The sequence below is a fragment of the Haemaphysalis longicornis genome, unplaced genomic scaffold, assembly GCF_048455015.1.
Source record: "Haemaphysalis longicornis isolate Haplotype H1 unplaced genomic scaffold, Haemaphysalis longicornis Haplotype H1 scaffold_1, whole genome shotgun sequence".
NCBI lineage: Eukaryota > Metazoa > Arthropoda > Arachnida > Ixodida > Ixodidae > Haemaphysalis > Haemaphysalis longicornis.
The window spans coordinates 175849078-175993256 of NW_027526203.1; the positions used below are offsets into that span (position 1 = coordinate 175849078).

The 144179-nt window shown below is 45.8% G+C and overlaps 3 protein-coding genes and 1 long non-coding RNA gene across 5 annotated transcripts; 3 read left to right on the forward strand and 1 right to left on the reverse strand.

The window, feature by feature from the left end:
• Positions 1-6828: 6828 nt before the first annotated feature.
• On the forward strand, positions 6829-57179 carry LOC144139684 (cytochrome P450 4V2-like). 2 transcript variants are annotated; one of them, XM_077671977.1, is made up of 11 exons: positions 6829-7280; positions 25869-25978; positions 28076-28164; positions 30690-30889; positions 35451-35523; positions 37679-37805; positions 45307-45504; positions 50043-50216; positions 51880-51946; positions 54594-54773; positions 56764-57179. In XM_077671977.1, exons 1-11 carry the CDS (start codon positions 7031-7033, stop codon positions 56982-56984), a joined length of 1689 nt encoding a protein of 562 aa, XP_077528103.1. In that variant the 5' UTR covers positions 6829-7030; the 3' UTR covers positions 56985-57179. The 2 variants fall into 2 exon arrangements, with proteins under 2 accessions (XP_077528103.1, XP_077528099.1); XM_077671973.1 differs by lacking the exon at positions 6829-7280 and adding an exon at positions 15975-16457.
• Positions 57180-63573: 6394 nt separating this feature from the next.
• On the forward strand, positions 63574-102277 carry LOC144139663 (cytochrome P450 4V2-like). The gene is made up of 11 exons (XM_077671957.1): positions 63574-64204; positions 70646-70755; positions 76433-76521; positions 84024-84223; positions 86883-86952; positions 87212-87338; positions 87423-87614; positions 95240-95413; positions 97003-97069; positions 99285-99461; positions 101588-102277. The coding sequence occupies exons 1-11, from the start codon at positions 63955-63957 to the stop codon at positions 101758-101760; spliced, it is 1629 nt and encodes a 542-aa protein (XP_077528083.1). The 5' UTR covers positions 63574-63954; the 3' UTR covers positions 101761-102277.
• LOC144174405 (uncharacterized) lies at positions 77865-80646 on the forward strand. Its single transcript, XR_013323469.1, has 4 exons — positions 77865-77954; positions 79013-79094; positions 79567-79653; positions 80321-80646. It is a non-coding gene; the product is annotated as an uncharacterized LOC144174405 (long non-coding RNA).
• A 34617-nt stretch (positions 102278-136894) lies between the features above and the next one.
• LOC144167382 (uncharacterized) lies at positions 136895-141919 on the reverse strand. Its single transcript, XM_077696662.1, has 2 exons — positions 141781-141919; positions 136895-137419 (listed from the first exon to the last, which is right to left on the reverse strand). The coding sequence occupies exons 1-2, from the start codon at positions 141787-141789 to the stop codon at positions 137069-137071; spliced, it is 360 nt and encodes a 119-aa protein (XP_077552788.1). The 5' UTR covers positions 141790-141919; the 3' UTR covers positions 136895-137068.
• Positions 141920-144179: the final 2260 nt, after the last annotated feature.

Genomic DNA, 144179 nt, shown 5'->3' on the forward strand with positions numbered 1-144179 from the left:
GTCTGCCATAATAACGTAGTCATGTCCTCTTTGAAAAGGAAGGAAACAGAGGTACGCAAGACCATCATCAGGTAGATTTGGCGCACATACGACACATTGCTGCGGCAAGTTCAGCGTGCGTTTATTGCGCGGGAAATTTAAAAGAAAAACGAACCTTCACGACAACCTTCAGGAGTGCGATCATTACGAGAGTGCAATTATTAAATACGGTATATGCCACATTTCAATGTGAGTTTGTATGGTGCGGTGACAACAGTTATTTACATATTTACATGTTTAGCGTGTTTTGGACAATTATTGACTCATTTCTCTGTATTTCGGGACAGTTTTGGATATACATGCGTGTAATACATTATTAATTTTGTTTGGTTTCTTTATTTTGCATCCCATAGCCGTTATTGTTTCTTTTACATTGCGGTGCCATTCGAACATTTTGTTCCCGTTCATCCTTACAGTGATTTTACTCTTGAAATAAATAAATAAATAAATAAATAAATAAATAAATAAATAAATAAATAAATAAATAAATAAATAAATAAATAAATAAATAAATAAATAAATAAATAAATAAATAAATAAATAAATAAATAAATAAATAAATTAACTAGACCATGATCGAGCGTATGCGATCCGTGGGAATTTAAGTGATACGATTGATTAACCCATCTTATTAGAACAGGCCCGTGACGATATCAATAAACCGGATTGATGCGCTGGTGGGTTTATAATTATACATTGAGGTCTACCCCAGCGACGGCATGGACGGTCGCCAGACGGGACGGGCGCTAGTGGCTCAATGTATTCCGAAAGCGACAGTAGCATATATAAAAAGCACAAGGACAAAAAAATCACAGACACAATCAGGCAGACGCACACAGGAATCACAGGCAAGAGCACACATAAAAAACTGATCTAAAAACACACATTGCTTAGGGTAAATTGCTAAACAGGGCTCACTCACCTCACGCAGATTGTTCATGTTCGTTTGACGCAGAAAAATTCTCTAACTTCATGTGCCAGTACATACCGACTTTATTCCGTCATTTTTATTACGGCAAATGTAACCCTGTAGCATTGTTCTTATCGAAAAGACATGTGAGGCGTTTGTTTTCGAGGTTAGCCAGATCCGCAAATTGAAACTAAGTCGGATAAAACTGCAGCGACAAGAAAAACTCGGCAACTTTCTCCTAACTTTCACAAGACAATAGCTGAGATAACGCCCTAAAAACGTGTGCTGAAATTGTTGTTCGCATTGAAAAGGAGCCAGATTCTGGTGTTTCGCGGATCAAATTGAGCGAAATCTATTTGCCCAATGGAAGTTTGCGTTTGGCTTGACTGTTCGGACTGTTTCGGGGGGGTTTGAGGAATACATTTTTTTTTTCTTTTCAGAGGTGGCTTATTATGAATCCCGACGGCAAATTAGGAGATCGGCGAGAGATCCGCTTCCCGGTGTCAACGACGAAGTGAACGGAAGAAGTGAAGGAAATGGAACTGACAGATGGGAGACAATGATTTAATTTCGTCTCACCCGTCCCTACGAAATAACTCTGGTTAAATTTATCTTTTTACTCCCATATTTACCATTTCAGCACTTAACTAAATATCCGCCGCTTACAAGTCCTGGAAACACCGCCCCCCCCTCTCCTGAGAGTGCAAATTACTTCATTAAAGGCCAACTGTACTCCAATTTTCTTTGTCCAAATTTGATCCAAATAAGTAGTCTAGGCTGTTAAAATCACCATGGCGAAATCTTCAGCTTCGTAATCACAGAGTACACCAGTTACCGTTATTCAAAATACCTCCGAGCAGACGACGTTTGCACCTGGCGGAGAGTCGCTGAAACAAGTTCCGAGCGGCCTGTGACGGAGGTTGGGGAACCTGTCCCGTGGAGCTCGCGCTTCTCCGGCGACCAACAGGGTGCTACGCCGGGCTCAGGGCTGCGTTCGCCAGTTCCCCCGGGTTTTCTCAACTACACGAGCATGCTGTGCCGCGGTCGTCATCACATTTAAAACTAACCGCATAGTTAGCAATATCCGCCATTTTTTTTTCCACTGCAATAAAAGAGATTATGAGGCTACAAACTATTCACGCGCTTGCGAACGTTTTGGAGTTAGCAAAACTCTTTTTATTGACAATAATTTTACTCAAAGAAAAAATGGCGCGAAATGAGCACTTGCCTTACATTTCTCATTCTTATTGCATCTACCACAGAAAAAAAAAATTTTGACCACTTGCACTTCCCCACCCAATATCGGCCTTATTTGGGTTGGCCCAACGCCACCTCCATCATTTAGACCCTTCCAAAAGTTTGACGACCTAACTAGAGTTGTTATACACGCAGGTATGAACATTTGTGCGACCTTTGCCTCACTTGCTAAGTGAACCAAAATCAGCCTTTCTCAGTAACAAATACATACGCACAAATATCGGCTGTCGTCTTCACGAGGTGCGAAAGCTAACGGAACTGCTCCTCTCCTAAATAATAGACTAGATTTTTGTTCAATTCCCAATTGAAGTATTTACTTTGAGCGTTAGATTTAGTTTATTTGAAAGTAAAATGTTTTCAACAGCACCTGTCTCTGGTTAAAGTAGAAAAGAGTGGTAGATAGGAAATGTTTTCGTGGTTTAGTGCATCATTTAGCTGTGGAAGCTGGCTTACAGTTTCAGACCACTTTTATATTTGGATTCTCGATGTGCTGCAAGGCGAAACATACTGGGCCGATATTCACGAAGCTGTTTGTACGTAATTTATACTAGAAATAGTGATTGATCTCCGCCCGCGTGCAGCTTGTTCCCTCCAAACTGAGCGATGTGATAGCCGAGGCGCCGTCTAAAGAAAGTTACTTTTCGATATCGTACGAGCAAGTAGCTTTGTAAATCAGGTTCTGCTTTTTTACACGCAATGCCAAGAACTGCTACTCCAGCTATTATTCTGACCAAAAAAAAAATACTGTGGGATGGCATACTTCATCTCGATTGATAGCAACGCGATGCCGCAATTGGGCATAACTTCATTATTATGGGCAAACGTTAGTGGAAGGTCTTCTGTGGAAATAACAGCGCGAAACGCGACGCTACCACGCGCATTTGAAGGCGTCTCTGAGCGGCCGCCGGTGCTGGCACGGCCGCTTCCGTCCATCACGTACGTCACGTCCGGCCGCCGGTATATGACCGCCTTTTCTATTCAGTTTTGGTTCCGGAAACGCCAATTTCGCGATCTGTTTGCGTCGCGCGCGTTGATGTTTGAAACGCAGTATTTTGCATTTCGCACCCTTTTTATGTGTACTATTAGGCAACACGATTTTTACCTTGTCGAAAATTTGAGTGCAGTTGACGTTTAAGTTGAAGAATAAGATATCAGCAGCTTTGTGAAGCGTGTAGGAAATTCATGGCCGAGGGATGAAGAGCTTGCTGACTTCGTGAGGGCCTTCGAGCGTTCCCAAGAAAATATTCCTAGGGAAGAATTCCAAAACAGCTGTTAATGGTGCCAAGAGGACTCGCCTGCTCTCTTTGTATAGCTCCACTGTTCTTGAAGCCCTGTAGCATATTTTAATGCCTTTTTCAGCTGAACGCATTCGCACAATGCTTTAAAGTCCGTTTAAATAATGTTTTTGTAAGAATTCCACATCATCTTGAGTGTTTCAATTCAATATGAATCAAATACAAACTTATCCCTCCAATGTTTCTCAAATTCCCGGCATGATGGTTTATTTCTTGTGGCCAAAAACTTCCCATAGCTTAGGTGTAAAATATATCATATAATTGTTTTGCCGGCCTTGCAATTGGGGCGGGTAACAGATACCACTGGTTTCCTCAATTTCCCCTTAGGTTGATCTGGCTCATTCGGAAAAAAAAACGTCTCATGTTCTTGTATGTGGTCATTAGTGCTTTGGCAGGATTCGCAGATGAAAACTTCGAACTTCAACGCACACCAAAAGTATGTGGTAAATTCCACCTTCCACACTATTCAGAAAGGGCGAAACACGGTTCTTGTCGAGTTTTTCCAAACACCCTTTTTTGCACCATTCATGGGCAAAGGGTAGAAAGCGTTAAACGTGGTGAAGGTACAACCAGCACGGTGTACCTAATGCTAACATTTTTTATGTTCCGTGCAAGTCGTTGGCAGCAGAATATGACCCAGGGATGTGTTTCATTTTGCAAGCTATCTGTGGTAGTCCATAAACTGCGTCCGTCTTTCTTAGCAGAATCTCAACCGCGGCAGCGAGGATCCAGCGCGAAACTGTTGCGGTGTAAAAACTGGCCTTCTGACTGTCAAAACTTAATTGCATGCAATGCTCACAGAGCTTCTTTAGGGGGTATTGTCGTCCCAATGTGACGATTGGGCGTTTCACTGTATTCTAAGGCGTGGAATCACGTGGCAACGGTTTATTACGTGTTAGACGTGCATATTACCACCAAACGTGGTCTTCTAAGAAAGTGAAAAGATCTAAAACGGGATCCTACTGCAAAGAAGTCGCTTATGGGTAATCGTTAAACCTTTCCCACTCCAAATCAAAATGCGTAAACGTTCCATCACTGTTTTAGCGCAGGGTGCTAAGTCATTTTTGTTCAAAAAGACCGAAAAATCATCACAACATAACTGAAGCTTGGGCTAGTTCGTAACGATTCATCTTGTTGGAAAACACGCTGAAAAAATGCGGACGAAGAAAGGAGCCCTGTTGTCTGCCTCTTTTTTCGCCCGTGTTTCTTGAGTGCTTATCCCACCAAGATGGAACAAAAGTGTCACCGTACCTGAAAATTCTAAAACATAACTTTGTTAAAGTTCAGCGCGTTACTTAAGTTATTTGTATCGATTATAGGGTTTAACGCGCCGTAACTACACACGCAATCAGGCGTGCCGTAGTGGAGGGCTACGAATTAATTTTGACCACCTGGGGATCTTTGACATGCGGCGAAATCTCGAACACAAGGTCGTTTTTGCTTTTCGTCTCCGCTAGAAAAGCGGCCGCCACCGCAGGGATTCAAACCCGCGTTCTTGGGCTCAGCAGCACAACGCGCGTTACGTAATTCACTATCGACACCTGCAAAGAAAATGTTGCACAGCACCGATGTTACCAAAGAAGCTATGCAGAACCATAGTTTGGATAAAAAGTTTATCTTCAAACAGTAAGTGCGTAGCGCTTAGGTGCAATAATTGAAGGGCCATGAAAATATATACCGAGATACCGGCTTCTTTTGGAAGGTTATCTTGCCATTGGCTTTAATCCAGTCGACAACCGATGGGCAATAGTTCGTTGTGAGGGACCGAATAAAAAAGTCTTTCACATCTATCAGGAATGCATACACTGCAGCAGTCCTGCCCCTCATAACATCCGTTACACCGGCGGAGTTCAGAGTATCGAAAACTGCACAACGCACAAAGCTCTGACCCGCTTTATCAGGTAACCGCTGATGAACGATTGCCTTTCATCTGCAACTACAAAAGAATTGAAGGGATCGTAGCTTTGTTTTGGCGGCACAAAACCCCCCTAACTGGCTCGTCTTCTCTTGTCAATGACCTCGGCAAATTTTATCACCCAAAAGCACTTTCAAAAGCTGCACATTCGCTTTCCTGCGCGACTGCACTCGCCCAGGTGGAAAAAAAGGTTCTTGTTGACGACAAGTGTGGCCTTTTCTTTGTCCATTCCAGCGGTAATAGCCATGAACCCTTCTTCCTTGTCACTCTGTAGCAGTTGGGAGTCATTGTCCTTGAAATAGGGGATCACGCCGCCTTGCAGGTGACGTCTAGACAAGACGGTGCGAAGTGAGCTGTCCACGCCGTCAAGTTGACATCTGTCTCCGTCTTCGGTCTAAGCTTTCCTGGCCGGGTTTTCTTGGACTTTCTTGATCAGGTGGAAGACAGACAGACAGACAGACAGACAGACAGACAGACAGACAGACAGACAGACAGACAGACAGACAGACAGACAGACAGACAGACAGACAGACAGACAGACGTTAGAGGTACCCTGGAAGCTTTTTGTTATTAGAAGCAATCGAAGGTCGTTTTTGAGTAATGTTAGTGGGACTCAGCAGGAAACAATTCAAGCCATTCTAAAAAATAAAAACCAATAAGTCAATCGACGCAGATGTAGGCTTAACACTTATAAATCGCCAAGATAGATGGGAAAAACGGTTTTTTTGCGTGTTGTTTTCATGTAAGAGACACGAATCCTTTTAATAAATGAGGTCCGAGCATACTCAGACGACAGTTACGACTGTTTAGTTATGGAGTGCACAGCTTTTGTGCAAGGTAAGTGAAAGTTTCGTAAAAACACGCATGGGCAGGTTTTTTAGTTGCGCGAGGCATTATACCAGGTGTTAGAAGAACCAGAGAACAATTCATTTGTTGCCACGAGTGACGAAACACTTTAATTGCTGTTCTTGGGGCACCCTGGCGGGTTGGAGACAAAATTTGGGGAATGCGTACTATCATGACATTAAAAGGCAAGCAAGTAAAAAAAGCAGTTGCCGACGTGCGGCGGAAAAGCAGGCGCTCGTGTGGGAATTGCTGTTTATGTAGTCACTTACATAGCTGCGCCTTGAAAAGTGGCAGGGTCATCAGCGCAAGTCATGGAAGGAAGATGTTTTGTTTGTGCGTGTTTATGCTCTCACCCGCACCCGGACGGAACGTGCAGCATTATTGTGAGTGACAGGGGTGTCGCGAAACGACTCTGCCCCTGTCATACATGCTCAGAAACAAAGAATCATTAGGAGTGGAGGCGCTGCGATCGCAGCAAATGTCGTCCCTCAAAAGTCTAATCGACAACGAAGGCTTAAATACTACGACGTCGACGGTTTGAGTCGGCTTTTGTTCGGGCGGCGCGAAAGCCGACATTTCAGCGAAGTATAGTTCTTCTCAGCTCCACAGCGGTCTCCGTCCCCTATTAACTTGCCTTCGGGTCGAGTCCTAAATCGGAAGTAACCAGGCTGTAGTTCTGGTCTTGAAGCTGATCCCGCACATCGAGACCGCTCTTCAAAGGATAGAAAGCCCGACGACGGTCACAGCTAACGTCTTAGGAGTGAGACAATGTCATTAGGTATTTTCGTGGCTTCCACAGCCACTTCCACCCAATTCCAAGTGGTGCTTACGCAATTGGTGCTGTTTGCATCGGCATACCTCGTCTGGGCTTTCGTGGTCAGTCCGGCTGCTCGTTGGTTTCACAAGTGGAAGGCGCTCAGGCCTTTACCAGGGCCATGGGACGGGATACCCTTCTGGTTTTCGATGTACACCTACTGGACCAACAGCAGATCGATCGCCGCCAAGGATGGTACGGCTGGTGAGTACATGCCAAGCGCTCGTTCAACAGATATTAGGCGCGTGGATGCTTTTAATCTAACTAGTTTCAATGAGCCATAAAAAAAGCTGTGCCGAGGTCTTCCAGCTTCCGGCGCTGCTTCTCGGGGCACAATGCGAAAAACAGCGGCGGAAGTGCTTTCTTTTACTCTCACGGTATTCATAGCAACTATTAACAACACGGCATTCCTTAGAAAGTGCAGCACCCTTCGCAAAGCAAACTGGTACTTCTAAGCGACACTTCTGTACTTCTGTACAGCCTGCAAGGGTAGCATTAGTTAAGGTGTTACGGAAATGTTTTTCTAATCCACTCGCGCATTATAGAATGTTGTAATCCAATAATTAAGCAATTTTTGCCTCATTTAGATTGTACTTCGAACGCTCCTGTGCTGCATTACAGGCGTTGCCAAAGTGTGACACACCCCTAGTAACATACACAGCGACCCCAGTCGGATGAGCAAACGCAAAAATTCAAAGAGGTAAAAGAAACCACGAGATATTTTTTTATAGGTCAAGTGATCAGTATAGCGTAATTTGTATACAGGGCTTTTGGTGAACTGACGGATGATTTCCCTACTTTACAGGGTGATCAGTATGAAAGCTGAAAACAGGTGATGACGGCATAACCGCGTGTCTTTTAAAGAAGGTAGAAGACATTGTACTAAAAAAGCTTGCTAACCCATTTTCCAAATGCATAAGCACTTAAAGTTGGCCACAGCCAGAAAACTCCAACATAATTCTGATTCATATAAAAGGAGATACCAAAGGTTTTAAGAATTACAGACCCATCAGCCTACTCTCAGTTGTATGCAAGCTGTTTACCAAAGTAAAAGTGAAACGCATAAATGGCAACCTAGATTCCCAACAACACAGAGAGCAGGCTTGGTTTAGGAAAGGATGCTAAGCAATTGATCACATCCATGTCGTAAATCAAGTGATAAAAAATCCGTGATAAAAAAGTGATAAAGCATCCTGGGCAAGCTCATAAGCTCATTTTAATGGCATTAATAGACTACGAAAGAGCGTTTGATTCAGTAAGAACTCCAGCAGTTCTGGAAGCATTGAAAGACCAGGGAATAGGGGAGACCTACATCAGACCCCTAGAACACATCAATAAAGGATGTACGGACAGGATAATCTTTCGAAAGCAAAGCGATAAATTCCGAATCCGAAAGGGTGTACGACAGTGTACGGCCATCTCGCCAAAATTGTTGACATCATGTCTGGAGGGTGTATTTAAGAAGCTAGACTGGGATAACGCAGGATTACGAATAATTAGGGAATACTTGAGTCATTGGAGATTTGCAAATGACGTTGTCTTGCTCAGTAAGTCGGCCGAGTACCTGCGAAGAATGCTTAAGGAACTACAATGAAAAAGCTTGGCCGTGGGGCTACAGATAAATGTTAATAAATCTAAAGTAACAATAAATAGGGATGCTGAAAACGCACTCTTCAGTTTATGTAACGCAACGCTGGAACGAGTAGTATAGTGTAATTACCTTGCACAAGTTGTCAGTGCTGATCCAAACCACGGGAAAGAAATCTGATGCAGATTAGGTATGGGCTGGGGTGCACTGGGCAAGCACTCCCAAATATTGAAAAGTGGGCTACCTCTGTCCCTGAAAAGAGCCCTCGGCAACCAATGAGTGCTGTCAGTGATGACATACGCAGCGGAAACTTGGCGCCTTACTAAATAACTGGAAAGCAAATTTAGGTCGGCTCAACGATCCATGGAACGAATAATGACAGGAGTAACACTTAGGGACAGGAAACACGCTCCGTGGATCAGGGAACAAACTCGAGAAGAAGATACCGCAGTTCAAGTAAAGAAAAATAAATACACTTGGGCTGGCCACACAGTGAGACGAACCGACAGCTGGTGGACCACATTGATAACGGAGTGGCTACTGACAGGTGGGTCTAGTTGAAGTTGAGGGCCTACAACTCGATGGGGGGAAGAGATAAGAAAATTGGGAGGCAAGAAATGAACTCGGGAAGCTCAGGGGCGGAGCGGGTGGAGGTCAGAGGGAGAGGCCTTCGTCCTGCAGTGCCGCTAAATAGGCTGATGATGATGAAGAGGAGATTTAAATTCAAGTCCAACGTCTGAATATACAAGACTGCGTGTCAGTGCAGGCCATTTGACGTTTCAGAGGGTTTGAAAGCATCTTCAGTCCACGTGCGTTTTATTATTTTTTTTGCACTCGTGGCAAATGCAGTTTTCGCGACAAGGAGTCAGAAATATTACCGCATGGAAGGCGGCAAACTGCCTCAGTGATTGCGCTACCCCGCAGGTCTTATTTCTACATTTGTAGGGAGTAGCACATTGTCTGAGGTAATCTGAAACTTGGGGAGAATGGAGACAAGGGGCGTGGTATATTAATCTTTGCGCCCAAGGTTTACAAGCGAGGCCAGTCAAGACCACTGCTACGTGACAGCCTGGGTAGTAACTCTGCGTTAGCACCTTACCCAACAAAATGAATATCTTCTTGCTGGTTGTATGAAATGTTATATGTAGAGGCTTTTCAGTATCTCTTTATTAACAGGAATTTTGTAGAGCCACCTCACCGCAATACATCGGAGTGAATACTCGCTGCATTCACCGAAGCAAAGCTACCGAAGAACGGGGTGCGACTTCCGATTTTATAAAGAAACGCCGTCTGCTCTAGGGAATACTTCATGGGCAGTATGCCTTATAACTGAGGAAATAGGGGACAGGTTGTGGTTGCCGCCCGCGATTTTCCAGTCAACGTGCAACAGCGTCGAAAGCACTTGTGCGACTTTGATGTGGTGGTGGGCTCGAACTTCCCACTTTCTTAGACCGTGGCACAATCATGACGAGGCGGTGCAGGGGACAAAAACTCCGTTAACTTTTCTCACGGGCTCAGGGTTGCATGAGATCCTGTGAATCCTTTCGACATGTATATTTTTACCGTCTGCACCCGTATCAAATATGTGCACATCTCCCCACAGTTCTAGATGGCCAGTTACATCATGTATGCTGTAGCGATGTTTAAGTTTGGTTTACTATTGGGTTTATCACCATCTACATCACGCTGCATATCGCAGTGTATTACTTCTCCTGCCTCTTTATTATTTCGCTCTTTCATTGCACTTTGCTACCCCTTTTGAAGGAGCGAGCCCTACCTTTAGTTGGTTCGCCTCTTCAGTTTTTTATTAAAGCTTCCTCTCTTTCTCTTTTACTCTCTCTAACCACGCAATGTCCCATTGCGAACATTTTACGGGTGAAATCGCAAGCCGGCATCGTGATTGGCTTACTTGGCCTCTCTGATTGCTGTAATTGATGATACAGGGGCTTGTTGGTGAAGTAGACTATTCCGATGCGTTCATACAAGTGCTTTTAGAGAGTTATTGGTAATAATTTGGATAACAATAGCGGCTTCCTAACTTAACACGCTCCACCCGACCGCTCCGGTTGCGAAGCACGTCCGAGGTTATCGTAACGGCGGCTGCTGGCACACGAAAGCCCCACCTGACGCCTAAGTTTTTTGAATCTGCAGGTTCATTTGAAACTGATCGCGATTTTATGCCGTACGCTTGTCTAAAAAAACATTTTTATTCCTCCGTGCCGTGGCCTCATGCAGAAGTGTAGTTGGCACGCTGATGCGGGTCTAGACACTGTTCTCGTGCAATGGCAATACGGTGCCGAAAGAGTCCTTGCCTCCGCAATGAAAACTTTAGCTGTTCTTTATCTTTATCAGTTTCAATGACCTACCACGTTCTCCCCTTTGCTTTCCAAGGCATTCTTGACTGCCAACCCTTATTTCTACACAAACACATATGTATATATATGTATATATATGTTTATATATATATATATATATATATATATATATATATATATATATATATATATATATATCAATGAATCAAAGAAACGTGACAAGCACACGTCATTCGGCCCTATTAAATATTTCGAAAAAAGCCGAATAGCACTGGCAATGACGACTGCAACATTGATATGTATATATATATATATATATATATATATATATATATATATATATATATATATATATATATATATATATATATATATATATATATATATATATATATATATCATCATCATCATCACCAGCCTGTCTACGCCCACTGCAGGGCAAAGGCCTCTCCCGTTATTCTCCAATTACCTCGGTCCTGTGCCAACTGTGACCAATTTATCCCCGCAAACTTCTTGATCTCATCTGCCCATCTAACTTTCTGCCGCCCCCTGCAGCGCTTGCCTTCTCTAGGGATCCACTCTGTTACCCTTAATGACCAGCGGTTATCTTGCCTTCGCATTACATGCCCTGCCCAAGTCCATTTCTTCTTCTTAATTTCTACTAATATGTCTTTAACACCAGTTTGCTCCCTGACCCACTCCGCTCTCTTCTTGTCCCTTAATGTTACACCTATCATTTTCCCCTCCATTGCCCGCTGAGTCATTCTCAATTTAAGTTGTACCCTCTTAGTGAGCCTCCAAGTTTCTGCCCCGTAGGTGAGTACCGGTAAGATGCAGCTGTCATACACTTTCTTCTTCAACGACAATGGTAGGCTGCTATTCATTATCTGATAATGTCTGCCATATGCACCCCACCCCATTCTGATCCTTCTAATTATCTCTGCCTCATGGTTAGGATCTGGGGTCACAACTTGGCCTAAGTATATATATTCGCTTACCACTTCCACTGCCTCGCCATCTATCTCAAACTGCTGTGCTGTCCCGAGGTTATTGATCATTACTTTAGTTTTCTGCATATTAATTTTCAGGCCCACGGTTCTACTCTGTTCGCCCAGTGCGGAAAGCATGCTTTGCAATTCGTCCCCCGAGTTACTTAGCAAGGCAACGTCATCAGCAAATCTGAGGTTACTGAGGTATTCTCCATTAACCCTTACACCCACCTGTTCCCAATCCAACATTCTGAATACTTCTTGTAAACATGCTGTGAATAGCATTGGAGAGATTGTGTCTCCTTGTCTGACACCCTTCCTTATAGGTATTTTACTGCTCTCCTTGTGGAGGATGATAGTAGCTGTAGACCCATTATAGATATCCTCTAGTATTCTTACATAATGCTCATCTACCCCCTGGTTCCGTAATGCCTCTATGACTGCTAGGGTTTCGACCGAGTCAAATGCTTTCTCATAATCTATGAAGGCTATATATAGGGGTTGAGTATACTCAGCGCACTTCTCTATCACCTGAATGATCGTGTGAATATGGTCCATTGTTGAATAACCTTTACGGAACCCTGCTTGTTCTTTAGGTTGACTGAAATCTAAGGTTGCAGAGATTCGGTTAGCGATTACCTTGGTAAATACCTTGTAGACGACTGACAGTAAGCTGATCGGCCTGTAGTTTTTCAAGTCCTTCATGTCGCCTTTCTTATGGATTAGGATGATGTTCGCGTTCTTCCAAGATTCCGGTACCATTGCGGTCATTAGGCATTGCGTATACAGGTTTGCCAGTTTTTCAAGTATAATTTCTCCGCCATCCTTCAAGAGGTCTGCTGTTATCTGATCCTCACCAGGTGCTTTGCCCCCTTTCATTTCTTTCAAAGCCTTCCTTACTTCTTCGGTCGTTACTGGTGGGATGTCTATCTCCTCTGAACTACTGTCTCGTTCGGCATTATCCTGTATGTCCCGGCTACTGTACAGATCCCTATAGAACTCCTCGGCCACTGTGACTATTTTATTCCTATTTGTGATGACATTGCCTTGCTTATCCTTAAGTGCATACATCTGATTTTTCCCCACGCCAAGACGTCTCTTTGCTGCTTTCAGGCTACCTCCGTTCTTTACAGCGTATTCGATCCTCTCCATATTATACCTCCGTATGTCAGCTGTCTTGCGCTTATTGATTAACTTCGAGAGCTCTGCTAGTTCTATTCTGTCAGCTGCGGTAGAGATTCTCATGGTTTGCCGTTTCCTGATTAGATCTTTCGTCTCCTGTGAAAGTTTACCAGTATCCTGTCTAGCCATAGTGCCCCCGACTTCTACTGCACACTCCGTGAGAATGCGTATAAGGTTGTCGCTGGCTTCCTGTGTCGTAAGCTCGGCTTCCTCGTTAAGGGCGGAATATCGGTTCTGCAGCGCGATCCTGAATTCTTCTACTTTACGTCTTACTGTTTGCTCATTTATCGGCTTCTTTCGTACTAGCTTGTTGCGGTCCCTCCTCAACTCTAGCCTAATTCGAGATCTTACCATACGGTGGTCACTACACCTTACCCTTCCGAGCACTTCCACATCCTGCACTACGCCAGGGTTATCGCATAATATGAGGTCTATTTCATTTTTGTGCTCCCCATTCGGGCTCCTCCAGGTCCACTTCCGACTCTCCCGTTTACAGAAGAAGGTATTCATTATGCGTAGGTTATTCCGTTCTGCAAACTCAACTAGTAGGTCCCCCCTGCTATTTCTACAGCCCAGACCATAGTTCCCAACTGCCTTGTCTCCAGCCTGATTCTTGCCTACTTTAGCATTGAAGTCCCCCATAACTACAGTATACTGCGTTTTTACTTTAGCCATTGCCGATTCCACATCTTCATAGAAGCGTTCCACTGCTTCGTCGTCGTGGCTGGATGTGGGCGCGTAGCCCTGCACCACCTTGAGCTTGTACCTCTTATTGAGCCTAATTACAAGAGCAGCTACCCTTTCGTTAATGCTGTAGTATTCGTCTATGTTGCCAGCTATGCTTTTATTGACTAGAAATCCCACCCCCAGTTCTCTTCTGTCCTCTAGACCTTGGGGACCGAACATGGGGACCGAGCATGGGGACCGAGCATGGGGATCGAAAGGCGTGGGTTCGGTCCCCACTCTGGGCGCGTGTTTTTCTTTCTTTCTTTCTCGTGTAATTAAAAAAAATAATAATGTAATGTCACTAACGGTAAAAAATAGTCCAACCATTCCCTTATGCCTTCTCTGGCGTTGTAGACTGCCGGCATTTCTTGCTGTATATATATATATATATATATATATATATATATATATATATATATATATATATATATATATATATATATATACACCGGGTGGATCATCTAACTTTAGTCAAATGTAACAGCACGTTGATGCAGCATAAGACGACGCAACCAAATGCATGTTGCTCACTTTTTAGGTAGTTGCTCACGCTATTTTTGTATTTTGCTTAATTAGATAATTTGTCAATTTTAATTAGCGAACTTTCGCACCAACGAAGCTAAGAAAAAAATCCCCATTAAAAAGTTGCAGAGCGGGCTTCAAAACGTCTGAATAAACAGTTTCTGTATTTCTATGCATTGAGTATTACGGTTTTTCAGCTTATTGAAGATTACCGTGAAATAGAAAAAAAAAACACCACAAATAATTATGATTAAGATTGACCACGGATTACGAAAGGTACTTATTACCCCATCTACAGGAACAATCATTGCGTTTTCTGGTGCCTCCAGTACAGGTAATATCAGGCAAAAAGTGGGACGCATGTGACCTTCGACCTTTTGGCAAAGGTTTGTCACGATTGAAATAATACAGCGTGTAAAGACGCGTGCGTACGTGAGTGATGTATGTAGCTTCACTAGAACTGACGGAGCGCAATTTTTTTAGTGGTAAAACGAGTTATTTAAAATCTGAAGGTTTAGAGCATGATACAAATGATGGCATTCATTATTATTCGCGCGCCAGGTATGTGTGCAAAGCTAAAGGGGTGGTTGTGGCCTCTTTGATTGCGCCGATGACCCACCAAGTATGTTATTTCACACGGAAAGTAGTTATTGCAGCAAAAAAAACTTGTCTCGAGACAAAAGGCTCATTAGAAGCTTCATGAGGCTCGTGTAGACTTCTCTCCGTCTGCAACTGTATCTCGGAGCGAACGGTTGCCAGAAGTGGTGCGGCTAACGCGTGAATAGTGGCAGAGACGAGGAAGGTAGAAAACAAAGAAAGACGCATGACAGAAACGCTCTCTCTTGACAAGGGACAAACCCAGTCAAAGAAAGCGTATACATGACGCTAAAAACGCAAGGTCGTGGCGTAACTAGGAGAGGGGCAAAAGATAAGGGCAAGCCACACAGTTATAGCTTTCTCGGGACTTCATAAAGCAGGGAACCACGTGTCACACTAACACCTACGCCGTGTTCAGCGCGTGGGACAAGCCGACAAAAAAAAAAGAAAACGGATGCCAGGAAGGGAGCTCGTAAGCACGAAGGCCGAAAAACGTCCACGTGCTGGCGTAAGATGCTAGGAGTCCCGCCGGCTAGTTTAGTGCTACACTCGTTCCGCTTAAACGTGTCAGTCTCTCCAAACACTAAAGGGAACGAAAGGCGTACCGCAAGCAATTTAGGGGGAATTACGTGGTGTAATTATAGGGTCTTTCCTGCGACTTCAGATACAGTCAACTCAAATGAGCTTCGGGAACCATGTGAAAAACGTAAATTGAAAAAAAAAACGAATAAAAAGAAAAAAATTGTGACGTAGCATGCCTGCAATACGCTGCGTCCCGGCAGCAACAAATTCTACCTATATCACGTTCCTATCATACCCACAAGGTAGCCACACCCCCCCCCCCCCTCTTCTCTTATGCCCGCACATTGGGTAGCAACGTTATGTTTGGGTGTGCCGACGAATTGTTAATTAGGGAGAACATCCTTTCCCCAGATAAAGGCAACGCACAAGCAGTCTATAAAAGCCTCATTGGGCCAGCTCGAACCCGTTAGGCTGACCTCCCTGGCATTTCTGAACGTACCTTTCAAATATTCGTGCCTTGCAGGCTGCTCTGAAACTTCTAGGAGGCTCGTCCACAGTGCCACAAAATTTGATATTGTGGCAAAGGGTCGTGTTGTACCCCAAGCGTGGCAATGTGGCGGGCATAGGGCCATTCGTGACTTCCTCCGCCCATTTGGCCCCCTAGTTTCGCTCTCATCGAGAAGCAGCATGATAGGCAAAGAGCTGATCCTGGGCAGTTCGCCTTCGCATAGTCATTTCACCGTGTTTTGTGGACGAGTGATAGTGGGGTTGCTGGCGTACTTGCTCTGGACGCGCGTCGTGCCGTGCTGCGTTCGTTGGTGCCACACCTGGAAGGCTCTCAGGCCTGTGCCCGGACCCGAGGATGTGATACCATTCTGGCGCACTGTGTCCGTCTACTGGTCATGGCTGGGCAGGGTTTCGTACAGAGATGGCTCGGCAGGTGAGTTCATCACTGGCAGCGTGGTTGCTAAAGAGTTACCCCTATCAGTGCTTGGGTGAAAGTGCGGTCTTAGTTCACGAAATCTCAGAAGAATGGCTGATGTTCTAGCGGAAATTACGCAATGGCGTCTTACTTCGTTGCTATCTGCAGATACTGACGAGACAGGGGAAAGGAACCTGTCGTGCCCCGTACAATCGTGCAGGTAGCAATGAAGTGTAAGAAGCTGGCCTGGATGTCCATGGTGCCTCATGACGGGAGGGTTTTTAACCGCGTAGCTGTTTGGAAAATTGTAATTTTTCGTGTCCGCAGAAATTGCGCAGTGCGCTCGTGAGCGTGGGTCTCGCGGCGACCGCCCGGCAGGTAACAAAACCAAGAAAATGCCTAGCACTCGTGTGTGCGTGCCTCGCGACGACCGCCCAGCTTTCACTGAGAATGTTTGTTAAGCCTAGCACACCTATTAAGGGAGATTGGCCAAGACTGCGGAGACCGCCTTACAGTTAAAAAAACCGAGAAAATGCCTAGCGCTTGTGTGCGCGTTTCTCGCAGCGGCCACCCAGCGTCCCCGGCGTACGTTTGTCAGTCCAGCATACCAACTTAGGGAGATTGGCCAAGATTGGCAAAAACGAAACTCCAGCGTTCGCTGTAATCGTGGCAACACTTACTCGGAACGAGAAAGACACATCATAGCGTACTAACCTCTATGGTGATGTCCAATGATTATGACTTCTAACAGAATCAAAGAAGCTAACACTTATAGCAACAATGATGGAGTAAAGGTTGTTGCGGCCGCGAAGAAAAAGAAAATAGTCTGCAATCGTGACTTAAACCTTTGTGATGGTCGTGAAGGTTACGTACAGCTTCACTACCTTCAAGTATTACGCGTTGGTATGGGCGTCCTTCATTTATTTTAGGCTGAGCACGTGAGAAATATTGCTAATTCGCGTTGTCTTTTAGGATCGATGCTGAAAAAAGAGAACCATCGCGATATCTTGAACCTATGGTGCATGATGTTAACTTAGCGGGACGAGAAACTGCGGCCTATAGAAAGATACGCAACGTTATAGTCCCTTGGCCGTAATAGCCATACGGAAGTCTTGGCACGAATGCCAAGTTTTAATTCAAGTGTGTGGTTTATTTCCTCGTTGCACAGCAATGTTTTAACGGAGTTAACAATTAATGAGAGTCCCCGGGCGATCTCGTCCTTCCTCGCCCGAGGAACATAGGAGATGGATAATTTTTCTTGATTTTCCCAAAACCGCGAAGGTCAACAGCATAACAATAGCGACTCCAATGCGCTTGGAATCAATTGGCACTCGCGCCTAGAAATGGATGCGTATGTGTCGCCGTGATACCGAGGTCCGGGCTCGCGAGCACGAGGCGCATTGTCGTGAGAAATCATTTCAAGGAGCATTAACAGCTGAAAGCCGCCTCACGTTGAGGATAATCGTCCACGAAAGTTTTAGTTAATTTTTTATAATTTCTGCGAGCCAGTGCTTTGGCGCACACGCGACTGGAAATATTGCATAAATTGCTGCGAGCGACAAAAACAAAAGACGAAAACAATTTTCGACAGCAAGGTACCGCACAAACTCAGATCAAAGAGTAGAAAAAAAATGCACATGTAATAGAGGAAAAAACATTGATCTTATTACACAAACAATTTGCCCCGCAGAAATGACGATCAATAATTTTTTTCTCCATTCTTTTATCAATTTATGATAAAAAAACGGTTACCTAGAAGAATGAGCTTCTGTAGTGATATGAAGCAATAGGTGGTCGTCATGTGCTTCAGTTTCAGTTTTCGCAGCCCGCGGTAATATAATCACGGCAATACGGTGGGACAAACGTTTGAATCTATGCTGCCAACGTTTTCCGTACGCTCGGATATTTTTCTCTCCTTATTTTCTGTGCATTCCATTAACCAACGATAAATGGCTGATAAAAAATTTTCAAGTTTAAAAAAATGTCATGCTTGCGCTCGTCAAAATTGTTTTCAGTCTACGTTTACATTAAATTTTAAAAAAATCATGAAGCCACGCCATGCTGCAGTAACCTAAATTTGTTGCCTCCCTTGTGGCTAGGAACACGCAATCCTTCTTTACCAATTTTATGACCGGTGTTTGTTAGGTCTAAAAGTCCGAGATAACATATTCGTCACATTTTATTCTTCACTTCATTCGAAGTATAAAACAGGGCTAACCTCACACGCCCTACTAGCGGGCCGGACAACCTCCAGGCGGAACAGTGACTTCAGCAGCTGCCCTGCGCTGAAGACTTCCGGCATTTACCTTTTGTGTATATATATATATATATATATATATATATATATATATATATATATATATATATATATATATATATATATATATATATATATATATATAAGACAGTCAATAAGGGTTGGCAGTCAAGAAAACCTCGGGAAGCAAAGGGGAGGTTGTGGTGGGTTATAGAAACAGATGAAGAATTTTTTGAATCTCACCCGGCGGGCATTTTTTCACCAATTTCTTTCTGACTCAAAAAATTCTTCATCTGTTTCTATAACCCACCACAACACACCCTTTGCTTCCCGAGGTTTTCTTGACTGCCAACCCTTATTAACTGTCTTATTTCGCCGAGCCCCTCATTTCCCATATATATATATATATATATATATATATATATATATATATATATATATGGGGCGCGTTGAATTACAGCAGAAGTAAGGTTGGGCAATCATGAAAGCCAAGGAAAGCAAGGGGGAGAATGTGGTAGGTCATTAATTATCGTTGAAACAGGTACAGATTTTTGTAAGAAAGAAGTAATGTGGAGAAAAACACGCCCGCAGAATAGGCGTCTGTTGCGATGACCCCTACGCTACCGGCGCGGCTGTGCCCCCCTCCACTGCCGCCGGTATTTATGTTAAGGTAATTGTTTCCTGTGCCTGGGGGTGGGAGTCAGCGCCACTCCGACTACTCGAGGTGAAGGGGACCTTCTTTTTAACCCCCGGGCAGTGACTCGAGCGTTGACGACATGTCGAGAGCGGTCGACTAGAGTTGAGCCTTCTCAAGCTACCTATGGCAACTAACTGCCAGAACCGAGACCCTCGCTATGCGTGTAGCGAATCAAAATGGGAAGAGAGGGGCTCGTTGAATAAGAACAGAAATAAGGGTACGCAGTCGCCAAAGCCGAGGAAAGCAAAGGGGAGAATGTGGTAGGCCATTTATTATCATTGAAGCACGTACAGATTTTTGAATGAAAGGGAGGGGAGAAAAACATGCCCGCAGGGTGGGATCCGAACTCACGACCTCCAGAATACACGTCTGGTGCGATGACCACTACGCTACATGCGGGGCTTTGCCCCCATCCCCTTCTTCTGGTATTTATGTTAAGGTAATTGTTTTCTGCGCTTGGAGGTGGTGGCCAGCGCCACTTCGACGTAGTCGTGTATATATGTAGCCGTGGTCGTAAACACTTTTTTCGCATATCGATGTTAGACACGTGCGGTTTTATTGTGGTTTTACTTGTCGTAGTCCGGGCCCTGTCGGCAATTCGTCCGGCATTTGTCCGTGTATAAAATGAAGAAGCTGTGCATTTTTTTGAATGTGTCTCCTCCTGGAAGCAAAAGAGTAGGAAACATCTCGGCGCTGTGGACAAAACCAGTATGGCTGTCTCGATACCCCGTTCCGCCTTTGTGCTACGCTTGGAGAAGAGCTCGTAAAATCTGTGACCTCTGTTTACTAGCTCTTGCCCTGCCCTTCTACTTGCTATTTTTTTCTAAGACTCGCAACTTCATTATCAGACTGCACCACGCCTTGGCTCTGTTTATCTTCGCTCGTGAAAGCGAAGGGCTTTCTGCATGGTATGAAACCATGGTAGCTGTGCGATGGTTAGATACGTACTATTGTGGCTTGCGTACAGAAGTGCCCACAATCGTTTATTGTCAATTTTTTGGAGAAAAGGCATGCCTTTTGTCATGTTTGGCGCAAAGTCTGATTCAGGTACCATTGATTCTAGGCGTGTTATTGTTGTTGGGTGCGTGGTACTTTGGTCAAAATGTCATTTTTCATATTCTCTAAAGCGAATTCGAAGATTCGACGTGGCTTAACTGTGGTGATACAGGGGGGGCACTTTCAACTCTTCGTTGCTAAGAAGCAACACATATGCACCAGCGTTTGGAGTACGTATCTACGTCACACGATGGAGCCAACGAAAGTGAAAGGTCAATATTGATAACAGAGAAATCAGGTCGCCATCAAAAGCACGTGTGTGTGTGCATAAGGTTACCTGGAACAATAAAATTGTAAATTTTATCTACGAAGACAGGAAATCTTCAGCTATGTAAATTTAAAATAGCCACCTGTCTGTCTCACCCGAATAACCCGAAGAAAATAATAAATATAACAGCTAGAAAATAACGTTCCACGTGACGTTAGTGAGATTGATTGATTGATTGATTGATTGATTGATTGATTGATTGATTGATTGATTGATTGATTGATTGATTGATTGATTGATTGATTGATTGATTGATTGATTGATTGTGACATTTTACGCGCCGACAGAACACAGGCGATGAGGCGCACCGTAGTGGAGGGCTCCGGATTAATTTTGACCACCTGGAGAGATCTTTAACGTGCGCCGATATCTCGAACACCCGGTGATTTTCTATTTTCGCCTCCATCAAAAAAGTGGCCGCCTTTGCCGGGAATCGAACCCGCGTCCTTGAGCTCACTTTAGTGTTATGCAAACACCCATGTCTTATGCATGGAGAAACGGAGCGATTCTTGTTGAACCATGCACGACAGACGACTGCCAGGCGTTAAGAGGAATGACAGATGTTTGGGGGGAAGGTAAAGCCCAACCTTGGGCGCAGAAAATTAGCTCTACCGATTCAAGGACGTTGACAAAACACTGCCCCCATTCATCGAAATTACAATTTATAGCTGTAATTGTGCTCGATTTCTTGCATAGGGATATTGTGAAACAAAAAATGACAAGGTGCAGGCATGATCAACACAGAAGTAAATAGAAGAGAAAGCAAGTGAAGAAGCATGTTCAAAATCGTTTGGTTAGTGATAATAGTGGTAAATGAATGCATGTTTCTTCATTGCTCGATGCGCTGGACAATGAGCTGTTTGTGAACGGGCTATGAAAGGAAATCGTATTCAAGGGTACGGGAATTAGGGCATACTTAGGAAATTCAAACAATTAGTGAAACTTAGGGACAAGTGGAAAAACCTAGAACATGCTTTTTGAATGTGCTCGCAAATTGTGTGTCATCCTCAGAGTTTACAGTGGTGACATTATGGTATAAGTATGTTAGTTTCGTTAACGCAGTGCAATTTCCAAGATGAAAAAAAAATGGCTCGACGGACTAAATCTAGGGTGCGCAAATTAAAAAATAAACGATTGGTGCCAGTGTTCACTTATATTTCCGCAAGAATTCGCAATGTACGCGCAATCCGCACTCAGAAATTTAATTATATGGGCGTAAAATGTGACCTGGAATCACTGGTTAGGAGCGAAAATTTTAAACCGCACAGGTAATGACTGGTACACAGGCAGCGAAGTTGCGCTTGATATTTCAATTATGCGATAGTAGATGAAATCGACGATAAAATTTTAACATGGGTGCAAATTAAAGTTTATGAGAATATAACACAACGAAAAATCTTTGTGCGAGCGGTATGTCATAGTGCGGGAATCCAGAAAATCAATTTTTCACAAAAATAACTGCATAGCCACGGGTTTGGAACTGCAATATTTAATACATATAAAACCTGAAAATACAAAGAGAACGACGTCAACCACCATCTTACAGGTGGGAGGCGGAAATCCTGCCGAACAGGTCACAAATGTCGTGATAATACCTTTGTAGCAGAGATAGAAAGGGAAAGGATCCTGAGGGCTTTCCCCCATGCAATGGGTGAGCAATGCATACGCACCACAAAGGGGACATTGAGGAGAGGGAGATTCTGATGGATGAATATGATAGAGAATGGATCTCTTTGGGGAAGCTCCCGTTTGAAGCAGTCTCCATGTTCGCACTTTACGTTGTCGAAGATATGCATGGGCTGTTCGGTAGAGACGCCGGCAGTGACATCAGTGCTTGCTCTGATGTCGTTGGGAGTAATTAGCTTGTCTCTGGTGGGACAACTGGTTGGCGGCGAGGCTGCAAGGCTGGTGCTGAGAGCAAGCAACGGAGCTGAGCATAGACGTCATTACAGATTATCTCAGTAGCCGGTTTGCGCAATACAGAGATACATGTATCGTATACAATTCCACTTGTTTAAAGTTTCAAGACGTTGTCATGACATTCGCCCTACGCAGAGAGCGGGGCGTTGCGGTACTGTCGCGCTGGTGTACACTGGGGAATGAAGTGGAAACGTAATCTGAATAATTATGTAGCCCATGAAATACTACATCGACCCCTTCATTTAGCAAGATGGACGTTACCTGACAGCGGTACAAATTCCGTCGACTTTCGCCTTCATGTGCAGGAAGGCAAGCACATGGGCGTCCAGTTTTTCTTTTTGAAAACCCTTTTCATTTTGTGACTTCTTACAGACACTTTTTTCTGTAGAGTGACTGCTGATGCTTTCCGTGAATATTTGTCGCAAGCGTACGCATCTTGCCACGCACTTCGCGTTTCCTCTCCCTTGTAGACCTAACTCACATTATTTCACGTTGAAAACTTACCCGATTGAGAGTCTGAGCGTTTGAGTGCTTCGCGAAAGTGCGGACGCTATTTTACTGTCAGGGTGAGCGTATATACCCCCACGTCGAATGTTCGCGCCGAGGGGGTATGTAATCTGTTAGTCAAGGGCGCAATCCATCGGAAAATGAATGTGCCGGCGTTTGGAAGACGTCGGAAGCCAAGCAAAAAATATTGCTAGGCAACATCACCCTGTTGTAGGGCGATGTTTCTCAATCGTGGTAATAGTAGGGAAGACGCAGCGCAGGCGAGAAGATGCGTTGCTAGGCCACACCCGGGATAGTCGTTGAGTGGTGATGCAGGCATGAGAGCTCGAAGCGAGTCGCCTGGTACCGTGATCACTAGGCGGCGTTGTCCCCACTCGAGTTCTACTGCTCGCATTCACCCTAAGCAAACTACTTGCTACTTAAAGCGTGAGCGTATCCGTCCTTACCTTGGAAGCTCGGGCAACGGAAGTTCTGGGAGCGGCGTTGAAAGTTGGCGCAGCACCAAGGATGAAGTCAGCAGCGCAGCTGTTACGGTTAATAGTGCACGTAAATGAGGGGCCTTGAAGCGGGTAGAACAGATTAGAGATAAATATACATACAACCGGATGAATACTTAAGAAAACAATAGGAGAATACGTGGATTAACAACGACGGCAGCAATGCGAAAAAATACGGCTACTCAAAATACGAAAGCGAGAGAGAAAGCGAGAGAGAGAGAGAGAGAGAGAGAGAGAGAGAGAGAGAGAGAGAGAGAGAGAGAGAGAGAGAGAGAGAGAGAGAGAGAGAGAGAGAGAGAGAGAGAGAGCTTTTGTAATGTGAACTGGTCATATCAGCCCTTCTATAGGGACAGGGCGAGAAGGACTAAACAACCTGACAGGACAAAAAAAAAAAACATTTTCAACCGCCGAGAAAGAGTGCATCATTAATATGTAGGCAGTTTTTATATTCCGCCCATATGTCTGTGGCAGACCATTCAAAGTGGAAACAGTCCATCACACGCTGTGTTCACTCGCAAATTTAAAGGATTCCTCTGGACACCCCATCGACGAGCCTGTGCCTGCAAGAATTCAACATTACCATCACTTACAAATGTGGCTAGAAACATTCGGACGTGGTCTGCCTATCGCACACGCCGATACCAGACTCAGAGGAAGACGTGTTTTTTGGAATCGTGGCCGAGACCGATGTAGCCGCAGCTTGGCGACCCCGAGATGCACGAGTTGAACAACCATCTCGGAGGGCGGAACGTCGGCTTGCCAAGGGTTTTCAAACGCAACGTACCTGCATTCTGCCTCAAGATCTCCGTCCTTTAAGAACTTCCACTCTACAACAAGAATGAGGCATTTTCTAGTGATCCCTGCTGACCTTCGCGACGAAGTTTTGGAAGCGTGGCATGGCGACGCAACCTCTGGACACCTGGGCCCCATATGAACCTTCTGAAAGATCAACACAAAATACTACAGGTCACACCTTACATACCACATGATCCGCTACGTCCGGAGCAGCCACAACGGCCAGCAGCCGAAAACTCCGCTGCCGGCCGCTCTTCTACAACCCATCACCCATCAACCCATCACCCTTGCAACAGACCGGAATGGATGGACTTACAGTCCCGTTACCGACGTCACGAGCAGGGAGCAAGTGGAAAATTGCTTTCTCTGACTACATGTCACCCTACATAACAACCTCCGCTTTTCCAATCGGGACCGCACAAGAAGTGGCCCAATTCTTCAGTCCCCAAGTAGGTCTAAGGGATGGTACCCCTGAAGTTCTCATCACAAACCGCAGAACAGCCTTCCTTTCCCAATTCAACGACGTGTTGGGCGGCTTGTCTACTATAATATATCCCGATGGTGACTCAAACGCCGACCGAAACGTCGACGAATAGACAGTTTATTTAGACACGTATACCTTTTTGCTTCACATCGGTTGGGAGGCCTTGCAGTTATTTACCAGGAATTTAACCCGCATAACATAGCTATATTATTTCAGATGAATAAAAACAAACTACTCGGCGCCGCAACATGCAATTCATTAGTTTCAGCTATATTTCATTTGTTTTCATAAACTTTCTGTCCCCCCTGCATTTATGACAGCGCTGTGTGCACGTTCAATTACTATAGTTACTGAAATAAGTATTGGTTTATTTCTAGCCCAAATTTTAATTCAGGATGCCAGGTGCCAGATTGCTGCCGGCATCTTGGCCAGATTGGTCAGAGAAATGTCCGCTCCTAGTGTGGTCCATACATAATTTTTCCTAAGTTTCGGAAACACACCTCCGGGGCAACATGCCATCCAGCCAGTGTTATGGATCTCCAAGCAGGCTGTTCTAACAGTGAGAGAGTTGCCAAACATTGTTCTAAATACTGTTTTACTGAACGCTGCAGCCTACCAAAGAAAATCTGATTTTTTAAAGTGCTAAGCGTAAGCATAGTGACGCTGCAGGTGGCGGGGAAAAAATGGTTCTAATTTCGTGTGTATAGCACGGCGACCAGTGTTCAACTTGGTGTACATGCATGACCTTCACGTCTCACATTTTCTGTTCCTCCTAAATTTTTTGGAAGACTTCATTCTGCACTTTTGGTTGCTTTTCCTTGTTTGTTGGTTATAATGTTTTCACAGCGGCAACGTGCAATGCCTGGCCAAACGGGAGCTTGCTCCGAAGGAAGCTTTATATTTGGCATGGTGTGTCTGCCAATGCAAACATTATTTTTCTCTTTACAGTGTTCTTTCGGATAATATCCGACATGTGCGAACGATATAAAGGGAAAACCTTCAAAGCCTACCTTGGAATGATGCCTGTTGTCGTGCTTCACACTCCAGACGCTGTGCAGGTAAATGAACAGCCCCTAGAGTGTTCCTAAAATATTCTCTTTTAACCCTGCTGGAACTATTCCAGCCTGCTTCTGGTTCTTACCTGTCTTTATATTGGCGACCTCGATTTTATTTATAACAGGCCGTTTGCAATTTTCTACACGAAATAAAAGGTTAGTTTTGTATCACAAATGTTTGCAGCTGGCGTGTCTTCTGGAACTTCTTTTGCCATAGAATACCAGCCTCATTACTAAGCTCGTTTAAAATTTCGGTACATATGCCTCAGAGGGTACAAGATCAGAACTAGCGAGGAAGAATAGATGCAACATGATACCACATATACAGACACGTAAGAAATAGTTACGAGGCATTGCGGACGAAAACGCCTCTTTAATGTAAAAAAAAAATGAAACAAGATGGCCGATTTTGTAGCCCCTGTTGTTCAACAAGTTGCTTCCTAACTTGTGTGAAAATATCAAACCAGAACACGCGGAAATACCGAAATAAAAGTGAAACATAAACTTACCCGGAAGATTACTGGTAACGGTTAATAATTGTAAATCACCGCTACCTTTGGTAGGTTGTATCTCCCTTTGGCTTCGCCTTTAGTATTCTTCTACACACCAAAGTTTTGTACGCCATAATAGCACAGAAAGGCGTGGAATGGGTATGAAAGAAGCGTTCGAATGGAATGTTTCTAATTTTCTTACAGTGCCAACACCCTATTGCACACATTGTAAGTAGAGAAAAAGGGTGGTAATACACTGAACGTCTTCCGTTGTGTATGGTGTTGGAAAGGTGTGAAATTGGTGTGTAGTTGCTATTATTAGGATCATGACTTATTAGGCACAAAAATACAGCAATTTTTAATTGCTGTATTTTTATGCAGCGTTACTTATAAAAAGGTTTTTTTTGAGCCTGCCTGCTGCCTTGTATATGCTTAATTAGATTCATATGCTTAGTACGGAAGTTAAGGCTAAAGGGTTCTATTTTTTCAATGACCCGCTGACTATTGGTAATACTTTCCTTGTGGCTATGGAAACAAGATGCGCAGGCACATATGCGTATGTGCTTATATACTAGGTCTCCTGTGCTTCCTGTCGTAGCTTCCAGTTAATTGATATGTGGAAGAGTTGTTACTGCTGATTGGGGGGTTTAATGTGGGAGTGAGCAATAGCTCAACATTTTTTCTGTATACCCTGGAACACCACTTAATGTCAAAACATTTAAAAATCTCGCCCTAAAAGAAGATATTTACACCATTATTGTTCAATAAGGGCTTAAAGTTTCGTGTGATATAACATACGAGCATACCAGGAGCACTACATGGTCCTACATAGAGATGTGCCGGTGACCGTCTCATATAAAGAGAATACCCAGTTGCAAACACACTGCTTTGTCCGAAATATGAGAGACAACTTTGTTAATTTGGTGACGCTGAGATATTCGACTGGGAACATACGTGGGAGAATAATAGATTCCGGACTTCATGAAAAGCGCACAAAGAGTCATACGTCAGTACTTCCTTGTCGGTGAACGTTAGAACATCTGATTTCGCACAAAGGATCAGTGTATTGGCCTCTTCAGACAACCTTCTTTTCCCAAACGGTCCCTTCATTTCTAGCCCAGACATCTTGCGCGTGGTCCTTCAGTTTTTGAAGGACACGAGCCTATGCGACTCGTGGTGATTGGCCGCGGGTATTTTGTTGCTGCTAGGGCAAAGCAATTGCCGGAACTCCTTGCAAGTCTAGGTCCAACTGTTTACAAACAACAACGCATACAGATAAAAGCAAATCATAACGCAGCATCACTCCTGTTTCACTGAAACGGGTTCGTAATTACAAAATTAATTTGGTCACAGTAAAGCTACGTTTTAAGGCGTGTGCTCCGTGCAGTGACCGATCTAGTACGACCAGAACGAGGAGAATTGTTCGTACAGTAGCTTCGCCTTCCATGTTAAGTTTACCTAAGGCTAATTTGGCTGTGTGGAGTGGGGTTGTGTCGAGATTCGTTAGGGTGAATGCATGTATATATTGCCGTGCTTGCATAGTTGTGTCGGGTTGCACAAGGAAACGTTCCTTTTATACACTTACCGCGTGATATTTATTCTGTTTCAGACCCTTCTGACAAGCAAGATAAACATGAAAAAACCCATTGTATACAACTTCATCGTATCCTGGCTGGGAGAGCATAATATCCTTACTGCGTAAGTGCCTTTCTCCGAACGTCGATAAAATACTCTGTTAAGTTCCATGTCAGCGGTCGTTAACAATTATATTACGGCAGCCATTCCAATGGTGTGCTGGCCTCGGAAACTATATAATTAGCATGTAGTTGCCATAAAATTGTTCTTTTTACTGCTTTTATGTGTTATACAGAAGGAGATGGCAGCTATCCGAGTGATGCCGTATGTCTAACCAAATGTCTATGAAAGCTTGCTTCTTGTAAGAGCACACTCGCGTGTGCAACTCAAGCACAACGGAGTTTTTTGGCTGTTCGTTACCCAATACCATAAGTTGTTACTAGTCGCTATAAGCAGACAAAGCTCCACGAAGTGCACTGCTTGGCCCACGATGAGGACAAATAATTAAAGTAATGACATGTGACAAGTAAGACAAAAAACCGGGGATGGATTACATGGATGTAGGGCTGGAGTGATCATTGTTACCAAATGGCACCTGGTGTAGCCGTTCTTTGAATTATCTCTCTGTTGCCCTCCCCCCTCTCCCGAACTCTTAATCTCCAGTGCCTATTAGGACTAGGCTTGTCGGGCTACTGCCGCGACCAAAACAAAAAGAAAGTGGACAAGGCACCTGTAAATCCAATACATCATGGTGTACTTGGGCACCCCATTCCGAGGCCTGGTTGACCTAGGCAGCGAAGACGCGTACGTTTATTCCCGCGTGACAGCAACACATAGAGGTAACTTAAGGTAGTACAATGATGCAGCCCTCAACTGCGCATGCCTTGTGTCCCAGATATGCGTAGCTTCGACACGTTGAAGGGGCGATGGAAAAAACATCCTATTTTGCTTTATTCTAAACAGCGCGTAGTTCATATCTCATTACGCTTTTGTTCTGTGGGAAACGATGCTTCTATTACGGAGAAATTTGTATCTTACGAAATAGATTGAAGTTGAACCTTTTTAAATACACAATAAGACGTACGAAAAGTCATTATGACGCATTTTAGCATATCTTTTTAGACTTTCTACAGTCGTGCTCTTAAAAGAGCCACGCAAAGATGGTGCCACCTACTGAGCTTCGACAATTTTTTTTACCATTCCAATTTTTTGTTTGCCTTCTGGCTATGAAATTCTGTTGCTTCGAATTTCATGCACACTTCTTTTGTTTACAAAATAATCTGTATTTGCTATCACACTTTTTTATTGCATTTTTTTTGACACTTTTATCACCGCAACATTCTGACGCAGTTCGGCGAGAGCAGGAAAGTGCGGCGAGGCGTCACTGCAACCTTGGGTTCTTTCCTAATTAGCTATCACTGCAAAGCAGTATGCGTTTAAGTGAGCGCATTTAGTACTGTGTCATGCATTCCTTTTACGGGAGTGAGGTATGCGCTTTGATTCTCCAGCCGCATAGTGAGCTGAAAAGAGGCGACCTAAAGAGCCCCATGCTAGTCTCGTCCACCACCTACGGACGTCATGGGGGAGCTTTAGGACGACCACCTCCAAATGAGGCACTCTGACGCGAGATTAGCAACAGAAGAGGCAAACAAGAATTAAGCGAGTGTTCCTGCCGGTTGGAATCATGTGACACTGCTGTGACACAAACTTCAAACAAGGAGCACCCGGCTTTGGTCACTTGGGCACAGCATGTTGGTATTGTCGCCAAGCCCTCGATCCCTTCGCTCTTTTCACAGTTTTCGAGAAAAGCTTGTAGTCTGTGTTCGAGAGCGGTTTAAATAGAAGACAGGCTGCTAAATTGGGGTACCTCAAATAATTAATGAAGACCGCTGGCAGTTCGTTTATAGTTTTTGTTTAGCTTGTTTCGCGTTCTGTTTTGTACTTTTCATGGCGGTACCCACACTGTATGATGGGTGCGAAGTACAGCCGTGAAACCCTTTTTTGTCTTCATCGTTTTTTTAGGAAGGGTGGGAAGTTGCGCGAGGGCGGAGATGCGCTGCCTAAGGTTGTCGATAGAGATAAACGCGGCCTGAGAAATATTGCCAACGGTGTTTCTTTTTCGGAGCCTGATCGGCTCCTTTTTTGTCTTGAGAGCATAATGGCTCATAATTCGTGTGGGTGTATTGAGAGAGCCGTGGTAGTTAGTGGCCCTCGGTAGAGATACGAGAACTGTGAGGTCAGTCCAGGGGTGAGGAAGTATCAATAGAGAAATGCGACAAAGCGTCTGAAGATGTGGTCCTCACCAAAATTACGGGGTGGTTGTAAATTTGTTCTGCGTCTAAGTGTGTCGCCGCGGTGGCGGCGAGGCGTCAGAGAACAGGGTGAGTGTGCGTGTCTGCGCTGGTAGCGAGTTCACGGAATACAGGGGCTTGTTAACAAAGATAGGTAATAGAAAAACGCGTCAAATGGTTCGGTACTTTGTCTATCGACATCCGCACACATTACACTACTTTCTACCATTTTAGTGGTTGCGCTTTACATTTATTCGCCGGAATTTTATCGCTCTTTAAATTTCATCGGACAGCCAACTCAACCCCAATAACGTTCTTTATCACGAATGAGGCATCGCCTTCGTCCTTTCCACGCAGCACTGGCGCGAGTTGGCGGTTCAAGCGGCGCCTGATGACGCCAGCGTTCCACTTCCGAGTTCTCAGCGACTACCTGAGCACGTTCAACAACAACGCCACGCTGCTAGTGGAGCGCGTAGAGAAGCTGACTTCGAAGGAGCCCGCGGAGCCCATCCCTGCTTTCCGGCTCACGCAGAACTGCGCCCTCGACATAATCACCAGTGAGTGCACGTGCAGCTCATCCCTCAAAATAGGATCAGGTGTCTTGAATATCATAATAACCAAATTACAATACTAACCAGGTAATTTATGAATGTTTTAGTATACTGACCCGGAACAACCTACCGACTGGTTTTGTAACCTAAGAAATCTCCGCGAGTGGGCTTCACACCAGAGACCCAGGACGACCAATAAGTGCGACCAACTGTGCGAAGTTTGTGAATGACGTCGCCCAGTATCCGATTAGCGCAAAAATATAATGTGAGCTGGGACAACAGCGCCTATGCACGCCTTGCGCTGTTGTCCCAGCGCATACTCTCTTTTTTACTCTAATCGCACGCTGGGCCTCGTCATCCGCAAAATTCGCACATTTGGTCGCGCTGATTGATGGTTCTGGGTCGCTGGGGTGAAGCCCACCCGCGGCGATTTCTTAGAGTGACAGTGTGCCGGCTCACTTTATCAGGCAATAAAGGGTCACAACAAAACCATTGCAGCACGATCATGAAACATAAAACATGAACAGACGCACAAATGACATATAAGAGAGTGAGAAAATGGAGTTTGCAGGGTTGAAATAACAGCCGACGTAAAAGCGTAAAATACCAAAGCATAAAATATACAAACGCATGAAAAAATGTGGTTGATCACTCTTTCATAGGAACCGGCAAAACACGAAAGTGAAAGGGACCTTCACAGGAGCAGTTGAATGTTAAAGGAATTTCCTTCTTGTGCGAAGGATTCGCGAGCCTGACCCCGCCAGACGAAGGGACACCGACATGCAAGAAACAAAAAAGGGGGGAGGGTGCCTCAATTCAAGTGCGTCCCCCGTACACCAAGGCGCCGGCATCGAGACGCCAACTGTCGGCGCTCATTAGCGTCATGATGCGCTACTTCGCTTTGCCACTTCTAGACGGCACGCCCCATCTGAATGAGTCATAGGACAGGACATAAGGGGCGTTCGTAGCATATGCTCACGTTTTGGTTCGTAGCGCAGTGGGAAGAGCGCCATGTACCTCCCGTTGCGGCCAGAGAGTCGTGGGATCGAAACCGGGCGCCGCCGCGTCAATGGCAGTTTTTCTGGTGACGTCCCTTTCGTGATGGATATCGCGTCACCAAAATCTTTGTGTAGTCGGGCATAAAACACTTTCGTGTTAATATACTTACGCATGGGATGCAGCCGCCGTGCTCGCGAGCGAGAGTCGGTGGTGGTCAATTCACGGGTGGCCGATGCATATAGGTCCGAAACTCGACTTCATCTATGTAGTGAGCGCGGGATGGTGTTGTACTATCGCTTTTGTTTTGTGTACCGCTCAGGCGAAGGGTGCGGGGCCATCTCTCTTTAGCGCGAATCATCTGTTCGCGGCTAGCTTACTTCTTACGCTTGGGTATTATGAGGGCCAATCAGGGAAACGACTTTGGCTGAAGTCGGAAAGTCCTGCGACCCGCAATTTTGAAAGCTCATTGAATCACTAATGAATGTCTCGAAGCTGGGAATGAAAACACAAAATCGGAGGGCGAAACTGGAAGGAGAACGACAGGAAATCTAGATACAAACTGTTCTTTGAAAGCGAATACTTCGTTTAGGAAGGTAGTCCATCCTGTTATGATCTTCTGAAGTTCTCAACGCCTATCATTCATCCGATCACGCGCGTTCTTAGTATGACGGTATTGCCAATTTACTGCAAAACACACTGTCAACGTATTTTCGCAGTGACATTCACGCGTTTCACGTGCGCTAAGACGGAAGAGTTCCCAGTACGCGCGGACACTGCTTCTTTTGGGGATCCCTTCATCATCCTCATCAGCCTGCTCAGGACCACCGCATGGCGAAGGCCTCTCCCACTGACTTCCAACCGCTCCTGCCCTGCGCTGTTCGAGTCCACTGTTGGCCACCGAATTTTCCGATTTCACCCCTCAATTGTGTTGTTTGGTCTTCCCCTTCTCCTAGACCCATCTCTTGATATCCACCCTGTTACCCTAATTGTCCACCGGTTGTCGGTTCGTTTCACTACATGGTCAACCCAGGTACATTTTTTTTTCTTTATTTCAACTAGGATATATTCTACTCTAGTTTGTTCTCTGATCCAGGTATCTCGTGTCCTGTCCCTGACTGTTACTCCTAATATTATTCATTCCATGGCCCTTTGAGCCGACCTAGTTTGCTTTCTGGTTGTTTAGTAAGTTGCCAAGTTTCAGCTACGTATGCCATAACCGGCAGTATGCACTGGTTGTAGGTTTTTCTTTTGAGTGACACTTTCTCCAGGTCGATCCATCTGCCGATACACCGCCTAATTGCGTGTAAAGGGCGCAAAACAGCACTATGATGATTATAGTGGTGAAGCTAACGTTGGCGTAATGCGAAGCATAGTCGCACTTCTCGCACTACGCGCGTCATCACACTCGCAGTGCGCGTACTGCAGGGTCAATTTCAAAAAAGGATCCAGGGATCTTTATTTTTGAATGCCTGTGAGGTAATAGCGAGTAGGTGTCGCAGACACCTATCTCGTATTCTCTCATTCCTGCTCTCAAGACCACATTAGGGCTTCTAATGTAAACGGCTATCACACGAAAACCAGGCTAAGTGCTGCAGCTCGCCGTTGTAAAACACGGCCAACGTGAACAAAACGTTAAACAATGTTTCGTAAACAAAACTGAGGATCTCCTTGCCTATACGCAGATCGGTAGGTATACGTTAGTCTTATGATCTGCAGCTAACAGCCTTACGGCATGTAGAGTAAAGTCATTCTCATCGTACATCGAGCTGGGGTTAACGACTGTCGACGTCCACCTCACAGCATGACGTTAGGCCTATATACGTCACCGCGCGGACGCCTGCGTCACCTCCTCTCCATGCTGCACATGAAACATTAGCGGAGGAAGCCTAACGAAGCTGTCGGCAAGCTTCGCAGGGAAGCGGGTTAATTTTTTCTACGCTTCACCCACGATCTTCATCACCGCCAGAGAAAGTTGGCGTTCCTGCGGTGCGTTTTCACGTACCGATATCATCAGTGAGAGGCTGAAGGCTTCGTTTTAAAATGGCTGGTACATTCGGAACAAAGAAGAGACGCCGACCAGTCCAACCGAAAGGTATACGTTTCGGATTCCAGCACGGAAGCCTTGTTCATCGTGAACAAGGCTTCCCTTGCGGGAAGCCGAAACGTCAGTACGTTTTGTTTGGAGTGGTCGGTGTCTCTTTTTTGTTCCGAATGTACCCTCCCGGCCAGACGGGATTCCGTCATGCTCTGGACTTCATAATTGCTGGTTGCACTTTTTAAGAGAAATACCTTCCGGCTGCATACGGAAATAACTAGCGTGCTTCCTTTTTGCAGTGCCGTCAGTATTTGGCATAAAGAGAACCTGAAGTGAGTTGGGAACATTTTTCGCTTATCTCAGCAAATGAAATTTGGGAATTGCTAGACAATGCTATGAGTTTTTTCGCCCTATGCACGCTCAGTTTGACCCCAAAATGGATTTATAAGGCGTACCGTTTTCGGGCTACCATCCTCTCCACCGTCTTGCTGACGTCGGGTAACGACACACTGCTAAATCGGCAGGTCAAAAATAAACCAACTGGCAGCACTTTAACTCGTAAACCTGTGCACAAACAAGCCAAAAGTCAATAATCATCATGACGGGACTGAAACCGCTTGTGACCGCTTGCAATAGCCCAAAAACGCATTGCAAACGATCGGACAGGGCGCCACAACAGTAGTTGGCGCAGCGTCCGCGAAGTGCGCATTGTATTCTTTCTTCAGAGGACTCATTAAGGATAAGCCCCGGCTTCCCACATTCACTAAAAAGTAAGAACAATATTTATTCAAAGATCCATTGGCGAGTCTTTAAAATGTGTAGCCATCTCGTCTCTCCCTTGCGAACTTGAGGTTCGACTGGAGCGCACGCCTTGATCCAGCTTGAGAACTTCGCAACACAACGTTTCTCGCACATCCACCGTGCATCGTGCCAATTGTGGTCAGCGTTCTAACCATCTCAGCGGTCACGTTTGCTCGCTTTAGCAGCGGCATTTCGGTTGCTGACGAGTATCGGCATTTCGTCGCTACCATTTCCATTCCTTCCGCTTTGCCACCCGCAATGATTGCAAACTCCATTTTAAACGCGTAGAAACGGTCGCAGGAGTCCAGGAACCGTTGAGGCAGCGGCAGCTGGCTCTCCGCGCTTCTGCTTGTTTCCATCGCAACGTGCCCAGAGTTTCGAAGGCTCTCCGTACGTTATCTCCACAGTGTTGTTCTCTGCTCATATATCGCTCCTTCTTGTTACAAAGCGACAAGATAATGGACAGAGAGTCACGCATACTTTGCCGATTAATACGGTTTTATGCTCACGTAATAATAACAATGGGTTGAACTGCACTCCGTAACTGCAAGTGATACTTCGGCAAATTCACTTTAGTGTCTGATTTCACAAAGACACCTCGTGGCGCACCACTGAAATACACAGAGCTTTTATTACCGTTTTTATTGTACGTGCTCGTTTGTCATGTTATATGTTGTCCCGAATTTGCTTTCGCGTCATTACTAAAAGTGCTCTGAACCGGGATTGCTGCAGAGGTCCTGATGGGAGTAGATCTGGGCTCGCAAGTGGACACAACTGATACGACCTTCGCCACTCATTTTAACATGTAAGTACACACACCTCGCATGCCCAATAGGCGCCCTTGCATAGCGCGAACAGGCCAGTATTGCCAGATTGCACAATATGGGTACAGATTTATAAATCTGTTCGCAAGTAAACTATTGTGAGGGCTGATTCAAATTTGCCGGCGCTCTAGCTTTTGTCTCTCTTATCCCACAAAAATAGCGAAAGTAACCTCATGCAGGTGCCCAGACAATCAGAAACTCCCTTTAAAATACTTTACGGGGAAACAGCTTTTTTAACCTAGGCCTTGGCGTAAGCCCGCCGAAGCTGGGCTGCGGCGCGTCCTATGCCTAAGGGATGTGCAATAAGTAAACCCACCTCACGCTCTTCAACGTACGCCAAACGGTGTGGGCGCAGCACCCGCGTAGTTTTCTCTCGTGTCAAAAACGGTTGTCTTAGGCTAGATTCTCTCCGCCATTACAGGTGCAGCAACATAACCCATTAACCGCTATGCCATCATCAACACTGCATTTTTTGTTCGAATCGCATGCCGCGCCCCGTCATTCACTAAATTCCCACATTTGGTCAACTGATTTGCCGATCTGGAGGGTCTCGGGGAAACCAACGTGCGGCGGTTTCTTCGAGTGTAGAAGGCTAATAAGGCGATCGGCTAGTACTGCGAGCTGGAATAGTTTTGCGGGCTTGCAGCCAAAACTTCTGGAGTTGGAAATAAAAAAAGCAAATCTTGTTGCGATGAAGCGGTTAACAATTGGCTTCAGGGCAGAAAACGCCGAGGAAATGAATTTGAGTTCGCGGCACGTCAAAAACAAAAGCTCCGCTCGGCGAGAACGATGCGCCATCTCTGCGGAGCTCTCGTAACAGCGAGCAGCGTCAGGAAAAGAACGCCTTAAGAACATGGAGGACATCTTCCCTCCATCCTTGCCAACAAATTGCAGCCACCATTTTCTTTTTTTCGAAAGGAACTGAGGTTTCAGTTGAGCGCAGGTCGTTCACTTCTAGTCTCTTCCATCAACCAAAGCAAGAACGAAGCCCACGGTTACGCCGCTAGGCGGCACACGTTAGAACACCCTGTTGCTTCACCCCATTTGATCAGCTATTTGAAAAATCTGTTCACTTCAACAATAACCTTTCCAATAAACTGGCATATTGCTTTCACAGTCCCCTTAATTGAATCGTTGGGGTATAAGTAAAGTTATGGGTACTTTCCAGTCTGAACATAAAACGAGCTACAGGCTGACGCCACCCTAAGCCAGCGTTTCAAATTGTTACGTAGCAGCCGGGAACTGAAAATAAATAAATAAATAAATAAATAAATAAATAAATAAATAAATAAATAAATAAATAAATAAATAAATAAATAAATAAATAAATAAATAAATAAAATTGAACCCCACAACCCCCCTTTAACCCGACTATTTATTTGCGTCAGTGCTGTACGCAGGACTTCCTGTACGCAGGACTTGGTACCCTTAACTAAATTTCCAACCCCCAAACGTAGATAAAGGACGCAAAAGAAAAAAAAGTAAAAGAAAAATCAGAATAGGATTTGAAAACATACACAAAGATTAAAATCAGTGTTCAAAAAACACTGCGTGGTGCGAACACAATTATCGCTAGTCTATGTCTAAATGTAGAAACATTCAGCTGCCTTGCAGCCACCTCCCCCCCTCCACGAATTAGGAAGTTTCGAAGGTGGAGGGGAGGTGCGTATTAACAGCTTCCACCCCCCCTTAGCCTCTTTGGGTACGCCAACGAAATGCAAGGTAGAACGCCTTCGCAGTGCGTACGAACAGCCGCTGTGTAAGAGAGTTTTCGACGTTGCACCTCACAGCTGCATATTGCAGTGTTTTGTAATGTTTCGAAGCCTGACACGTTCGTCCGTAGCATGGTAACATTTTATACGTCAAGTCATTGATTCGCAGGGTACACATACAAGCACCTGTGTGCCGCTTTAACATAAGGCGGTTGTAAGTTCTATATACGCATTTTGGTGTCTTTTTTTATAAATTACTTTTGAAGTGCTGTGATGCGCAACCTAGAGAAACGTTATTTCACCTCGTCGCAGCCTATGTCCCCGTCGAGCGTTCTTCCGGTGACACGGCAAAGCAAACTTGCAGGCTTCGGAGGTCGAATAAACTGCCCATTTAATCCTTTATTTTTCCGTCTCGGTGGCACAGGTTGATGTTTTTGATCGGTGTCCGCATCTTCCGACCCTGGATGTGGAGCGACACCATGTACAAGCGGACCATGGAAGGCCGGCTCTACCAGACGTCTATTCGAGCGATGGAGAAGTTCACCCTCGGGGTAAGCCACAACGTGTTCACATCAACCTCGTACCGGTTAGCTTCGGTATTTATGCGGAGTTTTAAACCCAAGTTTGCTCCACAAGGATCTGCATGAGACTACTTTTTGTGCGCGTCAAATACATAGATATTCTAAAGACTTGAAGCGGAGCCTTCAGAAGTTTATGTTGTTGGGAAAATTGGTGCGCGGCTCAACAAGACATGCCAAAAAGCGGGAATTCAGTTTACAGATCAGACTAAATACAGGAAATACCCACAGGACAAGCGCTTCTTTTTCGTGTTTTTGTCGGTTATTAGTCTGACAAATAAGCTTCCGCGCTTTCAGTCTTGCGCGGTTGAATTTTCACATTGTCTTTACAGTTGTTGGTGAAGTTGATCGACTGTCAGTGAGTTCCGTTGAAAGTAAATGGACAGTCGAATTCCCGTTCCAGTGTTTGTGGCTGCTGCCGGATAAGTTTCTTTCAACTTTTCGAATAGTTTTCTTAAAATTCCCTCGAAGTAGACACTTATTGGCGTCGTATGGATTCAAACGCAAAAATCATCATTTGCATACAAAGTAATAAGCATGAGAAATAAAAGAGTGGAATACCTTCTTGCGGCACCATTATATGGCCTCCTGAGTAAAATGCAGGTTTTTTCCGGCGTCTTTCGGCGACTCAGAAATTCCCATTGGCTACAACGCGTCCCGTGGCTCCATAGCACTGGCGTGCCTCAAAATGTTGGCGCCGCAGCAGGAAGGGAGGGGAAGGAGCGGGGGTAAGCGCGGGTAGCGTGGTTGACGCACCCCCTGTAGGGCCATCTACTGGTTTGCTTGGAACACTCTTTATATTCCTTTGAATAACTGCTAAATGGACTTGTGGGCATAGGCGTGCGCACAGGGGGACGCCCCCCTAATTATCTTAAGGGGCGCCAAATTTACCCCATACTTTTACTCAACCGAACCTGTCCCGTAGGGTTATGACCACGCATGTGTTTCTACCATTGTGGCAACTGAAGAACTCTCTTGTTACCTTGCAAAATCTTCCTTTCAGCACCGGAAAGGCAGCGACCAAAAGTGAGCCGGTGTGAGAAACATGTTACCACTGCTTTGTTATTTTTGCATCTATTGCGGAGCTTATCCTATTTCTCTTTTCCTCGGAAATAAAATGCGTTGCATCGTGCAAACCAGCCGCGTAAAAAGAGTTTCAGAATAGACAATGTTCAGTTTCTAAATTCTTACGCATTTAAAAAGATAGCGTTTGCCGGGGCGAGGGGGTGCTGCGGTAAGACTTTGCCCACCTCACCCCCCCCTCCCTAATCGAGAACCCTGCGCACGCCTACGCTTGTGGGTGTGTGTGGGAAGCATTGGACTCCTCTAAGCTCTAGGGTTTGAAGGTAATGCAGAGAACGTAAACTGAAAGGCTGTAGGGGTAACTAAATGAGTTTGGAATTCTGGTGGAGGAAGAGCAGACAGCGTAATAAACGCGGAACAGTTACCATCTGTAAATGGCAACATTTAGTTTGAGCTCGGCGCTAAGAGCAGCGCAAAAGTCTAAAGAGTTCTATAACATCGATACCTTAACTTCTTTGGTCCGATGACAGACGTCATCACCCCCATATAGAGGGGACACAATTATAAATAAATAAATAAATAAATAAATAAATAAATAAATAATCAATCAGATGTCACCCTTATGTTACGCTCTGAAGTCTAATGTCGTGAAGCGGTTCCCGTAACTTGACGTGAACAAGTTTGTCGTTGCTCGGCACCTGACGTGAGGCCTAAAATGCGATCGGCCAAGGCTCTTACTCATGGCAACCGAGATACACAATGGAACGATGATTATAATGACGACGACGGTGATGATGACGATGACGATGAGGTTGATGATGTTGATGTTGATGATGATGATGATAATGAGGAGGAGGAGGAGGAGGAGGAGGAGGACTGTGATTTCAGCACGCTCCGCACCGAGCTTCGCCGTCACTTTGTGCCTCCACGAGCGGCGCAGCGCTCACAAGCGAGCCAGGACGCTCAAGACGGCGTTCCACCGCACAGAGTTCTGGTGCTGCGGCCGCTGCTTTCTCTCGGCGCTTAGGTGCTGGTGGCGCCCACAATGCCGGCAGATCCATTCCGCAATAGGACAGTACTGCTTTCGCTTTCACTACCATGAGAAGTTCTTACGTGCACCGGTAGTTTTTTTTTTTTTTTTTTTTGGCTAAACTCCTCTATTTTCCTACACAGTTGCGTTCATTTTTGCCTAGTGCGCTTTGATACTGCCCTGAATTTGTACCGATTGGTATAAACAAAAATATAAAAAAGGAAAGAAAGGGTACAAACCCCCCTTCTACAGCTTACTGACACTTCTGGCTAGTTTACATTCCTCAGCCGGTTAGTTTAAGGGGGTCATGCAAAGGGGTCATGCAGTTTAATTTTTTCGAAGGATTTCGTGTTTTATGGTGCCCCCAGCGCTTGTGCAGCATGCGATGCTTTATTCGCTTAGGAAATATTCAAAGTTGACATTTTGATTCTCTCGCCAAAAAGTGTGTTTTGTGACGTCTGGGATGACGTAATCTTGAGAAGTCTTGAAAGGATGCGTAGTTTAGTCTGTAGCGTACTGCCGAGCGCCTTCCTTATCGTCGGTGATTATGATGATAATTAGAGGCCCTCTCTTTGTATCGGGACGCGGTTGCCAGCTAATGACTTGCCTGTGTTATTCCACTTATTAGCCTTACCCTTAACTATTTCCCCCCTGCCTCCCCCCCCCCCCTTCCTGCCTTTGGACACTTGTACCACGCCCCCTCCCCCCTGCTGTTTTAAATTCTCATTCACTAGATTACTCTTCCTACGTCCCACTCTCTTCCCACTCTCTTCGCCACCATATCGTGCAGGACAAAATATTCTTGGTTCAGGACCACTGTCCGCCCTTCCTTTGTTTCTGACCGTATTTGCACCTGGCTTGTTTTTTTTTTTATGGTAGGTAGTAATCGTTGCGTGAAACATGGGGTATGCTCGACAAACAGTGTCACGTAAAAAAAAAGTCGCTTACTCCAATCGGCCAGTGTCGTATAAGACAACCTCGAAGCGTTGGAGACTTGGAGTTATATGCGGCTATAACAACATTAGTGCGCGCAGCACCAACAGCAGTACTTACTTGTACATCTCTGTTTACGGGGACATTTGTAACTTTCATTGTTTACGCCACTATTCGTACTGCTACAAAATGAATATGCATTACACTAAAAGCGAAAATAGCTCGTTCCACAAGCTTATAAACCCTCCCCAACTTGCATTTGCTTTTGCCCGCCTCAGCCAAGCACACAGCTGTGCATATTACGCCATATGTTGTAGTGCAGGAAATGAGCGAGTGAATTGCGTCGCGCTTCCCTTTTTTCGAACTACATAGCTTATTTGAGTGAAGTTTACGTTAAAAGTGGTGTCAGTGCAATTCCAACGAGGCAATCTTTTGAATAAACCAAACTTGTGTTTTACCTGCATGACCCCTTTAAGCATCTGGGTGTCCCTTCTAAAGCCTTTCTTTTTCATGGATTTGCGCAGGTAGCGTAGTGCATACCGGACCTTTTCGATTCCTTTTGAAACAACAAAGCATCAAGTGCACTGTCATCTACCAGTTGTTCACCACTCAAACAATTAATTATTTTGATTACGAACGCCAGCAAAAAGTCCGTAATTAGATCGCGTACTGATGAAGGTTCATCGTAGTACATTAAACATTACCTTAAATACGGTGCCACTCTGACAACATACCCGTGAAGTGGCCTCTGAGTTAATTACTAAAAAGAGAACAGATTCACCCTATTTCAAACCATCGCCTCATATATGTTTACAATACCAAACGCATCAGCCCCCAGCGGCCAGCCAAGCCCTTTCCTAGTACTCCTGTCACTCTCCCTCAATTGCTAGCCTTCCCAGTGCTTTAGTCACATGACTGGTTACTCTTGGTGCAAAGCGGCAACGCAGGCAACACGCGGTCGGCCACGGCGCTGAGTTTTCTATCGCTAGCCAGAGCGCCGCTACTTTGACAAGCTCAAATACCGGTTTTCTTGGCAATCAGCCACTCTCGAATTCAGTTACGGTCGGGTGATCTCGGTTGAGCTCGGGGCTCTACCTTACGACATGTGGCCGAAGCAGGCGTCCCACTCACTCCTATTGTGAAGCGGCCGATGCGTTTGGCATTAAAAAAATACAGGAGGCGATGCTCAAATGCAACATCAGGGTCGGCACGCAGCCTCTAGAACTTAAGCTGCCCAGAGAGATGATGATGTTCGAAAAGTGAATGCCATCGACGATGTTCAACATAGCATTCTCGGCTGTATTGACAAAACTCCAAGCGCTGCGCTGTCTCTACAATTGACCTGAACTGAGACGGCGCAGTTCTGGAGGAAAGCACAGCCCACAAAGGAAGAAGCTGGGTGGGCACAGTATCCCGGCTGGGTTAAGGTCTTCTTGTTCATGAAGTTTACCACGGAACGATTACGACAATTTCATTGTGCGGCTGCGCTGGCACTGCTTTCTGTGCTACCCCTTCATCATGTTGAATCGTACACCTCATCATCCCATGTTACTAGCTGTCGGTAGCCGTGACAGGAAGGTTAATTTTTTTCGACAGATACACCCTTTCATTGCCTGAAAATACTTACATTTGTTTACGTATACTTATTACATGTTTCGATAACAACTTAAGTCTGACTTGCCTTACGCAAATTCCCCGCAGAATAAAACCGCTGCTCGAAGTGCTCACAGAATAGGAACCAGCATCTAAAAACTGTGTGCTCAAAGCATTTCATAACAAAAACGGTCTATCTGGGTCTGCGTGGTAGGGGGGGAGAGAGGTATACAGAACTAGCAGCATTGTTTTTCCGCCGTCAGTCAGAAGGCAGTTGCTATCATGACAGAATGAAAATGAAGGCTTACTGGGATGACGGCATGGCAGAAAAATCGGCTCGGCTTTGGGGCTTTACGAGAACTAAGCGGAGATATGTTGCCGCAGTCCTTCCGAAATAAAGGAAAAAGGGCGCAGCTAGTTCCACCGTTGTGGAACGGCAGTAAGAGTCCTGGGATCATTAGGTTAAAGCGAAGGCGGTCAATAGGAAGTGGCTGTGAAAAAACTACGTGAGCCGCTCCGTTCTCGCCCTTTGTCGTCATTAAATTAAACCACTCAGCAAATGTTATCAGGGCGAAATGGCGAACGATGCGCGGGATGAGTAACCACGCTGAGTGGGCGAACATTGCCTGAATGTTTTTCGAGACATGTATCGGCCGTGAGTTTTCGTAGCCATATCATATTCCTGTCAACATTTATCTGGGTCATTTTTTCTGCATTTAAAGGGTCGCGGCACAACCCAGTGTGGCTTTGCCGCGGGAGCATCCCCAGGCGGTCTAGATTAATCCGGAGCCCTTCACTTCGACGGGCCCTTATATGTGTTACGGCAAGGTTATTTCTTATCTGAAGGTTTTGAGTTGCAACAATTAAAGAGACAGACAACCAATTTTTCTGTAGTATATGCTCTTTATCACAAATGAGAGGCACCAACTCAAACATTTTCAACGGGAACGGTATTCCTGACGTAGCCCTAGAACGTTTGAAAGCTGAATTTTTACATCTACCAGCGTTACGTATACGTTGCCAAAAATAATGCCGGCAGCCATGACAGTGAGCGGTGCGGCAACTTACTTTTAACGGTACGTGAAAGGAAAACAGGTATTTAAAAACTTGTCCTCGGCTAAAACAATATTGAAATTCAGTATTTCCTAATCTTTAAGGCGGTTTTCGAATCACGCGCTGAAACTGACGGAGTAGTTTGTATACGTACGGTACTGCACGCCTATAGACACTAAATGAGGCCACCTTTCACATTTCAGAAAGTTGATTGCCAAGTTAAACTTATTTCCGCAAGTTTATTTAGAAATTCTTTTGTTGTTACCCCACTATATAAAACGCTGGCTTTCATGTGAGCTAGAGGACATGGACTCCATAAAAAAGCAGTTACCGGTCCCTTTAAATGAAGCATCGGAATAACCGTAAAAATAGCAGCTGTTGAACAAGCGCTAAGAAATGAGTGAATAGGTCCCTCGATAGGCGTCACTAGCTCTATAGAGCTAGCGACGCCTATAAATAGGTCCGGTGGAGCCATTTGTTACAGCAGTATGAGTGTACCTGTAGTGCATACACCCCTCAACAGCGAGGGTACGTGGAAGGCGCCCATTGATGCTCACGAGATTTCTTGAGTGTCATACACTCATAAAATTAATCGACTGGATTCACAAAATTATCATCAACAACAACAGCCCACTATGTCCACTGTCAGACGAAGGCCTTTCTCATAGACATCCAACCGCTCCCATCCCGTGCCGCTCAAGACCATTCTTTGCCTCCAAAATTCCTTATTTCGCTTCTCCATCGAGTCATTGGCCTTCTCCTTCTTCTAGACCCGTCTCGCGGTATCCACTCTGTTACCCTGGTGGTCCCCCGGTTGTCATTTCGCCTAACTACGTGGTCAGCCCAACTCCATTTCTTTTTCTTAATTTGAACTATGATATCCTCAACTCTAGTTTGTTCTCTGATCCAGGAAGCTCGCTTCCTCTCCCTTAATGTTACTCCTGTCATTATTCGTTGCATGGTCCGCTGAGCGAACCTAAGTTTGCTTGCAAGTACTTTAGTAAAGCGCCAAGTTTCCTCTCCGTACGTCATCGCCGGTAGGACGCACTGGCTGTATATTGCTCTTTTCAGTGAGAAAGGTGGCTTACTTTTCATTATTTGGGAATGTTTGCCGAGTGCACCCCAGTCCATACCTATTCTGCGCCAGATTTCTGTATCGTTGGGATCAGCACAGACAAACCTTCCGGAGGTAGTTATAATCTACTTGTTCTAGCGTTTCGTTACATTTGCTGAAAAGGGTGCTTTCGGAATGTTTATTCATCGTTACTTTAGATTCATTCCTATCTAGTTTTAGCCTGACATCCCTGCTCTCTGAATTGAGTTCATCAAGCATTTTTGAAGGTGTTCTGCAGACTGGCTTAGCAAGCCTATGTTGTCTGGGAACCTCAAATGACCTAAGTATGCTCCGTTTATTCGTAATCCTGTCTTTTCCCGGTCAAGATTCCTGAATACCCTCTCCAGACAAGCTGTGAACAGTTTTCGCGGCATGGTATCACCCTGCAGTACGGTCTTTCGGATCGGGCACTTGTCGCTTGGCTTACCATCACGATGCTTTGTATATAGAACTGATGATTGATTGATTGATTGATTGATTGATTGATTGATTGATTGATTGATTGATTGATTGATTGATTGATTGATTGATTGATTGACTGACGGATTGATTGAAACTTTTATTTCCACTTGTTTCAGTTATATACAGAGAGTTCTTTTACGATGGCCAGTTGGCGCTCGATTTTTCATGTTACTAGTTTGCACTCTTAATTTGGTTGGAACTAAGCACGTCCTTTGTACCGGATGCCTTACGCGGGACGTACAACTACAACAGTCCCTTCGCTGCAGGTGCTGGAGAGGCGCAAGGGCAAACTGCAGCAGCTGGCTGCCGAGCTGAAGCTCGAGCCTGGTGATGACGTCATCGAAGAGGAGGAGGAGGAAGAGCGGCACGCAGTCATGGTGGACACGCTCCTTAAAGCGCACCTTCATGACCACCAGTACAGAATCAGCGAAATTAAAAAGGACATCGACGGCCTGCTTTTTGCGGTGAGAGTGTAGCGACGTAAAGTTATGCAGTCGGATACACGGTTGAGCCGCCCTAGTCTGTACCCTAGCCTCCCTAGGCCAGGGTATAGCCGCCCTCACGACGGCCAGCAATTCGCCTCAACATTGAAGGGGCCGTGAAGCGAGCTTCCACATTTCGTGGTGTTTGGCCATTTAGAGGAGGCGAAACGGGTTGTACAGAACATGCTCAGCCATTTCATCGCCCCAGGTTGGCAAATAGGTTAAATGCGCAATCACGACTTCCCCGAGGCATTACATCTAAAATAGTGAGTTCTGTCATGAAAGGTGGTCAGTCGTAGCATCCTCCTCTCTGCACAACCTGGTGGCGCAAAGCCAGCCATTGTATGGTCTTGCGAAGTGTCAGGTACAGCTTTAACTTTGGCGCCACTTTAACAGCGCGCCAGCAACTGAGCGAGCAATGTCTCCTACGTCCGATGCGGCTGATCTATATACATCATCTGCTAGTGCGGCGCATTTCTACACGAGCTATTTTGGGAGTAGGAATAGCCGCGTTTAATGTTAAAGGGGTATTTGTAATTTGTTTGCGCTGTTTTGGGCCAGCCTAAAGTGCGATGGGCAGTGTCGGTTGTTTTATACCTTCATTAAAACTGACACGGATTTTCTGGCTTGCGAGATCAACGCCTAGTAGATTGGAATAACATTTTCGGTAATGCACACGTGTATTGAAGCTGCTGTCAGTAAGAAAAAAATGAAACCAACCTGCATATAATGAGGTGAGCGTGAAAGCAATGAGCGGGAAGCATTTATGATGTGCGTACCACGGGCGTAGCAAGGGGGGGGGGGGGGCGGTGTTTCGGTGTCAAAACACCCCCGAAATTTCCTATAAGTGCCACATCCCTCCCTCCTATTTCCTTTCGTGTTTTTTGCGCCTATATAGTTCACACAACTAATCGATATACTATAATGTGAAAAGCAAAATAGAAAATAGACGATTATTAAAGCCGAAGAGAATCTTTTTTTTACCGGCGGCGTATAGCACCCCCCCCCCCCCCCCCCGTTCCCCTAAAAAAAAAATTGGCTACGCCACTGGTGCGGAGCATCATCGCGCACAGTTCAACACCTGGGTCGCTTCGCTGGTTGTATGTTCACTCACTCAGCTACGTTAATCCGCTCCCTTCATCTGCAGTTTACTCGAGTAGACAGCCACATCTCGCTACCGCGGAGTTTAAGCTCACCCTATAGAACGCACCACATTCTGCGAAGAAGCGCCGTTGTTGTAGTTGTAGTGCGGTTGAGAAAATGACGGCCTCAGTAAAGAGGAAATAAATTGAAAACGTATGTATGACCTCATGGAATTTGAACAGGGGTCTGCGCAGCTACCAACTGTGGTATCTACCAACTGTGGTATCTTTTTGTCTTCTTCTTTAATGCATAGAAAAGTTGGCCCAACTCACACACGAAAATTAACACACCATATAGAAGCTAACTGACAGCGAAGAATAGGCACAGCAGTCTAACGAAAATGGGCACCGTTTCAAAACTCAGGCAAGCAGACGCACGCATTTAAAAGATGGAGCCACGGCAAAAGATCCGCACCAACGCTGCCTCTTCCCGAAAAATGCACTTATACTCGGGGACAACTTTTTGTGGCAATGCAGTGAAGGCTACGGAGCCGAACCACGCCATTTGCTTCACATATGGAAAGTGGGTCAACAAAATTAATTGGCTGTTGGTAACCTCAGCAATTCAAGAATATATAGTTCTTATGTTTTAGACTTAGATTAATAATTCAACTAAATTGCTAGCCAGAATATATGAAACAGAGAGCATTTTTTTACATTTTCGGATATTTTTGGTTGCTGCTGTCGTCGCTGGCGTCGCAATGGTTCCCTCCTGAAAAAAAAACGAGGAACAAAACATGGCGTTCGTTGTCGACGGCTTTCGGCAGCTCGCCAGTTCATTCTCCGCACAGGATTTGTAAAGCTTCGCTGTCTAAACAAACGAAGCGAGTGGTTTTCAAAGTGTATACGCACAAGTGACACTGATGCAACCGGGACTCTCCGCCGTTTTCGCAATCCGTTGGGTTAGCCAGTGTCCCGCCGTAAGCGAGCGTATGGGTAAGCATGTGTGCATGCTAGCTCTTTCGGTACACCGCGCCCGCGCTATGTAAGTACGCTGCACATGCCGGTGCTGCTGCCCAGTATTTAGGTACAGAAGAGTTTACAAATCGGTGCATTCCGTCAAAACTGCAGCGCTTACAAAATTCACTTCTCTTCTTAACGATAGAGAGTCCACGGTCGGTCTGAGTTCTCCAATTCACGGCCGCTCGGGCGGCCGTGTCCAGTCAAAGCGTTGGCTTGTGTTTGCAAACGAATGAAGCGTGTGGAAGGAGACGCCAGTATACCTGCATTCTCGGTGATCATGGTTCAGCGCACTCAACCACGGAGCTCATGCGAAGAAATGAACTGCATCAAATGCGTATCGATCACGCCAACTGAAACAGAAACCAGTTTTTTGGGAACTACTTTGGCGCAGTAACACAGAGCAGTTGACTTTCCCCTCCACCTCTCCCCGTAGCTTTCGCTCCAGTGCCACAGAAAATTGTCCCCGAGTATAGTTGGCCTAGGGGGTTCCGCATGCCGGTTAATGATGAGGTGCTTCCACAAGCGAAACAGTCGTAGAAGAACTAAAACGCCACAAAACCCCTCCGATTAACATCTTCAAATGGCAAGAAGCGAATTCTGTAGGGAGTGGTCCTAGAAAAAACGTCCTAGAAAAACCACACCACAAAACAATGGTCAATAGTCTCTGGTTAATTGCACAAGCGGCAACTGTCTGACCAAGAGATGGGCACCCCGTTTTCCCCGAAGACTTGTTCTAACTCGAAGCGTTTGCGAATGAAGCTTAAAAAAACGTTTTGGCATTTGGTTGCACACACATAAGCTTCACACTGTCTAAAACACTGTTCTTGTGGCCGCGCAAGTAGAGCTGGCGATAAACAAGCACCGGGAACAGATCATCAGTTAAAGCGTTCGCCATAGCCTTTCTTGAAAGGATAAACAAATATTTCAAAGAAAACCAACAACTAAGAGAAGTGAAAGTGTCCATAACTTGCTTGACGGGTGCCTATTGACTTCACGCGCCGAAACAATGATAAAAGGTAAATGGTAACTTAGGCGCTTTTGAAATATGGTCCGCAAAAGGTGATTACATGCCAATTTGTATAAGAAAACTTTAGACGAAAGTTGGTGCACAAACAGGTGCTTTAACGCAACACCTCTATACACCAAAGAAAGAAACAGATTATCCCTACGCATTGGCTCCCATTCAGATCCCTACACGTAGGTAGCAAATACTCTGTGTATAGCTTGGACTTTAGCTCGCGCACAGTGCAGTACCCGATGCACATATTCAGGCTTTGCTTCGAAGAAGACATGTCAGACTTATGCACGCGCAAATACAGAAAGTTCTCGCCCCATCCATGCCTGTGAGGGGCGCTTGACATGCGTTAGTGCTGAAGACCAGTGTGGTCCGGAGGTCCCTATTTGGGGCAAAGGCACACCAAGGTATTCAAGCGACTCATTGCCCCAACTAATACCCTCAAATCTGAAAGGTTTTATTACCCACTGGCCCAACCAGATCCCTTAGTTTTCTGCATATCCACGGACACTCCAGACACGTCCCAAACTCCTTAGTCGTTATAAGGGCCTCTTGTACACCACGCTTGTCAGCACAAAAATATGCTATATCTTCTGCATACGCAAGAACGTTCGCTTCGCATGATTATGAAGGAAAACCACGTACTCTGGCTCTGTTGTATGGTAATAGAAAGAGGCTCTACGTACAGTGATTTCGCCTTAATAAGTAAACTAGAATGTCGAATCGTATTGAGGGGAGCACCAGCTTTTTATGCCTTATTTGAAAGTTTTCTTTCGTTCTGAACAACGGCGTTCAGTACTGGGGCTGGAGAGGATCGGGGAAATAATATATGTGTAGCTGTACCATGCGGACTCCTGGTATTCAAAACGGGCAACTTACCAGCCCTGAAACCGAGCAGACTTTTACGTAGTTTAAATTGCTTATGTGGATCACACCACTTTTGCGAACCCAAGAGGAGTTTCTGCTTACGTTTTCTTACAGGAATACCTGAGAGAATCGTGCGCAAAGAGGCTTTTATGCGCCTTCCTCTGTACAAGACCGCATCGGTTGTTTTTGGTAAATTTATAGAACACACTCGAAGCTAGCCGCTATCGAGGAATAAGCGTGCGTATGCTAACTGCCCCTCATTTCTACACACGAGATCGACCTTTTCAGCATCTGTAGGTTATTTGTCTCGCAAGAAGGCTGTCATGATCATTTTTACAATTTCTTTGTATGTCCCCTTAGCACACAAGGTAAATTCAAAGCACTACTCGGCTTCACAATGCAGGCGTCCTAATTCATATGTACAGCGAACATTTTTTCTTAGAAAGGGGATATATAGGTACTTGCAGTTTTTTATACTTCTACTTCCACAATGGTCTCGGGTTTGGCTCTAATCCCTAAACTTCCTTCCACAGGGTACGGACACAACCACATCGGCGGCTGGCTGGGCCTTCTATTTGGTTGGGCTGCATCCGCAAGTGCAGGAAAAGGTCCACCAGGAACTCGACGAGATTTTTGGCCATGATATCGATAGAGACATCACTGTGGAGGACCTCAAGCGAATGAGATACCTAGACATGTGCTTCAAGGTGACTCCAGCTTATAGTTATTACTCATTCTAAAGTGGACAGGCTGCGCCGATTCTGGTACCTCAGTAAGCCTTGTATGAGGAAGGGTTTAGAGAATGCAACAAAAAACTAACACCCTTTCGCCCATTCATCGACACAGCACAAAATATAGAGAGAGAAAGAGAGAGACGCCAATGCTAAATAGGCGAATTAAACTCCGGTCAGCTGCTGCAGTTTATGTTATTTTGCACATGCAACTTCCTTTTCTAGGAACATACATCTTCTCTCTTTATTTAAGTTTTCTGGCAGCCGAATGGATGTCTCATTTCGAGTGGTTAAAGAATTGTGAAATGCCACGCACGCGTTTAAAGCTGAACTGAAGTTTTTAATGTAGCACATTGCTTGCCTTGTAAGCCCATAGGGAGTGGTGGGAGTAAACTACCTTTCGACGATGGTATTCCGCCCTGGAGTTTCACTGCAGGCGGCTTCGCACTGGGTGTTCGGCCTCTGTATGTAGGGTGCCAACCTATGACGATGACGACGGTGACGCGACGACGATGGTGACGCTGCCTTAAAGCTTGATTTTTCTGGGTTTTTTTTCTTCCCATGCATGAATAGCCGTCCTCAAGTCTTTCTTAAGCACCAAAATATAAGCCATGTGGGAGGCAGGTAGACGGTTACACAGTGCCCGTTTTCCTATGGCGCACGTAGCTTCCAGGGCAAATTCGTGTAAGCGTGCGTGTGCTGTGTATGTGTAGGGAGGCGGTGCGTTTGCGTGCGTCTGTGTGCGCCTGAGTGCGTGTGGGTGCGCGAACAGCATCCTTTCCACGTTACTGATCAACTCGTAAACGTTTTGGGGAAATTTTATTTTGCCTGGAAGTTTAATGTTTATTTCCGTCCAGTATGAGTAAACAAATGCAAGTCCTGGAAACAGACATGCTTAATAAGAAGACTAATAATCGCAGTTACACTTGCATAGGTCAGGATTCTGATTGATTGATTATGGCATTTACCGCGCCGACGCCGCACAGGCGATAAGGCACGCCGTAGCGGAAGGCGGGAGGCTCCTGCTACACTCATACGCAACTGCACTCCCCCTGCGCTCTAAAAGGCGGTTGTGCATTGCTATAAAACTTCAACTAGCATGTGTCACGAATGCCGCCGCTCCCGCCATTAAGTCAGCAGGGACCGCCTGTGAAACACGCTGTACTTGGCGATTTTTAATCCATGGAATGCTTTGTTATCCGTCCCTTCCCGCATGAGGTATGATTACGGCGTATAACATACGCCTTAACAGCAATTTTCTTTGGCGAGAAAACGGACATTGAGCAGTTGGTCAGATTTACAATGCCCCATTTCACATGCTCTTCTTGTCACCGTCTTGCCCTTACGGCGTTCAGCTAGCTGTTCGATTTATAAAAGAAATTATTAACAAAAAAAGAAATACAAAGATGAAAAGGAAAGTATCCACTTGCTGTTGTTCAGTGTCCAGTGCATACAAAACCGTTCGTGTCTGAAGTTTCATTCTTTGAGGGTTCAAAGAAATGGCAATTTCATGTAGCCAGGGACCCGTAGATTTCCTTTCGCCCTAACCCTATCACCCGTAACCGCAGAGACCAAAGAGAGCTGCCAGGACTCAGGCCTGTCCAATTTCACACAACTAATACTAATTTATTTTCCGCAGGAGTCGCTGAGGTTGTTTCCACCTGTACCTATAATCGGAAGGGTCCTGCAGGAAGACACCATAATAGGTGAGCATTCATAGCTTTTTACCAATATGTAGTTTACTGCGGAATGATACAGAAAGCCAGATTAAAACCCCTAATGTATCGCCCGGTCTTCCTAGATGCCCAAATGCTACGCTATCTCCCTCCTGAAATTCCCAAGGTCTTCTACGTGGAAGGTTTACGAACAGTGTCTTTTCGCATTTGCGCCATACCCCGTTTCAACCCTTTCGTCCCTGCCGCACATGCGGACATCGCGAGCACGTTCGTCCGTGAGAAACATTTGACAGTTTGCCGAAGTGGCTGCTCCACCGCACGGCCGGCGTCCCATGACCGAATTAACACGTAAATACGTACCATGTAGAACGGGCTTTGTACCGCTCTCTTCCGAACTGATTAAAATCGTTGGAGAACAAATTTCTCTGCATCATTTACATCAAATATTACATTCAAGTGGCGGTGCTCCAGCTTCCCGTTGTGAGAGTGGGCACTTTTTTCTGCCTTTAAGTACTCGGAGGTTCATAGTTAGCCTTGAGTAAAATACAGTGCTAGTGGGATTTAACCTAAAAATATCGCTTTTAAAAATGAGTAAGCACGGGTTACTGTACGGCCTAGATTATTGTAAGTATTGTCATATTTCTTCTTTCGCAGTGCCCATGATTCATACTTCTAAAAATGTGCCAGCAATATTTCTCAATAGCTCTTTTTGTATTCAAATGATATACTCCGAGGAGGGCGCATTGTGAAGCAAGCGCTGCGCAACTCATCACAGGGTTCATCCAGTCTCGTGATGCAGGAGAAGCATCGGCCGGGTGGGCGGCAAAAGGAAGCTGGAAACCTTGGGGGGAATTGGTAGCCGTGTTGTTTTGGGGAGGCTAAAAGCACAAAGACCCGAGCATGCGACCCTATTGCAACGCAAAGGGGGAATGCGGGGTAGGTCATAGAAACAGATGAAGAATTTGTAGGAAGCAGACTCGGCTGGTGTGTGGTGGCTTCCTACATTTTATTGGGGAGCGCGTAGGCCCAGCCAGGAGTGGAAGCGGCGTGGACAAGCTGCCGCCCAGCTGCACGGTCGCGCTCCATCCGTTCTCACGCGGCGGACGGCACTGCTGACGCAGCCCGGCAAGCCCCGCTGCTGATGATGATCGTGGGATGCAGGGGTGATGATGATAGTGGCGCTGTTAGCGGGCGAAGCTGCCGCCACTACACATTTTTTGAGTCAGAAAGAAAGTGGTGAAAAAAATGCCCGCCGGGTGGGACCTCGACCTCCGGGTGGGACCCACGACCTCCAGAATACCGGTCTGGTGCGATAACCACTACGCTACCGGTGGGGCCGTTTCCCCACCACTTTATCGGGTATTTATGCTAAGGTATTTTTTGTTTCCTGCACTTGGGGGTGGTAGCCAGCTTAACTCGGACAACTAGGAGTGAAGGGGGACCTTCTTTTTAACCCCCGGGCCGTGACTCGAGTGTCTACGGCATGTCGAGAGTGGTCGACCAGCGTTGAACCAGACCGGTATTCTGGAGGTCGTGGGTTCGGATCCCACCCGGCGGGCATTTTTTCACCACTTTCTTCCTGACTCAAAAAATTCTTCATCGGTTTCTATGACCTACCGCATTCCCCCCTTTTCTTTCCGAGGTTTTCTTGACTGTCAACCCTTAATCTATATATACAGGGTGATCAAAGTTAAGTCGACAGGTTTTTATAAAAATAGGCGCTTAGATTTACGTAAAGACCACCTATACAGTGAGGTTATGCGCCCAGGGGCACATATAATTAGAAGCTAAGTATTGATGTATGTGGCTTAATGAATTAAAATTGGTTAATTAACTTTTTAGTGGCTACAGTAACCAGGGATATTTGTATTGGAAAGTTAGACGCAGTCGTGTTTCTACGCAGTTTCAATTGACAGAATTCTTCTAGCGCATCTTTAGTCCGAGATATCAAATGGCATAGTTTAATTGCCGTTCGCATGATTACTCATGCCAGAAGTCAACACCGGCGCATAGCTCCTCCCTTTTGTTCGGTGTTTCGATAGCGGTTCGAGTACTGCAGATTGCGATAACGCCAGCCAAGAATGAATGGCTGCCAGTTATCACTTTTTCCTGTGCCTCCACCGCTTTGTCGAACTAAACACCGTACACAGCAGGCACGTCACAAAAGGGAGGAGCTTTCCGCCGCTGCAGACTGTCTTGCATGCGTAATCATGCGAACGGCAATTAAATTTCGCCGTTTGAAATCTCGGACTACGGATGCGCTGGAAGAGTTCTGCCAATTAAACTGCGTAGAAACAAGATTGCGTCTAACTTTTCAATACAAACATGCCTGGTTACTGTAGCCACTAAAAAGTTAATTAATCAATTTTAGTTAATTAGGCCTCCGAAATCAATAATTACCTCCTATTTATGTGTCCACCTGGGTGCATAAACTCTCTGTAGCGGTCGTCTTCGCGTACATCTAAGCGCCTATTTTTAAAAAAACCTGTCGACTCAACTTTGATCACCCTGTATATATATATATATATGTTATATTCGCTGCAGTGTCTGGTATTACCTACCTTGCATTGGTTGTTTACGAGAATATGGTACTTTTGTAGGAGACTACCCGAGAAGGCTTTGTGCTGTTGGAGGGAGCATTCGTATAAAAAAATAAGTAGACACATTTTTGTTTCAGACGGACACGTTATTCCAAAGGGGGTGACGTGCTTCATCAACATGTACAGCTTGCACCGGAACTCCGAGTATTTCAGTGACCCGGACAGTTACATCCCCGAGCGCTTTCTGTCGAAGGAAGTTCGGGACCGTCACCCCTTCAGCTACGTACCATTCTCCGGTGGTCCCAAGAACTGTTTAGGTAAGAAAAAATACCACATAGCTTCAAGGTAAATTTGACGATATCAGTCTGATCCGAATAGTGACCATGAGATGGGAAAAAAACCCTTGTATCTGTAGTTCACGTGTTAGCCTGAAGTTAGGACGGAGAGTTTAAGAAACTGGCGTAGTAATGTACAAGCGAAATGCCCGCCCATTTTGTGTGTGTTATGCGGGAGGTCTCGATGCTTTACACACGTGGACGGCGACACTCAAAAGCAAAAAGACTGTTAGGCGCTGCGTGTGTCTATTGCCCGTCATCTTTCATCTAACTGCTGTTATTTGAACGTCAGTATTCTATTATTTGACCTTATTTCGAGATAGAGGGTAGTTTCAGCGTATTGGTTGGTGGTAGCTGGCGTGGAGCTTTGAGCTGCACGAACTGTTCGCCAAAGATGACGGGTGTCGGCCCACACCTATTACCAACTGACGCCATGATTTTGACCCATGTGGGCAAACGCGGTTGGGCATGCGAAGCGCGTTCTAAGAAATAGTATCATGGTTTATTCCGCACGGTGCTCTTACATTGTTATGAATCATGTCGCGGGTGACAAGTAATTCTCTGAAAAACTTAAGTTGCCTATAAAAAGCACCCCTCCCCCCACCCCCCCAAAAAGCATTCACGCTAGGTTTTATAGCGAGTACGAGGTAATAGAAAATGGCAGCTTCGACATTGGGTTTAACGCTTACGTATGGTAAGAGGTATATTCGATTCAAACGCATTTATATTTAACCATGCTTTCCATCCTATAGCCAATATGCAGTAGCACCCCATGCAGCAATTCGCATGCCGGCAGCAGCAGTACACGGAACAGACAAAAAAACATTAACATGGGAAGCACGCAAGCCAATCTTATAAAAGCTTGAACAATTACCTCATTGGCGCAGCTATCAACTGTATGTACACAAGGGCAGCAATATAAAAAGAATGCACTACATAATGATTTTTGTCAAGTGAAACACAATTTCCAAACGCATCACGAACGGGAAGGTGGTTTGCGCTGCACTGCCCTTTAGAAAGACTTCCAAAGCGAGAATATTATGGCCACATGTTTTTTTCTGTGACGTCAAATCTGCCGAACCTAATGCCCCCGATGACGTATTCGACTACGTCACCTAAAACGCCGTGTCAGGCAAAGTTCGGCTTATCTTCGGTTGCCGTTATTTTTCCATTTTTTACAGCAGACCTGTTTAGGCCGCGCTTTATCCGTTCCCCGCACCAAAATGCCTCAAAACCAGGGAGGTCCCGGGAATGTAACCCAGGACCTTCACGCCGTGAAACCGGCAACTTAACCACTGGGCCACCCCAAAGGCCCGAGGGGTGTTGGGTTAGCAGCGGCGGGGAACAATAAAATGTGCAGGTAATTTAAAAGAAAAAAAAAAAAACTCTTCCCGTGGTTGGAATTGAACTGCGTTCCTCGCGTTACGCCAGGTTCATACTATTGTGGCAAATATAATATTTTTAAAATAATGACGTCATTTCACGCCTCAGCCAACCGAACTGCGTGGAACGCCGTTTTCTTACGTCCATAGCTCCCGATATGGCTGTTTCGTCGGTAGTCTTACCATAGCATGCTGAAACGGGCGTCTATCCAATCGAGCTATCACCGCATTCCGGGCGCCAAGCATTCATTTTCTTTGTGTTTCTAGCGCGAGCGTTTATCCCATTTTATGGCTGATGAATGCGGAGAAATGCAGACATGAAGATCAATGACGAATGTGGACAATTTTGTGTGTGTGTGTATGTGTGTGTGTGTGTGTGCGTGTGGTGTGCGGTGTGTGCGTGTGTGCATGATATGCGTGCGCGTGCGCGTGTGTGCATGGGTATATGTGTGTTTTGAGGTAATCAACCCTGTTTATATCCACAACTCCAACTGACTCCCATTGCCAACTGACCCCCATTGACTTTCTCCAATTAACTTCTAGGCAGTTACACGCACTAATGGCTCTTTTTCTACCATTGTTTCCCCCAGGACAACGATTCGCACAAATGGAGGCCAAGACGATGCTGGCCAAGGTTTTCCGCAAGTACAGCCTGGAGTCGACTAGGCCAATCAGCCAGCTCAAGATCACGTACGAAATGATCCTCAAGGCGAGGGGAGGACTCCGAATCTGGTTCCGAGAGCGGTCGCACGTCGACCGTGCGGTCAGGATCGCTGAGGCAGAAGAAAAGATGACGAATCATGGCTTATGAAAGGCTGACAACCCCCCTCCCCAATGTATATACTTGCACAACTATTTTTGCATTCCTTGAACTAGACACTTCGTTTTTACTTGCGTTGCATGCGCCCGTCGGGTGCGTTCAACATTTTAAATGTGCGTCTTCAGGCCCGCAAGGATCTGTAGGGTGGGGTCAATAAAATGAACCTAAGACTGTTATGAAAATGCCTGCTGTTTCATTAGTGCAATTCCGGCCTTCGTGTTTAAAATGGACTTAATTCATTTCTTGGCCGGATTGGTGAAAAGGCGCGCGCGGCTGGCGTCCTGAAAAGGCGTGCAGGAGATTCCCATTAACTGCAACGTGCTTCGTGGCGTGTGCACCAGAAAGGAAACACGAAGATACAAAAGAGCGCGCTAATTGGTCGAGACGCATTCCACAGAGCGTGCATCAGATATAAAGCATAAAAAAATCTGCGGAAATTCAGAGAGTTGTCCACTAATGCGTAGCATTCTTATGCCGCTTGTCTAGGGTGTGAGGTCTTCAAAGGCAAAATGTTTGGTTTTTCAAAATTCTGTTTGACCAATGATTTCCATGTACGCTATTGTAACGATTACAGGTGGAAGCCCCGCCAAATCTGCATTTGTGTGGAAGTGAAGGGCGTTGCACGGCTCGCCACTTCTCGCTATTTTTCTTCCATTTTCCTTATTTTTTGGTGTTTGAAAATTCCGGTCGTCCAATTATCTCTATCTAGGTTATTATAACGATTACAGGTGGAAGTTCCGTGAAATCTGCGGTTTTGTGGAAATGCAGGGTGTTGTTACACGGTTCGCCACTTTTCGCTTATTTTTCTATTTTTCTTATTTTTTGTTTTTTAAAATTCTGTTCGACCAATTATCTCTATTTACGCTATTATAAGGATTACAGGTGAAACTTCCGCAAAATCTGCATTTTTTGCGGAAATGCAGGGCGTTACACGGCCCTGGCTGCGCGGTACTAGGCAAAAAATGCCAGAACAAAAAAAATGAGCGCACCCAGTAGCTGAGCTTTGCTCCGCATGCGCGTACATCAGAAATGCCTCCAGGTTGTGTAGAGGGAGTGTCCCAGCAGCGTGGATAGGGATTCTGCGACAAGAATCTGCAGTGATTCCAATTCTGCGGCTGTGGGCTCTACTCGACATCGGCAGAAGACTTGTCGACAAACACAGCCAAAAAAAAAAAAAAAAAAACACCATCACCAACAAAAAAAAAAACAACAATGGAGATTTCACCTCCCTCCTGCCCATCATCATAATCATGAGCTTGTCCCATTAAAGCACTCATAGGAATGGGTTTGGCGGCTCGCCTCTTTTTTCACAATGGGTATCTTTATTCTTGGTGCTATGTTAAGCTATTGAAATGATAACCGGGATAAAAAAGAACACTTCGGCCTATTTTTATTGACTATGTGGTTTCGCGCCGAAGGTGGATTATTGTTTCACAATATCATGCATTAAGCTCGGTTCTGAAGTCAGAGACCCAAAATTTTCTGTTGTTGTACTAAACTTTCAAGTGCAACTCATTGAACTAACCTACGCTGGCATGGTGCGTCACATACATGGAGTTCCTGACCAACCTTTAACTTGAACATCTTCCTGCCCTTTACATCTTTCTGCCCAGCAGAACTTCGGAATGGTGGTAAAAGGCCATGGAGACTATATTGGACGCAGTTTCCACAGTATACAGTCAATGACGTAGTTCAATGTGGCCCGCAAGGTCGAAACATCTGCGTCAGTTTTGTGCGCCACATTTCGACTTGATGCTTCAAATGTGCAGAAGTTGAATTGTTGACATCGTAAACTTTTTACTGCGAAGCTGTATACGGCTATGATCCAAGTGTCTCGCGCCGGTGGAGACAATTTACGCAGCGGCGTTTGTTCGGCGTATAGAAAATTCATTAAAAATGTCTTAGGGCCTCCATATGTCGATATTTCGGCCTATATTGCCCTGAGAAAATGCCTTTCCCGATATTCATTCGCATTTATAGATGCAGCCTATTCTAAGGGATCGACATACGCTAAGGCTTTGTAAGCTGGCTTTTCGACACCGTGCGTTGCACAGTGAAGCATGACCATCTACTGAGGGAGTATGGCTGCAGCCTCACGTCATCTCCTGTGCCATGCGGCGCACGAGCCTGCGCTGTGATTAGCGCAGCCACGCTAAAAAAAACGTGATTGTCTCTACTCGCCAATCGTGTGTGCCATGCCTGTGGCGTAGATATCGAGCCTCTGTTCTTATAATTAACTATAGGAAACCTCCAATTTAGCAAATCCAACCAGAGCGCCAGCTTCGCTGGACTTCCCTCTTCACATGGTGGAAGGACACTAATTTTATTTTATTCGTTTCATTTTTGAATTATTTCAAAAGTTTAGTGGCTGTAAAATTGCATTTTCAGTATAATACAGTCAAAACTACCTCCAGCTTTCGTGTGTTTGCTGTAATCGAACCCTGTATGCGAGAAAATGCTGAATATTACAGCCACATGGACTTTGCAGACGGCTTCATATTGCCGCGAACCATGCATGGGGTTTGTATATTTGTGTTTTGCTTTTGCCGCCCGGCTGCGCCGGTCTGTGTTATCGGTGTGGTCTGTGTGCCAAGGGAGGCGCGTGTTCCGTTCTTTCTTTCTGAGCCGCATGTTATCTCTTCTGATAGGGAGAGCGTTCCCAACTAACATGAACAGTCTAGAATAATCTTCGTTGATTTACAGTGTTCTGGATACACTTCGACTATTCGAGAAAGCCTCGCGTCGAGTGACAAATTCCCGCAGAGCAGAATCCGCGGCATTGGAATCGTCGCGCTCGAATTCGCACGTCACTTTGTTGACTGCTGCTTCACCGCCTGTATTCTTTGAGTTGTTAGGGGAGCACAAGTTCGCTCCAATATACTTGTGCTCCTTGAAGACAACTGCGTCGTTTTTGGCTTCGTGACAATATGATTCAGTTATACAGGAGAAGGCCTTCAGAGAATTCTCAAAGAAGTGTACTCGGAAACCTTGGGTAGGATTAAAGTAAATATGGGTAAGAAGAAATTAACGTAAACATTATGTTCATAAAGGGGCCCTTTCAGGCTATACAATTAATTACTAGAAGTTGGTGAATACCGCTATCTTGCGCAAGTTGTGAGTGCCGATCCAAGTCACGAGTGAGAAGTGAAGGGTGGAAATACTATGGGCTGAAGAGCATTGGGAAAACACTGTGCAGTATTGACCAGCAGGATACCTCCTTTTCTAAAAAGGAATGTGGACAAACCAATGCCCACTCCCGGTGATGACATATGGCTCCTAAACGTGGGGACTCATTGAGCAACTTGAAACAACAGATAGGTCGCCCAACCGTCTTGTGGAAAGACAAATGATAGGAGTAACGCTTAGATATAAGAAGGCGGCTTGGCTACATCGGTTCATTAGGCTTCCCTGAATCTAAATATAGCTCTCCCGACAGCAGCAGATAATTATTCACGCAGAAAATGCCAAAACTGTGAAAAGGTATCACTTTTTTATTGCCTTTCCCGCCCGGCGATTTGTGACATTACAAATCTTGAATGATAACGCGTGAAAGAGGTGGAGCTTCCCAAAGCGTTTTTTTAAATGCAGAGCATTTCTTTAACTCACGATGTCACCCGTTCTAGTTGTCCATCGTCGTCCGCACCCCTCCCCCTACACTATATAAAAAAGAATAATACTTACCGGCGCCTGGTTTCGATCCCACGACCCTGCGGGCGGAACGCAAGGTACATGGTGCTCTACCCACTGCGCCACAAAGCCGACACAGAATGGAGGGCTACGAACGCGCCTTATATCCTTGACTCATTCAAACTACGTCAAGAAGCTGCTGATACAACGCATTCACTACCTGTGGGCGGAACGCAAGGTACATGGTGCTCTTCCCACTGCGCCACAACAATCATACCCACCTGCTAATAAATGATGTCACATGACCACGTAATTACGTCTCCTCATTTAATTACAGTACAAAAACCAACAGCAACAAGTGCAACAACATTAACGTAACGCAAACTACTTAACGTCGTGCGCCCCCGGAAATGCTCTGCATTTGATCGTGCCCCTCGCGAGGGGGATGTTTAGTTTCCCGCCGCAGCAAGAACCAGGCGGCCTCCTGCGCAGTTTGTGGCGCATACCCACTTGGGGGATTGGCCAGGATCGTTTCACTTACTGCATGCCGGTTACGGCAGGGTTTGACTCGAACTTTACCGGTGGTACTTAATAAATTTTTGAAAACAAACAGGCAGACGGGAGCACATAAATGCGAAATAAATGTATGTGGAAACTTTTGCTGTTCAGATGCTTTATAAAAGACACAAACATTATGAAATGGCTTTTAACAAGCGGCTTCGTTTCAGTTTCGATTTCGTTCAAAGGATTTGCCTTGCGTGCATGCGAATTCTAAAGGTTTATGCGGGTCAACGCGAAAACTTACCGGTAGCTCACATCTATGAAACAGCCAGTGACAAAATCAGATATGACTAGTTCAATCGTCTGGAAACAAAACGGCGGTCAATTTCGCCTGTGTTTTCTACACCCACTCACAAGCGGCAGCACTTTGCGGTAAACTTCACCGGGGTCATTAAGCCGCGTCCATAGAAAGCGGGGCTAGATGACCGACTTTGCTATAGGCGCCACCAACCAATCTGGCGCCAAAAAGCCTTTTCTGATTGGCTTCCAATCTTTCCGAGCAAAGAGAACTCTCAGTAAAGCAGACCCTGTGGAAGATGGCGACGATTGAGTTAAATTGAAAATAGCGACCCGACTTTGCTGCACGCTTTGTTCAAGGTGCGGCTTCTCGTGGATTGTGTTACGTTGTAGAAAAATCAGGATCAGTATACAGGAAGAGGTGCGATTCCCTGTCTGTTGCTAGTTGTGTGGTTGACGACGGGTTAAGGGTTCTACAGTCCGACAAACAAGGTTTTTTTTTGTAGTTGTTCCGGTAGGCATGTACAATTAGAAGGGGTGATCGGCTGTAAATAACAACTAAAAGAAGGTTCGTGTAAAACCTGAAGCTTTAAGAAAAAAGACATTGGGGTTGCTTGCAGACTGCGCTTTGGAAGAAGCAGCGGCGAGTGTGAAGGCGGTAAAGGGTTTAACATTGGAGCATTTTTTCACTGCGGAGACGCACAAAAAGGAGTGCCTTTTAGGACATTCATTTAAGAGAAACAAACCTGGCAGTATCTGTTGTCAAGGTACCTACGGAAGCATCTGTGCTCGCTAAGAATACGTGATTCGTAAAAAAAAGGCGTCCTGTTTATGTGTGATCCATAAAAAAGAGGCGTCCTGTTTATGTTTACCTCCGTCTTTTCGTCTTTTCTTTTGTGCCTTGTGAACATGTACTATACTATACTTGATCATTGTAGAATAATGTCGGCGCTTTCGTAGACTACGTGGGCATATTACTACATAGGTTATGAGTTGGTGAATTTCCCATTGCGGGAAGCTCACGAAATGTATGTATTTATTGAATATTAGGAAGAGAGGAATTCCACCGGCAGGCATAAATTTTCTCGCCTAGAGGCAGACACTGGAACGCCCGCGCGTGGAACGTGTGGGAAAGGTGGGTTGGAGAGCAAAGAGCAGATGTTGACAGGAATAGGGATAGGAGAGAAGGTTAACACGGTACGTATTCAAAACCCATAGGGAAGGTGAATATGGAACATATATAAAGCACATAGGGAGGGAAAGAAAAGAAAGCAAAAATTAGTTAAACAATGATGCGGAGAAGGAATACAAACAGGATGTCCCAGATATCATGCACCAAGACTTCAAAAAAAAAAAAAAAAGAGCAATGGCGCCACTTGAATGAAACCCAGCGCACAATGTTTCCGGTACAGCGGAGCAGCGGCCAGTATATTTTTCGATAATGAGACCAAATTTATTCATTGTAATTAACTGACTCGAGAAGCACTGCCCTAATCATTAAAGTGTCAACGAGGCACCTGTAGGTACCCACGCGAGGAGTCCAACTGCGGTACTTTCAGCGACGAACCAGTTGCGTACTCGTCTATTCCGACGGACAAATAAACCCCGCGAAATATGAAAAACACCGAAGCGCTAGTGCGCATGCACAATAGAATATGATCAAGGTGGAAAGTTGGAACAAACACGCTGAACATTCGCAATACTGAAGTCTTGACGCTAACTGAACTATAATTGTCTTGGGAGTACTCACTGCGTGACCTTGACTTCTATTTTGGTTCAGCCAATTTCCACGTGCAAAGGGGCCGGTTTGTTTCTCGTCTGTCCCAGAAATATTACCCGCAGTCTGGCGGCGCGCTGGAGGAGGTTGCCAGCATAAGGCGCGCATTACCGCGAAGTGCCCACTACGTCAGCCCTTGACTGACAGGTAAACTGCGCACGTGCCGTTCCCCTTTCGAGAAGCTTGTCTCCGATGGGAGGTCCCTTTAGTCCAGATGCCATTCTGACCGAACAAAGGCCGGGCAAGTCAGCGCCCGTCACTGCCATTGCTGTGCGGTCGACATAATAGTGAGGAGTCCTTCGCGGCGAAAGAAGACAAAAATAAAGCAGACCGCGAGGTCATGCTTTGTCGGCGGGCATCACAACTCACTCAGTCCGGTCAACAACTGGGATGTCCTCAGGTATAAACGCGACGTGCCCACCGTGGTTCCGCTTTTCTGAATACAGTGGTTGGGGCGGACGACGTCGAAAATTGCGCTGCTTACGTAAAGCCACACAGGAGCCTTTTTGAGCACATTTCTAAGAAGTCGCGTTTATTTAATCACCTAAAAACTGTAACAAGGGAACTACCTGGTAATAACAGCTTAAGCGCGCGCAGACTTAAACGGCTATTTCGCGCTTCCGCGGCGGACACGCTGCATGAAACAACACCAAAAAAATTTAATTCATATTTATTTGGTGTTCAATATAAATTAGTATTGTGTTTGATATTCCCCGAGTATCAGTTACTAGAAATTAGGCACGCGTACACTTTGGACCAATGGTTCCACAGTGGAGTTCCCATGGCTTCGTCGGAACTTCGCGGCTGGATGCGCTAGTAATGACTGCTGCCCCTTGGCTAGTCGGAGCCTTGGTATGCTACTTCGTTGTCTCAACAAGTACGGCATGGCTGAAAACATGGCTCGCACTGAGACCTATGCCAGGACCTTGGGATGGCATTCCCTTCTGGTTTTCAACAGTCACTTATTGGAAGAAAAATCGAGAATTCAGCGCCAAGGACGCTGCTGTTGGTGAGTGCCGGCTTTGTCTTTTTTGCTAAGCTGCGATAGACTATTATGTGTTACGTAATTTGGTCCCACGTATCCGGTTTTCACTGATGGTGGCGAATCAAAACATGGGTTAAAGACATAACTGAACTCATGGCCCGGTACCCCCCTCGATAGAGTTTCTTACAGTATACACTAGAGAGGAATCTGGCGTTAGCGTCTATGCGGCTCACATCAAGGTCGTCTGTGTCGTCAGGGGCCGCCATTATACATCGCGCTCGCCTTAGTTTCATCATTGGCTTGGATTGAAATGTTTTAGTGACCGCAAATTTAAAAAAAGTGCAACAAAAACGCGAAGAATAGTGTTCAATTATATAAGTGGAAAATAAAAACAGGCTCTTTTGAAACTAAGAAAAAAGAAGTAAAGCGTATTTTTGGCGGAACGGTTGTGCCTGCTATTCCGCAGGCCAAGGTTGTAGTTACGAACAATGTTATTATTTGGGGGGTAACTCATTAGATAATTTGATTTTATTAATGTTACTATTATTTCAAAAAACAAGTTGTTTGAAGAGCTTTGAAAGTTTTTTGAGCGCGCCTATGAAAACATTGCCTTCGTGGTGAAGCGGTGCACCGCGACCGCCAGCTAGTATAACAAGAAAAATGAAAACGTGTCGTTAAACAGTCGTGGACGATGGATAGGACGCATACAAGCGCCCGTATCTGCGGTATCTTGTCTTCGTCGAAGTACGTTTTGTTTCTTCTTTTCGTCGGCTACAAATTTCGGGGCGGCATATTACCCGCTCAGTCATACGTCCTTCGACTGCGGCATGAGCAACGTCAGGTGCGATCACGCATTGCCTGCTGTTTCACTGAACACGGCTACCACAGAAACGGGAGGATTTCGGGTTCCTTGTATCTCGTAAACGTGTGAATGCATAGTGAAGAAAGCAAATCACAAAAACCGCTTAAGAATCCAGTTGTCATGCCAAGCCCAAGCCAAAAAGGATGTCCTCCCATGTACCCCCACGACGACATGGCTTACGAGGCGCAGTTTCCTCTCTAGTATACTTACTAAGAAACTCCATGCCCCCTCATTCTGCCTTACTCAGCCTTTCAAAAGCGAACCTGTAAAGTAACCTTGACGGATTCCCCCTTTTCCTGACGTTTTTCCTCGAGAATACTTGTTTCTGCAAACGTCCAGGCATTTGTTCTTTAACATTAGAACATTTAAAGTGCAAGAGCAATGGTTGCTGTCCTTCAAATTACGCTATCAGTTACAGCTACACGTTCACTAAATAGAACAAGCGTAATACTCGACGTCTAAACGTATTTTTAAAAACCGTATCTTTCCAAAAATACTGAAGTAAATAAATGCAGACTACTTCGATGTTTGTTTCATTAGCAACCAGCAGCACCCGAGTGACACCATAATAAAATTTGAAACTTTATAATTACATCTAGGAAGAGTTTAAGGAAACAAAAAAAGAACAATTTCTGCGTATAAAGCATACAAAGCTCGGTTCTATCAATCCCAACATAACCTTGTTTGGGAAAAAGAGAGACAAAACAACACGACAGCGAAAAAAAGAGGAGAAAGCACTCACTGCAGAATATATATATTATCTGATGTATTACCTAATATGAATATAGAAATAGTCTCCTCCCCCCCCCCCCCTCCAAAAAAAAAAAAAAGACGGCACGAGGAACCAGGTGATTTTTAAAGCAAATGGTGATTCCTGTTCAAAAAGTGATATTTAGGGTACACTCGCAGAATCACTGCCGCTCTTGATGAAATATCCCTCACGTATTTTCAGCGCTCATTGATCTCGCATTATTTTTAGCAAAGACAGGCATCCACGTTTCGAACATGGGACCGCCTTAGGATTTTCAAACAACCCTTTCAGCAAATAAGCATATTAACGCTCGATAGAGCGTCTCGACGTTTGTGCGTCTACCCGTAATAGCCCGCGACTAGATTTATTGGTGAGCAAACTACCTGCTCAATCATCCCGCGCTTACTGTAGCCAGCGCGCCAAGAAATTACTGAATACGAATGGCCCGCTCCGTCAGGTTCTACTAAATTTATTCCTCAACTTTGCCAGCTTCCGTTCACTCGTAGTGTGACCTCTGAGTGTTGACGTAAAACGTAACGTTCGTATCAACAAATAACGACCCCACCGATCAGTACCCATAATACCGATCAGTGCCAATTGGTCAAACCGAATCCATATTTTGTCTATGTAAGCGTCAACGCCCCCAGGTAAACCACATTGGTACCATGTCTGCATCCCCAAGCATTTCATACGAAACGCTTGAGCATTTGCGCTGATCCAGACTTTAAGAACCTTTCCCGGCTTTGACTTTACCTTGAAGAGCTTTCTTTTTGCATGAAGCTCCGTCAGTCTACGAGCAAAATTCGAGAGGAAGTACCGAAATTTATGTTCGAGCAGCTCCAATCCGGTCATTATCCGTGTCACAGCGCCATAAGTTTTGCGTGAAAAGCGAAAGATTTTCGAGCGAAGGCAGCCCAAAAGACGCGACCTTCTTCCACGGCTGCGGCTCCTTCACTAGAATGGGGAGCCTGGCTTGTTAGCGGCGTCTCAACATCGCATATATAGCCAACAAAAGGCTAAGTTGGGTATGACAGCCCACCTCTGTCATACCCCTTCTTCTGTGAGATCTGTTGTTATCGGGATATCTTTTTCAGCCACTGCTCGAATACAGAAGCGACAGGCAACTGGTGCAAGAAAATTCCTCCGGCTGTGCGGCTGCTGGTTTCGCGCAGCTGTAGATACGCAGCTGTAAAAGCAGCACGGTTTCAGGCGCAATAGATCCTGCCAGACACAACTATTTGAACTAATAACTGACCTCACACTTCTTTGCATTCTTCTACTTACATCGATGCCATTTTTATAGACATGTCTAAAGCTTTTGACCGCGAGCCCCGTAAGCGATTACTGCTTAAAATTCGCAATCTCCAGTTGGACCTAAACACTACTCGTTGGATTGAGGCATTCCTAAATAACCGCACTCAGTCAGTGAAAATAAATAATTTGTTATCTAAAGGCGTGCGCGTAAAATCTGGGGTACCACAAGACTCTGTTTTGGGCCCCTTATTGTTCCTAATATATATAAACGATATAGCTAACAACATTGACTCCCAGGTAAGCCTTTTCGCTGACGACTGTGTGGTTTACAGAACAATAGTTTATCCGGATGATGTAGTTACTTTAAATCTGATCTAACAAAGTTAACTAATCGGCGTCGTGCATGAGAAATGCAAACTAATACAGAAAAGACAAAATGAGTAAAATTGTCTACAAGTAGTGATCAATTCCCTAATAGTTATATAATTAATCATACGCAAGTTGAACCAGTTTCCCCATTCAAATATTTAGGCGTTATTCTTAATGCGAACCTGACTTGGTACTCGCACGTCGAATTTATCACTACCAAAGCGCTCAAAAAGCTTGGCCTCTTAAAGCATCGATTAGGGCAGGCTAACTCTGAAACCAGGCTTCACGCTTATCTTTCGCTAATTAGACCTTCATTAGAGTATGCGTCACCAATATGGCACCCCCACCATCTTTATCTTACAAACTTACTAGAGTCCGTTCAAATTAAAGCTGCAACGTTCATTTTATTATCGTACTCTCGGCATCAAAGTGTATCTTCATTGAAAAAATTCCTTGCCCTTCCACCCCTTGCCACGTGCAGAAAATTTTCCAGGCTGTCATACTTCCACTCTCTGTAACACAGCGCCCATCCGTTTGCACGCACTCACATTCGCCCAGCCCCTCACGTTTCATCTCGCCTTGATCATGCGCATAAAGTTAACCCTGTATTCGCCAGAACAAACGCTTATCAAAATTCTCCGTTTCTACTCAGCATCGCCGAATCGAATTCATTGCCACCCCACATAGCCATCTTGACGCAGACTTCATCGTTTCAATCTGCACTCTTAGTTTTCCTTGTAAATGAATGTTTATGATGTTAATGATGTTTTTTTGCGGTTTCATATCTGTATTTCCGCTGTTCGGCGCTTCTTGTGCCTAAACTGTTTCTTTTTTGCCTCCTTAGGGTTGTTCATGTGGTTGATTTTTTGAACTGTGTTATCAAGAACTGCTTTTTGTGTGTATAATTTAGTCCCCCCTATGTAATGCCCAAGGGCACTTAGGATAAATAAATAAATAAATAAATAAATAAATAAATAAATAAATAAATAAATAAATAAACAAATAAATAAATAAATAAATAAACAAATAAATAAATAAATAAATAAATAAATAAATAAATAAATAAACAAATAAATAAATAAATAAATAAATAAATAAATAAATAAATAAACAAACAAATAAATAAATAAATAAATAAATAAATAACAGCCATCTATCTAGTGCGGTAATGTGCTCACTTAAAGTACGCTACAAAAGCCTCATGAAACATTCAGTAGAGACCACAGCAGGCGTGCACTCCCCCAGTTGCGAATAGGCACTGACTGTTGACTATGTGGCGCGATAACAAGGATGAAATAACAGCAGCAGTATATCGAGAAAGCGCTCATACAGTGGACGAACAGACGGTCAATTTTTATAACCGAGGATCGAATACGGCGCGAAATAGTTCGGGGGCATCAGAAAGAGCTAAAAAAAGTCAAACAAGTAATAATAACCTTGTCGCGCGGAGCCGCTTAGCATGGCTGGGTCATTATCTCTAGGCAGTCTTGCTACTTATCACCTTTGCCAGCGGCCTACGTATGCAGCACAGAGAAAATGAATCTTGCACCCCACAAGCGCTTGGCACAGAACATCCTGACAGTCGTGGAGCTTAAGTTAACCGTGTTGTTACAGGGCTTCTTTGCTTACAGTGGTATGCAGCCTACCTAGACCGTAACGAGCGCTTAAAACACCTGATTGGCTTGTTTTTCCATAAGGTTAGGCGAAATGACATAATTGTACTCAGAAAATGAGGCGACTCCTTTTCTGGACCTGGATGGACCGAATTCAAGGCGTTCTTTTTTCATTTGTCCAGCACACTTAGGCTAATATCAGAAAAAAATATAGGGTGCGCGTGAAGCTAGGGCAAGCAAATGCAGGGGTCCCAGCCTCGCGCATACTTTTCCCTACGCGTTCAAAAGTACTCTACATTGGGCCTTCGAATTGAGGGGTCAGATATGCTCATCAAAAATTCAAATTCAAATTTGGATGTTTAACACGCCGATCAGGCGCCAGCAATATAGACGCTCAATTTGGACCACCTGAGTGATCTTTCGCAATGCGGAAACCACGGAAGCCGAAATCTCCCAACCCACGAGCGGTTCCGTTGTTGGCCTCCGTCGCATAAAAGTGGCCGCCGTGGCCGGAATGTAACCTGCGTGCGCTAGTTCAACGTCACAACGCCATGTAAGTTCGCCATGGCGGGCCTGCGCTCATACAAGATGTTGGCGACACTACTCCATTTTTTTCAAGTATGGTGACGAATACAGAAGAACACTTTTACCCCACCATGTGCTTTATGTCCAGAACCACGTGCCCGGCCCTAAAAATACTTCCGGGCCAAGCTAACGGCTTCATTACTATTTGGGGCCTCTGACTCTATTTTAGTGTGCGCCCCGATGTTGAACCAGTATCAGATCAAGAAGAGAGAAGTGTGTACAAGGAGAAATACGCGAGGCGTTTTTAATTAGAACAGCAGCGACCACGCTCAGCGCATCGCTTCTTGAAAATGAATGATGGTATCTATGAAAACTATACACACTGTGCTTTCGTACCTTCTTTTTTATTATTTAGAAAATGTGCTTCCGCACTCATGTCAGTGCTTGACTAAGAATAAATTATTGAGTTTTAGGATATCCTTGGTCCTATTCATTCTTCGCCCGTCGTGTCGTTTTGCACTTGTCATTCCAAAGCGAGGTCATGTAGCAATCAAATCGGCGCTATCTGGAAGTTCCAGCTTTATGCCCGTATTCTGGCTTATAATAGAAACACACCTCATGTCCTGCGGCCCCGTAATGCCTATTTTTACCGCAACGTGCTTTTTATGCTTCATTGTGATTGTTGTTCGACTATGTCTCTGTGTCCATAAAGAAAGGCCAGAAAAATGCGCAAACTACAGGAAAAGTATTTGCGTGAAAGAAACCTCGGCACAAGATGTAAGGGGAAAGCCGTTATGACTTATTGAAGACCATCCCCGTTTAAAAACTGGTAACGTGTGGGCTTCATTTTGTTAGGTTGAACAATGCTCACTCCAACCTACTGAGATTCCGCGTTGCATGGCAAGGATGGTACGTCCCGCGATAATTCAGAATATTTATATTTGACGCACAATGGGTATTTTTATTATGAAATAACAGACTGCAAGTTTTCTCGCCAAAAAAACATTCCTCCCATCATCAGCGGCTGCTTTCATGAGCCACAACACTGGCTTTTAGGACAATCGGAAAACTCTTTTTTTATTCCTTTTCAGGGTTGTTCTCCGTCATACGCGAGTTGTGTGACACGTATAAGGGAAAGACGTTCAAGGTGTACTTGGGCGTAACACCCATCGTAGTTCTGCACACTCCTGAAGCGGTTGAGGTAAGTTAAGAGGTTTCGCAACGAGTTAGTATGCCAAATATCCCAGGTGTTCGTTCTCATGCGGTAGCTCTATTTTAAATAAAGGTTCTGCTACTAGTAGTGTCTACCAAGAAAATTGCCTTAAAGATCCTTGAAGATAAAACACATGTTTGGGTTTTAAAGACTGCTTTATCCCGATAACAACGATAGCAATTTTATTAAAAATTTTCAGCAAATAATTGAGGTATAAGGAGAACAGACGAAGCAGTGGTGACTCCCCAGCCCTTATCTGGCAGATCCTAATGACGTCAATCCGGAGGCCTCCATTACGGCGCACCTCATAGCCTAGCAGTAGGTGTGGCGCGTTAAACACCTGTAATAACCCCCCCCCCCCCCATCCCGAAATGAAAAAAAAATGTGACGCAAATAATCCTACCAGCCAGCACCAAAGCTACCGCCGCGAGACACTACAGCTATTGTAGTGGGGCCTTTAGTACCGTTTATTTGTATCATTTGAATGCTGACATGAAGCTGCCACAGTGATAAGTAACAATGCTTTAGTGTTCCCTCTGTTGCGTCCCTGTTCCCTCGATTGCGTCAGGGCTGACATCATTCCGTAGAGCAAAATTCGAATGTCCTGCAATATTTGGCGTTTTGTCGGTTAAAAAACGTCTTTCGTCCCTGGAGTAGAGCTGGTGAGTCTCCGAAGGCTAGTTCCTTCACCCTGAACGAGGTTCTATATTGCCTTCATAAGCCCTTTGACGCTCGTTCCCACACTAACTGACACAGCCTATATATGCTCGTGCTCGTGCCCAGAACCTTTGACGCTCGTGCCCAGAACCTCCACTATGCGCGGAAAATCGTAAACTTCCATTAAAAAAAAAAGAACGAGGTGTTCTGACTTAATGGCACTGTTTACTTTCTTTTACGCTCCTGCGGGTGCCCCAAGCGCGCACACAGACTTACACCCGCACGCCCGCGCACAGATACATACGCACACAGACACAGGCAATTTCTTAATTTGTGGTGGATGACAGGAGAAAAAATATGGCGTCGAATGGAGTTTTCTTTCTTAATTATGCACCGGAGAGGCATGGCGAAAAATACAGCCCGTCGCCGCAATGTTCTAACAGCAGGAAACCTTTTAGAGCGATGACTGTGATTAGTTATTATAGAAGGTACTTTTATTAAGGGTACTTTTCTTTTGAGTGCGCCAATCGCCGTGTGTGCATGGCCGTGTGTCCGTCGTCGGTATCACAGAGCATGCGCTTCAGAAGGCTAAAATGTTTGTGCCATTTAGAAGGTACGCGGTGTCGAACCCATGCCCTTGTTTCCAAATTGGGCATCCCAACCAGTGGACCACGAGTCCTCGCTGATGAGGAATTATAATGGTGGGTGTTGTATTGAAATGTTGTTGCTTGTTTGAAGGCTTGGGATGCAGAAGAAAAACGTACCACGATTACACGCTGTTGCGTATCGAGACGCATGCCAACGGGCACATGGTGCACATCCACACGGATGACTACCAACAATGGAAACATCCCAGAGAGCTCGGTCGGCCAACTGCGATTACGCTATAAAAATTCATGGTTCATCGCTTCCCTACCCTATTCGCTCTCGTGGCCGATTTTTGTAGAAAAAAATTCTGTTTCGCAGCATATCAAAATCGCGGCGGTGACGAAAACCTATGTTCCGAAAAAAAAAATTCGCTAAGATGAAATAATATATAGAGCACTGTCATATAACACAAGGAGATGCAAAAAGTAGCGCGCTCTCTTGCTAGAATGCATTGATAGTTGCTAGTATGTTTGAAAATTGGCTTTGCGGCGAAGAAAAGCGGTGTTTCTGACCGATTTTCATACATTTTTTTACAGGCGGTAAAACTTCTTCAGAGACAATGCAGTTGCAAACTTTGTTTACATTGTGGACGGTAAGGGCGGAAAATAATATTGGAGCGGGGAAGGTGGTAGTTTCAGTGCGGTAAAGAAATGAAATTCGAAACATTTGCAAAAACACTCATGTTCAGGGGCTTATCGCGCTATGTGGCGGTCTATGTAAACATACAGGCTTAGGCTCCTTTGGAAGTGTGTACAAAGGGCTTATATTTCTGAAAGCATAATCGGATATTTCAGGAAGCACAATACCCGTTGTTTTAAGCGAGAAAATAATTTTTATATTGGGCGCCCACGACGGCCTCAGACGGGGGTCCGCTTCACTGCAACGAGAGTTTCTGCGCGGCAGCGGAGAGGTGCGGCTTCAGTTCAGGTCGATATATCGCTTGTTTCCCTGGTTTCTAACGATGCTGTCGGCTTGTTAAAATTGATTCCAGATGCATCTTCAGGCCTTCCGTGGTGCCACAGACGAATGGTGTTGTTAATCCGTTGTAGTTCCTTCACTCAGTTCTTTGAATTACGAGAGTTCGGGTAGCTTGTTTGGGGCATAATCGTCTTGCAATCAAGATACGACTATGCCGCACGCTTCGGAGCTACACGCGGGCGAAGCTATGCGGATTAGAAGCAAAGAAGGGGTTCTTGGCGTACCTCCAAGAAAAGCAAGACTCCCCATCAGCGAAGAAGCGAAATCTTCAATAAGAAGATTTTAAAAGTACGATGCCGTCTCGTACTGACTGCCCGGAAGAAAAGACGTGATACGTGGTTACCAAAAGCGATTGCTCTTGCTGAATCTGATAGACATGTACGAAGAGTGGGAAAAAACGGGCCCTCTCGCCCCCACCCCCCCTCCCCCTACTGCGGTTTGGCGGGCGGAAGTGGCATCCACACAGCTTGCGTGTGCATTGCGCACCAAAACTTCAAACTCATGCTTCATGCTGCAGGCCTCAGGCAAGCTACAGAAGAACTGATGTCAGCAATTGTATGTAGCAATGACGATAAAGACTGCACGTGAAGCCTCTGTCTGGCGTGTCCCGGCAAAGATGCCCTTCCGAGCTTTCTGCGAGCGCACTAGATTTGGGAAAAGTTGAGGACTGAAATGTTGATCACTGAATCGCAGGTGTTTGCTGAAGACTAGAGAAACTAATTTTTCGGAAAAGTTTTTAGACGCCGTAGAAGATCTTAAGGCGCGCCGCTTCATAAGCAAACAGCAAGCAAAATACCTGAGAGATAAAAAGCAGCCTAAAAGATGAGGAGATGATTATTCTTTTAGACTTCACCGAGAATTGTATCGTATCGTCCTCGTGCAAGATGCTCCACAATCCTACCCACCCTTCAGGGCGTACCATCGTACCATAACCTACATGCATGCACCGTTGCGGAATTCGTTTAGGAGCACCAACAACTAATCATCTGCTGATCACGCCCTTCCGAAATCCAGTACCAGCCAGCCGCACTCCTTTAAAGCAGCTAGGCGCGTGAAAACTCGAAGCGCGCGTGACCTGGGCTGCCACCAACCTCTCCTACCTACCTCTGCCACCTACCTACTGTCATTGCAGTGAAGCGGGTTTGCGGCCCGCCGTCCGAGGCCGTTGTGGGCGCTCAATGTAAAAAGTATTTCCTTGCTTAAAACAAAAAGTACTCCGATTAAGCTCTGTGAAATAAATGCTCGTCGTACAGCCTTTCAAGTGAGCACAAGCCTGCATTTTTCCGTGGACCGTTACACAGCGCGATAAGCGTCTCAACATCAGTAGTTATGCAAATGTTTCAAAGTTCATGTCTCTATCGCAGTGAAACTACTTCTTTCCCGGCTCCCATATTATTTTGCCGCCCTTAACGTCCACAATGTCAACAAATTGTGCAACTGCATTGTCTACAAAAAGAATTTATCGTTTGAAAAAATGTGTAAAAATCGGTCCGAAACGCCGCCTTTCTTCACCGCAAAGCCCATTTTAAAACACACTAGCAACTGTCAATGCATTGTAAAAAGGAAGCGCGCTCCGTTTTCTATCTCCTTGAATTATTTGACGGTGTTCCGTGTAGTACTTTGTTTTTGTGAATTCTTTATCCATACATAGGTTTTCTTCACGACAGCGATTTTCGAATTGTTGTACGGGACAGTTTTTTTCTTTTTTCCAGAAATCGGTTACGAGAACGAATAGTGTAGGGAAGAGATCAACCATGAATTTTTATAGTGTAATCGGAGATGGTCGAGCGAATTCGCGTGAAAGTTTGGCGTGGAATGACCCGGCTGTGTGAATAACTTCTACTATATCGGGTGATCTGCCCGCATTCAATGCTTATGTATGAACACATGGCACTTGGCAGCACTCAGGGGTTTTCGTTTTGAAGCCCGAACTTTAGGGTGCACCGCCCGAAATATTCTCTTAAAGGGGCTATCTGGGCGTGTTGGTTGAGCATGATCCCGGGAACGACAGTGCAGCTGGCACATGGACAAAAAATTACACCATCTTCCCGTGGGGAACTATAAGGAGGATGCGAAGCATCATAGGGGTTCCGTGTAGGTTCCATTGTGTTGCCGTTATGTTGTTACATTTATCGGAGCACGAATGGGAACGTAGTGTGAACCCCCATGTAGAGACAGAGAAATGTAGAGAAATATAGAGACAGCGAAGAGACCGACAGCGGCGTTACCTGATCGAACACCTCCTGGTTCTCGTCTTTCTTTATTGAGTGCTCACGCTCCTACCCCGCTGCCCGCCCTCTTCGTCCTAAGCTTCTCTGGTTGAGCTACAAGGCGCGTGGCGCTTCCCGCCACAGCTTTCCCACGGGGAATTCAACATCCTCCTCTAAAGGTCGTTTCCGTTGACGTTCAGCTTCGCGTGCCTTCGTTGTATCAGTACCTTCTTGACGTAGTTTGAATGAGTCAAGGACATAAGGCGCGTTCGTAGCACTCGCTCCTGTCCCGGTTTTGTAGCGCAGGGGGAAGAGCGCCACGTACCTCCCGTTGCGGCTAGAGAGTCGTGGGATCGAAACCGGGCGCCGCTAAATATTTCTTTTTTTATAGTGTAGGGGGAGAGGTGCGGACGCCAGACGACGGAGGGTCAACTAAGAGATGCCTTGAATCTAAAAGAAGAAGACTCATGTGTGCCCAGTCTTCTTCTTTTTGTCCGTGTGCCAGCTGCGCCGTCTTTCCCAGGAAATGTTGTCGATGCGGAATAATCATGACAGGACAGCGCTATGTAAAATTCTGTTGGTGAAAGTTTCCTTACTCTGGTGTGATCGGTAGAGGTGTTCAAGTAAGTTGGTTAGATTTTCTATATACACCGTATTAAAAATACCACCCCCTTAAAATATTCTTTTTAGTTAATTTAGACCCACTATTCGAACGTTGTGAGCACTTCTATACCATATTAGTTTTTACTCTGAATGAAGGCTTGAACTTATGAAAAAAAGAACTGCCTGGGCTGTATTTCATTTTAAACTGCATTATTGTTTACACGACGTGTTATCTACTTGCTCCATTTCTCCTTTTCTTGGAAGTTAATAGCTTGTTTTTGCACGGTCGGACCCGCCAAGTAGTTATATTTAGCAGTGTACGGCCCACAAGACTTCACTACAGGAAACTTCAAAAAGGTGATCTTAGGGAGAGTAAACACTTAATCAACTTAAACCAGTTCCAATAGGCTATGTTAGTTGAAGAAAGCGGATTCGTATGTTTGAACTGAACCACAAGATTTCTAGCGCTAGAAACGTGGGTCTAATTGACCGCTGCCACAATATTCGAGAGCCCCCGTTTGGATGTTTGAAAAGACGTAAACAAAAAGCATGGCCACTTTTATTTGCAGGAACTACTTTCGGACAAGGAATGTCTCAGAAAACCACCTGTATACAACTTCATTGCAGCATGGCTGGGGCCAAACAATCTTTTGACAAGGTTGGTACTGCACACTGGCGTTTGATGCTTTTGAAAGGGAAACGGCTTGAACTGCAGCTTCACGTATTACAGGAGTAGAATACACGGTACAAATCTTTCAGCCGTAGCCCATTTTCTTAACACGACAGTCCCAAAGACCCTTGGAAAAAGAAGGGTAGTGTTGTTATTTCTTCCCTATAACTGCTGCTTGAAGATATTTAGAATGTGCATTTCCTGTGCTGCGCTCCCTGGCAGGGACAATGACGACGACGGCCTTTTCAGATGCAAAAACACTAAAAACTTTTAAACTTTGCACATATGAAACACACACTCACGCAGACACACACTCACAAAAAAAAATGGTGAGCTCGCTGGTCGATCCTGTGCTACGAGGTCCTGCAACAAAAATGGACCCCGCACACATCCAAGACTCTCGCTTGATCCAAAACTGGCATGCATAGAAGGTCGGCGGTAGAAACTCGCACTTATAGGGCACCCTCGTTTGCACCGCGTATAGCCTTCTACGTACCTCTTCCTACTACGCTACCCATTGTAACCATGTTCAGGCGGAAAGCCGTTGTGGTCTCCTCCTGGGGCTCCCGCGTGATGGTGCCGCGTGTCACCTATATGTCACGGCAGGGTTTGCAATGGGCGCACCTTTCTAATCATCGGTTCTCGCTGTCCGCGCGCAGCTGCCAGAGCAGGGTAGATCAACGCTGGCCTCGTATGCTCTCAACCGGTGATCTTATACATGCCCACCAAATTAAAAAAAGAACATCTTTAAAATTCATGTTTTCATTCGGAACAACTAGCTCTTTTATTTCTGTACCACTCGTATGGTACGGCGATGAACGGGTTTTAATTGATGAAGTGGATTCTCCTTACACTCTAATCCTTGTAACCCATAATGTAACTTCTAAACGGAAGTAACCTATAAAATAAAGGTTACAATGGATCCATTTTGATGTTTTCTTTATCCCAGTCCATTCTAAGGGTTACAAGCGTGAAGTTAAAAGCGGTTTATAGGTTACATTAATGATTTATAGGTTACATCAACAAAATCCGAAATGTAACCTTTACGTTGTAACCTATAAAACGCCCTGTAACCTATAAGAGATGCTCGTCGCGCCTTCTCTCCAGACGGCCGTTGATTTCTCCGTTGCATGACGGGATATAGAGAAATGGCGGCGCCCGCAGGCCCGGTGGCCGCATTTTCGCGCCACTCGAGCCTTTTTACCGCTGTGATATCCCTGCGATGAAGCGAGGATTGCTGTTACAAGACTTATTTGTCGGCGTGAGTCGCGGAGGCTGCGGCGAGCCCATTTGTGACTGGCAGCGCTACACGGCCCGTTCACGGCCGCTCGATGAATCGAGCGGCCGTGGCCCGTTCTTCTACGACCAGCGTCAAGTTCGCATGTTGGACCAATGCCCCGGCGCCAGTGAAAGCGAACTCGGTGAGTATATTCCCGTAACGGTTTCCGTGTTTTCATTGGATGTATCTTTTCGCTGGGGGCTTTTCAATTTGAAATTGCAGCATTCGAGAGGGATTTTCGTTACCCGACTGGTTGCTTCGCTGGACGTTTTCTGTTGCCCGCGACGGCAATTGAATGAAATCGCGGGCTTGCGTTCGTTGCGTCAGACTAGAGCGGACGATCGGGAAAGCCTGTACATTATAACAGATAACGGCGCTCGTGACCTGCTTTCTGCTCTGTTTGCGCGCCTTCGTCATGTGTTGAGCGTTTTGTTTACGGTGTTGGCTGCATCGGGCGCACTTGACGGGTTATTGGCCCATGTAATTGTCAGGTAGCTCTGCTTGAATATTTGAAATTTTTCCCAATGAAGTCTTATATTATCGCGCGTTTCTCTGGGTATTATCATTTTGTTTCAGCCGTCGGGAAATATTCATTTTTCTCGCTGCATATATTCGCAATGGTGTCTAGTTTATTGGTCTTGTAGTAATATATCTGGATAAACACAAGGTGTGTGCTGCAGAAAAGTAGTCCACTAAATGCTGCCCGAAATTTCTAGACTCACTTTTGTCCAGCACAAGCCTCTTTTTTTTGTGAAAGTTTGCCCTACCGCACAATAAAAAGTTTTCATATGTACAACACTCTTCATTTTTGTCATTCTTTTCCTTGAGTGGGTAAATTTGGTGTTAGTCATTTTGAGGTAGCGGGGCATTTTCACCATGTTAAGTGGGTTTATTATTCTCATTCGCACAAATCAGTCGTTTATTTATTCGCGTGCTATTGCAGGGCAAATGGTTGTCTCGCGTGATACTAGTGTAGTGCAGTAAAGCGACTTTACACAATGGTGGTATGTATGAGCCAGCATGCAGGCTGCTTGATTGTTGTTGTTTTTTGATGATACAGAAATTGTGACGAATTACACAGAGACAAGTGCAGGTGTAAAAACGGGTGCTGCACCCTCATCGGTTCCTGGCTGTTCGTAAAGTGTGGTTGCATCTGGCTACCTATGCTATGACTTATGAGCACTACTGTTTTTCTTGCAGGCAGTGTTCTTTGAGCTGACAACCAGGACTCCCCTGCGTATGACACAAGTTGAAATGAAGTCTGATTTCCGTGGAAACAACGGTAGGAAAATGCAATAACTAAAACACATTCATTCAAATATTCTTTGTAAAGATGGCACCCAGGCCTGCACAGACAAAAATATGAATCTCTTGTAAAAATGCGAGGCCTTACTTCAAGTGTTATGGTGTTATATTTCGTATCTTATTTTGCCTCATGTTTAGTGACTCTTTCTATCAGTTCGTTACTACATGAACGTTATGAATTCACATAACGATTTCCTCAGCATGGAGCTTTGTAATTTTTAAGCAACTCTACCTATTCTATAAGGTGCGTGGTTTTGCAGAGCCAACAAGAAGAACTCTTTTTCGAAAAGAGCTCTTTAAGAAAGCTTCAGTTGTTAGTGAGGGCTTGTGCTGTGTTCTTTTCTTCGTCTTGTCAAGTATGAGGTGTTCTTTTATTATGAATGTATACCAACTGCCCAGCTCTAAAGCCTATTACATTTTAACCCAAATAACCCTTTGAGTCATTACAGGTACAGACCTCCCGGGAATGCCACTTGAAGATCGGTGCAAGTTCTAGATGTATCCTCTCCCACAACACATTTGGACGAAGAAAAAATGTAAGTTGGCGATTCCTTTTTACGATTAGCCGAGGAAGAAACCACCGGTAGAAGAACACTTTACTGAAATGAAAAACGTTTCGGCTTCCACGTGGGATCCTCGTTCAAAATGAAACTGCCAGTACAAGGGCGGGGGGGGGGGGGGGGGGGAGAGATGTTTAAGTACAGCCAAAAATGTGACGCAGACGGCGTCAGCATCGTGAAAGGACGTTTCCTGGGTTTAGCGCGACGTTCGCCCTTTTGCGTGTACTAGTGATTCCACATGAAGGCGCGGAAATGTTTTTGCTTTCTCTTTTGCAAATGTATGTCAGTTTATCTCGTAGCCCAAAGTTTCTGCCCGTTCTGGGTGAGCATGCAGAAACATTTCGCGAGGTAAACAGGAACACGGCGCGATTAAAATTCGGGAAGGTTGGCCGATATGACTATAGTGGCTTCGCGTTGTTCTGAACAATGCGGCCAAATTACTCTGTGTAACGAGAACTGAAATTATGTGAAATTATTTGAAAGGCCGTAAATCACTCCTCCTCTGGTGTGGCCTTTCATTTCATTCTCTGGTCTACGTCTTCATTTTCGTGCAATATATTTTTCGTACTTCACATGCCTGTGGTTTGGTGTGAGGGGCTCATGGTTGCACTGTATTTTGTTCTTTTTCTGAAATTTTCTGTAGATGGCTCGTCAAGGTGGGGAAATCCAAGTGACGGCCCCTCACATATATACCTCCATCTGCGGCAGCAGGAAACAAGTTATTCAGATGACCTCGGGAAATCTTCAGCGTGCCCTGATTTTGTGCCCGCTTGTGTAGTACGTAAATTGCGAAGCTTATCTCTGAATTTTTCCAAGCGCCTTTTTTCATGCAGGAAATTATAGATCCCATTTAAAGTTTGTCCAAAAGACAGATTGCAATCGGCCTAGAAACTTGTTAGTGCTGCATAAAAAACGATAACTTGGCGTGGGAATCACAACTCAGGTGGAACTGTAAAGAGGAACCTAAGAGGGAAGTGTAAATATCAATTCGTAAAGAGAAGTGAATTCCAAGTGTATATTAGACTCTGAGTGAAACAGAGAATGTAGGGAATATAGCCATAAACACTGCTTTGTATGAAACAGTGAATTTGTAATAAATGTTCTTTCTACTTTCCCACATTCGGCGTCTTTTTCTGTGGGGAACGATGACAATAACGCTGTACTGGGAAAGTGCACCTCTGAGAACCATCTTATAAATGTACCTCAAACTCGAATTCGTCTGAAATGGTTCAATTGCAGTACCAAACAATTCGAAATACTTTGCATACACCCGTGCAAATATTGAGGTAAAGAATCTGTATATTTGGCCATGTTTGTGAAGCTGTTCACGCAACATTTATTAAACAGGTTTAATAAGGATATATGAATAAACCGAGTTTTACCTGAAAGTCTAAAGCAATATAGGAAACACCAGTTCGCCCAGGAATCCGCACTCGTCTAATACTCATTAAGGAACGATAATTACATTGGGGTGGTTCGCAGCTTTGCTTTTTAATAAATAGCCCACAGGAGTTTCATAATATTAAATGTGAATGTTCAAAACTACTGATGCCAAACTTCTGGAAATGAGCTCCTGTTAAATGCGCAAATATGTGTGCATGTACTGCAATTCTCTTTTGATAATCATGGCCTAAGTTCTCAGAAAGGAATTTTTGGCTTAAGGCTATGTTATCATAACTATGGCGTCCTTTTGAAGTATGCTATCAAGTGCATGTTTCCACTAAAGCTTGGTTTCACTAAAGCTTAATGTTGTTTAACTAAAGCTAAAATTCATGACCGCAATTTACCAAAAGACCTATCATGCATGTTTGATACTGGTTTCTTAAACGGCACAAAGCTGATTCAAACATCAAATTTAGTTATGCCTGTTTATAAGACTTAAGCGTTGCCAATACTCACAAAGATTTTTGGGTGACAACCTGGGTAACGATTATCGAACAGGTAATGCAATGCATATATATTAAGAGAACATTTTCAAGCTTTTTAGCACCGCAATTTTAGGAATTATAAAAGTAACTTCTCTTTTAGCCCCAGCCGTGTGGCCGGCAGTTTATTCAAGGGACGAATAAAAGACACCTGACGCAAAAGTTTAGACGGCGCAATGAACAGCATGGTCGCACATATCGTCTTCCACTAACGCGATATTTGTTTACCACGCGGGAAAGGCGCCTTCGGGGCGTCGCCACAGCTGCGCCGGCGAAAGCACGCCTGACGCGCAACATGACACCTTCCAGGTGTGTGGCCTTGAACGGCGGTAGATGTAACTTATATATAGGTATACATGCTGAAAGCGGCAAAGTAACCCATAACTGAGTAACCCTTACGTGTATACGTATATAAGGGTTACGAAGATATAGGTTACATTTGTACCTTATAAATTATAGGTTACAAAAATTCGAAAATGTATACCTCTATTAAGGGTTACCCAGCTTAGAGTGTAGTTTAAGTAGCTGCTGCATGAACTCCATCAAAAGCCGTTTGATGAAGACTAATGGCCTAGAGGAAAGGGAAAAGAATACAGTTTTAGGTATTGCTCTTTCAATTCGAAGCGAAAGTGCTTCTACGGGAAGACAACCTCAGGTACCTAACAGCCATGTACCATAAATATTACAGGCAAAACAGGTCAGCAGTAATTGCCAAGAAGCTTTGCTTCTGGCACATTTTTGCAAACAGTGGTGCCTGCACTTATTACCTCGTAAACGTGAGTTTACTTCGGGCGTATTAAAGTATCGCCTCCTCAGAGCCGCGTCGCTCGAATAAAGCAGTGTGCCTGGCATAATACAGGCAATTATTGAACACGTTAAACAAGACGCATCGGGTATTACTTTCTAAATGATGCAGACAATACGCACTGTGCCAAGGAATGAAACGCGCGCGCTGCGACTTAAGCAGAGAGAGAGAGAGAGGTAAAAAAAAGGTAAAAGCCAGAGCATGCCGCGTGACACGTGAGTGTGACGGTACGTGAGTAAAACAGCTTCACCAAGCCGCGCAGGACGCTGATCCTGGGGAAGCCGTGGCGTGTGTCACCAGTTTGCGTGTTCCAGTATTTCACGCCAAAAGACGAAAAAGAACGAAAGAGAGCAAAGAGACACGCACACGGTGTAGCGGCTAAGAAGATTCGGTCAAAGACCACGCGCAACTCGAGCAGAGAATAAGAACACGAAAGAGGCATGTTTTCTGCGCTTACTGTTTCCTCGAGCGCTTGAACGAAATTCCCGTAATGAAGTATCAACTAGTCCGCACAGACACCTTAATTCAGTACGTTGATTAGTATCGCGGGCTCTGGCCTTCGAAATATGTATGCAAACATCAGTGCTACGAAAAGTTTTGTTCTTTAGAACTGTTTTTAGCCATTAACGACTACACAACTTTCGGGAGTCTTGGAAACCATGGGAATGGTATCATTTAACGCGCAAATTTACTACAATTTTTTAGCTCGTTTTACCTCTTGTATGTAGGGTCGTGCTTCTGAAACGCAACGTAACACGAGCATGCCTTATGTTTGTGACCAGCCGGTGCCTTCGCTATTATCTCGTTTTTGGTGACAAACCATCCGTCCGCAGGTGCGGGCTGACCACTAGCTGGTGTTGCAATATCTTGAGTCCGAACTGCTCTTGGTTTGGGAATCTGCGCCCAAGTACTTTTTAGAAGATAGCTTCTCGGCGGAGAATTTAGAGATGCCTCTTCTGGTGGAAAAAGGCGCATTCCTGACAAATAGCAGCGAATCGCTTCAGGGGGGGTAAAAACAACACGCAAACCAGCCAGCTGTCGTGATACGCACTGAGTCATCCGCTATTATTGGTCAGCAAACTACCGGTACAGTGAAAAAGAATATGCGCAAAAGACATAAAAGGCAGATATTTTCGGTGAGTTTATCTATTTCCTATACCTCCCGAGTTCCTCAATGGTTTTGGCTAAGCAGGACGCCGGTCAGCTCGAGGTTGGGGGACAACGGCTCATGCCGGAATACCAGACGTGAGATCTCGTGGATCCAGTTATCAAATTCTCATACTTCCTGAAATTTCAGTACAGGGAATTAGCGATGTAGCCTCTTACAAAAGAGCTGCGAATAGTGTTTTTTTTAGACACTGTACCGTGCATTTTCCTCAGTATCTTAGTGGTCGTTGAGGCAGTTGCTACGCTTACAACAGTTTACAGTGAAACATGTGCATTTAGTGCTTGCATGCACATATACACCGCTAATTATCTCGTGATAAAGGCAGAGCGTGACTGCCAGCTTTTGTTTTCAATGCACAAAGCGCTGCCATGCATTATAAAAAATGTACAATTTCATGAGGATTTTTTCTGAAACAGCTGCTTCTTTTCTTGTTTTGTCCTTTTTTCAGTCGTGGAGAGCCCTGGAAGCAGAAACGCAAAATATTCACCCCCGCCTTCCACGCCCGTGTGCTAGAAGTCTATATGGATGTTTTCCACAAAAACAGTGACGCCTTTCTGGCGCAGATCGAGCTCGCAAAGAAAAGTTCCCCACACGAGCCTTTCGACTGTTTCCGCGGCCTCCAGAAGTGCTTCGTCGACACCATGGCTCGTACGTGGTCTAGAGTATCTATTTAATGCTGATTCTGGTGCTCAACAAAATCAGCAAAAAATTCAGTGCCATTCCACTATGTGAATGTGGACGGGCGGCGAAGTTGGTTGCAAGTTACTGGTTTGGTCACAAAGTCCCGCTCACACCGTATCGTAGCGCCGGGTATCCTAGCGTTCTTCGAATTTGTAGCCCCGCCGACGTCTTGCGTTTACCACATCGCGGTATGCGGCGTCCCGATGGACATCGCTTATGTACTTGGCGTCCGGGGCCCGATCGCCGTCGGCTGATTTCTTCCGTCTCGTTCACGCCCATCGCCGCTAGTTTTTTCTATTAGTACGCTTCATTCTGTAAAATATAATGTGGGAAAACCAGCTTTCAGACAGCAAGTGAGCTTACACCGATTTTCTGAAGTCGGTTTCACATCTGAACACTAGCAATATAAGCCATTTTGAATCAAAATATAGAGCGGGGGAGGCAAACAGGCGGCCGAAGTGAGAGGGCGGGCAGAAGTGAGGGAGAAAGTAAAAAAAAAAACTTGATTGACTGATTGTAGGGTTTAACGCACCGACACAACTCAGGCGATGAGGCCCCGTAGTGGAGGGCTCCGGATTAATTTTGACCACCTGGATATCTGTAACGTGCGCCGATATCTCGTACACAAGGGCGTTTTTGCTTTTCGCCTCCATCAGAAAAGCGGCCGTAGAGGCCGGGAATCCAACCCGCGTCCCCGTGCTCAGCAGCACAATGCCTTAGCCACTGAGCCACCGCGGCGGGTGCAAAAAAAAAAAAAAAAGCTATAATAGCTCGGCTGTGATTATAAGAATAGCTCTGGTAAGTAGTTTGTTTCGCGCTGGTTGCTCTACCCAGATTATTCTATACAGAACCCTTCGCTTCAACGAGATCTGATGAATTTTAGAAGGGGCCGTAATGAAACAAAACATTCAAGTATTTCGGCTTTTTTATGTTCTAGGAAATACCAGCATCGGTCATGCGACGATCCAAAGCACAAAACTACGCGCTACCTTCAGCGGCCTGAAAATATAAAATTAAGTGTGGGCGGAAATGTGGGCGGAGAAGTGTAGCCGGAGATATACGGTTGTTTGCAAAGTCAGGGCCCACCAGGATGGCAGGAACGAAGTTGACTGAAAGAAGTTTACCTGTTATTCTAAAATAAATTTAATAATTATCTATTTTAAAAATTACCCTTGAAGGGTCTCTGAAAATTCAGATAAACGCGTTCACTCATTCCTTAGCGTCTGCCAGCATCGTGAAAGCTATAGTTATCGCCAGCACGGAGGGGCTCTGCGTGATTTGCTCGGCGCATCAGATACGCTCCAGCTTCTGGGGCCCTATTCTCGAATCCGTAAATTTACCGTGAACTGTGAATTTGTCGGAAGCCTCTTCTGATTGGCTTTTAGTTGTGGCCACGTGCTTCCGGTTGACAAAGCGGTTGCGTGCGCTTTCGTCATTTTGTTGTTTCATGACGTTTATTAGCCCCAGTTTTAAAGTTTGTCTTATTTCTGTCAACTGAAAACGCATAATTCTTGGCCAGAAATGAAAAAGTAGAAGACAGTAGAGGAAAACACATTTCCGTCGGGGAGATAAACAGACAAGCATCATTATTATTCAAAGACGTTAGTTAGGGAACAATACATACCTAGGCCAATGCACTATCGTGATTGTTTCATTCTGGTAACCAACCCGCCGCCGGGGCTCAAGGGCTAAGGCATTGTGCGGCTGAGCTCAAGGACGTGGGTTTGATCCCGACCTCGGTGGCTGTTTTTCTGATGTAGGCGAAAATAAAAAACGCCCGTCTGTTGAGACTTCGGCGCACGTTATAGATCCCCAGGTGGGCAAAAATAATCCGAAGCCCTCTACTACGGCCCTCCTCATAACCGAGGTGTAGCTTCAGTGCGTCAAATCCCACACTCAATCAATCCCTCTGGTAAACACCGAGCAGTTAAGCAACAAAAACAAAACTGGGTACCCCTCACTTGTTCCGGGTATTAAAAGTCTTTGCGGTGAAAAAAGCTGTGTGGGAACAAGCAGACCTAAATGGACTGCATTTTGCGGCGATTGGCGTTGCCCGAAAAATACCTATAATTTTATTTTGCCGCACAGAATGCCTAGTTTTCAAGATCCATTTCGAAATGGGCTCAAGAAGGTTAGGGGCCCTCGCGAATGATCCGCTTGCACAACTACGTCTAAATAAGGGCTACTACGTGTGGGGCGAGAATTCTCAGAACGGATATGGAGGGGTAGGACAAGTAAATGAGTAGCGTCACTAAATGAAGGTTTATTCAGTGGCTGTATAAACGAGGAGCGGTCGCTCCGAGGCGTGGTCCCATTCGGTGCCAGCCTCCTCCTTGCATTCCATGTCCACATACCGAGAACGAGCGGTAGACTGCTTGGGGTATCATTTTAATGTCAGAGTGGACGGACGGTCGCGAAACTGGTGAGGGTAGGCGGGCATGCAGATTTCAAGAACTTCTAGCTTATCTCATGCGGGAAGGCGTTGCATATGAAATGCGGGTGCCATACGCCACTAAATGTTGACCTACGAGCACCGCCGGGTGCCTTTCAACGTGCGCCCGAACCACACTCGGCGCTACAAAATCGTATCGCTTGCATACTTCTAATAACTGCTGTTCCCTTCAAGGTGTGTGCATGGGAGTAGAGCTGAATACCCAACAAGATGAAAGAAATTTTTTTGGCAACTGCTTCAATCGGTGAGTTGAATTTCAATACTTACAAGCATTGTTCGACAGCCAACGCAGTTTTTTTGCGTAAACGCCAACCTGAATTCATTAGCAGCCAGTAAGTGCTCCTTCTGAATTTTGAAAATTATATCAGGAAAAACAATCTAACTACTTTTGACATTGAAGAAGCTAGCTGAAAAAGCCTGCGCTTCATCCTATAGTTTCTTTTGTAAACATTCTTTTCGTTCATCTTTTCATGTCAACTCTGTAATCAACATATGAACGGAAGGCTGTCTTACCTGACGGCTGTTCGTGGAGTTCGGCCGTGGTTGTGGGCGCAACAAGTGTATGACCACACCAAGGAGGGCAAAATATTCAAGCAAACAGTGCAAGAGATGCAGAAGTTCAGCTATGCGGTAAGTAATATTTGGATCACTTTACAAAACATTGAGCGAACAGGGAACAATTCATGAGTAGTTTTTTCCCCTGCAACAACTCAGGTCCTTAGTGAAAGGAAGCGACAACTCCTCGAAAACCCTCCTGCAAGCCTGAAGGACAAGGGCGCCAAGATAACCACTACCATGCCGGAGTCGTCATCATTGTTTCTCGACGCTCTCCTGTCTCACAACATCAAAGATCCTGCTTATTCATTTCAAGATATCAAGAACGACATCGACTCTATAATCTTCGCAGTGAGTGGCGGTCGACTGTATTTTTCTTATCGAATGCGATTGAATTCGGCGTTAAATTTTCAAGTTTGTCTATTCGAGAATTCCTAATATAGAGAAATGCAGGGAAGCGGCGAGACAAAGCTTTTCATGCGTCAGCTTGGCGGGGTCCCCGTACCCATGGCATACAGGAATGACAGAAAATTTGTGTACTCATGTAAAACAACTCAACTTATTTACATACAGATTTTTTTGCCCGAGTAACGCAAAGCCAATTGAGTAATGTAAACCTAAAAAAAAGCGCATAAAACATACAAGTGTTTTATCTCCTAGGTAACAGAATGCCATGTGTGTGATTTACACCATGACAACGACGCATATAAAACCATATAGATGCTTATCTCTTCATTATTACGAATTCATGGCAGTGATGAAAACAAAATAAGACATGTAAGTAGGAGGGCGCGAAGAAAGGGGGCAAGAAAAAGCAGCTATCCCACTACCCTCAAGGCCGCCAAAGATTTGGGCAACGGAGGCAACCGGGGTTTACATGCGCTTGATGTGCAACGCAAATATAATTTATTTCGTGTTCTAAGAATGTTTTGTTCCGGCGTCTTTTGTGGTTGCAAGGCAGAATGCATTATCGCTAGCGATGTGGCCCTCTGCCTCACTGAAACACTCAATATCTGGAAAGCCTTCAATCACCACAGTGGAGTGAGAGCACGACCGGTTGTACTGACTGCTTTTACAGCGACCTGCCCATAGCAAGCGGTGACAATGGGAGCCAGCGTGCGAAAAAGTGCCGTGTAGGGTAGGCGCGATTGGTGCCAAATTTGGTGCGAAATTTAATCGCCCACCTCGGCAGCTTCGCTGCGCTCGCATTAGCACCTGGAACTGCTCGCGTAAAATGTAGGTGACGTACCAATCAATACCGACTGCCTCCATAACTACCTATAATACCAGCTATCACACAGAATTTATGATTGAGTGTAGAACTTAGCTAAGGAAACTTTAACGTACACAAGGGAACCCCACTGCTACTATACCTGCCTGCTCGAAAACAATTCTTTATTTTCGATCATTTCCGTTCGTTGAAACGTTCGGAAACTTTATCGACTTTGGCATTGCCTCGATAAGCTTTTTTTTTGTTTGCGTCTAGCTCGTCTATACATGTGCAAACGTTCGCATGCAACGCTTGAAGTTGTGTACAGAATCTCCAACAGGGTCATTCTGTGCGTGAAAGCGTCGTCATTGTTGAGCTAAAACAATGTTTAAATGTGTAGCATTCCTTGCCGAGTAGCCCGACAGCCTGGACCATGTAACTCCCTGCATTTGCCCGAAAATGAATAATTAGCGGAAGTAACACCTTTAATCACTATAATAGTGTAAATGAAGATATTTGGTCAGACACAATTTTTAAAAACAGGAAAATACTAAAAATAGGAAAAGAGAAACATTACAAAAACGAACTGACGAAATCCAAATTATAAATCTTATACATCTCCCCCCAAAAACGGAGGCTCAACTAAAAATGCCCCGAAAAGAACGCGGAAAATACAAATAAAAAATAGCGGAAACGCGCCAACCCTGCACTGCGCCTTGGCCCAGTGCAGGGTTGACCACAGCTGTGTGCAGGGTTAACCGCAGCCATGGTCCAGTGGTTAGGGCGCTCACCTCGGCTGCGGGAGGAGGCAGGTTAAACAAAATTGGGGTAAACAAAATTAAAGCCGTTCCACTCAATGTGAAAGCTGTCGGAAGTGCAGAGCAGTGATTCGCCATAATGTGCTGTACCGCCGTTATCCGCTTACTGCTATTACCCCATGCAATTCAAATTTCCCGCCTTCCGAGTTTCACTCAGACGCGTAGAGAGCTTGAACTCTCTGAAGTTGCGGTTATCTCGCAGCAGAGACACAATGTGCAGAGAAATACGGAATTCGCGAAGTAAAGGCACTTATGCGCTATAATAGCGTAGATTTACATAATTGCAGAGAAGAAACAAAAGAAAATTTAAAAACGATAAAATGAGCCGCCGCATTTGGCTACTAATAGCCTAATCTGGCTCTAAAGACCTCACAATGTATACAATCGGAGTAAAAAATTCCCCGCATTTCTCCGAGGGGAAGAATGTGAAAGTGCGAATGCAAGAGTTGAATTTGCGCGGTTCGGTAATGTTCGCGAAAGAGAGATCACACACACACACACAACTACAAAGAAAGAAAGATGCATTTATTCACAGACACATATTTGTGTTGTCGTTGTACTTGATTGCTAGAGCGGATCTCAGCTTTGAAATTTCGTGTCAGTACTCCTTTAAGCGGGTGCATTAGCCCTTCTCACGCCCGATTCCTGGCCAATCCCCCACGTGAATATGTGCCATGTCAGCGGCCAGGCAGCGCGCGCCCATCTCCCCCCGTTGCCAAGGAAGACGAGGAGATTCCTGGCCAATCCCCCACGTGGGTATGTGCCATGTCAGCGGCCAGGCAGCGCGCGCCCATCTCCCCCCGTTGCCAAGGAAGACGAGGAGCGCGCGCACCCGCAGCTGTTGCTATGCGGACGGCGGCGGAATGCGGACGGCGGCGGACGCTTCAGACTCGCTTAAGAAGTGCATTCGCACTTAAAATGCTAAGTATTAGCAGAAACTCTCTGAATTTCTGCAGATTTTTTCCAGCGAAAGCAGCACTAATCGACGGTGAATTCTTCGAGGGCTGCGTAGTTTTCACCACCACTGGTGCCACGCTTTTAAGAGCTTTCTCTGGGTGGCAAACCACAGAGCAACAAATTGCGAAGTTCGGTATTGAAGGTATGACAGACGTCTTCAGTTAATGCGTGGGGTGAGAACCTCAGCTATCTTCGGGATATCTTGTTGAGCCACGTCCCCCGTACGAAGCCTTGGGAACCCGGTGAAAATGAATTATCTTTGCGCTTATTTTCCTTTATCAATGGTACACGGAACAAAACGCGATGAACATTTCTGTGTGTTTATTCTTTCATATGTACGCGAGCTATGAAACGCGTGGAAAGCTATGGAACGCGTTAGCAAGGGGTGAGCAGCTGTGAGCCCTTTTTGGGGACGATATGCGGGTGGGTTGCGCGTTCGGGGGGCGCCAGATCGGTGCGTGCTTTTTTCCACCTATCCAAGTAATGGTTTCGCGTTAGAAATATTCTTATTTAAGCACAACATCGATCCCACAGAACGTGTGTACTTCCCCCTGGGTGAATTGGCAAAAACTGAGCACAACAGAGCGAGAAAAAAACAAAACGACAACAACGGCAAGCGAAGAAAGCGCGTAGAAATTGGGGTATAAGGCAGCTCAAGCCGGCGCAGGGGCGTCGGAAGAAGTAAAAAAGACAAATAAATAATAACAAATTCGGTCCGCGGAACCGCCGAGCTATTTATAAAGCCGTTCATGGGGGGAGAGCAAGACAAGTCGAGGGGCTTACATATCATACACTATTTTAATCAAGATGAAAGGCGTTTACACTGAGTGCGGTTTTGTAAGCTTCATCACTTGCGCAAGAGTGCTTTTCGAGAGAAACAGTCCGGTTTCTGCAGTGCTCTTGCTGCGCTTTAGTCACGGTAATGCGCAATTTTGACAGTTCCACTCCGAATGAAGATGGTCCTCAAAGAGTGGCGGTGTGGCCAAATGAATGACACTTAGAATTGAGTCGGCTCGGTCGAGAGGCATCCTGGACTAGGGACGCTTCACCACCACCCTTTTCCCTTTCCCTTTTGCTCCAATAAACGTCTACTACTTACTACTTAGAATACGAACTGCATGAAATTAAGAGTTTGAGGGGAGGATAGAGGAGAAGGTCATTTTGAAGGGTAAGCATTCTTTGGCGACAAACCTGTCCGCAAAAAACGAAAGAAAAAGCGCCACAGCTTAAATCTCCAAAATAAATTAATAATTGTAATCAAGTTGAGAAATGTAGTTGTTATAATGCGGCAAACAGAGAATATTGCTGGCTTTATAATGGATAAGAAAGAGTAAAAATAAAACGCGTGACACAACGCGCTAGCAACGCATTTGTGTATAGTATTGACGCCGAATTTAAAGTGACCAGGAGCCATATGCTGTGTAGGATCCATGAGGCCTGGATACCTTGAAACAAGACTGCTGCCGTTTCTCGTGGTGTAACATGTCTTCCCAACAATGCATTTGCGTATTTTAGAAAAGTCGAATTTGAGTAGGCTTGGTGCATATCAGGGCGGCCGGAAAGTCTGCCATTTTACCCTTTTTTCTTGCCTTCTTTTTGTGTACTTTTTCGCGCTGCGTGCTTGCTCGTGCTTTGGTCATATCTGAACGCCTTCACCTCTAACGAGCCCGGAATAACTCCTAAATCAAAGGGTGTCTGATAGGAACGCTGAGAAATGCGGTGCGAATTTTTAAAATCATCATTAGCTGTTTGCTGAGTAACATCACAGTACTGACGGAATTAGACCTTCAGCGGTCTCTCGGTGACTGTGAAACTGGGCCGGCGATCGTGAGCCCCATTCGCGGTGTGTTTTAAACAAGGGAAATTTACGTATGTCCGTTTGTCCGCGTCTTCGGGGAACGTTAAACGAACCTGCAGAAATCCATTGGGACCTGCCGTTTTGCCCAGGTCGCGCGCTGAGTACCAATGGCGGCCATCCAATCGACAATTCAAATACGTGGTTGCAGTACTTCGTGATTATCTGGGCAAGATAGCGGGTGTTTAATGCATACAACACATACAAAGAACGACTAACCTATCCGCACAAGTGTACACTTCGTGCTAAAAAGAAGCAGGAACGATCCCTCCACGCGAACGGTAAGGACGAAGTGATACCGACCCGTCCTTCATTCAGGATCGTCGGAACTTCGGCTCTTTCTTACGCGCAGCCGGTGCTGGACGTCTGCCTGAGCTGCGCTGCGAGCAATAAAATATTACGCGTGATTCCTACCATCTTTGGGCAATTCATACTTACGAGCACTCAGCTGGTAGCACCAGTAAAAAAATAAAAAAAGACCGGCACACCAAATCAAAGGTGGCGAACCGAATCGATAATGCTAGCTTAACAAAGCGTGCAGCGAATTATTTAAAGCGAAAACTTCCTTTCATTACCTATTATCCACCGAATCGTTCCTTTCGGTAAGGTGGTTGTAATACAGAGGGAAATGTCTACATTAAGCTACCGTGCTCACCGCCGCTGCTTCCGATTTTAAAACTTCCTTGTACCCACCGCAACACTCTCCGAGACCTGCCGTCTACTACTCACGGGAGAACGTACACTCATACTTTTGTATTTCTACGACGGCACCCACGTGAAGGAGATGCAGCGAATATGTGGAGACATCCATTTTTTGCTTGCGCCAGAACCCTTGTAGGTTTTGTGGCGTCATTGCAGCTTCGTAGGAGAACGGCTGTGTCCAGAATCAAGCGCGGCAAACCTAGCACCAGGGGCGCATTACGAAGAGAAAAACAACCGTATGTGGAAGCTCAGATGCTCGCGGCGGCCACCAGCTGGCGAGAGCAAGGTTGGAATTGCAAATCACAGTAGCTGAGGAATCAAGGTCTGTGGATATGATGTGGCTGCCAAACAAAAAGAGACTTCTAAAGGAAAGTTAATTCGTCGACATGTTTTATTTTCCGCGTACCCGCAAAACAAAACAAAACAAAAGATGCCGTACGCCTGCCTAGATGACGAAATTTAGAAAAGGTGGTTAGGATAAGGCAGGAATTTGAGTAAGTGGAGAATATTCGAAACACTTAAAATTTACGGATGACATCGTCTTGAGTGGGAGGATACTTCCAAAGAATGCCTCAGGAACTGTACTCAGAAAGCCTGGCAGTAGGATTGAAGTAAATGTGAGTTAGAAGAAAGTTATGTTAAATAGACATGCGGAAACCAGCCCTATCAGCCTCAGAAATGAAATATTAGAAGTGTGTGAATATAACCATCTTGATCCAGTTGTAAGTGGCGATCCAAACCATGAGACAAACAAATTATAATTATTATCGGCTGTACAGCATTTGGAAAACGCTCCCAAGGAATAAACAAAGGGCTACCTTTGCCGCTAAAAAATTACTCAACTAATGCGAACAACCGGTGATGACTTGTGGCTTCGAAACTTGAGGACTTACTTAGGACCTTTAAAGAAAGGCCTAACAAGGCCTGGAAACAAATAATGATAGGAGTGATGCTGTGAGATAGCAAGCAAGCGCTTTGGATTAGGAAGAAAACTAGGGTGGATGAAATCCTAACTCAAATTTCAAAACAAAGTTGAGTTGCGCGACACATGTAATGCGAAGAACTGAAGAACTGACAGGACCACCAACGTAACGGTGTGGCTACCGAGGGAAATGACTGCAAGTAAGGAAAGACCGGTAACTTGCAGGTTACCACGAACCGGTTACCACGAAATGTGATGGCAAAGAACGGACTCGTACAGCGAAGGGTAGAAACAACTGGAAGTCAATGGGGGTGGCCTTCATCTTGCAGTGGACACAAAACAGGCTCATAATGACGATGAGGATGTTTTTTTTTTTTTCTATTCGTCTCAATTATCACGAACTGAACTACTCAGCTCCTTCCGAGCAAGGCAGAGTTGTACTCTCGTTTTATTTAAGTTTGTACTTTGAATTCTTGGCGAACAGCATTTTTATTTTTCCAGCAAGCCGCGACATCTGAAACAAATTGTTGCACTCGGCTTTATTTTAAAGACTAGTCTCTCTTGGGCTGCCTAAACAAAAAAATGTGTCCTGTCTGTCTGTCTGTTCAGTCGGTAGGTCGGGTGACCGGCCAAAAGTTGCGTTTGCTTGATCAAGAAGTATTTATGGACAGGACCTTCCCAAACTACCGAAACTGGGGGCGCGTGTCTTACATGTCAAGACCGATCAGCCAAAAACAAAAACACAAAAAAACACAACATTCGGGGCGTATTAGCCACGACATCTGTACATAAGTAACAGTAGCGGCATGGTTTTAATTATGACGTGTGATTCGTTTATGCAGCAGCAATTAAAAAAAGACGCGTTAAAATTGGCATCGCGGAGAAGAAATAAAGGAAATAGTAAAGAAAACGTCTCCTCCACTTGTTCGAGGTGCACTAGAAGAGAAGGTCCCAAATTATGGCGCATGCGCAGTGCCAACGAAGGAAAATTGAATCCAACTGAGCAATTTTCAATTCGAATTCATCATGGGAGGAAGAGGTGGGGAGGGAACAACATTGAGGAGAAGTAGCCGAGGGGCACAAGACTATCGTCTTTTGATGATATTTGCAGTGAGGATAGCAGATACGTGGCAGATACGTGTAGTCAAAACTCATGAAACCTTCTCGATGACGTCATTAGCACGAAATGTTCTCGGGTGGGTTCCATTAAATTTCGTAATGCCTAGATAGGCATGGCTAGAATATTTCAAGTGAGCTACTCCGCGAATCGGAATGTCCGTCCCGAGGTGGACGGCTGCTTGGCAACTGCTTGGAAAGCAGCTATGCGCCCGCCATACCCACCACCGACATCGGCAACCGCAGGAAACGTTTCCAATTTGACTTTCTGGTTTATGATAGGACTAAACAAAAGGTTCTCGCTGTAGCATTTTGGTGATAACTTTCCTTCCCTCATTGATGGCTGGCGTATTTGTGCGAATTTATTTTTGCGAACTCTGCTGCACGTTTGAACAGGGAACCGACTCCACAGCCTCGGGCGTCAGTTGGACCATCTACCTGCTCGGACTCTATCCATGTAAACTGGCAAAACTTCAAGAAGAACTTGACCGAGTGCTCGGATGGGACAGCTGCCGGACCATCGCATTGGAGGATCTTTTGCAGTTACACTACTTGGAATGCTGCCTCAAGGTGATCTTAGGATAGCAAATGCACGTTCTCCCAATTTTGACGTGTTTATTTTGTGGAGAAGAAACGTAACCGTGCAATAAAACCCAGAACAAGTGGAGCGGTTGTAATTCCTTCCAAAAGCAGCATAGCATAAAAGCTGAAGTTGGCGAGTTCGTTCGTTTGTTTTTCAGAACAACGCACAATGCTAAGGGGAAGTGGAATGTTTGAGATAAAATATAAGTTGTATTCACAGGCGAGGCCCACATGCAGGCAACCATGTGAGTGCGCCATCACTGGTTACGTCGGGCTCCGCGGGATGGCGGTACTTGTCCGTGCCAAGCACATAATGTAGGTTGGACGTTCCAAACTCTACCCCACCGAACGCAAAATAATGCCTCTACTTCAATGTGAGTGCGATTAATGACATCTCTGTTGACACCACCATTGAGAATCAGGTTGAAACGGAGCAGACAACGCACGCCGGTGTTTTTTTCGAATGCTTGCGGGCACAGTGGCACAAGCCGCGCCATGTCCGTGGCCGTCTCTAGTGTTGCCAAGCGAAGAAATTGACAGCTAAACTTTTCAGTGAACACCATCTGTAGCTTTCTTGGCAAGGATTGATTTTTCTGATGACTTAGGCTGAACTTACAATAAGTTATTAATTGTGTAAAAGGGTGACTCCTGGGATCCTCCTGTGATCTTTGGAGGGAGCCTATCTTACAGTTACGTCTGCTTGGATATCTTTTATGTATTCTTCGTGTTCCAGAACACAGGGTAATACAACTGCTATTGATAGGGTGGCGGAAAATTGGAGTCGGATATTGATTGAGCACTTCCTGTTTGTTTCACCTCCTTACATGAATTTTTGTTGTTTAACTCCTCGTGACCCTCCATTTCTCCAAGTACCGGGATGGTAGGATGAATGGCCTTGGGGGGAAGATGTAACGTTAGAGTTTATGAATGCTCTATTTATGAGCCATCATTGCTGTACGCTATGGAGGACGTGGCCCAAGCATTGCCGCGAGTAAACGAAGCCAGTTTTATTCATCGCCAAATTTGTGGGGCTCAGCCCGCCTATAGGTAGCTTCCCTGGGCCCGCCTATAGTTATTGTCAGACGGAAGACAGCTACATTCTGGTTTTAATCTTTATCTTGCAGCGGCAAGCTACGCTAATAGGACGTCACGTGGGGCAATGATCACGCTCACCCGCTGGAACGCACACGCGCCCTTGGCATCAGCATAGGAATTACCAGTGTGTTCCCAAATATAGCTGCTTGTACAGCTCTGTCTGTTCCTCTAATTGAACGTCACGTCTCCGTGGAAAACGCTCTACAGCATCACTTCAAAGCGTATGCCACGGAGGCGTTGAAGTCCGATTTAGGCTAACTTTTTCTTCGGTGTACTGAACTGCGTTCAATGAAAGCTCTTTTGCACTTCCTTAGTCAACGTATTGTACCACATAATAAGGTGTGCTTTCACAGTTGTACGTCCGGTGTTCCGCAAGAAAGTTAACAGAGGAGGAATTAACTTCAGCCTAGCATTTAAATTTCGGGTGATGTTCCTGTGTAATATTGCGGATTTGGTTTTTGTTCCTTTGTTTCGGGTTTCAGGAGTCGCTACGCCTGTATCCACCATTCCCGCTTTTTGGAAGAATGCTGGAAAAGGATACGGTTATAGGTAAGGAGGTTTTTTCTGTATTTTCACCGCCTTTGTCTTTTATGTTTCTTAAAATCTGAACCTTGCGGAATTGATGTAGGTCCAACTGGCCGCTTTACTGACCAACCACCACATCCCCACCTATGACATCTTTACAGTTTTTATGTTGCCACTATTTTAAGTCCTGTTATGATAGGTTTATGAGAATCGTCGGAAATATATTACGATGAAATTTGTTACCAAATTATTTGAGGGCGCACTCGGACGTATCCGTTACAGGTACCCCCTAACACATTTTCTTTTCAAAATCTGAAATGCTTTAATACTGTAGTAAGCAAGCGCGTCTAGTAGGCAGATTAGGTGGTCATGAATTACCCAAGCCAAATATTCCTGTTTACAGCCATCAGATAGCCTAGAAAGTAGATCAAAATATCTTACTCTGAACTAAGTCACTGAATCCATATCACGGCTATTGGCTCACTTTATTCCACTTGCAGCTATAAAAGCATTCGGTAGCCACTTTTAAAACTATCTCAACAAAAGCAAAACAAAAACTATGGCCCGTATCCTCCGAGGCGCCCGAAAATTACCAGGGTGGTTCAATTCTCACACGGTCTGCGGTGATTGCTTTTGCGCGCAATTATGCCTGGCGCTTTTATGCACAACTAAGCGAGTGAGACCGCGCAAGAATCCAACCCCACCGGAAAAGTTCCGGCGTTCCGGACAATACTATACGGTCCTTGAACTGGTATCTGTTGCCGCAAGCAAGTTACGCACGTGTCGCTCTGCGCAAGCTGTAACCACAGCTCTAGAACTGCTTCTTGGCTTAATATAAAAGGGATATGTTGCTTGATTGTTGATTGTATGTATTTTACGCACCGAAGTTACACCTACGCCGTAGTCGAGGGCTCCGCACCGAAGCTACGCACCGAAGCTACACCTACAGCTACGCCGTAGTGGAGGGCTCCGGATTAATTTTGACCACTCAGGGATCTTTTCCGTGCACCGAAATCTCTACACACGGATGTTTTCGCATAAAAGCGGCGGCCGCTTTTAGAAAAGTGGCCGCCGCGGCCGGGAATATAGAACACGCGTTCTTAAACTCGGCGGCACAACGCCTTAGCCACTGAGCTTGATTTGATTTATTATGAGGTTTTAACGCGCCGACGCTACAAAGAAAATGAGGCGCGCCATAGTGGAGGGCTCCGAAATTATTTTGACCACCTGGGGATCTTTGCCGTGAGCTGAAATCTCGAACACACGGGTGTTTTTTCTTCTCGCCTCCATCAGAGAAGCGGCCGCCGCGGCCGGGACTCGAACCCACGTCCTTGGGCTGAGCCACCGCGGCAGGTTCGGCTACTGAGCCACCGCGGCGGGATCGAATCTGTTGCAGTGTACTCTTAAAACCGTCAATTCGGCGACGTTCATAACTTGTTAACTATCATAAACCATGAACAGGAGAGAGAGAGGGAGAGAGAGACAGCTTTTATTTTGGCAGGCGGACTGTAGGTCAAAGGGGGGGGGGGGGGGGGAGTCGGAGTAAAAGGTAGGATGCTTGGTGGCCTAGGACACCTGTCCACCTATAAGACGTTCAATGCCATAAACAGCGTACCTTCTGCTCCCACTTCCCCCACTTGACCAACAGTCCGCCTGCCAAAATAAAAGCTCTCTCTCTCTTTCTCTGTTTATCTCTCTCTCGCTCTCTGTCCCCCTTTTTATGATTTATAGCGGCGGCCATTTGGAGTGCACAGATTGAACGGTATGCGCCTGCGTTCAACGTTTCGCTTTACACAAAAAATTAATCTAGGCTTAGAAAATATGACCACATGTATGTGTACTCATAGGCAAAGCAACTTCTGATGCTTTGTTTATCATCCTAAGGCCCTTAAATCCCTGGAGTTGTAAAAATGGAAGCCAAATTAGAACTTGAACGCTCTGTCCGGCGTATTTAGTGTAAGTTTAGATAAGGTAGCCTATTGTCGTGAAGGAAGAAACGCCCGCAGGCATGTTAAAGTCGTAGTTTCGAAAGCAGTGTAAGGCGGAGATACTTCGCATGACCGTAAGCATTTTGGAGTGAATGGTGAGCATAGTCCTTTCTTGTCTATTCAGGCAGGGAGAGTTGAGTTGCGGACAGAAAGCGGCCGCAAAATTGTTGCTGCATCACTCGTCGACGTTATAAAATTGCAAAAAAGATTGAAAAGCAAACGTCTTATGTGCACCCACCTTCTCTCCCCAGATGGCTACAGCCTGCCTGAGGGTGTCACGTGCTTTGTGGACCTGTACAGCCTACACCGAGACCCGAGACACTTCCCCGAGCCAGAATTATTCGTACCAGAACGCTTCCTTGACGATTGCGGGTTGCGCCACCCTTATTCCTACATACCTTTCTCAGCTGGTCCCAAGAGCTGCCTAGGCAAGTTTCGTCTACAAAAAATTCAAATGTTGTCTATTTAACGAGGCCGAAGCTGCAATGTATTACTACGGATTGAGTTTGACTACTCGGGGACATTTACGGGCGCCGAATGTCGTCGACACCATAGAGTTTCTAACAAATATATTTAGTATGAAACTCTATGGTCGACACACGCGAGTTCTGGTTTCTCCCCTCCATCAAAAAAAAAACAAACAAACAAAAAAAAAAACGACCGCCGGCGCTATCATCGTCCCTGTTCTAGGAGTTGTCGTGTAGAGTGATAATTTTTTAATGGCCATTGTACACGGTGTCTTCGCTTCATGCACCAAGATTTCAAAAAACAGCAATTACGTTATTCGAAGAAAACCTAGTTCACAATGTTTGCACTATAGCGAAGTAGCCGCCCGTAATTTTTTCATTGGTGAGATTTAATTAGGCAATTTGAATTATTTGTAATTAGTCATAACATTCGAGAAGTGCTGTTCGAATAATTAAGTGTAAATGAGACATTTGTAGGTATCCACGAGGGACATCTAACGGCGCTATTTTCAGCGCCGTGCTAATTGCGTACTCTGTTTTTTTTTTTTCCAGTGATAAAGACACGTGGCGAAATATGAAAAATACCACGCAACTGCGCTTTCGTACTTACATGAGGTGCTTCTGCGAGGCGGAGGTCCGTGAAATCACCGGGAAGAGAGAGGGAAAAAAGACGGAAAGACCGGAGGTTAACCAGGTGTAGAGCCAAGTTTGCTACCCTGCACTGGGGGAATGGGGTTCAGGGGATAAAAGAGAGGGTAGACGAAAAGGAAGAGATAGGAGCGGGAAGGCGCACCCTCTAGTCCCGTTTTAGGCACCAGAGTCGTACACGTGAATTCATATCGATCAGCAGTTATGATACCACCTAGATTATGCAACACTTGGACAGGAAGTTTAAAAGGGGAGAAAAAAAAATTTCCCGCACCTCCCCGAAGGGGACCGTGAGGAAATGCGAATGCATTTGGGTGCACCCGATGAGTGTGCGATTAATTAATGAAGAGAGACGAGAGTGTGCACGTAACCATTATTTATTCATTCGTCAGCACCTGTTCGTGTTATCGTTGTACCTGACGGCCACAATCACCGCCTTGTGGTCGCTGAAGTGCACGGTCAAAGGGTCTTTGAGAAGCATACGCGCGGCACAGTTTCGCGTAAAGACCAGATATATATAGTCCGAGCGCGGAGAGGAGGAGCGCCCGAGCTCTCTCTCCGCCTGAGCGAGCTCCGCGATGCGAGCGCCCTCACCCGACCGGGCACACTCCTCCTCTCCCTTACCCTCCGCTGCTCCGCGATGCGAGCGCCCTCACCCAACCGGCACACTCCTCCTCTCCTTACCCTCCGCTGCTCCGCGATGCGAGCGCCCTCACACGCCCGCGCGAGCTCCTCCTCCCCCTTACCCTCCGCCGCTCACTACCTGCTCCGGTAGCTAGGCGCGCCGCAGCTGTTGCTAGGGGCGAGGAGGAGCGCGCGCGGAGAGATAACACCTGCGTGCGGACGCTGGCCAAGGGACGCAAGACAACCCCCGACTAAGAAATGCATTCGCATTTAAAATTCTCCCTCGCTTTGGGTGCTTACGTTTTGCCCGTAGAAATGGCGGATTTGCGTTAGAAAGGGGAAATTTGCCTGTAGCAAAGTGTCCTTGTTTACACTTCCTTCTTCTGGCATACACTATACAGGTGTGAACACGCCGGTGTACACGTTACTTTACAGCTCACATAATTTTGTGATTTTCTCTCAATCTTTTGTAGCACATCTAAAAGAACAAATAGGAATCCGTCGCAGCAGATCTTACGGCTGTTCAGTTTCCGGTGTCCTGTTTTTAAGAATTTTCGTTGTTATTTTGTGTGCGGAAGAAGGAATGGGGGCGGGGGGGGGGGGGCATTAATTTATGTTGGAAGCCTATGCTGATCGTACTAACTATGCATTCAAGTAGAGCTGAAACGATGAGTTGCAGACATCAGTTGCGTTATTGACAGATTTGTCTTGTACTTAGTTTGTGCCCTCTTTGTGTGATTGCAAGATGGACATAAAGCGACGAATGAATGCATAATTTCCCTTAACCATTATCTCAAACCTCTTCTACTATGCAGGTCAACGCTTCTTCATGCTGGAGGCAAAGCTGTTGCTTGCGAAGGTTTTGTCCAAATTCAGCGTGGTTCCTACGAGGCCTGTGGACCAGCTGAAGATCAGCTACGAAGTCGTACTCAAGGCGAGGGGCAAACTTCGAGTCTGGTTTTATGGGAGAAATGGGCCGGCTTCATAGATGTCGAATGAATATTTCATTTACTAAGCAGATTGGGAAACCGATTGTGAAAATGAGCTGAAGCGAAATAAAAAAAAAACGAGAAACCATAATGCTGCGCTCTTTGACATCTTTCGTTTTTAACCTTGGGTTACTGTTTTAATCACCAACCTCAAAGCATTTTGAAGCGCGGTAGCAACCACAGCATATCCCGACGAATTGCTGTCTTTGCAGGTGACGAGGTACGGCTTACGGAACAACAAAGGAATGAAATTTTAAGCTTTCAAATCTAAGGAACTATAACATATCAGTAATTTCAAAAAACTTAAAAATAAATTGTTATTCTCATGAGAAGAACATCATGCCGAAAGCGATGACTTCTTAATAACCCTTTAATGTGTTAATTGAATGAGAAAGACACTGCACAAGCGCAAGCACAGTGCAACTAAGTTTAGAGCGTTGCAACACGGAGTCTAACTAGAGAAGACGAAAGAAATTATGCAAGCAGTTCGAAATGAGGACCCTCTGAATGTTTTCTGAATAAAATGTTTGGCTTTCTTCCCTCAAAATCCGCTCATATACAAAAAACAAGCGCCCAACGTCGCCAGATGGAATGGACGTGCGTTAGTCCAGTGTAAAATTCAACGTTCGAACACCTTCTCGGATCGCAGAATCTTCACTACTGAGCATCCTTGAGACGTCATGGAGTGTGGAAATGCAAAAACTTTCCACCAAGGCAACAAGATACTAATTTGTCTATTGATTACGTGGATCTGGGGGTAAGCCGCTGGGGCGTACACAATAAAAAAAAAAGGGCCACGCAGATGCTTGCGTCACCGAAAAGGTCGTTGAAAGACGACAGTTTTCAGCCGCTTCGGACACGTAATTCCCCCTCCTATTCCCCTTCCTACCCCCAGCTCCTCCCCTTCTCCTTTCACGCCTTTCATGATGCAAGCAACGGGAGTGTAGTCAATTGAATGCAATTTGCGGGTACGAATTGCTGACGCGTTATCTGTTGGGACAGCGCCGGTATTTTTTCCTTTCGTTTAGCTTGTAACAGCAGAAGCCGAGATCCTTTGTTTCAGTGTTTGTTCTTTTCTTTCCTCTCTTCGGCGCAGCTTTCAATGCGTTTTTATTTTCATTTGCTCCAATAAACACTACTCAAATGTGTATGCCTAATTAAAAGAGCTCCGGTACTCTCGGTTAGGTGGTTACATTTTGCTTCAAATATGTGTGGAGTGCCCTTTGCGCTGAAAAGAGCGGATATGCATGAACCATGCCAGCAGTTTTAGTAATTCGGAACTATTTTGCCTTTACATGCTTCGTGCTGCGGCTTTCTTCTCGAGTGACAGGCACACAAAGGGACCGAAATTTTCTTCGATTAGATAAAATTTCCTGGTTAAGGTAGCCTAAGAAACAGTGCCGTCTTTCATAAATTGGATTCAAAATTTATGCACCTGAGCTAGATCTGAGGTCCGAGGCGTGACGTAGTAGAGGGATGCAGCTTAATAGAGTAGAAGCCTGCTTATAGGTTACTTACAATTACGTTTTTATTTCCAGGCTTCTACGTCGCAATAGCGTGGTCCCTCTGCAATGTCCATGGACAGTCATTCATTATAATTCGACTTAATATGTCGCCACAGCTCGACATTCCTGCTTTATACGTTGCGGGTATACGGCAGCACTAGCAAAAAATATAGAAAGAAGGATAAAAATGTGCAAAAAAAATAAAAAAAAAACACTGATATGCGTAGTCCCCAAACGAGCGCTGGTGGCCCACCACCGCAATCCCTGATACGAGAAGGCACGGCACAACACCAGTAAGCATCATCATTATTGACACCATGACAGTTGTCGCTACACTATTATCACGAGAACGCGAACTTGGTACCGCGCCTGTACAAATTGTTGCAAGTATTTTCTGCCAGGAAGTTTACTATGCTTCATACTTCGTTTGCGTCCGCGACGTCCACTGGTGACGTCAAGAAAATGGAGAGTTCTCTCGCTTAAAGATAAACGACGTTCTGCGGGTACCCCGCACGGGGCACCTTGAGCAATCTTGGTGACGGTACTGGCGATACCGTGGACCCCGAGCCCCCAAACATAAGCTGGATCCAACCGTGGCGATGTGTTTATAGGTGGAGGGTTAGAAACCACGAACGGTGGCCGTCGGAGCCCAGGTCAAGCTCCGGCGGATGGGCTCCCTGTCTGTTTACCAGGCAGGGAGCTCCGGGACCTCTCAGGCTATCAGGGTAAGGTTTGAGAAGAAAGAACCCCCGTCCCCTGCTTCTATACTATGATGTATGGCATTCTCTAAACCCCCCCCCCCCCCCCCCAAACGTGATCGGTCCCTGAAAAGGGGCCGCACAGAAGTATCTTTTCCTTTATTGCCATCTTTGACATTTCCTGAACCAGATAATTTTTCTCGATTTCTTGTCATGGAATCCATCAATCCAACCCACCCTCTTGCATCTCAGTCAGTCTTCTTGATTGCCAAGTATCTTGAAGCCATATTAGGAAAATCGTATAAGTGCAAAAAACAAAAGTCTGGGGAACTCCTAATTGAAATAAATGACAAGCAGAAGTCTGCAAAGCTTCTTGCTCAGACTAGACTGGCTGATCTCGACATCCGGGTCACACCCCATCGGAGCCTCAACAGCTCGCAGGGTGTGATATCCGAGACAGACCTCCTGAACGAAACGGATGCGGATCTCCTTGCCGGCTTGAAGGATCAGGGCGTCACTGCCGTGAGACGCATCACTATCCGCAGAGACGACAGGGAGATTCCGACCAAACACATTATCTTGACTTTCGACCGCGCAGTTCTTCCACAATACATAAACGCAGGTTTCATCCGTTGCTCCATCCGTCCCTACATCCCGAACCCGCGGCGCTGTTTTAAGTGCCAGAGGTTCGGGCACGGTACGAACTCTTGCCGTGGCCGAACGACGTGTGCAAAATGCGCGGCGCACGATCATCCGAGCGAGAACTGCCCATCCGAAACTCTCACTTGTGTAAACTGCGGGGGGCCGCATGCAGCGTACTCCCGCAAGTGTGAAAAATTCCAAATGGAAAAAAAGATAATTAACATCAAGGTCACGGAGAACATCACCTTCCCAGAGGCGCGAAAGAGGTTCGCCTCTTTTCCTCTGGGGAGGTACGCAGACGCGGCTCGCCGGGGGGCGGAGCGGCGTCTGGTTTCCACAGGGACCCAGTTAAGCGAGTCTGACCTGGTCCCGTCCCCGCCCCCCGCTGGGTTGCCTCACGCAGCCCAACCCGGCACCACGCCGCTTGCTGAGGCAGCAGCGGTTGTGGTGCAAACCACTTCTGTCGGGACCGGTGCCGCTCCCGCCTCTGTCTCCCCGTCCTCCAGTCCGTTGGAGGGTACCGAGGTGATGGACACCACGGGCCCCGCACCGGCTCCCACCGTCACCGCACCGCCCGTGCCACCTCTGGTGCCCCGGACGCCCTCGGCGGTGGCGGCTCAAACGAAGGGCTCCCGAGGGGGGGCCAAGTCCGGGGGGCCCGGTCCGTCGGGCACCCCTCGGACATCCGACGACGAGATGGATGTCGGGCCGTTCCTGCCTGCAACGCAGCGCAAGGAGCGGCCACCGACTTCCAAGCCTACAGACAGGCCTAAAAAGCCTAACCCCAGAGTAACAGCCCCGAAAGACGACACATGAACACATACACACACTCCATTCATTCTTAAACCTAAATAATGGGAACAGAAAACATCATTCAATGGAACTGCAGAGGCTTCCTTAAAAATCTTGATGATGTGTATGATATCCTGCATGCCAATCAGCCAAGTCTCATGTGTCTCCAAGAGACTCACCTCAATTCCAAACAGACAAATGTCTTAAATAGGTACATGGTATTCAGAAAGGACAGGGTTGGCTGCACACACTCTTCAGGAGGTGTGGCAATTGTCGCCCGGAAATCCTTAGCCTGCCACCCTATCACTCTAAACACTGTCCTCGAGGCTGTAGCAATTCGAACAATAATATTTAATAGGTTGGTAACGGTGTGCTCCATTTACATTCCTCCTGATCATGCACTTTCCAGCTCTGATTTCGAGGCGCTGGTCGACCAGCTGCCCGAACCATACATCCTAACAGGCGACCTTAATGCGCACAACTCTCTTTGGGGCTCCTCCAGAACGGATGCCCGAGGTCGCCTGATAGAGAAATTTCTTACATCTTCAGGAGCATGCCTTTTCAACAAAAAACAGCCTACATACCATAACTTAGGACATAATACGTACTCACATCTCGACTTGGCTATTGGTTCTGCAATTCTCTTTCCATGTCTTGAGTGGAGCGTGGGCACAGACCCATATGGTAGTGACCACTTCCCCACATCCCTAACATACAAAGGTAAAGGCCCATGCAGTCCATCTGCCCATAACAGGTTTAATGAAACAAAAGCAAACAGGAGTACATTCACAGAAACATCTAAACTACACCACACAACCACAAAACACCTACACGTGGAGGAAGCAGCCCAACTCGTCACGGCGCACATAGTCGACGCCGCCGAAAAGTCCATGCCCCAGGCCTCCAGTGCGTCCCGCAACTCAAGGAGTCCCTGGTGGAACGAGGACTGCAGGCGGGCGCGAGAGGCCCAGAACAAGGCGTGGGGGGTCCTTCGCCGGTACCCCACGTCAGATAACCTAATTTCTTTTAAACGGGCAAAGGCTTTGGGTAAACGAGTGCGTCGTGAGGCAAAAAGGGAGAGTTGGCGCACCTTCCTCACTTCCATCAACTCATACACTGACACACACAAAGTCTGGACACGAATACGAAAACTAAAAGGACAACAGACACACAGCCTGCCCCTGGTTAGTACAACAGGGGACACTCTGGAAGACCAGGCTGACACACTCGCACAACACTTCCAACACGTGTACAGTTCAGCACACTACACAAACACTTTCCTGAAACACAAACAAATGGCCGAAAAGAAGCCTTTACATGACAATGACAGGTCAGCCACTTCTTATAACTCTGAGTTCACACTTCATGAGCTCAGGGGTGCTCTGAGCACGTGTAAACCCTCAGCTCCAGGCCCAGATAACATTACATATACAATGATACAGAACTTACACACAGACACTCTTGTAACACTTCTTCACCTTTTCAACAAGATATGGCTTTCGGGGCACATTCCAAAGTCTTGGAGGGATGCCATAGTTGTAGCATTTTTGAAAGAAGGGAAGGACCCTTCTTCTCCCGCTAGCTATCGACCCATTGCCCTGACCAGCTGCCTGTGCAAGCTTCTCGAGAAGATGATAAACCGGAGGCTTGTGTACTTTTTGGAGTACAACGGTCTTCTTGAGAGCTGCCAGGCAGGCTTCAGGGCAGGCAGATCCACAAACGATCAACTTGTGGCACTAGAGTCATACATTAAGGATGCCTTCATTCACAAACAATTCTGTCTTACGGTGTTTTTTGACATAGAGAAGGCCTATGACACCGCATGGCGTCATGGCATACTTACTGACCTTAAGTCGTTCGGAGTCTCTGGTAACATGTTAAATACCGTTATTAGTTATTTGTCGGAGAGAACCTTTCGCGTCAGAGTTGGTTCTGCACTGTCAAAGGTACACGTGCAGGAAAATGGCGTGCCGCAAGGTGGAGTTCTAAGCTGCACTCTCTTCATAGTAAAGATGAACTCCCTTGGGAAGGCACTGCCGCCTACAATTTCTTACTCTATGTATGTAGATGACGTGCAGATATCGTTTAAATCTTGTAATATGTCAATATGCGAACGTCAAGTCCAGCTCGGCGTCAAGAAACTTGCCAGCTGGGCAGACAAGAATGGTTTTAAATTGAATCCTGCAAAAAGCTCCTGCGTTGTGTTCTCTAGGAAGCGCGGGATCCTTCCAGACCCAGACATTACACTTAATGGCGTGTCGCTTCCTGTGAACAAGGAGCACAAGTTTTTAGGTGTTGTGTTTGACCAGAAACTCACATTTATTCCACACATCAAGAAACTTAAACATAAATGTCTTAAAACAATGAATATCCTGAAGGTTCTCTCCCACCATTCGTATGGTTCCGACAAAGAACTCCTGCTTCGCTTGTATACTGCTTTGGTTGGGTCTCGTTTGGACTATGGCAGTGTGGTATATGGGTCGGCGCGTAAAACAGCATTGCGAATGCTTGACCCAGTACTACACTTGGGGCTACGGCTTGCGTCGGGTGCTTTTCGCACTAGCCCTGTCGAGAGTCTATATGTTGAATGTAATAAGTGGAGCCTTGAGAACCAGCGAGCGTACATAGACTTACTTTATGCTTTTAAAATTTCATCTCAGAATAGCCACCCTTTTTATCCTGTCCTTAACGATACATCCACATCTGTGTTGTTTGTAAATCGCCCGTCCGTTACTCCGCCTTTTTCACTTCGAGTGAGAGAGCGAGCCTCGGATCTGAGTGCTTCGTTTTTAGACGTGTACAGGTCATCCTCTTTAAACATTTTACCGCCTTGGCAAGTTCGCCCTGTGTCCTGTGACCTTTCTTTTATAAAGCTTGACAAAAATCGGGTACCGCGAGCTGCAATACTTCAGCACTTTCTTTCTTTGCAGTTCAAATACCCACGTGCTGAATTCTACAGTGACGCTTCTAAAACCTCCACTATGGTGTCGTGCGCTGCTCATGGTCCAAATTTCAATGCAGCCAGAACCATGAGCGTGCACACAACAATTTTTTCAGCAGAAGCGTACGGAATTTTACTGATTGTACGACATATTCTTGAAAATCAAATTCCCAATTCTATCATCTACACAGATTCTTTGAGTGTTGTTCGCGCATTATCATCGCATGAACTCCCCAAAAACCACATAATTAATCTTGTATTCCACACTATCATGTCGGTGTATGCGGAGAAGCATCGGCTGCTCCTCTGCTGGGTCCCAGGACACGCTGGGATCGCTGGGAACGAGTTGGCAGACGAGAGGGCCGGTGCTGCTGCACTCAGGAACACTGTAGACATTACAACGATACCCTACACAGACCTCAAGCCACACATAAGACAACACCTGCGCAGAACATGGCAAACACACTGGGACGAACAGACAGACAACAAGCTACACGTAATAAAGCCACACTTGGGACGGTACACATCTGACTCACACAACAGACATACGGAAGTCGCCTTGGGTAGGCTACGGATAGGGCACACGCATGCAACTCACTCGTATCTGCTGACGGGATCTCCTAGGCCCCAGTGCAGCAGGTGCGGAGAGGCCCTATCCGTAGTACACATACTAATAACATGCAAGGCACTTCACACAACACGACACAAACACTTCAGAGAACTCTACAGACAACATATTCCCCTACACCCATCGCTGTTTCTTGGTGACAATGCCATGGTTTCCCTGAGACGTGTGTTTGAGTATTTGTCAGATGTTAAGTTTTTAAACCTTATCTCATATCACGCATAATCAAATCTGGCCCTGTACACCAGCCATCACCATTACCTTTAATTGATTTTACTAAGTTCGGTCTACATGTTTTTATACCTACCTTTTTGTGGTAATCACCTCGCTTCATTATATAACTTCTTTTCTGGCGCTCTTTGCCCTCGTTGGCCTTGCGCCATGAAACACCAACCATCATCATCATCGTTCTGCGGGTAGTCAACAAGGAACCGAACCTGGAAAAGATACGTATTTCGAAAGAGTTTGGACAGTCACTGTCGACTTTGAACTCAATTGCAGAACCCAACTGAACTGGATGTTGTTCGTACGAAGGCGGTTGATTATGACATTTAACTCGCCGACGCTACACAGGCGATGAGGCGCGCTGTAGTGGAGGGCTCATGATTAATTCTGACCAACTGAGGATCATTAACGTGCGACGAAATTTCTAACACACGGGGGTTTTCGCTTTTCGCCTCCATCAGAAAAGCGGGCGTCGCACGTAGTACGAAGGTACGTGAGCCAATTCGGCGATGAGGACAGCCACAAGGTGATCTAACAAGGTTATCTAACAGGAAGCGCCAAACTTGTATCAGATGTTTTCAAAAATTGTAAATGTCAAGTAAATTTATTTTGTGTTTAACCATGGCTTATGTATTTTTCGTAATATTTCCTAGCTTATTTTTCGATCCTACTAAATGTTCGTGTTATACGTTTCGCGGCCACAACGTTCGTTTTCCGCGGTCCCGCGAAAAACGTATAAGCGGGATTCTACTGCATAAACCGTCTGGGGATCTTCAACGTGAGTCGGAATCTCATTCTTTTTTCTACTGCATTACTTAAACATTCACGGCTGCCAGGAATCAGCTTGAGATCACCTACTCAGGAGCGTAACGCATTAGGGATTGCGCCAGTGGGATGGGTATACGTCCATTATGAGACCGGGTGCAAGTTTCTGCCCAAGGTGAGAGTTTCTAAATTGGATAGCCTAATATCTGTGGCCCCATATGCGCCAACCTTATCACGATGGCCTCTTCTCGCAATAAAATTTGAGACTTTCTCACCGTCCTCGGCTTCTGCAAAAGTTTTGGCGACAGCTTACACGCATGATATAGGCGTGCGCGTCAATATTCCGCTGCTCGTAGGACTGTCACAATGTGCTCCAGGGGAAGATCATGAACATTGGCAAGATCATGAATCACGGACGTGACGTGTAAACCTTCAGTGTAAAAATCTGAAGAAGTAACCAACCCTGAACCTCGAAGGTGTGAAAACGTGTAAAGCTGCAAAGTATTTCCTCAGTCCAGTACACAAGCCTAGAGCCACTTCAAGTAGGATTTAAAAAAAAATACGGTGATGTCTTGTGTTACATTGGCGAACGCGTCCTAGAACCGACCGCCCAGAACCGAGTATCGGAGCGGCTCGAGCGTTCGTCCGAGGAACGACGCCACGAGAAGCTGCGGGAAGAGAGCGAGAGAGCACCCCTACCGTCAAACGTTAACCGTTCTTACATTGGCGAGGGCATCTCAGAACCAACCTCCGTCATTAGTGGTATGGTGACCGAGCGGCTTGCAGAGGAATTTCCCCGGGGTCGAGAAGTCAGAACTAAGAGAAAACATAACTTTTTTAACACATGTCGAGAAAAGAACAGCGATTATGCAGGAGCAGCACCCTGGCGTGCTTGGCAGCACGACAGTCGAACCGGCAGAGCAAGGCTCTCAGTCGATCCTGGGGTGCAGACTGAGCTCGCCGTAGGGCGAAAATTTACAAGCAAGAGTCGCAGCGTCCACAGCCTTTCTGCGTATTGCGCTCGGCACTAAAAAGTACAAACGCCCAGAAACACCCCCCACAGGTCTCGTGATAGCCGGCGCACGCTGTGCAGGAGAGAGGGCGGAAAGGATGGGCCCAGCATAAAGCCCGTCCAGCGGACGCCAGATTCTAACGCAAGCAATCAAATCCACTCTTTCAGAACCAGAGAAGAAATGAGTCAGACATGCCGCCGTAAACGGCCGCTTGGGCAAACCTCTGCATCACCGAGAGGGTTCTGGCCGCGCCGTATGTTCAAAGCATGAGCGCTGCAAGTCGCTTCCTCTCCTGGCACTAATGCTATGCGGGAAAGCATCTAGGCGCGCTGTGGCGCTGTGCGCTGTCGAAAACCGCGTGCCGCGTAGACACACGCACACGCATACTCGATTCGTAGCACTTGCCATTCTCCTCAAGTGGTTTTACACTCACGGGGTCAGGTCTTGTCTTCTTGCCTTTAGCTAACTTCCAAACAGCCGCATAAGCAAGCAAGCCGCCGATATCTAGAGGAATAGAAAGGCATGGCGCCCAGTTTCACCTCTTATTTTCTTTATATCCCCCAAAGGGCAGATATAATGACTTTCAGCAGCGTAGACTCTCATTGTTTTACTTTCTGTGCTTCTAGCATTCAAGGAATGTTAGCAGTAGAAGCACGTGATGTATTCAGGATGTTGACAACCGGAAAATGTTCGCTGAGCGACCAAAGAGCGCCTATCTGCTAGCAACCTTACTTGATAATTTAGGCAGTCTAGCGCGTTACAGCGATGTGCCCCGGGGATCTCAGGCTTCTAGATTATACACATTACAAATCTGAAATGTTTGGCCTCGTAAGTATGTGAAATATTTTAACAGGTAGCAATTCGGCTATATGTGGATGCACCGGGTCATGGTTTGCTCCACCTCTCAAAAAAAAAAAAACGTTTTCCAAAAAACGTACAAAAGGAAACAATTAAGCGTTTAACGCTATACTTTAATCTGGCTAAGAAGACGTGTTGTGGTTGGGCGGAGCGTGGAACATCGGGCTAGAATACAAGAAATAGGACAGAAATTACGAACTAAGCTTAGACTTCGTATGACTAGGTTCATAGCCTTATGTCAACCCCGAAGAAAAGATTCCAACGTATTATCACCTACTCCTCGCATTGTTGCCAAAAGACTTTCCTCTCCCCCTCAGGGAGTAGAGCTGGGATACACTAGTCGATCGCATGCAGGAACAACATATCGCCCTCGGTATTCATGACATCGATAGACAACAAGAGTAAGTATCTGTGTGGCTGCAACGTCTTAGCTGTTTACTGTGGGGAAGTAGATGCTAAATTATCAAAAATATACATGCGCGAAAAAGGGAGACAAGATGGCTGCCCGGGACCGCGGCTGCTCGCAGCGAACGGCCCTGCGGCTCTACAATGCTGCGGCTGTGGGTCTGCTCATGTACGGGCTACCATTGGTCACCCTGCGCAAGCCCAGCTGGCAGCAGCTGGAGAGCGACCACGGCAGGGGCGTCCGCACCTGCCTTAGCCTGCCTCGAGACTCCCAGTGTGCGAAGACGCTGGCTGAGGCGGGGGCATGGACGCTCCAAATGACGGCGGACCAGCGCGCCCTGGGCCACATTGACCGGCTGCGGCGGGCTGAGGGAGGCAGCCCCCTGCTGTAGCGGCTGCGCACACACCGCCACTCGCGCATGGGGCGCATGTTGGCCCTGTACGAGGAGGTGGTGGCCCCCGTGGAAGCAGGCCCTCCCTCCAGCCGCCCCCATGCACTGGAGGCCGAAGTGCACGCGGACATCCCGGGCCTGCGTAGCAAGCGGCGGACGTCGCACTGCGGGCAGCTGCAGCTGGCTCGGGGCGTCGTGTGGGGCGACCTGGAGGACCACACCCTGGTGTACACGGATGGTTCCGTGCGGCAGCAGCAGGGTTCGGCCACGGCGGCGGCAGTGCTGGGAGAGGCCTCCAGGCAGGACCGGATGCACTACGCCGCATCATCCGCCACGGCCGAAATGGTGGGCGTAAGCCTTGGCCTGGACCTTCTACTGGAGCTGGAGCCGCCCCCCGAGCGCTGCGCCCTGCTGTGTGATTCTCGAGTGGCCCTTCTCCGGATCCAGGAGGGCGACCCGCGCTCCCTCCTGGTGCGGGCCGTGCGGGACAAGGTGGCACGGCTGGCCCAGCGGGGGACTCGCCTGCGGCTGCAGTGGGTGCCAGGCCACATTGGGCTGGAGGGCAACGAGAGGGCAGACGAACTGGCCGCCGACGCCCACGAGCTGCCCCCTTCGCCCACGGCAGCCCACGCAGCTGCGGATGACGCCCGCTTTCTGATACAGCGACATGTATGGGCCCAGCACCCGGACCCGAGGTTGGCCGCTGGAGAGGCCCCACCACCCGTCCGGGCCACACGGATGCCCAGACATCAACGCTCGGCTGCCCTGCGCCTAGGCGTGGGGTTCGTGTGGACAGCCGAGCGAAAACACCGCCCAGCACTCATCGATGACCCGTCGTGCCAGCACTGCCGGGCGGCTGTTCAGACCCTGCCACATCTGGTCCTGGAGTGCCCCCAGTTTGTGGCCGGGAGGACCGAACCGTTGGCCGCCTTCGGGGGAGGGGCTCGGCCCCTCGAAGAATTTCTGTGGCCGCCAGGCAGTGCCAGAAAGCGGGACGGAGTCCATGAGGCCCTGGGATCCTACCTGGATGCCTCAGGACTCCTCCCGGCTCTCCGCTTTCTCTCCACATAAACTAAACGGTGTGTGTGTGGGTGCTTCGTTTTAAATGCAGAGCATTTCAGTAACTCACGATGTCACCCGCGTTGACGTCCGTAGTCGTAGTCCGCCCCCCTCCTCCTACACTATATAAAAAAATACTATCCGGCGCGTGGTTTCGATCCCTCGACCCTGCGGGCGGAACGCAATGTACATGGTGCTCTACCCACTGCGCCACAAAGCCGACACAGAATGGGAGGCTACGAACGCGCCTTATATCCTTGACTCATTCAAACTACGTCAAGAAGCTGCTGATACAACGCATTCACTACCACCAACTCCCCAAACACTAAACGTTAACGCAATACACCCACCCCCTATGCGACGCAATTACTCGAGTCCCCCTCGCGGGGAGATGGGCCCAATTTTTTTTCTTGTGTTTTTTTTGTCATCGTGTTTTAGTGTTTACCTTGTATATATTGTACATATCTGTCCTGTTAGACCAGTATATTTCTATATATGTAACCTCTCCTTCTCTCTAGCCTCCCTTCCCTGTACAACAGTTTTCCCCATTCCCCACACCCCCCCCCCCCCCCACCAGCAAGCGTTCCGGTGTCCACCCTTTCGTGAGACAAACTACGCCTGCTGGTGGTCTTTCCTTTCCTTGTTTACAATAAATTCATTCATTCATTCATTCATTCATTCATTCATTCATTCATTCATTCATTCATTCATTCGAAGCAAACAGCGGACACACGTCGCAAATTACTTGATTGTAACGTTTGTGGAGGCCCTTGACATTTACTGCGAAGCAGTATAAGTCTAACTCCCCCAGTTTTCATCCCGGTGAAGCCGATTTACTCGGCGCCGCTGCGGCGATCCTCCTCGCCACCGCCGACACCGCTTTCACAACTGTTACCCCCTCGCAACCACTGATGCATCTTTCACAAGCTGCGTAATCGGCTGATAACGGCGGTAGTGCCCTTATCAGACGTCACCAGAGCAACCTCCCGCTTTGAACGCCGGCGTGAGCCTATAATCAGACTTCAGCTTGAAAGGCTTTCCGCACGAAATTTCGCCCGTGTATTTCCCGCCTATGCACGCGCCCATCACGGGTTGCTAGTTTAGGCGTGCACTGGTTTGGGGTGGAAGCAAGGGGCGTGCATGCACAGCTAGTCTTCATGCCGCTAGCGATGATATGCGCGTTGTGCTAGCGGTAAATTTAAACGGTGAAGCCTCGTGGCTCAAAGCAACCTGTCCTCAATGATTGAGCGGTTTCGATTTGGGTTGGTGTGTTACACAGACAATGAGATGCCTACGACGCGGACGGATTGCAACGGACACCCATATGTTAGTCCACTAGAATAAAGATCGAGCTCTTCCAGGTTTCAACTCCCTATGGACAGACACGTGTCGTTCGCTCGGAGGAGGAACAGCGGGAATCGAAGGAGCATCGGCCGGAACAAAAGCGCAAACAGGTGCGAAAACAAAAGAAAGGCGCTGCCGCCGCCGTTTGCTCCGCAAGTTTCAGCTCGCCGAGTAACTCGGAATCTCTCCCGGTTGTACAGTAACGTCGGCGTAAGCCAATATTTCTTGCTCAGCTTGAAGGACTTTCAGAGCGACAATTTTGGCGGTGCCTTTCACTTCTAAGCAACACGGGCACCTAAATGGTTTCCGGCTAATCAGCCACGAGTTGGAAGTGAAGGGAGGGGGGGGGGGGGCGTGCACATGCCGATGGGGGTTTCATACCCTCACTGATGACGTGTCCGTTGTTCTGGCGGGAGGCTTACGCGTGTGCATCCACCGCCCCAATACGAACTTTTCGGTGTCCTCAGGCGTCGAGCGGATTGGGTTGGTGTGCTAACGGTGTTCCGGAAATTAAGGTTCGCCGGTGATGGGGACACTCGGCTCAACCAGGTTAGTAAAGCTTTGCTTCAATAACGGACGTTTCGTAAAGACTCGTTTGCGGGTGGGTCCGGTGCACGGTCGTCCGGAACGATGGGGATGATCATGATGATGCTGATCATGACGAAAGCTTCTATTTGAAGCAGGCAAAGTGGAAGCGGTCCCTGAGACCAGGAGACATTGACAATCGTGTGATGCTCTGGAGAGCGGGAGTTGGTGGACATCCAAGAAGGCCCTAGTCATCAGCTTTTCCCGCAGCTTAAGGAGGAAGAGGGGTAGATGAAGGTAACAGGGCTAGGGTAAAGGCGCACTCTAAGGTCCTGTGGATTAGTGTGCCTGGCAGTATTTTTGACTGTCGCAGGGTGTTGAGCGGGATATTGGGCAGTTCAACGATCAACGATCAGACAGACCATTTCAAAACAAACAGATCAAGAAAAAAGTGCGTGCCGGCACCCACCGAAATGCACCAAGGAGCAAGCTTCGACGCCCGTGTTGCCGAGTTTTCAACATCCACGCTTTGTATTGAAACAGTCACTTTGCATATATGGTTACATGATATATAATGCGGCTGTGCAGAGGGTACAGCTGCCCAATGGCGTTTAAACAGTTCCGGTTTTAGCAACGCATTTTCATCTGGGATAAACAACATTTACTGAAGATGGTAGTACACTCGTCGGTTTAAAAATTGACTGTCAGCGTGAAGGGCTCATTTCTTGTTCAGACTTCGATCCGGTTCGCATACGGTTGCTCGTTCTCGTGCAGTAACTGTCGGACCATATTTATTTATTTTGCCGGTGCTCCTGTCACAACACGGTTATGTAACTTTACGCGCTATGATGCATTTGATGGCTGGTTCATAATTTTTGAAACACACAAACATAGTGTTTGATATCATGATTACACATAACCTAATACAACTTGTAAACGAACCAACTCGTGTACAGAGCCCCTGTAGTTCTCTTTTGGATCTTGTAATTATTCCCGCGATTTTGACAAATATTCTGTCGCAATGGAACCAGGAAAACTGACCACCACTTAGTATGCGTTACTGCACCCCTTCTAAAGTTAAGCTCCCAAGATAAGTCCACGACGCGGCGTTTCAAAGATTACTCACGAGCTAACGACAAATCTGTGCTTGAACATCTAGAAATATGTCTTGCTAATTTCGGCGGTGATGACGTTTGCAACCTATGGGACCGGTTTAAAGACATGTGTCATTACTGCCTTGACAACTTCATACCGAGCAAGCGGGAAAAAATTCACAAGCTTACACCCTGGATAACACGTAAAATCATACATTTGGAACGCAAACTCAAAAGAATAAAGAAGGAGAATGCACAGCCTGACGTCATCAGAGAGATTAAAAATGCTTTGCAAAACACAGTGCGCTGCTCAAAGGACTACTACTTCCAAACACTCCTGCCAAACTTCACGAAAAATGATCCTGATAAATTTTGGCATTACATTTCTGACAAAAAGCAGCCTGTAGGGGAAATGAAAGTAGATTGTGACCTAATTTCTGACCCTGGAATCATTGCTCAACATTTTAATCATTATTTTCACAGAGTGTTCTCTCCTGCATGAACGTGTCCACTGTTAATATCGGATCCTGGCATTAATGACGCTGATTTTGTATGTTACTCTAGTGTACTATCTATGCTGTTAAATTTGAAAACCAAGTCTTCTTGTGGTGCAGACCAAATTCCAAACGTCTTTTTACGCAGATATGCGGAACTACTTGCCACGTTTGTGGTTGTAATATTTCGCACTTCTTTGTCCACTGGGAAGCTATCGAGTGACTGGAAGATGGCTCTGATTGTTCCTGTTTTTAAAAAAGGTGACCGGTCCAGCTTTCAAAGTTACCGTCCGATATCTTTAACGTCTCAATGCTGCAAGATTATTGAACATATTATTTCCAAACAGATTTTTGAATTGCTAGACAAAAATGCCGTACTAACCAATTTTCAACATGGTTTTAGAAAAGGTTATTCCACGGTAACACAATAGGTGACAATAATTTATTCGTTTGCAGCGTGTCTTGACAACAATGGCCAAATTGACGCTATATTTTTAGATTTCAAAAAGCCTTTCGACAAGGTACCACATGACAAATTAATAGCAAAACTTAAAAACATTCACATTCCGGATATTTTTGTTTCTTGGATTGCAGCCTACCTATCCAACCGCCAACAGCTTGTAAAAATTAACGAAGAACAATCTCGGTGTATTCCTGTCACCTCTGTGGTTCCACAAGGTAGTGTTTTGGGACCATTGCTTTTTCTGTTGTATATTAACGATTAAGTAACTGTTGTTGACCCTACTGTTCAAATTCGATTGTTCGCTGACGACTGTGATTTGTTTCGGGAAGTCACAAGTACTAATGATCAGAACGAACTCGAGAAAAACATTGAAAACGTGCGTAAGTGGTGTGTAGAATGGGGAATGAAATTAAATTAGGAAAAAAGTGTATATCTTTGTCTAACAAGAAAGAAAAACCACCGTCAACACGTGTATAAATTAGGATCGTCTTCACTCCCACAGGTTGACAGCTATAAGTACCTCGGCCTTACATCAACAAACAACTTATCATGGAACTTGCACATAGATAATATTTGCTCGTCTGCCTTCCGGAAATTATGCTTCCCAAGATATAAGCTCAGAAATTCCCCTCCAAACGTTAAGCTTCTTAGTTATTTTTCTTTCGTTAGGCCGAAGCTGGAGTATGTGAGTATCGTGTGGGACCCCCATACTAAACAAAACATTAAGAAACTTGAAAGGATTCAGAGGGAGGCCATTCGGTTTGTTTATTCTAGGTTTTCGCGACCGGACTCCCTCACAGACCTAATTCTAGCTAATAATATTCCTTCCCTTCAGGATCGTAGAAAGAAGTCCCGCCTTTATTTTCTGTCTCTTTTATATAATCGCAAACTTGCCCTTGATCCAACCCCTTTTCTTTCTTCATTAAACACAAGACCGACAAGACATCACCAACCAAATGCACTAACTCCGTACTTCGCAAGAACGGACACGTTCAAATTTTCGTTTTTTCCACGCACCGTTTCAGACTGGAACCAGATAACCGAATGAAGTACTTGCGATACTGGGTAAGTGTGCATTGTTTTTTGTGTATGTTTTATTGTATTGCTCTTTGCATTGTACCATGCCCTCCTGCTTGGACCAAAGTGTGGTCCGCAGTATGTATTAAATAAATAAAAAAATTAAAAAATAGAATTTCTGCACTTTAAAAACAGCTGATCCAAGTACCTTGAGGCCTCACAAAAACGTCGAGCCGCTCTTAGCCACCATAAACCCCCGTTGGCTTGTGTTACTCACTCTATGTTCAGTGGAAAAAAATCCGAGCGCTGTTGTCAGCTCCGAAAACGTCCAATACGTGCTCGCGGTATACCATCTGCGCAGCAATCCATTAACTTCGGAGACAAGCGCAGAAAAATGTGTAAGCTTGTGCTCGGATAATGAGGGCGGTGATAATGTCCTCTATTCACTTGCGTACGCAGGACAAAATATCCCCCCCCCCCCTCCTTCCCGAAATTTTCGGTCCCGCAGGTGGAAAGAGGCGAAAACGAACGGTGCCGCAAGCTCTGCCGAACATCAAATAATTACTAGAGGTCAATATTTTTAGGTCGAAAGCTGCGCAAAAACAGTTTGGCAGTCCAATACATGCTGTCACCAAGACGGTCAACCATTTCCCAACTTTGCTGGTGGAAAAATGACCAAATAATGGGAACATTATGTAGAGTACGGAATCATGGCGAAGATGTCTATAATATTTTAAACAAGTTTGTTTTGGCTTATTTTGTTGTGATGTTGTTGCTGTTTTTTTTTACTTTTTTCTCCTTTCGCATTCTTGCTTTCCCTTAAGCGGGGCGATCTCCCTTTGAAATGGCATCCTCTGTACAACAGTGCTTGCATTGAACGGTTAGTGTTGAAATAATGCCGGAAACATCAGCAAGTGAAATCAGCTCTCTGTGAGTAAGAGATCGCGTTTTTGGTACAGTGAGTGCAAAACTTAACGCCGCTTCTGTGACTCCGCCCTGCTGTATTTAGGATGGTACAATATTTCTTTTGCTGAAATTAAATTATTTCGAGTGCACGTAGGTGTCAGGAAGGTGCACGACGTGTCAGATGCACGACGTGTCTGTTCGTTAGCAACAGCTCACGGATAGCAGTGGTGAGGTGATATCGGAAACGGATATCAAGGCGGTACAAGCTGGGCAACGAAGTACAGAAAGCACACAGCAGTGACATCGTATACTTTACTTGATTAGCTATCAAGAAGCAGTATCTACGTTAAGCAATTAGAGGAGTGGAATAGAACGTCTCGGCCATTTCAGGATTGGGAATGGGGTAAGTTCTGACGTTCCAAGGAATCGACAGGAATATACTTGTGGAAAATTCAATTTACCGGAATGGAATTGGAATGGAATGGCGCTGCCCATTCCGCGACACTGATCCTGAGTGGAACAAGTCCTGTATGGTAAGTTTGAGGTGAGGAAACCTGAATTTATGGGCGAGAGGTAACGTTGGTTAGTAACTTAGAAGAGAATGAGACTCGGTGTTTCCTCGGGGGCCTGATGGAAGCGGGCAGGCCTGATAATCGGCAAAATTGTTGCCCGTAGAGAGTACTGGCCAGCGGCTCAAACCAGGTTGAGTTTCCCGTCGGGGGCGCGTTGTCGGAGGAACTTCTAGGCAGTAGGTGCCACGTACCGGGTAGGAAGTGTTATGTACTCGGACCTACTTTAATCCACCGGTATAAACAACGTCCACGGCGTAACCACACTGACGCTTGGCGCGAAAACACAGCACATGTACGCGGCTGTCCCGGCTGTCCCGCACCAGATGCCTGCCGAGGACGTGGCGCCATCCATCGTCACACGGGTGGAACGTTCGCACGTAGTTAAGCAAACTCCCGAAACGCGACCGTAGCCGGCCACGCCAAGACCGAAACCAGAACTGAACCTTGGACACAACAGGAAGCTGTGGCAGGCAGCTTCGCTGTTGACTACAGTTATGACCACAGTTCCGTAGGAGAGCCGCGTTCGTGTATGGCGGTTCCCAGATACGTTTTACCAGCGAAGATGTGTATGAAATGTTTCTGAAAAATTTTGCGTAGGCGCAAAGAGTCGCAACGACAAAGCCAACTTTTTTGTGAATACTCTCCTACTTTCAATTTTGAAACTTCAAAAAACCATACTAAAATTGGCCGCTAAGACGACTCTACGTTACGCTGAGTTTCATTAACTTGCCCTAGTTAGTACTCAGTAAAGTCGTAAAGGTGGCATAATACCATGTGATGTCAATATATGGCCACCTACGGATGGAGTGTGGTTACGGAAAATAGCTGTTCGAATAGCTGTTCGAATAGCTGTGGTTACGGATCGCTTGTTCGAAACCACCCCGAAACAAATTATATGAATATTAGCCGCTGACGCGACTCTTATATACCGACGACTGCCATTTACTTGTCATAATTAGTTGACAGTGAAGTTTTCAATAATTATCAGGAGGCCTTTTGCGAAGAGTGTTCTCCAATTTGTATGCCTTAAAGTGAGCATTTTGGTTGGTTGGGGGCTATTTGAATCCTAGTTATGTTCTTTAGAGTAAGCTGCGTCTTTCTCTCATCATTTCACTTCATAGCCTAGGTTTTCGGGATTTGGTGCCCTATTCGGAATTCCGTACTTTATGAGGTTGATCTACGCAGTGATCAATCCAAAAATCGTGTTTGTGGCGCCCGTGTCGCCTAGCGTCCGCGTGAGCGAGTAGACCGGAACTCCTAGCGCGACTTTTTTCTGCTTTTCGTATAATTTTTCTATTTTTTAAGTCCTGAATTTCTCAGATGTGATAGGGTAAAGAGTAAGAGATTTGGGAATGGATGAGTGCCCTTTTTATCTGCAGGACGCACTCTTCTGTGAGACCTCTGTGTCTGCTATAGGGTTCCTAGATAGCAATACCTAGTTGCAACGACTAACGAGCTCGTTTGGTGTCAGATTGACTTTGACGTTGTTCTTCATTGTTACCCCCAGTACCTCTAGGTATGCCTTTGAGCAACTCACATGTCGTTCAGATAGACTGTTAGTTTCTCGTGTGCCTGATATTAAATGCTGAATCGTTGCTCTGTGGACTCAACAATGAAACCCGTCTGTACTATGCAAAGCTAGATGCGACACACTTTATTTGCATAAGAAATCCTATTAATGAAAGGCCATAACGCCCTGATCTTTTCTTATAGGACCGCTTAAATTACGCCTAAAGATGCCTTCCTATAAATGCATCGCCGATTTAGTGAAGCCTACACGAACGCTTCGACGTGTAGCGGTTTATAGGAATGTATGGAGTGTTATGAATATATTTATTAACAGGCCCAGGGGCTTTCATACTTTTCTATCAGGCCGTTTATATTCCCCCAGCAGAATATCTTCACTGCAATGCATTGGTGTAAAATCGTGAAGCCATTTTAAAGGGGCCCGGACAATAGCTATTTGTAAGGATACAATGGGTCTTAAGCATGTATAAGGCATTCATACTTTGATATCGGAATGCTCATATTGCCCCCGAGAAAGTTTCTTCCCAAAATTTTGCGAAGTATGGTTGTGAAGCCCACTGTGAAGGGGCTCAGTGCATAGGAAAGCTGAATTTATACGGCACTTCCCATTCGTGAGTTTCTGCAGTTTTTTGTTGTGTTTGGGAAGTATAGCAGCGGTTCTTTTTTTTTTTTCAGTGAACAAGTCATCCCATCTTTCGAAGCATAACCTTAGATAGCATGCGGCGCTCTTTGAAGTTGCCCTTCCAATCCTGCTGGTGACCTTTTTTTATTAAACATACCGTGAAGTCGTCCACATACCCACATGTTCCGTACCTTTTATGCTGAACTGAGAATTTGCAGCCTATTCGTCATGCAAGAGTTGAAGAGTAGCGGTGAGATTATCGACCCTTGAGGCGTGCCTATTTTTGTGTTCAGTGCTTTTTTGTTGTGGTTGGAGTGCAGCCTGCCGCTCTTTGTCCTCAGCCGCGTTCTTGCCCCTAAACACAATTCCAGGGAGCCAAGGGTCAGTGTCATGAGCCAGTCTCTAATGAAACTCCTGACGCATCATAAAAAAATGTGAACTAGTTGGTTGGAATTCATACTAAACAGCCCTGGAGACGGGACGAAAAGGAGAGAAAATAGGACAAACGCTTACCACGGCAGTTTTGTCGCCTGTTCGTCTTATCTCTGCGCTGTTTAAATATATTATTGCTTCACATTTTATTAATAGTAACTTGGGAAAACTTAAGGTCGTATGACACATTGTTGGGTGCTCTAGGCAGGTAACGTGCAAGAATAGATCGTAAATAGAGTTCTAGAGTCGTCTGGTATGTACTTTTTTAGATATATGAGGCTGTTTTGGGCTGGAAAGCGGTTCCTGTGGCCTATTAGTGTAGTATTCTGGTATTTTCAAAGAAGCTGGTAAGCTGTGTCAGAACTACCTTTTTTGTGAGTTTTTTTCTTTCAAAATGTCACAGAGATGGATCTGAGATTTCCCAATTTAACATTTTTGCCTTTACGGTGTCGCATTAATTCTACGAATTTTCAGGCCATTGGCCTTTCACCCCTGTCCCAAACTTTGTTCATCAATGTACCATTGCCTCGAAGTCATCCTTAGAGAAGTTTGGGAGAGCCCTATTTTTTAATCCTTTTGTTCCATCATGGCGAGGTGTGGCGCTTCATCATGTAAACAGCGCCTTTGATTTTTCGCTATCGCTGTGGGCACGTTGAAGCATTTGAGGCTGCTTGCAGGCCCTCCGTAACTTTGAAGGAGGATATTCAATTTTGGCCGGATTCTAGTTTGCGTGCTCCCCGAAACGCTCTTCCGAGATCCCCTTCTGCTTGGTTGGAAGACGTGCTGAGTCTTTCGCTTTGGTCTTCGATTCGTTCAGCGGCACCAGGCATCTTGGCGCGTGAACCTTTGCTGCTCGGTGGGTCCCTCAACCTTTCACACAGGTTGTGCCAGTTGTTTCATGCGAGATTTCCCGCATATTTTATGGCAAAAGCCTTAAATCTCAATGCTTCATGGAACATGTAAGGTAGGAAAAGAGTCCAGACAGTCGGTGGTGCAGAAAATCAGGGCGCGAGCAGCGATTCGGTGCGCGAACAGTAGCACTGAATAAGAGTTCTGAGAAGGGGTGATGCACCGTACTTTCTGAATGTGCCTTGTATACGTCGCCGCGTGGGCTCAGGGCATCATTCCACATCGGCATGGGTGACTACGAACCAGGCCCTAGTCATGGGCGGGGAAGCCCGAGAAAGTACGGCACGGCAAAGGTGGCAAGAGCAGCTACAAATGCTGCTCGTGGGAGCCGCAATTTGGAGGGAGTGGGCAATGCCCCGTATGTGATTCTGGAATCATGTAAAAGATCAATCTGCGTCCGGGTTAACGCCAGGGACCAAATAATCAAGACTGCGCCAGAAGAGAAAGTGGAGGGCCAGGTTCGTGCGAATATTCCGCCATTTTTGGTTGTGCCGGATTCACCCTTTGGTGTACACATTGTCCAGCTTCTGCGCTTAAAGTGCTACTTTCCCTCTGTAGTACTTGTGACTTACCATAGGCTAGTTCTTTCAAGTAAAATAAAGGTTTGCGTTGTTATTACGCTGCTTTTAACATGGGCCACTCCGTGCATACAAGTGGAAATTTGAGCGCAAAAATTCGCTAGTCCCGTCTGGTCTTTCTGTGTCTTCGTCGAATTTTCGCGCTCAAATTTCCACTTGTAAACTAGCCCAACAACAAGTTCTACTCCGTGCATCATCGAGATTCTCATTTCAAAGCTAATACACAAATAGGGGCTAAAACCTGTGTTATCCGCATCGGTCCCTTACTGCCGGCGAATTTCCAAGCTGCCTCCAATCTCCAATCCAAGCCTGAAAGAACTCCAAATCAGAGATCTGGCTACCTTCCTTACAAAAAAGTCTGAAATGTCCCCCTGCTGCCACCCAATTCTTAGACTGAGCTCTAAGCATATAGCAGGAAAGATCGGAGGTCTAAGGGAGGTGGGGTGGTATGGTTTGTACAAGTTGTATATTTTGCATGGAGATAATTTATCCGCCAGAAATGGAGTGTTCTCCGGGCAATATGACAATTATGGCATTTCTTTAACAATCGCTGAGGTCTATGGTCCTCCAGACACAATTTAAGAGTAAATGCTTCCACTCCGAGATTGTCTAAACGCTGAGTCGGGTGGTAAGAACAACGAAAGTTAGACTTGGCCAGTTCTTAGCAAACCAATCCTAAATGTTAGGGCGCGCAAAATGGTTATGACCCCTACGGGTATGACCCGTACGGCCTTTGCTATGAGCCATTGCGAAGTACAGACATTAAATCCACTCAACGTAAACATACGCGGTAAACACCGTCAATTCAGCAACGTAGCAATCTAAAGGCTAGGGCGCTCATAAGACGCGCGAGGGGAAACCAGTGGCCAGCGCGACAGCGCCAGGTGAAGGGCGCGTTGGCGTAAACACAACTCATTAGGCTGCTTGCGCCCGCCCCTCTCCTCACCTGTTGGCTTGCATCTTAGCAAAGGGGGCATGTCTGCCTTCCATTCCACACTAGGCATGCGAGAGCTGGAGGTCATGCATACTTGAGAGTCTAAAAGCTCAACATATTAGTTCTACGCGCAGGCTAATTCGGGTTGTCACGGCTTCCAGCTATACACTTTATTACAAACTACAATAACTACGCTAGTCGTCATATTGTTCGTTATTGCATGCATGTACCCACGACGCTACTGCTCCGTCGACTCATATGTGACCAAAGAAGGCTTCAAGACTTCTTTTAACTCACAATGTCGAATGTAGCCAAACCAAAGAACCGTAATTGTCACTGCTAATCCGATGAAAATCAATAGCTCAAATTGCTTAATGCACCTAACGCACGGTCATTACAACATCGACATTGGCAAATACGTCCCATGGAAAACTTCCCATTCGTACACCAAGCATACAAAACTCGTCCACTCACTAAATTACAGAACAGTTGCTTCAAATGTTCTTTTCGCATCAAAGCAATAGATTAATGCTAATGTCTGTTGCTTGACAAAGTTTGCATTACAGACATAAAGAACTTTGAAACTGCGTAATGACCATAAAATAATAAATACTCTGCGTTTCAGACTAGGGGCTCATCGATTCTTATTTTAGAGCACGTGAATGTGAGCACGTAGGATCTAGGGCTCATGGTTTATTGTGTGTCTTTTAGCAGCGAAGCTGTTCGTGGTTGAGGCTTTCATGGGACGAGGCGTGGTAACGCGGGCCCAGTGATGTGGAGAGGGCATAGCCTAGCGAGGGGGATAACAAGTGCCACTCAAACGGGCATCGTAGTAAGGGGGACGGAGGGCAAGTGCCAAGCACACGTGCAGCGTGTTGGGGAGAGAGGGAGCGGAAACCAAGCACCGGTGGGGCTTGGAGTGGGCACCAAGAGAAGAGCGCATGCCCAGCGCAGGTGAGGGGAGTCAAGGAGAAGAGGAGAGGAGCCGGCCGATTGGGGAGCGCGCGTCCAAGAGATGGTTCGGAGGAGCGTGCATATATAGGCGAGTGTGCTTGACGGTCGTTTCTCGAGTGGTCGGAAAATGGGTAAAGTCGCGTGCCCTCCGGAAGAAGAAGGCACCAGTCGGGAGCCCCAGCGAGAGTTGGCGCGTGAACAGGCGCGAACGGTAATCTATCTGCTGGCTTTGAAAAGTTCTATGAAGCTTAGCCTTGCGATGAGGAAACACCAGGCATCTTCGCTCTTAACAGCTGCATTCGCGGAGCTGGATCAGTGAAGCTGGGCTGATTTTTTTCAGTTTGTCAAAGAGAATTATTTATCTTCACTAATGCATTGACATTTTGGTTTTATGAAATTTTCTTGCGCACTTTTTGCCCCTTCAACTACTATCTGGGAATGCATTCTGTCTGTGTTATTAAATAAATGTTTAAAATATTTAATTATTACTTGAAACAGTTTTTTGAAAGTATTACCTGCTTTATGAATTTGTTTCTAGGTGATTACATTTTATATCTGAAAATTTCTCCACCCGCGGTTCCTTTGGCTCTCCAGGCAGACCCTAATCACACACTTCGTTTGCATTTTTTAGTCTAACGACCCAAAACACTTGCAAATACAAGATAAGAATGTTGAGTCGAAAATGATATAGCTCCAAGGTTTCATATTCTATGTATAAAACAGGAATGAACCTATCATCTTCTCGTAAATATATAGGCTTGCACCGTTTACTAAACTTTCTTTGTACACGGCATGGAAAAAAATTACCGTCGAAAAGTTTATGCAATAATCTCGGCTATCTTAAACGTATCGTTCAGGCCGGAACGTCTAGAAGATGCCAACTCCAACAAGCAACCATAATTTGTCTTCAACTCAATACGCGTCATCGATTTAGCAGCCTCAAAAAGCATCCTAAATTAAAAATAGTCAATTCGCCTAAAATATGGCACCACGTTGTGTTACTAAAAACCGCATCTGCCAATAAAGTGGCACTGGTATAATCAGTCGTTATCTATACTATCAAGCGATCAATGCGAGCCCGTCGGACCATGTCTCGTCCTTGCCTCCACAGATTGATGTTCGCTAGCCATCCATCTACTCTGCCGCTGCAATATCGTTTAATCAATCTGCATTACCCTTGCTGCACTGCTTTGGAACAACATCCCGTTAGCGTTGCTTGTCTGCATTGTTTGAACAAGAGCTTGAGCCAGTGTTTTGTTGGTATGTCACTATTTTGCTTAAATACCCCTGAATTGTGCTGCCCCGTATTAGGGGAGTGGTTCAATGTTTCTCTCTCTCTCTCTCTCTCTCTCTCTCTCTCTCTCTCTCTCTCTCTCTCTCTCTCTCTCTCTCTCTCTCTCTCTCTCTCTCTCTCTCTCTCTCTCTCTCTCTCCCTCTCCCTCTCCCTCTCTCTCTCTCTCTCTCTCTCTCTCTCTCTCTCCATTCTGCTTATTTTTAATATTGTGTACCGAAAAACTAGCTCCTATGTGTACATTCCCCTGAATTCTGCCCCTCAAGCAATGCTCCATTTGGTGCCGGTGGCATAGATGAAGGAATAAATGAATAAACGAACAAATGAATAAATAAAACGATGTACCCGCCGACGGTTGATTGAGTCTCCTTCCGCCTCGTTCTTGCAACCACCCTCCCTGCGGTTTTCTATTTACGGTGAGCGGTAAGCCACAAGCCGTGGGAGGTCATCTGTAATCACCGGGTGGATATGAAATGCTGATGTCCAAGAGGGAAAGCAGATCGCGTGTCAGAAACGGTGAGTCTTGACGAGGGCAGTACTGATTCCTGTTTTTAATAAATATTTTGGTTCTCACTGTTGCCCTGGTTTTATAGCCGTTACAATATAAAATTATATTGTATGTATTCAAAGATCCCTTCTAGGGTTGCTGAGTCATCCGTGGGTTTGGCAGGACCGACTTTTGTTTCTTTTCAATGACCAAATAACCCCCCCCCCAACCATCTTCATATTCATTATCATCACCGTCATCATCGTTATCACCGATCACCATAATCAAATAATGCGAAGTTATAGCGATGCAATGACCTAAATTGTAAATGAGGAATTCTGTTGGATGGAGTCCGTCTCGCACGATTACTTTCCGTGGGCGGTAACGGAGATTTTAACGAAGTAATAGTAGAGAAAATTCTAATTTAAACGAGACTTATTAATTGCTAACCTGCTTACAGCAACTCATCGAGCATTACAAGCGCATTACAGACCCAAAGTGAACAACAAAGTTACACACTAAACTTTCTTACACCCTTTTAGCCGATTAGGGTGTAGGAAGGTTGTCCCCTGGAGAAAACCTTTAAAGGTGTTTAGCCCTGTAATGCCCAACCAATGAAAACAATAGATAATTTTTTTTTCTCCCAGGGTTCCAAAATTACATAGTGTATCATAACCGCATAAAGAGTAATCATATATATACCTACATAAAGAATGTAGGTTTATAATGTCGCATATACCAGTTTAAATGTAGGTATATGTATACCTACATTTAAAATGGGTATATTATGTGTCATACACCCGGTAAAAAAAGTATATCATACACACATTGAATGTAGGTGCAGACTCACTGGGAGCGCTTACGACGTAGGAATCCATCTTGAAAACTGCATTTCGGACTCAATGCGGCGAGTTATCGAGCTACAGATTTCTGAAAAACGCTTAGGAGGTATCAAAAATGATACTAGTGGGCGTTTCTTTGCGGTCGAAAGGCCCAAGGGCGAGTAGAAAAATCCGAATGATAGCGTATCCTGTATGGTACATTAGGCGTTACAGGGTTAGGCTAAAAAAGGGTGTACGGATGAAAAAAGGGTGTTCGTGGGAACACCATAACAAAAGGTTGTAAGATTGCTAAACACCCTAAAATAAGGTTGTGGGCAGCGAAGCTAGGTGTGGCTGGGCCGAGAGCGCTGCATGACATACAGACACATTCAACACGCATAAATCACACCTGACCGTCAAATGAATATAGAGAGACTAACGTGATGCGTCGGGACAGTGACTGCACACTTACAAATACATCTGCTCTTCTTGCTTTTAGAGCCAGCTCAGAAGAGCCCTCCGATAGAGTCGGTGGGTTTGTGGCAGAAATGATATATTTTAGCGCTAATTTTGAATTACGCATACTAATGTGAGCATATTTAAATCAGCATGCGATTTCCAAAAACATTTTAATCGCGAGGGAGTTATTATGTTCCATAAGTCATAGAATCTAATTGAATACCAAACACCTATTCCACAGCATTTTAACACCCATTAAGAAGGGTGTTAAAATGTGATTGGTGTTAAAATGTCAATGTAAAAGGGTCATTATTTCAACTCCCTATTTCCGAAGGGTTGTAAAGCTACCAATTAGGGTGTTGGAGACTACGCAAAAGGGTGTAAAGAATAAGGAGTGTAAGAAAAGTCCGCCAACAGAGCAAAAGGGTGTAAGAGACCTCAACTCTGGACGTATTTCATGCCTGTTTACACGGGTGGACAGAACATTTTCTACAAGGGGGTTATGTTTTGTACCTCACGATGTTTAACACAATATAAATTGACATAATTTATTACAACTGAAGCTATTTCAAGCTTGAACTAGGTTCAGTGGCGTTAGCAAAAAAAAAAGACAGGGGAAAAGAACTGCGCCGCTGGCAAAGGGTGCACCACTGAAGATAATGTATTATAACAGTGAAGCCGGCTTTGGAGCCTGTTCAAGTGTGATCGCAGAAGGCGCAAGCGCATATGCGCCCATCTTAGTATACCATTTCAAACGTACCAGTATTTTTCGGGTTATAAAACGGCGAAAAATTGGCGCAGCTTGCAATAGTGGTGCAAGGTTGGAGAAACAGCATAGCTGGGGGTAGACCTAGCTTTTTTCCCCCTTGGATCCGCTGTCACTTTGGGGGACGCACTGGAACAGCCTTGTAAAATCCGGTTAAACTTCCCCTTACCCCTCAGCGCTAACCCTAGATTAGCAAGAACATCGCAAATCGCAGCAAACGTATATATATATATATATCTATAGCAAAACTTAGCAACACTGGAAGAAATGAGGTCGACCCTAACCTGCGCTTTTCTTTTTTTTTTTGCAACTTAACGCCTAATTCACACCGTATCCACACCTACAGAAAGCCAAGCGTGTTGCAGTCCGTCAACACCCTTTCGCCACGCAACTATAGTCTTTTCAATTTTACGGGTTCAAATTGATGTTTCACGTGCCAAAGCTAAACTTGGGGCATGAGGTGAGCACCGTACGTAGAAACGAGCGATCATTGCAGTCGAACATTTTTTTTTCCTTTTGAACATTTATTACGAGCTGACGTGTCTTGTTCTTTACAGTGCAATTATACAATCATGCATGGCCTTATTCAATGAACAGCTGAACACATTTTCCACACCCTTTTAACTCCCTAAGAAAAACCAAGAGTGTTAAAGTTCGTCAACACCCTTTTTTTACACAAAAAGGGTATAGAGCGAGGAAAAGGGTGTTGAGATTCAAGAAAAAGGGGGTAATGGCCTCCCAACACCCTTTTTCCAATGATGCTACACCCTTTCTGGCCAAAAAGGGTGTAAAAAGTTCAGTGTGGTAATATACTACTGCAACGTGTAACCGCAAGCTTATCAGGATTTACTTCATTTTCTGTTTACTTGAAATGAATGGGCGCAAACTACAGCGGCGGGGAGTCGGGGCGAGCACCGATCCCGACGGAAACTTCTAACTCTCCAACCCTTCGAAATTATTTTCGCTACACCACAATGGTGCACACAAAAATTGACTGTACGATTAGAAATAGATTAGAGATAGAGACACATTTTCTTCCTTGTATGGTTTGAGAGATCTTATACACGAATCCCAAGGAAAAATAAGGAGGTAAGTAATGTATGTGCTTTTCAGTAAGCAGTGACAGAACAAATAAATCAACAATCCTAGAGAATTATCAGGTTCTAACCTGCATGTTCTATCCTTCAGTAATAATAAAAAGGAAAAAAAAACGTTGCACACTCTGCCAGCTCCTCGAGGCACAAAACACTCGTTGAGTGGAATGCCTGTCACTAACCTTTGCCGGCCGAGCTATCCTTGGGGTACTAGGCCGCCCCAAATCGCCCCCCCCCCACACACACGCATGACCCACTCCTTTCCAACCGTGCTAATATCTAGGGGACAACCATTCCACCCCACATGCGTTGCGGGTACAACACCGACCGACGCAAAGCCACAGTATGACCTTTCCAACGGAAGTACTGTTCACCACTAGGTGCAATAGCTAGACCGATATCGCCCAGACCCCATCATACCCCAGCTCGACCCCAGCATTCACCAACACCGAGGGCACCATTTTGAACGCCGGTACAGTTTCTGTCAAAAGTTCCTCGGCCACGCCAAAAGTTGCGCACCACAAAGCACACAAAGCAAAAGCTAATGCGGCAAAGCTCTTCTCCTTAAAAGCCCGCTCACTGGGCAACAAAAGATATATGAAGGGGCTTTGAAAAAACATAGAAAGGGGTGTCTAGGCCGGAGAAGCGGACAGGTGTGGTGGCAATAAATCTTCACGACAATATGGTGATGACACAATCAAAGGTTATATTGACATATAACAGCATGGGCCTGGATTATGCGCAAGTGCGTAGAAGTTTGATTAGTCGGAAAAGTTTGATTAGTCCGATGGGCCTCGCCAACAATGACCGTAGCGTAAAAGTAGCATAAATTACTGCTTAGGCTGGGTACTGTTGTCGCAAATGTCGTAATAGCTTTCAATAATGACGTAATTTGACGTCTCAGCCAACCGAATGGCAAGAAACGCCGTTTTTTAACATCCATAGCGCACTATATGGCTGTTACGTAGGTAGTCTGCACATGGCATTATAGGGCGTTGTGCAGTACCTCATTGTGGGCATTGGATTTGCTTGACTTTGATAGGCTTCAAAGTATGCATAGGAAATTCAAACAGCGCTCACATTTTTTTTTGTGTGCTCGATCTTTGGAGTTCCGCGCTGTGCTTCAGGTTCAAACAGCATCTATAGCAACGCGCACGACCGCAGCATGTATTCCTCTTTACAAACCGCTGTCCGATAGCCCACCGCTGGCACGTGCGATTCCGCGGGTGCGTATTCTTTTGCTAGTTTAACCGTAGCAACTGTCAGATACGCGGCAGAGTGCCGTTACGCGAAATGAGGCCGTTTTTCTTTGAGGTGTTTCGGCGGCAACCGGTACCCGCAAATTTATGAACGTTTAGTGCAATGATTACTTTTTTAAATGGCTGGCGGTGGACAACGAAGACCTCCAAGTGCGACGTTAGTCCTAACGTTAGGTTACCATCAAGTTAAAGGTGCACAGCAGGCGTCGTAGATTGACAGGGACGGGTTAAACAGGTGCCTCGTGTAAAACCTTCTTTTAGTGATGTGTGACCGGCACTTGTCTCCTGTTGTGCCCACGTGTTTGCAAATGAACATATCATATTATGTGCTTTTACACATTTCTTCAAGAGTAAAATTGACAGTGGATTTTTTCACTTAAATCCACGTACGGAGCGCTTCCTCAGGAGTTCATCTATTAGTTTATCTATTAGTTTTTAGCCACCCAACCTCCGGTAGGCAACGTCCCCATTCTTCTTCGATGTTCTTGGTGATGTTCTGTATGCCTATTGATTATTTTAGGTATTTTGAGATTTATTACCTTCCCATGTACATCACGTGCTTTGCACGTGTACTGTTCCGGAGCGTAGGCAGTTCCCTAAAAGACCAACCAGCGCGGATATACCACGGTACTTATGAGCCTGTAGCCCCGGCCCCTGCACAGGTCAGCAATTCAAAAACAATATTAAAAAAAAAAACCGCACCAATCCACGCCGTGAATGTGGTTGGAAAGCAAAGCTGTAATCGGCACAAATAACGATTACCCATGCGACGTCAATTAAATTCACGAGGTTCATTTAAGTTTACTTAAATTCACTTAAATTCACTCACATCGCTCTACAAATAGTAAAACCAGAGAGAATTGACATGCACTTAACCACACCATTTATTACTTCAAAAAGATATTCTTGGTAAGTTTAAATCAATGCATGATGCATGAAAGGTGTTTGGTTGAGTTGTATTGGTGTAGCACAAGAGTGGAAACTTTTTTTATAAAATAAAGTGCGCTCCAACCAGGTGTTAGACGATTAACTTCTCCGTCTCTGCGCCGCGGACGCAGGCGACAAGATTTGCGGCAGAGAAGGAGGACAATGACGAAGAAATACTTCTGTTCAGATTTCTGAACGGCCCAGAGTGCAGCCCTGGGGAGGGATTCCTTCTTCTGTGGGGCCCATATGCAGTCCGCGCGGCCTGTGTTCTGTCCACCCGCTGAAGTTGGGTAGGTAGAGAGGGCCTGGACAGCAGCATCACCCATTGCTCTTGTTGGGTAGTAGACAGAAAGAGAGGAGGTTGCTCAGGGATAAAGTCGCACACCCCGATTACGGGGCGGAGTGTTCTTACTTCTGAGCAAAATTTACATTCAGTGTCGTAGTGATTCGGATGCATTAAGTGAAGACGCGTAGGCTGTGGGAAGTAGCCCGGATTGTATGAGCCGTAGGGTAGTTTGTTTTTCTCTGGAAAGGTCAGGGTAAGGCGTAGGTACGGTCTGTCTAAGAAGGCGATAATGCTGGGTTTTCTCCCTGAACGTGAGAAGCGTGTGACTGACCTCGAGCAGCTCCTTGGCACGGTGGGTAAAAGCGCAGGCTTGTTCGGTGGGCGTATTTGTTGCCCTCCATTGAAGCGTGAGGGGGTGTCCAGATGAGCTGAATGGAACCGTTTGGGGAGTGGTTTTTTAGCATGCGCAGTGCAGGTCAGGACACCCAACCAGACTGATAATTCCAGTAGGCTCCCTGGGAATCGGTGACTACCTTCCGAACCCCTGGTTGAGTTTATGCTGCCGTCATTTCTTGGGTCCTAAGTGAGATACACGCAAGGAGGTTGGTTCTGGAGGTAGCAACTACGATGGCATATTGCTGCAATGATGTTTGGAGGCGTCTGTGTAGATAACTGCAATCTCCCCACCGAAGTTGGTGTTTAGCGCTTGAGCCCGTGCTTTTCGGTGACCCTCGTCGTGTTAGGGGTTCAGATTTCTAAGCAAAGGGGGCATCTTTAGTTTTAGTCGCCAAGAGGCTGGGAGTACGTCAAGCGGAGTGACATTCTGGGCTGCCCAGCCAATCTGGTGAAGCATGCGGTTACCCAACGCAGTTCTGAGTCGGACCTTCTGGTTAGAAAGATGGCCTTCTATCAGCTCTTCCACCGTGTTGTGGAGCCCCGTGCTAAGCAGCCTCTGTGTGGACGCACTCATGAGGAGACCAATGAACTGCTCGACCGCCTTTCTAATCATTATATACAGCAACTCTATGTCTTTCTTGTCGAGAAGAAGACAGGGGGTTGACGTAAGTGACTCTCCAGAAGACACAAGCTTCAATTAATCGAAATGTACCAGATTTCCTTAGGCCTCGCTTCTTGGTGGCAACTCGCCTGATAAATTGTAGGATTTGATTAATGCTGTTTTTGAGGCGCTGCAAGGAGACGTCACTCTCGGTGTTAGCCTTGAGATGTAGGCGCAGGATCTTGATGCTGGGGCTTGGAGTGATGGCCTGGCCATCAAGGAGTATTTGAATGTATTCCTTGATTTGGCGTGAGGGCGGACGAGAAGGAGCTGTGATTTTTTACGTGAACACTGGAGGCCACAGGCTTTAGCACACAGGCATACGAGAAGTGAGATGCCATGCATGGGTGTGAGCTTCCTTTAATTTTTGTAACTCTTAGCACATGAGCATGGTGCGCACAGGGCCGCTAGACGGGCTTGAGTGTTCGCGTGACGCTTTCACGTGGCATTCAGCGAGAACGCAGAGGGTAAACCCGTAGATGTGCTTGGTGAGTACACCACCTGTCTTCCCAGTCTTCGCGTGGTCTCGTGGCTAAATCGGTAAGACAACGGGCTCTCGCTTTGTTCGTCTATTAGTTCCACGTTCGATTCGCGGCGGTGCCAGTAAATTCTTTTATTTGTTCACGGGAGTTTTCTGGTGACACCAACGGTCGCGAAAGAACCCTTGGGGGGTAGAGGTAAAAAGCTTTGCTTTAAAATATCCTCACCATTATATCTTTTCAATTGCAGAAGGGGGATCTCAGGAACTTACTGGTCGTTGGATAATTGATCTTATCGGAAAGCGTGATTAACAAACATGGCCACCTAGACGCAGCCCCACTAGCGTCAACTGGTTTGCCTGGAATATTCGTTGCGTCTTCTTGAGCAAGCGTTAAAACAGCTGCGCTTTTCGGCTTTGGTTGCTTAGGGTTAGAGTCGAGGGTTTAGACGCTAATGCGCTGGGTTCGACTTCTAGTGTCTAATTTTCGTCGTAAAACCGGCCTTTATTGGTGCAACGTGTTTTCACAGGCCAATTATACGGCATCTTGTCGAGTATAAGGATTATGCGGTATCGTTTGGATCGATTTAGCCTAGCAACACGTTTATTAGTTGTTCGATTGTTCTGGAATGACGCAAAAAAGAGCCGAACGCAGGGTGCGTCTAGGCGGCCAGGTTTCTTAAATCCGCCATTGGGAACCAGTAGTTCCGATAAACACAAAAACTTCCTGTAGGACCTCAAATGTTTACATGGTTTTAAGGCAAAAGCCCGGCGATTATGAAAGACTTATCTGCTGATGCATAGTGTTTGTGTCTCTTTGCTTTCCTGTCTTTGTCTTTTGACATGAATTACCCTAACAGGCCGATTGGCCGCGATTCCCGCGGCAGCTTCACCAGAGTGAGAGCTCTCCTCTGCGTTGTCAAGTTCTACTCACGTGGCGTCACGTTCATCTGTTACAGATCACGCATCAGGGTTATTCCTGTTTGACTCTGACAAGGTGCCCGCTTAGCGCAGTGGTTAGTGCACTTGACACCTGCTCTGGCGGCCCCGGTTGAAATCCGAATCGAACCCAAATGAGTTTATTTTCTCTTTACAGCGGCAACCATTCTAAGGTTTCTAGGGCTTTCTTAGTATGACAGACACTATCCCTGCTAACGGGAGCATGATTAGAATGCGCGCAGCGCGATTGAAAGTGATTTGAACTAACGTACAACTAAACACCCGTGCACATACTCGTCCTCGCTTTTTCCGCAGCACCCCCTCCCATTCTGTTTGCTGTGGAAGACGGTGCCCCCTTGACTAATTGAATTTTTTGACCTGGAAAAAAAGACTGCACTTTTGCTGTTTTACATGTATACTATGCTCTACAGTGAAATGTATATTAGAATAGTTGAAATACTAGAAATTGTTGTTTGTTTTCAGCACCATTCGATCCCCAGTCTATTCCCTCTGCTAAGACCGCTTTGCACGTTTATGTAGCTGATATTATGGCCTCCGTTTCGGTCCCGTTTAATTTTTTGATATTTTGGGTACTTACATCCCCGCACCTTTGTTTTTTTACACACGCTAGTAATTCCACTTCCTCAAAACATGTAGCCCCCGTAAGCAACGTGTGGTTGTGATGTCTTTGTCATAAAAAGTATAAACTTTCTGACGCCTGGGAGCCTGGGATTGCAGCAGCAGTCGGCATTGTCATCACCATTGTATATGAGCTCTTTTGAAATAAAATAGTGGTAAATAACAGCGGTCACAAAATAGAGTAATAAAGATGACAGGGACCGCACACAAATAAGAAATATAGTGCACAGAAATTTACCAGCTTATTTTTACATCAATACGCAACTGTACATGCCTGTACTAATGTTCAAAGAGCAGCTAAGAACAACGACGAAATATCGAGAGGAAGCAACAACCCGATCCGACACTTTAGATAGCGATTTATTTATACTTTGTGCAGCATACTAAGGTGACAGAAAGCAAGAGTAACAAAAAAGATTGGCAAGCCGTGCAGGTTACTGGCGCCAGGCAGCATTGTCAAGGCAACGCTTGGTGAATGGTGGTTGTGCCGAAAGAAAGGCGGACACAGTCGTTTCAGTTGAGCCCGAATTCGAGAAATCTTGCACACCAGGTCCGCCCGTCCCGGGTGTTGCTGCAGCACATACGGAATGCCTTTGGGTCCTTTGTAACTTTTGCGCACTGCTGGCAGAGGTCGCGAACACCGCTGTGGGACGGGCACAGGTCTTCCTGGGGGAGAGAGGCCAGAAGGTCGGCTTGATCGAGGAATGACGAGCGCCGCTGGACGCTCCCTGCCCGAGGTTCGATCGGAGCCCACCAGGGCTGCGCTGCGGGAGCTGCTACGTCGGCGGCTCCGACTGCAGGCGCCTCGAGGAAGGAAACCCAGAAGAGCAGCAGTAGGCACACCGAAAGCAGCGACAGCGGCGTCTGCGAGCACATAGGCAGTACCATAAAATACGTGTTTAGTAAAACATCTTTGACGGCGAAAGGAGTTTAGCGCAAAGTTTTATATTTTTGTTCTGATCCACTGAGCCAAGGGCAGTGTCCCAAAAAAGTCTTTCATGTCCATCGCCGTAATAATAAGCTACACAGGAAACTGTCACAATTTTCATCCTTAAACAGGGGGAAATGGCCTTCCTGAATGAGCGGTGCAATTAAACATTTGTAAAACTCAGGAACAAATGAAGCTTGAGAACTTGGAACCTCTCTATAGAATGTTGGACGATGGCCGGCCACCTATTGTTTTTAGTATAGTGCTACGAATATATCTGCAACTTCCGCCTCTACAGCCTTTCAAGCATACAATCTTGTGCAAAACTTGAAGACTGTGGTCATTTAATGTATTTAAAACCCTGCTTCAATCATTTAGTGATATCTTTCAAATGATTCGAAGCGCTAGTATTTTGTACTCTAACCCAAATACAATGTGTCTTAAGCTTGTACTCATTTATTAAATTACTACGTAATCCGTTTTCTGTGCGAAAGCATTTCGTGTGTGCGCCGTTTTTTTCAAGGATGGAGGCAATTGGTAGGAAATTGCTACCACAGAAGCTCGATGTGCCTAAGGAGTATCATAAAATTCTACAAAATTAGGAAAAAGAACTGAAAAACTGCATTGATTCCTTACATCATCTACACAATGTCACTTTTCAAAAATCTCCAAATGGTGTTGTACTTGGCATGCACCGAAGAGGGTACTAAGAATGCAATTATGCGACTCTGCTCGAGAGACATATAGAAACTAACAATCTCGCCATGCATGTGACCCTCGTAATCCCACGCAAAATAAAGACATCAGAATAATGCTGCTGGACGACGCTTACGTCTATAATTACATAGTGAGAGTAAGTCAGGTCATTTGTTCCGCTCACTCCCACCCGGTGCGCACCCATCTAACCTTGACTAAGTCGCGGTTCAGCATACACGGCCATTTATTTTTTAAGTGCTTCACTGATGTTCGGGTGACGCAGATTTGCGGTAGTACTGGATGCACTGATCCCGCAAAAAATCACAAGTTCAGAGTTACAAAATGCACAGAAAACACTACAGTGATTGTCTGCTAAATGAGAAGCATCTTTAATAAATACTCACTCCGTTACATACAAGAACGATGCCGTGTAGTTATTGCCTGCTTTGCGGTGCGCTACGTTACCGGGAATTAGGGAGGTTGCAGCAATTTGTTTACCCCAGTATTGACACACAGCTGTTAACTTGTTTTAGATGGTTTCATCAACGAACCCCACACACGCACTATAATGTTTTATGAGATGAATACGTATTTTAACAGCTGTTTTTATGGGCCGAAGCTAGACGTCTACAGTCGAATTCATTTTTGTCGCCTCCGACTCATTCTCATTCTCTTACGCGTTATGAAATATCGTGTGCGCTCGCGTTTTTCTTTTGACTTAAGTGAAATAATTGGTAGGTTTTAAATAATTTTTTCGTTCTTTTGACGGTTTTTAACCTAAATACGTGTTCAAGTGAATATACGTAATAACTGTAAATTCCCTGCCAGAGGCGAAAGGACAGGGCGATGATACGATGAAATTCCACTGCAGGAGCTCCCAAGATCATAAACACTGCAATGCTCAGTATTAACAATTCAAGCACCGTAAGCAACGAAAAAAACAGGAAGTACCCAAAGGAAGTTGGTGTAGGCACTAAAGTCTTACTTCATCTGCGGATGCAAAATGAATAGGGAGAACAAGAACAAAGGTCGACCAGATGGGCAGATGAGCAAAAGCCGGTATGTGTAATACCGTGCAGCCTCGTACCTGATTCCTCCCACTGGTACTCTACTGTGGGCGTTCGACCAAATGTCCTTCCCCATCGCAAATAAAAGGCCAGTCCTTCCCTGCTTTGTACGAGGGTCCACCCGTTGGGGAAGAAAATCAATACATTGATATATTCACTCGTTGTTCGCAGTTTCGTCACATGGTGCCGATCCACCCGTTCGGTTCCAATTTTTCTCCGTTAATAGCTTTCCCTACAGCCATGGTCAGTCTCATACCCGTTCTGTCTTGTATCCAGGAGCACTGAACGCCAGGGAAGCCAGTGAACGGCACTGGACGGGCGGTGATAGAGCACGCTACGCCTCGCATGATTGAACGACACTTCCCGAGTGACGTTGCCATTGTCCCTATAGATGAGTTACGTGCGGGGTCTTTGGAACTTACACGGGGAGCTCTCTGGCTCATCACTGTTCTTTCGGGACTGATTACGCAAGAGTCATTGTGTGTTTCTCAAAGACGTTTGTCACACCTCAACAAATATAGCTATTTTCGGGCGCAGTTTCCGGTCATACCAGGATCTAGAGACCTGGAAGCTACCAGCCAAAACTGTAAGGTCACTCTCTTCTGGCGGTGAATTACGCAAGAATTATTGAACGCCCCACAAGGTATCCTCACGTGTTTTGTATTCGATGGGAGCGCTTCCTCTTTGCGAGCTCTCACTTTACGCAACAGTTTTTTTACATTTTGAATGGTCTGTCTGTTATGCTGAATTTATGGCTATGATTTTTACTCCCGAGACCTTGCCAGATTCTTTGTCTTTTTAATTTCAAACAAGGCAGTGCAGCCTAAGTGGCGTTTCAGCCTTACTAATTTTTACGCCGTCCCGTATTATGCCCTTTACTAAGTCTTAAAATGCCAGCTTTACGCTCTCTTTTCTGATCTCCGCCTTTCGTTTCCTCTTTCCGGCGGCCGCAACACCCCAAAGCTGCCCCTGCGCCAAAGTGCGAAGGACAACGAAGAGAAGGATAAACGGGAGCAGGGTCTAGTGGAGAAGATGACCGCCTCACAAAACCCATTCTTTCCAAATGGTGGAAAACGAAAACACCATCGGTCACAATGACAAGGGTCAGCTGAGGGAAAGTTTATTAAACGGCAACGAGAAAATAGCTTCTGAAGCTGGGTTCAAAATAAGCGTAGAGGAGTCCGTGCATTTCAAAGCAAGAAGTTTGGTGCGGAAGCTAGGTGGGAAAGATTATGAAAGATCTCTGCAGAAAATGAGAGACAAGTGCGAAAATTCTAATGCATTTTGATGAGCTTGAAATGCCACCTTGGTGGGTGCCCGACTCGCCGCACCTAATGCCCAGGATAATATGGGATACATACAGACACGCAAACGAGCAAGCACATGAGAAAACAGTCAAGAAAATATGAACGCATGCGCACGCGTGCACAGATGCACGCACGCACGCACGCACGCACGCACGCACGCACGTGCAAACACTTGCGCATGATTGCGAACTGACACAGAGCGTGGCAATTGCTCGTTGTCGTCCCGTATCCCGAAGAAACGTATTGCGTGCAGAGCACGCGGAACAGCAAATAAATTAAGTGGTACAAAACTGCCAGTTGGCTATATCATTGCAAAAAATTATGAGATTTGAGTACACGGATAAATTTTGGAACTTTCCGGTCAGATGGAAAAAAATGGGAAAGTATGTGTTGCTTGCGAATCCACATAATGTGTAAGACGGGATAACCACCTGAAGAGGCAGACATGCTCTCTACACAAAACAGTCGTGTTTTGTGTAGAGAGTACTTGGAACGCGACAAGTGCCCTTGGAAGCGACAAGCGACAAATGCCCTTGGAAGAAATTTACGTTCGGTCATTCAAAACAATGTCAGCAATGAAGGTAGAGACGGCCGATTTTCACCGCGTTGAAAAACGTTAGCCAGTATTATTGTATGACAGACATACCGGGGCCGATACCGCGGAAAAGTATAGCGCGCGATCACTCAATTTAAAAAGTAGACAGAATCGTAAAGGCCGCCGTAGAATAATGATGGTATGCCGAAATCTTGGTGCTCCCTCTGCGCGTCAATCTCAGGATTTTTACGACAATAAGAGCCCACAATGAAACTGAAAAGGACGTACAGAAAGAAAAAGAACCAGTTGGTCTTTATGCTTTCGTAAAAAGTTGATAATTTTGGTAAACCGTTGCTTACATGAAAACGTTCTAGAACCATGGTAAGTTTTTTGCCGTACGGTACACCAATGACGTACATGTCCATGGTGTGCCGTTCTCTTTAACCCTTCACTGTGTTATGTTGTACATTTCTTTTTCGTTGCTCCCCCTTACTTAACGTCTCACAAATCACACCCAATTACTCGGATGTACTATCAACGCTGCTAAGCAAAATCATGCAACGGAATCTCAAGAAGATTCAGACAGGGTTTTTGCAGTAAAAGTGGGGCCATAAGGTATTTTCAATATACCGGTTAACGCAATAGCAGCAACCAAATCCAAGCAAGTTTGCGTACTCTTTGCAAGACCTCACCCGTTCCATGGTGCTTGGCCGTCACGGGGTTGGGCTTTCGGCTCAGTCGTTGGCGCCGTGTGTGACTTGTCCCGTCCAACCGACGACTCTTATAAACCTCGCGCGCCACTCCAACCGGCCATCGATCCGAGCGCCGCGTAAGCTGCGCTTCCGGCGTGCGGTGGGCCTTTTCGGCGGATGGACACTCATCCCAGCTTGGCGTTCTCTGCAGCCGCTCAAGGGCGCACTTTCTGTACCGCCGCGACGCCTACACGTTAAGTGGTAAAACCGCAAACACCTTTACGGTAAGGGAGTACCGATGCACTACCTCCTCGCTCTCATCTTTCATCAAAGTTTTCTCTCTATCTACCTCCTCACTCCAGTTTTGCAGAGCGCGTTGCTCCTTTCTTCGAAACAAGCCGTCTGTTGGCAAAGCCAACATTAAAGCGCACGTGTTTTAGGCAAGGCATCAATGTCTACCGATGAGTGATGCAAAACTATCATAGTACTTTCGATGCTATTTATTGTTGAGGCACTATCAAAGACTTGATGATTAAAAAAATCCAGGAAGACACTTAATACTGCATACGGGCAAATTAGCGAAAGCACAATATTTTATTCAAAGATGGGCCATCCCCTATGTCTCTATGATCCTCTCTAATTACGACAGCGTTTTAGTCCGGAGAGAGATAAATGTCTCGCGTGTAATCGTAGCGTCGTAACGGTTGCGATGGAGTCGGCTGGTGTGGTTTTAGCTGCAGCGAGCTCCGGTCACTTGTCTTACCAGGGGCATCTTTGTATTCCCTCGCATTTCCTCAGAGGTATTTCGGTGGATGACGGGCCACAGCTGCCGCTGAGGTGGGCGCTCCAGAGTTCATCGCCGTTCAACAAACACCACAGACACACAGAAACGAGCACAGTGGTGCGATTGTCCTTTTATTACTATCGTCATTATACGTTTTCGACAGCGTCGTTTTTTTTTTGTTGTGTTACTATGGCTGAAAGACTTTGTCAATCGTTCTTTCTAGAAACACGTGTAGGTGATTAGAGAGCATGTGCTATGCTACTCTTGCAATTAGCATGCCCAAATCCCTGATGTATGCCTCCAGTGGCGGGATTGTATCGCCCCATCCTTATGATACTTTTCTTTGCGTCGTTTCCTTCCTCCCTCTGCTACTATGACTGGAAGACGTGGCCAATCGCGCTAGTTAGCCCTACATATACGCTGTTAGCGTAAACATGTTCAGCCCTATTGTAATTATCGTGCTCAAAAAAATTGGCTCCAACCCAGGCTGTGAAAGTTGTTGCAAAGCAAAGCTGTAAACGACCCCCACAAAAATTCCACTTGCGACGTCCCGTGAATTCACACACGTGGCTGTGGAAAGAGTGAAACCAGAGATTCTGTCAACCGTTACCTAGGATTCGCTGGGGTGGCATCCTGAACCCAGAAGCGCCAGCCACTGCCGGCCTCGAGCGGCGGACCCCGCCGCTGTAGCGCGGGCGTGCGTCGGAAGAAAGAAAACGGAGAGGAGCCTGTTTGGACGGGTGAGACAGCGGAACCTAACCATCCTGATGTGCTAGCTCGGGGCTACACCACCGCGCGACACAAGCGCAGACACCGAAACAATCCGGCCTGTGAGCTTAGTGCTTCCGATTTATACAGATATCAACTAAAGAGTTTTTAAGTTTGAGAATTGCGAGAAAGCGGACGGAACTTTTGTAATCGCTATTTATCAGAACCAGTTGCTTCATTCGTCTTTTTTAATACCTGTTAACACACAACCAAATTGGTATTCAGCAATTTAGAAAACGCAGTCCCATTCGTGGCAAGCAGTGCGCAAAAGGTGGCGTTTCTCGGTCAGATGTCTGTAAGTGGTCTCTACATTTTGTTATCCCGCCCTGCAAACCAATACTTAACGTATCTTTGCCCTACGACCACTTAATTTGGTCAGGTCCGGGTTGCCCAGGAGGTGCTGTTGAACACGTTAATCAAGCCGTGCGAAGCAAACCCGCAATGGACGCGAAGCTGCGCCAAAACAGGCCCAACACCATCGTTAAAGCAGACGACAAAGCCGACGGAAGGGTCTCGCCGACGCGCCCGCCGGGGTGAGCACGGGAAACTCTGGGTAATAGCGCCGTGCTCCGTGAGGGCACCATGCTCCGTGAGTGAAAAGCACCCTCCGCCTCCCCAGCCACGTTGGGAGTTTTTTGTCCCGCACGCCACGAAATAATCGTTGGCTGATAGAGGTAGAAAGTTAGAAAGCTTTGCTTTAAAGACTACTCTATGGTTCCAGTGGTGCGACGGTGTCCTCGCATTACCAATGGCATGGTCCTTTTCGCTTAGCGTCATTTTCGTCTTTTTTTCTTTTTGCTTTTCTTTTTATTCGCTTTCAAGGAATTGACGCGTACCCTGCGGAGGG

What these genes read in the sequence shown, in the direction of transcription:
- LOC144139684 (XM_077671973.1), top strand. Translation starts at nt 16,205, where the DNA reads ATGATAGGCAAAGAGCTGATCCTGGGCAGTTCGCCTTCGCATAGTCAT. An exon ending in ACACTCCAGACGCTGTGCAG is followed by an intron (nt 25,979 to 28,075) that starts GTAAATGAACAG and finishes ATTCTGTTTCAG; the next exon opens with ACCCTTCTGACAAGCAAGAT. An exon ending in TGGAGAAGTTCACCCTCGGG is followed by an intron (nt 37,806 to 45,306) that starts GTAAGCCACAAC and finishes CCTTCGCTGCAG; the next exon opens with GTGCTGGAGAGGCGCAAGGG.
- LOC144139663 (XM_077671957.1), top strand. Translation starts at nt 63,955, where the DNA reads ATGGTTCCACAGTGGAGTTCCCATGGCTTCGTCGGAACTTCGCGGCTG. An exon ending in CGCCAAGGACGCTGCTGTTG is followed by an intron (nt 64,205 to 70,645) that starts GTGAGTGCCGGC and finishes ATTCCTTTTCAG; the next exon opens with GGTTGTTCTCCGTCATACGC. An exon ending in TGGTCCCAAGAGCTGCCTAG is followed by an intron (nt 99,462 to 101,587) that starts GCAAGTTTCGTC and finishes TCTACTATGCAG; the next exon opens with GTCAACGCTTCTTCATGCTG.